Source organism: Poecilia mexicana, unplaced genomic scaffold (genome assembly GCF_051168715.1).
Source record: "Poecilia mexicana isolate PSO_F unplaced genomic scaffold, ASM5116871v1 scaffold_14, whole genome shotgun sequence".
Lineage (NCBI taxonomy): Eukaryota > Metazoa > Chordata > Actinopteri > Cyprinodontiformes > Poeciliidae > Poecilia > Poecilia mexicana.
The window spans coordinates 10881506-11008846 of record NW_028263383.1 but is presented as its reverse complement, the minus strand read 5'-3'; the positions used below and the strand labels follow the sequence as shown (position 1 = coordinate 11008846).

The following is a 127341-nucleotide window of genomic DNA, read 5'->3' as shown; positions in this document are numbered from 1 at the left end:
TATGTTTCATGTCCTGATCTAAAATCTAAGCACAGACTATGGGAATAGATGGCTTCCAGATTTTCTTTAGCACATGCGTCACGTCCAATGAGAGACTTAAAAAGACTCAAAGGGTGTTTATATAGAGGACATGTATGTCACCTTAGAAAGGGTCGAGTTTGAGGGTTTTGAGATATGTAAGCATGGTAGTCTTTGCCAGCGTAAGATGTTGGCAGGCTTGTCAGAGCATCACGACACGTTCAGGCTAATTCTAGACCTGGCTAAAACTGCCTCATATGGAAGAAAGACAGACACGTTGTGAAGGTAAGTCCTGTTCTGGACTCATCTTACCCACAGCGTGACAAAAGGTTTAGGAACAACTGGAATCTTACAACACAAAGTTTCAGATAGTGACTTTGTTATTACTCAATATTAGAATATAATATATTAGTGTCATAACACTGAATTGTTTCATGACAAAAATAAATCTTCCTTCTTCTGTTTTTTGTTGAAATACATCCTTGAACAGTTTTGATCAGGTTTTGGCATAAATCCATTTTTTTTATTTTAATTGATTGAGCCTTCAGCACAAAAAAGCATTAAATGTCTGTCCTTGGTGACAGAATGAAGCTAAACTATGCAGCCACAAACAAATTGTATGCATTTGATGCATTTTATTCATTCCCAGGAATTGGCTTGAATTGAATCAGTGGGTTTGTTGTAATCATGTCTTACACATAGTAATAGTTTCAAAATGTGTTTATGACATTAAAAGAACCAAAACAAGAATGTGGCTTCATGAGCTGCAGAGGTTCACAAGTATGACTGAAAATGTAAGTAAGGTTTCATCAACAAATGCATCATTAAAAAAATAAAATGCTTTGAAACAAATATGATAAACGATGATAGTAAAAAGGAATCAGTGTGTGAAAATGTCAAACTTTTTAAACATGTTTTAATATTTAATGAAGGCTTACAAAACATCCTCATATGTGGTACACATGTTGTATAACTGTGTGTGAGAAGCTTTGTGATATCATCTTGTTATAGATATATGAGCTGGAACAAGAAAAATTCAAAAGATATGTTAGAAAAGCAATTTCTGTTCTTTAGAGGAGCTTTAAAGTGACAGCAGTGAGCAATGGTTTAGATAAGATGTCAGCTGGGGAAAGAAAAACATAAAACACAAAATGATTTGTGAACCAAGCTTGTCTGACATGTTACCCTTGTAAACTGTGACATAAACACAGCAGCACAAAATTAACTATAAATGTCCAAGGTGGTGATTTTCTTTCTTATTTTTCACTCTTTGTAAAACTGGTTTCCTTTAGAGACTCAAATTACTGCCTGAAAAAACTTGTCTGTTCTTACTGGCCAGTTGAATATTGTTGTCTAATTAAGTAGTGTTCTGTCTAATACAGTCCTGCCAGGTCCATGTTTTGTTCCAGCTGTGACAGCTCTGTACGTCTTTATAAATGTTAAAAAACCCAGAAAAGTCACTTCATGTGTTTGCCTCTGCTTCTACTTGCTTCTGTGCTGAACTAGAAACCAGGTCAGAAGTAGTTGCAGGCAAAAAAATATACATTTTAGAAAACTAAAATTACCTAAATGTATCTTGTGATTTCTTTTGTTCATGCTTGAAAATAGACTAACCAAACAAAATTTTAAATAAACCAACAGAGAAGTAAGATTCCCTGTAGGAAAGATGTTTGGTACTGTAGATGCAACCACTGAAAAGCAAAAACTTAAAGTGTTTTGTGGTTTTATCTTATTAAAATACAGGCAAATAGTTTCCAAATTCAAAAAGGAAACATTTTCTTTTCTTAGCAATAAAAACAGGTTTTGAGTCACTTTTAAAAAAAAAATGTTTTCTTTGATTTTACTTTTGAGTAAGACACTGAATCGATGTGGCCATTTTTACAATGAGATGAAATAAAATGCAAAAAGTGTGCTTATTAAAGAACAAACAAAACAAATACTGTTGTTGTACCTAATGTTTCTGTGTGCACTGAAGTCTGCATCTGTTCGCTCATTCAATCCCACCTGGCAGGGCGACTGCAGAGGAGATTTAAAGTCTGTAACTTCCTGACAGCTTTTCAGGGAAACAGTTTTATCCCAACCCTTCAGATTGCCACCCAACCCAACCACGGAGCGATCAAGCAGCCCTGGTTTAACTGAAGTACAACATTTTGTTTGTCAAGGTCCTGTGTTTAGTTTATTTTAGTAAGATTCCTGTAGGGCTGTATTTGTTTGACTGTAATGTTTTAAGCTAATATGTAAACAAATGCAAGGTGAAAATAAGCCAATTATTTTAGGCTCTAATTGTTATATGTCCTGTTAGTTTTAAAAGATAATAGACATGCTTGGCAAAATCAACACTGCCAGATGCCAGACTCTAAGCCCATCTGTGAGATGCTGAGAGGAATGTTTGGATGAGGAGACAAGTGTTGCATCAAATTTTGTGAAAACATCTTTAAATCACAAACACCCGTTTGTGACCTGGGGTGACTGAAATTTCAGCTGAAAACATCTTTCTGCTGGAAATTATGCTTTATACAGTCATTACAGGATTCCTTATAAGTGAAACAACAGTCTGCCACTTTGTTAAATATTTTGGAACACTAAACCTGCATGAGATCCTTTAGGCAAGCTCAGAGATCTACCAATATTTTCCAGTGTGCATTGCAATACCAACAATGTTGTTAAAAAATATAATATTAAGTCAATTTAAAATTCTTGTTTAAAAGAAGAACCAACTTTATAGCGCCATAAATTTATTGTGAAGCAGCAGAAAGCAACAAAAATACACTAGTACACAACAAACCCTTAACAATTCTTTTAATTCTCTTATTACTTTTTTGTAACTTTGTCTGCGTTACTTAACAGCAATACAGTGAATGGCAACTCCAGAGCATCCAAACGTAGGAAGACATGTTCAGTGTCAATGACTGAAGGGACATCCCCCCCAAACTAATGGGATACAAAGACACTGTCTATCTAATTTTCAATCTAATTATCTTATGATTAATGCTTTAAGAGGGATGGTTCTTCAGTAAGGGTGTCAGTCACTTCACCTGATTAAACAGCCATCGCTTTGCCTAAATTATCACTTGAAGATATGGTGGTGATGCGATTGTTAACCGAAATGGGAGCTGTAGACTGGGGGGAAAAATCAGGCTGATCATAATCACATTGTTATGCAAATTACAGATATTGTATGGTGTCGGTACGTCAGTGAGTGATGATCCAAGCACTCCACATCACCCAGACTCCTTTCATCTCTCCCTATTTTGCTTTGTGTTGCTTTTCAGGATGCATGTTAACGGCATGTTGAAATGATCTGAAAATTAGCCTGTGGTACATTATGAAGCCAGTTATGTTCTGCTTGTAGTAGCTGATGCTGAACATGAATAGGTGTTTAAAAAGAATATGCATGAATGCAATATAATGATTTTTCCCCCCCCTTTTGTCAAGCAATGCCAGTTTGATTTTCTCCAATCCTGTCAGTGCTGGAATTGCATTTGCACTGTTGACACCAACTTGATTTCATCTGTGTGGTAATGAAATTGTGCTTTGCATAAGAATGGGTGAATTTAACAAGCCCAACAGAAATGCTACAACACCAACACACTTGTGTAAGTTTATGTGTGTCAACATGGATATGTGTGTGTTTTAAAGCTGGTATTAAATTGTGCCTGTGTGTTTGAATGTGTTGTTTTTGCATTCATGTTGTCAAACTCAGACATGGGACACTCGAAGCCTGTGACAGTGGCTGACGAGAGGCAGAGGCACAGGAGGCATGAAGCAGCAATCAGTAGACAACAAGCAGGAGGGGCAGAGTGGAGCAGAACATGAAATCTGACAGGAACAGGAAAGAACAATACAGAAAGTTGAAAAATGTCTTTATTGATTGTGCAGTTAAATTGCAGGATACATGCATTTATTTTATTGCAGCCATCCTAACAAAGTCTATCTTGTATGTGGAGTTATGTGTGGTGAGGCTGCTGTTTTTTTAGCCTGCCCAACACAAAGCAATTATTTGAACCCCCTGGTTGACAAGTAGAGTTACTCCTTTTTGTTCATTTTTCTTGTTTATCTAAATTCTGTAAACTCTCTGTGACTGAGTACTAATGCCTACTCCACAAAACCCAATTTCAAAAGTCAACATTTTCTGCAATAGCATTATTATGATCTTTGAATGAAAATTTCTGAAATTTGTCTTCTAAATTTAAAATGACGAAGGTGTATGATTGCACAGCCATAGTTCTTTATATCTTCATTTTCCAGAGTCATTAAATTTCTGTTTTGTTGTGAAACAAAAGTTAGGAGAACCTCACATAGATTGATTAATCCTCGAAAAGTGCTGACATCATATTACTCAACCTTTATTGAGGATTAGACAATAAAAAGTACCTGTCAGCATTTATCTACTCATCCATCACATTGTCATTGGTTAGCCTTTAATTACCTTTCTCTCAGCACCAATTTATCAATATTTCAATGCAACCAACTATCCCTTGATTATACACTTCGACACATGGCGGCTGGTTTATGCTTTTCTGTTTTTGTGAGCAGCCTGCTGTCTATGTTCATGTGTCGCTGCTGTTTGAACAAAATGTATTCAGGTACCTGGTGGCAGCTGCCTAAAGTAAAAGTCACATGATAAAACATGAAAACATAAGGCTGCAGCCAGACATGCTGTTGAGATAAAATATGGTATGAAAACATAAACAAATCAGCTGCCACATAGAGACAACCACTTCTAAGCGTCTAGTGTCAGGCAGGTTGTTACATGAACGTACCTCCCGGCTGCATTGCAGATATAAAATTCATATTCTGTGGCCGAAGCCTGATCTTCCTCCTTTTCTCTGCAACAGGGCCTGAACAGAATGTAATCACGGCAGAAACAGGAGATTGGTCTTTTTTCTTCACCACCCCAGGTTTTTTATTCACAACCTCTTTTCTAGGTCAGTCATGGAGCTGTAGCTATTGTTCCCTTTAAAGTACTGATAAAAGTATGCAAATATATGACAATATGAAAGGCAAGATTTTGTGTTTTTTCCTTTGATGGCAGGGGGCCAATGTTGCTGCAGTGGTAAGAAGCTCCAAAAGGTATTGCGGTAAACCTGTGGTTCAAGTTCAGTGCAAATACATTCTGATTTATGAAATCAAATCAAATCTAATAAATGCATTTTATTCCATGTAGGTCAATACTGTGCTGATTTTACCATCATGTTGTGAGCAGGTTAGGTTTTTAAATATGCAATGTACAAAAATGAACAAAATCATCCGTATTTTTATTGAAAGATCAAAAAAATGCAGCTTTACAGCTGGAAGCCTGTGAAGCATGACTGTAAACATAAGGGATGTAAAAAAAAAAAAAAAAAGATACCAAGGGGCAAGTGGTCAAGTGATCAACCACACAGGTGACTGAGTTATTTGAGAATGTGAGCTGGGGCAGTGATCAGCCGGCTGACTGACAGAGAGACAGCTGACTGATTGTCTGAGTGACTGATGTTCAGGTTAAGCTGCTGCTGGTTTCTTCGCATACTAATGATGACATTGCGCAGACAGGGAGGGTTAGAAAAAGAGACGGTGGTAAAGTGAAAAGGAGTGAAAAGAAGAAATCAAAGCAGTGATGAAGTAATGATTGGTGAATAAAAGAAAAAAGGGCATGCAGCTGGAGGTGGAGCTTCAGGGTGCTCCCTATGAGACTCAAAACAGGAAATGACAATATGGAGGAAGAGGACAAAGTTGAGGCCATTTTGCTCCATTCTTATTGTTATTAAAAAGGAACATAATTATGAATATCTCCAAACTAATTTTTGATTAAAAACATTTAGTAGCATTAGTTCAGAAACTAATGACCCTTGTGGGTAAAGTTAGATTTCATTTAAGTATTTTTAATATTTGCATTTGGGTCTAAATTTCAGGCTTCTTACCAGAACCAACCAAATACTGAAATAAAACTATTCACCTTTCTTAAATACACGTTTCTCTTGTCATAATATCTGAGGCTCTTCAAAGGTCACATTTAAATTTTAGCAGATCAGCAGAGTAGCCAGCAGGGGGGAGTGCTGGTCTCTGATAAATGCAAACACACATGTATCATTGTGCCCCCAGCTTACTTACCATGTCCCCACATGAACCTCCATAATACGACTAACCGAAGCCAAAATGCCTTTCTAAAGCACTGCCTAGACTTCAGTTATCTATAACCTACTGACAAGGCTTATTTCACTAATATTTGCTGGCTGCAAGGTCACATTATATAATAGGTCAATATTTGTTTATATTTCATATATTTCTCTTAATCATAATAACTTTCTGCTTACATCTCACGAAAACACAAAACTGAAAGTTAGAATATTACACAGACCAATAAAAAATTGTGAGTTCAGTGAAAAGTAAGTTTAATACCTTATCTGTTAAGGTTAAAGTTTATTGTTTCCATAAGTTACCTTTATTCTGACAAACAATGAACAATGGGATGAATCTTCTATTGTTTTTATGATTGTAGATTAAAATATGTCTAGAGGCTAATAGCTTTCAAAAGTATTCATTCTTCTTGAACTTTTTTCATATTTTTACAAAACATACTACTATATAACTACGAAATGAAAGGAAAATGATACAAACAAACAAACAAACAACTAAGAAATGTAACATTACCATAAATACTTCCCGAACTGGCCGTCACTGGCCGCCAGCCACCCTGGTCAGCTGGGGTCAGCCACGCCCCCAGCTGACCAGGGGGCGTGGCGTTTATTTGGCATTTGTTTTGACTCTTGCTGGCTGCTGGGCGAAGACTTCACGTTCTGAGGAGAATTTGTCAACTATTGCTCTTCATAATCCATTGCGATACACAACACAATATCTTTAATCAGCGGTAAGCTTCATATTTTGGCAGTATTTGAATTAGTTTAGCTCATTAAAATCCTTTGTTGCGGCGGTGCTACTGCGGCCACGGAACTCCTTTGAAACAGCGTTGTTTTCAAATTTGAGGTTTAATTTAAGCCTTAATAATTAAATTGCACCTGGTAATGTATACGCCGATTAATTTAAAGTGATTTGTTATTTTATTCGGCTGTCATGCCTAATTGATTTTGGATTTTATTCTTGTACTTTTGACTCATTTTGTGATTGGTATGCTAACCAGAAGTAGCATTTTTTGACTGTAACCGCGCACTTAAACTAATGTGTTTTCCTAAGAAGTACTGCATTGAAATACTCAACTTCTGACTGTTTAGTTTTTTTAAATGTGTGTTGTATTAATGTTTACTGGTAAACTTATTTGAATTAATGATTGAATTTGAATTGTTGATTATTATTGTGGCCTTTTACAGGTCATGATTTTTTTCTACCTACAACAGAAAATAAACAACCGAACTGAACTGATGGCAAGCAGGTATCAACTTTTTCTTTTTTTCCTCTTTGCTTTTGATTTTTTCCCCAGATTGGATTATAGTCCTGCAAAGACACAAATGGACTCACTTCCTTTAGGTTATTTTTTGTAGATTTCTTAGTTTGTACTAAGGGGCCCATAAAAATATATTTCAACTGATAAGAAACTGATGTCCCATCAACATGCATATAAATGCATGTTGATGGGAGAAGCTGCAAGCGTAGCTGCTAATAGACTAGGCAGAGATGAACAAGGTTAGAGAATTGACCCCTTTCTTGCAGGACTGCTGCAGGTCAAATAATCTGCAGGGCCTAAAACAGTTGTTATCCATAATGCCCCTTGCTGCCTTTTCTTCTATCTGGTCCCTGAGAGCCATGTCCTGGTTTTCGTATCCTGCTGATGCTGCACTATTTTCAAGGAACGATGGCACAAATAGACTGATGAAAGTGGCAAAAGTCATCTGACTTGGAAAAGAACATGCACAAAGTTTTGAAGAGCTAAAAGAATAGCAGGGTAGCAGATAAAACATTCTAAAATGGGCCTTTTTAATGTCAACACATTGTTATAGAAATACTTAGCTGAAGTTTAACTCAATCTTTTAGTTGTAAACTTTTTGGTGAGGTTGGTCTTGACAGATTTTCCTAAAGTTTGGGTTGATTACAGTTGTATTTTCTTCAATCACAAAACATCTGAACAGTAGCCTTTAGCCACAATGTATCATTATAGAGATAAAGTGGGTATGAGCATACCTTAGTGAGGCAATGAATGCAGACATAAAAAATTATGCAGAAATAAAAGGAAGAGGCCAATTTGAAGAACTGCTATAAAAAATATATATAGGAAATTGTAGCTTTAACAGGTGCTAGTAGTTAGAAAAAGAGCTGCTTTAAAGTAGTAAACACCTCAAATGTGGAAATCAAGACATAAAAGATGGAATGTAAGATAGAAAATTAGAGCTTTTTGAATAGAGGGGATACAAAATAGATAAATAGATATTCTAAAATTTAAGCACTCTTGTATACTCAGAACAACATAGATGAAAAAAGAAACACTACTGTGTTTTTTCCAAATTCAGTATCAAAATAATTTATTTTGCAATAAATACTCTCTATGAAGGTTACTTTATTATACGATATAAGAGCCACTCTGAAGCAAAATTCACAAAGATTATGCCACATGCCATGATGCTTCAATTTTAAATGTAATAGAAAAAGAGATGGAAAAGAAAGGAGCAAGGTGGGAGGAAAGGTTTAAGGAAAAGAGAGCATAAGTCAACACCCTAGAAGTCTGCTTCCATGCCTGCAGAAATAGAAAAAAAAAAAGAGAAACCACAGCAACAAACTACATGCTTATCTCAGTTTGTGTGCTGGCAAATTCCTCCTACCTTTCCCCATGGCCAGTCACATATGTAATGTACATGATGTGATGTCCAATTAAACTTTCTTTTTAATGCTAATTCTATGAGTGTTAAAAAAAATAAAATCTAAATCTTTATAATCCATTACACTGCTCCAACTGGATTCATATAATATTTTGAAAGTGATTTAGATTATTTACAAACTACAAGATTATATAAGTAGACCATTTGATTTTGTACGTCGTGAGAATTAGTTTTTTGTCTTGCTTTTTACATATTTAGGTACTATTGTCTGCAAAAAGAATGAACACAGTTAATCAGCAATGGAAATGGCATTATCTCTCCCTTTATTTTATGAACATCCAAAACTAGTCACACATCAGTCAGGCTGTTGTCTGCAGCTGGAGGGAAAATTGAGGTTGCATAGCTATGTTGAAGGTGAGTCAGAGCCTTGAGGTGGAAATGATCTAATAGGCTGTTGAATGTGTTGAATCCCGACAAAAGGTTCATGCGATCATGTGTGTTTGCTTTTGCTTCCACAAACCTGCTTCTGTGACCTCTTGACAGAAACCAGCCACTCAAAATATCTATGTCAGTGGCTTCAGGCATGTAGGTCAGCAGTTTTACTGGATAAAAATAGAAATAAAAATTAATATGAAAAAAAGAGTTGCTGTTCCTCATACATGCATAGCAGAGGAGTTATCTCCAGCTCTGCCACAGAGAAAGAGTGTTCCAGAATTGATTAGGATATATTTCATTCAACACAGTTTTAGACAGATTTTTAATTTTGCATTTCTACAAATATGGATTTTTAAAGCAGTTAATACTCAGATGCTTGAAGGATTTATCTTTTAGCACTCCAGTTGTCTTTTTGTTTTATTCTCTAATTAGTGTGTTCTAACACCGACTTACGATTCACTGAACCTTGCAAGATCAGGTTATCAAGGGAGTTGTTGTCTACAGCTGGCAGACATGTAAGAAAACAAATTCATATTAAATTATACCTTCAGGCGCTTTATTAAAATGTGTTCCAAAGACAGGCATTGTTTCCATAATACAATCTAGAAGAAAAAAAAAAAAAAAAACAAGATTCCCTGAAAATCATATAACCCCTAATAAAAGAAAAAAAAGCAGCTGGTAGGAGGAGAGTGCAAGACAGAAAAAAACACAATCCTTTTGACATATTTCATAAGATATGATTACTTCTTGACTCATTTTGTTGAAAGTTCAAAAAACTAAAACAGGTAATTTATCCCTAACCGTATCCAGCTGCAACAACTAATTTAAAATCTGTTCCCTTTTAAGTTATTAGAGTGCAGGAACAGTCAGGCTCATTTAAAAGACAGGACAGCTGATAGCAGTGCCACCTGCACACTGTTTGGAGAGAACAACTTTCTAATGTCAACTTTCATTTGCTGCATGGACGGAGCTGGTAGGCTACAAGGACAGCTGACCTTAATGCTCAAACGAAGGATGCAGCGAGGAAAGCCTGCTTGTTTACTGCTAGTGCAGATCGTTACAAGTGCGTGAGCACACATAGATAGAGAAATGCACACAGATATTGGTCACAGGCCTGCTCAGACAAATATTTTGAAAAGTGAACTGAGGGTAAGCAGGTGACTGCCAAAATATACAGAAGCTTCAAATATTGGCCCTCCTCTTCTGTTTTATCTGTTAACACAAAGGAAACAGCCACAGAAATTAAACACAATCACTTACCCATGCACAAACTTACTTTTATCAACTTCAGACGCCAATGCCTTTAGACATGTAGATAGCTTACTTTAACATAGACCCAACTGTTACTTGAATTACTGAGTCTTACCTGAATCTTAAAACATTGCAACCCTTTTTAGAGTTAGTCCTTTACATAGTTCAACTTACAAAATAAATGATGCAGATGTTTATATTTATTGTAAACTGTTTTTAATCTACACAGGATCAAATCTATCAATATCAATGTAGTTGTAGGAGAAACTACAACTTTTGCAAGTTATAGGAGCAGCACATACTTTTGCATCAACAAGTCTTGAGCTTAATTTTGGCAGGATATTTGGTCAGCTTCTTATCTGTGAAGGTACATTTGATTTACATTACTTTCCTGACACAAACTCAGCTTTTAAGCATATTCCAGACATTTTTAAGGGAGTTGAAGTAAAGGCCATGTCAGAAGCCTAAACTTATCCTACTTTATTCATTCCAAAAATCAGTTTTGATGAGTGTTTAGGAACATCATCCTATTGTGATTTTTAACAGTGTACCACATGCAGCAGTCCTGACCACCATTGTCACTTTGACCGGCGGAGGCTCTGCGTTAAAGAAGGAAGTGAGGCAACAAATGTCTTTGAGGTGGATTTATTTGGGAGCTCCAAGTCTTCATTACACCAACACCTTTTTTTTTAGTGAAACAAAGAAGCTGACATTTATACCTGAGGCAAGTTCCAACACTGACACCAGGTAAAGGGGTGATCAAAAAGAAAAGACAAACACTACTTACACAAAACTAACAAACAATAAATGATCCAACAAATATTTACATGCATGCAAATTATTAAAATTAAACTAACCTAAAGTCAATCAAAAGTAAATATAACTAAATATAAATCCTCAGAGTATTCCCCCTCCTAATGGAAGCTGGTATGCTCCAGGAGCATTCGTCTCCCTCTCTGCTCCACCTTGCTGAGACACACCCAGAAAGGCAAATACTCAATTAACTCAAATTGAACTAATCTAAATCAAAACAAACTGACATTTTCCCCCACATTCTCTGAACAGGAAAGATGGCCAGTCTCCCTACCCAAAAAGAATGTTCACCAAATGTCACCATGTAACTGAAATAAAGAACTAATACAAAACACATTTGAACTGAAAACAACATAATATCAATAATCAACATGGGATGGAACCCCTGGTCTCCATCACAACCATCATGCTTGACAATTAGGACAATGTTTTTAGGTTTAAAACCATTATTTTGACTCTTGTCATTGTGGCCAAAGAAGGAAAGACTGTTTTGTTTAGAAGGAAACTATTCTAACTGACCTTCAGATTACTGAGCCCTTGACCTTTTTTCTGACCAAGGTCATTTTATGAAGGTCCCAAAAAATCCACCTCAAGTGTTTGGGAGAGAACAAGGCATGCTCATTTAGGTAGTCAGTGTTAAGGAAGATTTCTCTGAATTAGTTAATTTTGGAAAAAGTTTGGCTCTCTCTCTTCCTTTATGATCCCAGGTCCTCTCGCGGCGGCCACGTGTAGTCACTCAGAAGAAAACAGCAATGCGTGTTGACGTCACAGAATTGCACTTTAATCCAATATAAGACAACGCATAAAATTACAACAGAAACTGCAGAACAACAGAGACATACATTCGTTTACCTGACATAAATGGAAAGAAGAAGAAGGAAAGACAGAAAGAAAAGCAAAGACGTCTTTGGAGAATTGCAAGAGCAAATCTAATTTGTTACTTCTGTGTAGAAAGTTTTATAGTGAATGCGTATTCTTATCTTTAATTTATTCAAATAAGGCATATCTTTGCTCATCCAATCCAGGAGCTATCTCTGACCCTCTCTCAAGCCGGGAACTCCTGCTGTGTTTACGGCTTTTCACAGATGAGTGTGAAAAGGTAGAACTTCTACTGACAAAAGGCAATTCAAACGATCCTAACAAACCATCTGCTGTAACTACAGGTAACATAAAGGTCAAAAAGCCAGAATACGTTACTGATTTTAAAACCACAATTAGGCCATTTGAATCAAGACATGTTAAGTTTTAAAACTAGCTTATTTTAAATTTATTTTCTTAACATTAGAAAATTAATTTCCAGATTTCTACATCTTTGGGACTGTCTACCTAAATTTAAGGCCATTGTTATTCCTCACTTAAGCTTTCAGACCCAACCTGAGCTAGTGCGAAACCATCAGTTTTAGCCATTCATCCTAAAACTGAAAATTCTCTGTTTTTTCTATAACTTTTTCACTGGATAAGTCTATGTGTTTCTTTATCTCTCATTATTTATCACTGTTTTCTTTTTAACCTGCTGAGGTTTTCCACTCTTGGATGAATTCAAAACCAGACGGTGCCGAAGCGCTTAAAGGGTCTGACTGGCACTGTGTCTGATTTGTTCTTATCTAGCTGTGAACTGCCTCACAAGCTGCTGAAAATATCTGGGCCAGTGGTTCATGCCTGTTTATACACAGCACAGCTGACCTTTGGGAATAAGGCCTCCTAGCCTGCTACACGCAGACAGGCTGTCCACCCCCAGTGCTCCATGATGCAAGGCTTGTGGTGTAAACACATACTGTATGAGGAACAAAAGGAAGACTGTTTTGTTTAGCTATGTTGACAAAATATTTAACAGTATCACTGGGTAACTTGGCTAACTGTAATGGAAAACGCTGAGATGGCATTTATATCAAGCACATCTGTAAATTATATTTCTGCGGGTGTTCACACTGCATGTGCTCATGAGGTGTTTTGTGATAAGAAAAACAGATTGGACTATGAAAAATCAGTGGATACCAAAATTAAACTTAAAACAACTGGATTATCATAACCACCTTTTAACTTGTCCCGTCTGCTGTAAGGCTACTTCAACATTTCTCTCCTCTGAGTCACATTAGTTTTGATGGCTATGTACCATTTTTTATTTTATATTATATATATATTTGAGGAAAAACTAGCAGTGATCCACAGAATAGACTATACTTTATTGATCCCCAATGGGAAATTGCTATTTTATTGACATGCTGAACATTTTCAAGTTTTAAAGTTTTATGTGCATGTCTTGATTTGATATCCAGCTGAATTTGAATGAAGGCAGAAGTAGAGGCAGAAAAGTGACTGGAAATAGAAGATGGACAATAATCTGTTAAGGTTTCTTACAGAAAGGCAGATGTTTGAAATGGCTGTTTAAATCGGAGCTCCCCTACTTCCAGACTTTACTTATTTTAACACACAGTGCTCAGATCCTCAGCCAAATATCTTGTTTTAAAAGGTTTTTGAGGTAACCTACTTTAATATTATTTAAGACAAACATTTGTTTTAATAATTAGCAGTTTGTTGAAGCTGATTATTTTTTGTCTCATGGGTGTTTAAGTAGGTTGCCAGAGCACCAAGTTTTTTATGCTCTGCCAGATGTTTTTTAACACCTTCACCAGAAGGCCGTGTTGTTGTTGGTAAAGATCTTTGACTTGCAGCATTGCTTTCACTGTGTTCTTCTTTTTAAATGTTGTACATATAGTGTATGCACAACATAGTGTAGCTATGAATAAAACATTAATAAGTGCCAACGGCAATGTTCATAAAATGTTGTAATTTAAACCTAAATCACCAATTTTGGGAAGTGGATGATTACCAGAAATTAAGTCAAAAGACTCTTAGTCTCCGGCGGTAATTGTTTTACGAATACCTGCCTGGTGAGGTGTAATATTCTAGAATAACTGATTAAGCAGAATGTGCCCTACAAACACATACAGAATAAACATAGTCAGCTTCTCTCCACAACACATTAATCTTTCTCTTTTAGTTAAAATACTGCAGTAAACTACTGAAGTACACTAGTGTGACATTCAAGATATCCATAGCTGAAAATGTTCCTTTTCTCTATAATACCCACTCTGTAAGCTTTATTCTAATAGAATTTCCCAACATAAAAATATGGATTTCTTTCTCGCATACAAATTCATACTCTAGAGTTCTTCCTGCCCCCTATCCATTTTTCCCATTCCCCCTCAATTAGCTTCTGAAGGTCATCCTGATGGGATCTCTGGGAGTCCACTAGAACTGCAATTTCAGACAAAGACAATTAGACAGTGACAGGACATTCCACCCCCACTACTGACACATATCACATGCACTGAGCTCATTCATTGGTGATCATTCATCTCTTTTCATTTACCCAACGTCTAGTCATTCCATCTGATTCCATCTGCCATTCTCTCTCACAGTCACTCCATCTGTCCTTTTCTCAGTCTCATTGACCGCTTCACTCATTAGCTCCTTAATCACAGTTGCTCACATGTGGAGAATGCCAGTTCTTCAACAAGGATACATTCAGGCATGCTAATCTAAACTGTGCACAACATGAAAACCGTAGCAGTGACAGGGGCTACATAAACAAACTGAATTGAACTATTAAGAAATTATTTATTTTATCAGACTACGATGCATATTTACAAGGAGAATTCATGAAGCTACAGTAAGTTGCCAAAGCAGATTATATGTTGACTGTTTCATTGTAGAGGTGACAATTCAGCAAGTAAAGATCATGCTGACTTCACATTATTTCACAATCACTTGGAAACTAAAGGACAAAGGTGGAAAAAACTTGGACATGCTGCTGTCCTACAAGCCTGATGCAACAATTCATAATACTCAGATACAACTATAAATTTGTAAGTTAACAGTAATTCAAGAAAAGTTGGAGCTGACAGCATGCTTGGATTTTGTTTGTTCTTTCTTTTTGTAATTTTTTTCCCTTATGCATATTTGCTCATTTTACAATCTGGTTTATAGTTTTGAGGAACTGCAAAGTGTTAAAGGTGGATTGATGCAACAAGCTGTGTCTGGAGAAGTTTGATGTCATGTTGAAAGTTGTACCCAAAGGCTTTGCGCTGTTTCAGCCTCTGTCAAAAGCTTAGGCTCCAGGTGATGGAAAGAGCCAAGAACCAGCGAGCACAAAGCCAATTGCCAGTCACAGCGAGCGGTCCAGCTCCTGCCTCCTGTCTCTCCATCTTCAGGGAGCCCTAGAGCACAGTCAATAAAAGTCCACATCGCCATATAAACCTCATGCGGCTCCAATAGGAAAGTGACTTTAGGCCTGGTGGGTCTCTTTAGCTAGATCTTCCTGTCAAGGTGTGTTAGAATCTAGATTCACACACATAAGGCAGTGAATGCTTAGTATGTGGGAGTCAGACCCCAAGTCACTGCAACATTTAACGCCATGGCATTTTCCATAGATTTTGACAACAAAATTAAGAGCAAAGCATTTGTCACAGTCACACCTCAACATGGCTTGCAAAACACCAAGTGGCTTATCATGTGGCTCCTTAAAGAACAATTATAACTTGAGAACCTATCAGGCTTCTAAGAGTAAATTTAGGCCTTGAAAGTCAAAATGGCTTTTCCCAGTTTCCAGAGTCCCGGCCCAACATGACCTTGTTCAAACTCCGTTTAAGTGTGAAGTCTGCAGGGACATTCCTGTAAAAGGCATAACAAGAGGAAAGTCAATGTAACAAATATAAGGCTCTGTCAACAGCAGGGTTGATATACTTATCTCAGTTTAAAAAAAAACTGTCTTACCAGGTTTGCATATCTAAAGCCTAAAGTATTTGTCCTGTTTCAAAATAGTTCAGCCTCAGTCATTTTGGGGACAAAGCAGAATAGAGACTATAAAATATAAATTTATATTATTTGGCAATTATAAAGTTGTTTTGACTGTTAACATGGTGCAGTTCTGTCGGTCAACACGTTTAAGTCATTGCATTTTTTTTTACCTTAAGGAACATAGTGAAACTAAATACTTTTTATGTTTTCCTACTTTCATGTGTGAGTAGTTTCTATTAATATGTTCATTTATTTAATGGTGTTGAATGTGTTGACTTGAACCTCTATTATGTATGTATTTGCTTGGCTAGGCTAAAGTTCTCTTGACATAAATGCATCTTCCTGACTTTCAGTCTGTATCCAGCTATGAGTTGAAGAAGGTGCACCAGCTGGCACAGCTTGAGACAACCAAACCTCTTCCTTTCTTCCAGCTGGTTTCCCCAAAATACCCATCCATCGTGTCCCCTCACAGCTGGGAGTTTTAGCTCTACACTCCTCCTAACGTGTTTCTATAACATTTTCCCTCTCATATCTGACCCCTTCCCAATCTCTGAGCCTCTTGGTTGCTTGCTACGTCTGCCCATCCATATTTCATCTTCATTGCCTTTCTCTGTCCCAAGAGCAAGACTTTTCAAGTTCCAGCTTTGCTTTGTTGTTCAGGTCTTGTCCAAACAAAAACAAGCACTAAGGAGAAGTTTCTTTTCAAAGAATGCTGAGGAAAACAAGTACATTTCTAAAGTTTATAATGGTAAGTTGGGGACATTTTCAAATGTCTAACAGGATAATCTATTAAAGTTCTACAAAGAAACGTTTCTACTATTTTGTTACATGAAGAAGAGGGATGAGTTATTTTATCCCATTTGCTTTCTGTCATTTGATTTTGTTTGGTAATGTAGCTCACAGACTTTAGCTTCCTCACTTTTCTCAGATTACCTTGATTTAACTTGTGAGGACAGTTTGTCATCGTAAACAGTTGCAGAGCCTTTCAGTAGGTTCAATATGTGCATACAAAATGCTTCAGTGTTCTGCTACCTTCTCATTTTGAGGCAGTGAAAATCTCTTTAGAGGTCAGTCTTTCCCTAACAAAGCACTTCAACCAATGTTTCTTAAATTACTGTGTGCATAATGTTTAGTCGAACTGGAAGCTGTTGCATTGGGAGTGATGTCAAACCCAGTTAAGGGCTCCAACTTGTAGCATTATTAGCAATACTGAGATTTTATCATGAGAAACAAAAAGGCTCTTAGTTCTGAATAATTATTTAGACGTCTTGTTTTAGATATTTGCATATGGAAATGAAACTACTGATCCAAACCACATCCTAAAATTTAAAACACAATTTCAGCACTTTGATGTTTCCCTATTTGAAGAAAAACACTGCATGTCCAAAGTTGATCAAATTCTTTACTCAAATATCCAGAATTGTATAAAAAACAGCATGAAAAATTAAAACTACAATGAAAAGTCTTTAAAATCATAAAAATTAGTTATAATATTGTGTATCTGCTGTGAGTTTTAGTTGGGGTTCTTTCCCCTTTTTTATAACGACTTAGTCAATTATAAAATAGTCCAAACCTGACAGAAAATGTGAAAACTGCTCTCAAACTGAATGTAAGGGCACAAATGCCAAAGATGTCAGTTAGACTGGTTGCACTTAGGACAAAACAGTGAACCTTTCACCATCCTTCCTACTTCTTTGCAACACTTTCACGATACCATGCAGTTGGCATTTGAAGCAAAGAGAAGAGGAAGGAGTGGAATTCAAACAAGTGAAGCATTTATTTTGCTGACAGCCATCCAGTCATTTTTTCAAACACTGTTCAGGTGTGAAATGATAGCAGCTCAAGCTGAAATCCATCCTGAGGATTCTCTTGCTTGTATCTGTTACTGAAGGATACTAAAACGTGTGTTTTTGATTTCTTTTGTAAATATAATTAATTTAGAAGATCTGTATATGCTGCTTCTTTCTTTCCATCTTATTAGTGAATGATTGTGAAACATTGCTATCAGCTCGTGAGGTTTTAAAAAAGTAAATCTGGTAAATTATCCAACTTAATTGACCCTTTTTAAAAAAAAAAGAAAAAAGAATTGAATCTTCCTGTTTTTATATCGCCCAAAAAGTTCAGTTATGATGTCAAATGACTGGAGTATCGTCTTCCACATTTCTTTGTGTCTACCACAAATGGGATTTTTTCCCCTCCAGAGTTACAGTAGAGCTTTTTGCTGTTTCTGTGATTAATGTGCTCATTGCTAGGCCCATCAGTTTGAGGAAACCAATATGTTAGGGCTTTTGCTGCAACATCTTTGGATGATGTATTGCATAGAGATCCATTGGATGTTTAAAGTTTGGGATTAGTAAGTAAATGACCTGCACTTGTGTAGTATTTTATCAAATCTATTGGACCCCAAAGCGCTTCACACTACGTTGCTTGTCATTCACAAATCCACACACACATTCTCAAATGAAAATCCACTTCAGAAATTGTTTTATTTTTTTAACTAAATTGGATGAAATATTCAATAACTTAATGACAAAACATGTCATACATTAAATTAGGGTATTTTCAAACTTATCCTCTCCTAAGATTGATGGTGTTTAACATTATTAACTATTATTTAATAATATTCAGCTAAATATCTTAATGTATTTCAATTTCTTTGCTCCAGTAATAAGATAAGAGGAGAACAATACATATGTCAGATCTGTACTGTTAACAGTTTCATCTTAATAGAAGTATCTTCTGAAACAAACATAAAGGAACGCTGACGCATGCTTTTTATACTACCCACTAGAACCTGATGTCATAATTTAGTAACTGATTTAATTTTTGTAATAAAAAATACAAGAATGCCTCTGATCTGAGATGCATCTTGAAGACACATGTACTGCTGAGAGAAAGCAACTATTCACATGAAAATATAAAAGGATAGATTTACTGATGTAGTTAAAACAGCTTTAAAAGAAGTGGATGTTACACTGGTGTACCACTTTTGCTACCAAGACCAGAGTCTGTATCTGAAAATTACTTGAGGGATTTGGGGACTTCTGAGCAGAAAAGTAGAGTAGAAAATATTCACACATTTAAAAATATAGCCACATAGGATTAAGTGGCCAGAATAAACTTTGCATGCCAGTTGAATATTTTGCTAGAAAAAAAAGAAACAAACCAAAAAAACTGTTTTTTGTCAATCCGCTTACGATAAAAGCTGTGACATAAATCATATACTTTGTAACTGATTCAAGCAGAAACCAATCTAAATGGGGATCACAGCATCAGAGCTTTGCTGCAGATCATGCTCTTTGTTGTCTGGAAATGTTGTTAGCTGCAAGCACAGTCAGCATGTCAAGGTCCAAAACTGCATTTTGGGAGTTGTTGAGCAGTAAGTGTTTCTAAAAAAAACATTTATATATTTTTTATAGTCTTCAATTCTAATTAATAGAAGTACATGAAGAGAAGTTACTTTAACTTGTGACTACTAAGTATCAGAAGCCTACACACTCAGAAGGGGAGAGGCTTTCATTGTTGCTCTCTTTAACTGTAACACATTGCTGACATTCAAATGATATTAGAGCAACCGAAAAAATAATGAAAATGAACTTGACATTTGATAATGTGTCAGTGACATTTTAACCTGATTAATGACATTAAAGATGTTTCTGTGGTGATTGTATAAACCTTCATTATTGTAAAAAATGTTTCCCAGTGAAGAAATTCTAAACTCAATAATTGAATATGATCTAACTATCTAACTAACCAAATAATCAAAGTTCTAGGCTTTTTCAGGAGATTGATTTCCTTTGCATGAATCTTAATTGTACACAATAGGACATGTTTGTTTTTTATACAGTTGCAATACTGTTTTAATAGTCCCTTGCCAGATTTTTAAATGGATTATTTTTATGCGACAGTTTGGTTTCCAGCCTGACTTTTACATATTGAATAATATAATTTCCTAGAGTTATTTGCCCCCTTACCGATTTATTCTAAACACACTTTATCTAAACTTCTTCTTTTTTCCATGGTCTACTTTTTCTTGAAAATGTGCTATTTTTGGTCAGCAGTAGTTTTTGCCTTTCAATTCTCTCATGGAAGCCATATTTCCTGTTGCTGAGTCATGACTGTACTGGGAGAAGGGATGACTCAAATAGTGTAGACCTTATTTAAGGGCCTTAAAATGTTTTAGTTTATATATATGTATATATATATATATATAATCAGTTTAATTGCACTTATAGTTACTTATTTATGTATTGGTCATCTCATCTCATTTTGTGCACAAAATGTTAAAACTATCAATGAACTACCTGGTATATATGTGGAAATATTCTAAATTGAACAGCATCAGGTGAAATGGTTCAGACATCTGATAAGGAGACCTCTCCCTGTTCCGGTCCAATTGGGAGGAGAACCTTGGACAAACCCAGAATGCACTGCTTTGAAAATCCATTAGAATGAGCTGGAGAGTGTCTCTAGTGAGGGATGGCTGGGTTTCCCCTGCTGGATTCATTACTGCCCCAAACAGATCTCAGACAAATGGGAGGCAATGGATGGATGACAACATGTCAAGGAAATGGAGAGAAGTAACAGTATTAGGTCCCGGTATAAAGACAGAGGCAGATTTAAAACCCAAAAAGCAACAAAGCAACATACTATTTGCTTTTGGACCAGTTTGAACAGAAAGAAAAAATGCATTCAAGTTGTACTTCAGACCTGTAGGGGGCAACAATGTGCCAAAGTGAGCAGTGGCTTTAGCAATGTGGCAGGACATTTTGGGAGGCAGACAGCTACTATTAAACAATGCTATTAAGCATGTATCATAATGATAGCTACCTTAATCTTATAGTAACACAATGTGCTGAGTAGTAGTGGCAAGTAGCAATGCTTTAGTGTAGACATTTTGGCTCAGGAGTTCAATATTATACGTTATACATTGCTCCTCTTGCGTATAAGCACGGTAACTGTATAGAGAGATGCTGATAAACCAGGAGGCACTCCTCTGTCACTGTGGATACAGATGTTTGGTTCTGGCTTACAAAAGAATGAAGTCGATGGATGCGACATCCTGTAACAATCTTTGCGTCCCCTAAGTAATTCCCATTGTGTTGTCTTTGTTTTTTAAATGCTGCTGGAAATTTAATGCTTTGAAAACCTTTGAGTTGTGGTAACCCACAAATGTGGGCTCCAATTCAATTTTCTGACACTCAACATAAGGGATTTACTCTGTGTAAGATCTCTTATTGAAAGCTTTTCTTTCAACTTCTCATTTCAGTCTCCTCTAACTCTCCAAAGAGCATGCACACAATCTTGCCAGCATGATATTAACATTCACACAATGCTCTAAAATGAAAGGATTAGTCAACATGGCTATTATTACTTCTTCTATTTTGGGACACAGAATCCTTTAAAATTATTTGAATTCCTATAATGTCTCTCCATCTGCATCTGTGAATGTTCAGTTTCTGAGCTTACTGCACACTGCATTTAAAACACCTACATTTGCTATGAGATGAGTAGCATATGTCAATCAGTCACCGTGATGGATAGTTAACATTAGGAATCAGTTGCCCAAAAGATTGATTTCTAATTCAAGAATTATTTTTTTAATATTATTTATTTTTTTCAGTTTTCCCTTCTGCTTTGAATTGTGTATTGGTTGTTTGAACACTAAGGATTAGTTTCAAAACTAATTTTACCTCAATCCCAATGTCTCAAATCAGAAATTGGTTCTTAAACATGCATGTTTTCATCAGATTATGATATCACTGCATCACTTTATGTTTTCCTTCATACTACTTTTTTCAAGTCTTTTTTTTGTTTCCTCATTTTCATTTTTACTAAGTAGTTTTGTTGAATCAAACAAACTCAGTTAAAGATTGATTAAAGTATTTTAACCAGAACTTGAAGTATTCTATTTCCTGTGTAGTACTTTGTGCTGTTTGAGAAAACCAATCTGCAAATTCATACAATCGATTGATTTGAGTTTGGTAGTTAATTCCTGATAATCAGGTCCCCACTTGATGATTTTGTTTAAAACTACTGTTTTTAATAATTGTCTTTGAACACAAAGACAAGAATGTTTTCACTTTGATGCCACTGTAGATCTTTAGCATTTCAAAAGTATGCCTTAAGTAAGTTACTACATTTCCAGGGTCAGTTTATGTCAATATAAAAACTGGAGGGAGAAGGTCAGGAGTGAGATTGGGTCTGAGCTGGATCAGCATCTGCACATTTTGTATGGACATATGCCACAGTACTGATCAATGCCTGTTGCCTATGATTATCTAAAAGTAAATACTTAGCAGACACCTTCTGCGCTGTGGTATAATTGCCACATTATCAACTAAAATGGCAAACAACTGACGACCAAATGATTCTAATGTTGTGCCAACCACAGGTGGCTGTATTTGTACAACCACAGCGTTTGATCAAATAAAATCTTCTAATCTATTAACAACTGCTTGCTTTTTGGTTTTTACACGTTTTTCTGCAACTCAGTAATACAAATTCTGGCAAAGCTGTTTTGTGTTGATGTACTGCAGTGTACATGCCAGATGAAAGACCAAACTGATTTTGTTGTTTAGGATTTTTTTTGTTGTTGAGAGCAGCCCACTTCTCTTCAATAAACACTTGAATTACTTTGATCCTATACTTAAAAATAAATTGCATATTTTTGGAAACTTAGAACATATGATCATCCTGTGGTTTTTATTTTGTTATATCTGTAGTTTTTATCCTTATTTTTTATTGTGTGTTTTAACGTCAACCTGTGAGTGGGACTAGTGTTGGAAATGAACCACTTGGCTATAATCGTGTATTGACACGTACATATTCATTAATGAGTACTGTCCCAGTTTTAAAAATGAACTCAAACTTGAATCTTATTCAGAGTTAAGAAGTCTGAAAGTAATCAAGTTTCTTGATTATCTAAGAAACTTTCTTGATTATCTAAATCCACCTAATCCCTGTGTGACCACTGGGGGGCTGGTGAACGTCTCCAGCTATCAGTGGACACGGCAAAACGTGGATCTGTCTGGTCATCATGTCTCCCAGAGTCGACTCAGAAAGCACAATACCATGAACCAGTTACAGTCACTTTAATTCCTAAGTAAGGCAGGAACAACTCTTTCTAGGTCCATGCTAGATGTCAGATATACACTCCAGGATACAACAGCTTGGGTTTAGATTGTCTGCCCTAAATTCATAAAATCTCCTGGGATTATTGGGATATATAGTAGAAAGGGAGTCATAAACACCAGCTGTGCTGAAGGTCGGTCATACAGGCAAACATGCTACTCTCTCCAGTTACATAATTTAGTGTATCCATCCATCTAAAATCCAGCACTGACACATCATTATGAAAAAGCTGAGCAGAGTAAGTTGTTCCTGTTGAACTTGCCTCAGTGCTACTACAAAGTAATTGGTGAAGTGCTTCAGGTTCAGCCTTCATACAGGACATAAGCAGACCACAACAAAGAGTCAGAGTAGTGGAGAATGTAATTGGTGTCACCTTGGCAACCTTTTCGGACTCTGAGATGGGGAAAAAATAAAATCAACTGCCCCAGCATCACAAACCTAACATAAAGAGATCCGACAGGCCAGGAAAGGAATAATGTAATTTATAAATACATTTTCTTACACGACAGTCAGTGATAAAAACAATGAGCAGTGTCATATAAAATAACAGTTTTAATTTCCAAAGCGAATCTATTTTGTCCATGCTTACTTCGTCTGTCCTGTCCGACGCTCCTACTACAAACTTGAGCAAGATGACGTAATGTAATGGGTGTCAGAACACAATCTATTTGTATTTTTTGAATTATGTGTGTATGAAAAAAAACAGAAGTTTGCTCACCTCGTTACTCTGGGTGGATAAGGATGCTTGTGCTGGTAGGTCAAAGTGGAGCTTTTCTTGGAGATCTTAAGCCATATAATTTTGTGTAATTTGGTTAACGTGCCATTTTCTTGACTTTGACAGTCAGCTAAGTTATTTAGGTGAACTTAATTATTTAGGTTCTTTGTTTTTTCTGTGCTTGTTCCTACAATTCAGAGGCAAATTAACATGTAATTATACAGCATTTGTGCACAGCCAGTTCACTCTGCAGGACCCACCTGGCATGAGAAGCACATGGTTTTGGGTTCACAGCATCTCTTTTTCCTGACTCATGCTGTTCCCAGGATGTGGTGGTCATGTTAAACGATGACCTCATCCTCCAAATGCTTCTTATGCCTTTATATTACTCTCTATAGTGGTGATAACATCAATGATGTCTATTTTAGAAAGCTGACTGCAGGGTGGAAGGCTGTTTTCAAACTATTTCAAATCTGTTCTGAGTGGGCATAGACATTTTCCATAACATTTAGAGTGCCATCAGTGTCTTTGTGGAAATGTCCTTAATAACAACATGTGAATATTACACATTTCCATGCGAGTATGAGGGCGCTCATAACTGTCTCTTCTAAAGTGAAATGCCACATTCTGCATGTGAAAGCTGAATACAGTGACTAGAACCGTCATACAACATGAAATGTTTAAAGAATTTGTTTGTTTCTTAAATAAATCTGTAAAGAAAATGAAGCTGATGCCATAACTTACTTTGGGATTAATTTAGCCTAACAAATATCTGACCATCTGTGTGTACTCGCTGAACATTGAAATTTAATTGCCAGGAGTCTTGTTAGACCTTTAAAAAAAAAAAACGTATTAGCCCAATGTAGCTAATGATGATGCAGAAAAAGATGAAATTTTGCACATTTGTCCAGTACATGCGCATTACTCACAATAGATGGGAATTATAAGAGACACATGGTTCAAGGGCATGCCAGGATGTTTTTTTTTTTTTTATTCCAGTAGTAGGAGGAAATTAATATTGTTCTTATTGCTTAGATTTGCTATAAACAAAATTTAGACATTATTTGCTTAAGACATGTTTTAACATCCATGCTTACCCCCTGACAATGAGATGCTGTTTGTAACAGGAATGTTTATTTTTTGCCATTGGCTGCATGGGGTTTCTCTGACTATCATGCTTTCCTCCCACACTGTGATAAGATATATTTGAAGTTAATTAACAATTGTAAATTGGCTGTGTAAAATGTGCTGCTGTTTTTTTCCTTCCAATGACCTTGTGATGGACTTGGCGAACCACGCCTCCGGCCAAAACCACCCAAACTGTTAGTTCCACAAACTCACTAGCTATAAGTGGGCAAAAATGATTTCTCTGTCCTGACTTTAAAATTAAACACTAAACAGACATTTGGTGAGAATAAAACACTTATTCTCAGTTTTCTCAGTTTTTTTTTTCTCCATCTTCCGAAAATCTTTGGAATTGTTTCGGCAATTTTTAGAAATTGACAAAACATATGGGTTAGTGTAATGTTTGCTGCTCATTTAAATGTACTAATCAGGACTTACTTTCTTTTTTCTTAATGTGATTCTGTGAGTCCTTTTACTTCAATAGGAATGACCTATTCATATGAATTAAAGCCCTTTTTACAATGTTTTGAGCTCCATACGTCTGCCAGCACTGATAGTTTTATGTAAAATATTGCTGATTTATTATTTATATGAAAATGTCCAAATTCGTACTAAAGCATAGCGATGGAACTCCAATAAGTCTGTTTTAAATTGAAATGTGCGATGCAGATGCACTTGATTGATCTTTAAGATGGTCATTCAGGCTAAAATCTCAAGATTTATTTTTTAAATATCAGAGGTGCTCACTCAAATCTCTTTGGAAAATATTGGAAATTAAAAATCACATGGAAAATCGACATGATCAGGAGTTGGTAATGTGACGTCTTGAACCTTTTTGGTGTTTCATTGCTGGAACCATGGATTATGCTCTCTATCAGAAATCTCCCAAGTAGGACGTCTGACCAACAGTTTGCGCTGCTGGCATCAAACCTAATTTGAAACCGCATGTTGGATTTACTCAGACTGTTTTTATCTGATATTAAAAGCAGAAACTGAGTGAGTGTTTCATGAAGCCATGCTGCATGTTGTTCTTCCCCTTAGTTGTGCTGCTGCTGAGAGGCAAACAGGCACAGCTTGTTTCACTCTGAACCCTCAGGAGCAGAGTATGAAGCCTGGTGTGGATAGTCTCAGTGCCACTGGGCCACGTGGGACAGCTTGGGTGTTGCAGGTATTGGATACTTTGCTGGCAGCTGGTGTGCTGCAGTTGACTGCGGCCTCAGCTTGTTTGTCCCCTTAGTGAGTTTGGGGACCTATCATGAAGAGTTGAGTGTTGCTTTGGAGAGCTGGTTGTGGTAAGCAGTGGTGTCAACCCTGCGTGGCAGGAACCACTGTTATCTAGGAAGATCTAACTTCATTACACAAAGAGGTACCATCATTGTTTATCCATCGGTTGGGGATTTTATGTAAGGCTTGTCACTGTTGGTGGGAACAATTTCCATCGTCACAAAACATCAGCCTACAGAAGCCCTTTTTAAACTTTTATAGTAATTATCTCAGCTTCTGTTAATGTTATTTGTGGCAGATCAAATGAAAAAATAATAAAGAAAGGGTTGAAGTGTGCAGTAGCTCAATGTAACACATAGACAGTAAGTGCAAATGTAAAATAAGGAAAAATAGCCATTGGCATCAATGGATACATTTCATTTTTAAATCTGTGGTTCTTTCTAAAACTCAGGCTTTGACTTTAGCAAGTAGAGCAGGAGTTCATTTTTCATCAGTTTCTATAAGCTAATCCTTACCCTAAACCTAACCATAATCACTACCTAATTTAGACCTAGATTAGGCCAAATCATAATCTAAACTCAATACAAACCTTTGTCCTAAACCTAGCCCTATCCCCAAAACAGCACTTCTTATGGGGCCTGGGCTTTGGGCCCCATAAGGAGCAGTGGGTCCTCACAACATAGTATTTGTTAGAAAAATGGGCCTTACAAGACCAGAAATTCTGAAATCCACACACAAGCAAATGTGTGCATAAATTGGTGCGAGCTGACAGTATCTCCACTCTAATCAGAACTTAATTACTGTGCTAGCAGCGTCACATTAACATATATTTCTCCCAATTAACCAGGGACACACACTCAGGGAAGGAGAGGAAGTGACAAAGAAATCAGACATTTCTTGAAGTTTAATGAGCCAAGAAATGAATTGACAAAGCAAATGTGAAGCTTTAATCTGTCAGCCTTACTCTGCCTCACTAACAGAAATGGATCAGGTCAGCTTTACAAATTTGGTGGGACAGACAATGGCAAACAAAAATAGATACTAATTATATTTATTAGATTAATCTGTATTTGATTTGGTCTGATCACATAGCCAATTCTAAAACCAATGAGCCAGAGTCTAAGGCCCAAAGGAGAATTAAGGAACTCTTTAAAATTCAACATCAAATCCATTTTTGTATGAATATGTTAGAAAGATTTGAACCAACCAATACAGAAATCACAAGAGTTGGTCTCTTTGAATGTTTTACTTCCCAGGAAGCAGGAGTACAATGACTACATAATGCAAGGTACTGATGACCAACCGTTCAAAGCTTTCTGTTTTTAAACGGTGTCTGCGTTTGTGCCCAGTTTGTTACAAATGCAGGATCTGCACATAGACGGGGAATGAGCTTATGTTGTGAATGCTGAAGGTGCTACAACGACCACAGTTCATTTTCCAAAAGCCAAATGTCATACTGGCCATAGCCAGACTGTTTGGAAATGTAAGCTTAGAAAAGAGTTGATAATTAGCAGACAAGTAAGACAAAAATGATAATGAACAAATATTTTTCCAACAGAAAACAAAGAATGTGATCCTCTACACTATCCAGAAAGTGAACATCTTTTAACTATGCAACATGCTGTGAAAATGTATTTGCTCCCAGGTTGTTGTCATGCAGCATATCCCAAGTATGTTTGAGCTTAAGGTCACATACTGATGGACGGGCCTCTTCCTCCTGGATTTTCCGATACAGAGCAGAATTCACTTCAGAGCTGAGTCCTAATCTGACAGTGCTGTAGAGCAATAAATATATATGTCTTGACAAATGTGATTCATGTAAGAGGGGGAAACATTTCAAAAAAGCATTCTCACAAAATAACAGCTAGTCTCATCTAAAAAAAAATGATTGAAATTCTGCAGTATTTGTCATGTTTTGTATTCCAGTTACACGTCATCTGTGATTCATGCTTTACAACAGTAATCGTATGATATCATTGGCTGGACAAACACTGCTCTCCTCTGTCAGTGTAACGTGAAACTAAAGCCACAGGGTGATGACAAAAATGCAGAGCTGTGGGTAAAGGATGGAAAGGAACATTTTGTATTAGGCTCTAGTGTCTTTGTTGGAATGCCAAGCCTGCCTACAGTTCTGTGTCATGACTCATGTCTTACTATCCAGAGACACCAAAGCGCTATTCCTACACAACAGTGGCACTGTTTCAAATCTTGGCCTAAATAGAATCACATACAGAAGTGGTACAGAAAAAGAAAAGATCGGAATTGGGTTGTTCAGACTGAGGTGAAAGGCTGGATGTAGATCACATATCACATTAAAAAGCAGGTTTGAGTTGCATTTGCCTGCTGTGTGAATGTAGCGAAAGTAAATCCTGCTGGACCCAAACAGCATCATCTCTCTTTTTATAAGCTACATAAGCATAAATGTAACAGAACATAAATTCATAATAAATAATCACTCATATTCAGAACTTTATACAATATTTATTAACAATGTAGTAAATTCCATTGTTTTTATAATAGACAAAAACTGACTTTTTACAGGGCATATCTTCAAAAAGGGAAGAGCTCTTGGTTTCAGGGTAGAGGGTGTTGAGGAGGTGAATGGGGGCTGAAGCAGTCTGGCAGGAGGTCCAGGGCAGCAGGAGGCTAAGGCTTCTTCTGTGAGTGTGTGCAAACATAGACCGTTTCTGAGACGTGTCATGCAGGCGTTTACAGAGCCGCCCTTTTATGCTCCAGAGGACATAACTCTCTGCAATAAACCTTCCGTTTCCAAAACCTTCAAGCTAATGCACAACAAAGAAAATAAGTGAACTTCAAACCTTTTGTGACCTTGTAGTTGTGAATTTTGCTTTGATTCTAATAAATATCCTAACATTTTCTGCCCAATAGGGCAATGTAATCTTTCTCAGTATTATAAATATGAAAATTTGATTATTTTCTTTACATAGAATATAGAAGTATAAAAATATATGAAACCAAATAACAAAAAAAATCAGTGAGTTACACATGTATATTTTTACCAGTGTGCTTTAAAACGCATGTATCTGGAAAACATTCACTCCTAGCACACTTACATTTAAATACACCACATCAAACCGTGTACAGTAGTACTCTGAATATTACAAAGCTAAAACTATAGCTGAGGTGGACTTAGTATGTAAAAGACACTTGAAAATATGTTACAATGGCTAGATTTTGTGATTAGTGGAACAAAGATACAATTCTGCTTAAGCTAACTGTGTAATGCACACAGAAAGCAACAAAACAAATGAAAACATCAGAAACTAGCTCACAAAGCCCCTCTCTCTCTCAAGAACAACAAATAAATTTATTAAACAAATTTTTATATGGCCAGCAACAAATGTGTTCCATTTTGATATTTTTTTAGGGTGACATTAGAAAGGCCAGCAGAAAATAAAAAAAATATATATAACTCATCTACTAGTTACATTTTGAAAAGGTTTTCTATTGCTTCTTTTTGCATGTGCTGTCTGAAAGGAGTCGGTGCTCGCTGTTGAAAGGTGAAATGTGCTTCGTGTGGGACGGCTACTTATTTAATTTTGACCTAGAATTTAGTTTTCTACGTTTTAGTTGGTTCGGGTCAACAGAAGACGGGGTTCCTCCACGGCAAGAACTGCGACTGGTATTAGTTGAAATTGTGTTTTTTGAAAGCTGAATTGTGGCCTGATGAAGGGTATCAGTTAAAATCCTGCTTTAGTAAATCATGTGCTGTAGAACTTGCTTTACTTTTACTGGTAGTCAATAAATCCATGGTGCAAAAGCATGAGCTACATTCATGACTACAACTTTACACTTTGGTAAAAACGACATGGACTTTCATAAACAAAGTAGAAGTGACCCCACAGCAGACTATTTACATCGTTTCACATCACCCTCTGTTTTTGCTTTACATAGCAGAAGAAAAAAAACTGGAAATGTTGCTTTAATTTCCAAATGTTGTGTATGTACAGCAATATGTTCCAAATCAAGACTAGTGATCTTTCCTGATATATACATAGTTTGTTTTTAGTCATTTTTTTCTGATTGCATTTTTTGTCTTTCTACATATGTTCACTTACACCTTCCCCATTTGGAATTAGTGCAAAAAATATATTTTCCCTCAGTTCTTCATATTCATTTACTTGTTAATATTTTTTTGCATTCATTTAAAGCTATTTTTATATAAATTTCTGTTCATTTTAATCTGAGACATTTCTGTCTTTTCTTTCTCTAACCTGTGCCTTAACTTTGTGTGTATTGATTTTGAAACTGAACCTCTTATTTTCAGTTTTTTTTGTTTTTATTTTCAGTTTTTGTTGAGGCCACTTTCGTCATAATGGCCGTTTCCTTCCTGCACAATTCCTCTTGATTCTAATCTTTCCTTTCCTAAGCTGACAGTGCTCCATCTGGGCTTTCTCTTGGATTCCTGTGGTAGAATTTCAAATGGGCCAATCAGCAAACATAAGAAAAAGTTGTGAACTATGATGTCAATTTTCAAAAATGTACTTTCTCACGTGACATATTTTGGTGACATAGCTTTTGTGAATCTGACACCTGGGCATCAGAATAAGGCTGGTTTTACATAGGAAGTAGCATTTTTTATGTTCAGCTGTGCATTCTGGTGTTGGGGAGAAGGGAACATTGGAAACTGCACACTGGCTCAGTTGTTTGTTACGAATAGTGTTTTTTTGTAATTATTTTAGGTGAAAACTAGTATGCGGCAATGTGGTAAAGAGAAATCGATGCACAGACATTTACTGATCATGAATGGAAGAGGAATGTGAGCAGCAGTGGCGTGGTTGAAATGTGAGTTAACTTGACACCGAGTGGAGAGGAAGGACTAAAAAGAACCTGGTTTTCTGAAATCAATGGCGTTTGCTACTGTGATCCTTCTGAGTAATTCTGACTGGGAATGCTGAGATCACAAAAAGCCTGATGCACAAGTTAAAATATGTAAACTTGATCATATGGCACATGGTAGAATGCTCTGCGTGGCGCATCCCTTAGCAATGAACAAGATATTCGTACGAGTTTTGAGCACAGCACTGAATACGCCACTTTCTATGTCAAAGCAGCCTAACAAACCTTTTTAAAGCGGAGCTGAACTTTCAATGTTCCACCTGAATTGTTGCTGAACTTTTTTACTTTTGATAGTTTTTATCACAAGTTGCCTTTTAACATTGTGGTGAATTACAGGCACACTGAGTGTACCACAGAGCCCTTTCAAATACATGTAGGGTGCTGGTTTGTTAAGTATTAAAGGTACTGCACTGAACAAATACCTATTTAATTCTTCACTTCATGAACCTAAAGTGGAACTGAAGATTTAGCCATCACAGATCTCATTTTGGGTGACTACTGTGATATGCATTGATGTCTGAGTTTGGCATTGTGTTTTCACATCATTCTCAATTTCCAACTTAATGGATATGCATCATAAAATACAAGCCCCAAAAACACCTGGGGAAAAAATCTGTTGTAAATCCCTGACATTAAACATATTCAGATATTCACAACTACTCTATATTCTAGAGTAACATTGTTAATGCCAATGCAGCTTTGAACACATTTTTTAACTTAATAGTCACAAATTTAATGTCGTTTAGATCTTAAGAGTTCATAATTTATAAATCTTAGAGCTGAAGTTATGCACAAAGTACATGAGATCTAAGTATAAGTATATTTTGCAAGCAATTTAATTCCTAGTAAATTTTGACAACAAAAATAAAGTAATGATAATTAAGTTTGCCTCAAGACGAGGCCCAAAAGCACCAAGTGCAAGGAGTGTGTTAAGCCTCCTGGCTTGTAAACAATCTAAAATAAAAGCTGTGCACTCCAAAGCTTAGAATCATAGTGTGTGTGATGCTAAGGGAAACTTGTTTAATTACAACAAGCCTTTTCCTGATTTGGAAAAATAATTAAATCTACAACAATCAGAAAAATGTTTTCAGAAGTTAATAATCAGTAAACCTATACAAGGCTATTGAAGTGGTGCCATAAAAAAGGAGATGTAAAATTTTGTACTCTTTTCTTGCATTCTTTTTATTGAAATGAACCATGGGGCCTTTTTTATTTACGTATGCGCTTTTAACAAAAATAAAGTAATCAAGAGCAGAATTTTGATTTCTTTTTTTGCCATTCCTGTTCTCCAGTCTTTCTGGAATTTGATACAGTGAACCAAACTAAAGGTTTTAAATGGTTTAGTCGTAGTAGTTATATCCTATTTTTTTTATTTGTTTAAATCGACAAGCATATTAAGGATATTTGTACACATTGTTGGTATTTTTTGTAAATTTATAGAAGAGGATGACAAACTGACAAAAATGTCAGGAAAACACAATTTTGTAGAGCTATCAATTTATTACATTAGAAAAAGTTTTAAAAATCACGGTGTTATAAAAATGTTAACTTTATATCATACAATATATTTTCATTCTTAAGCATTTTTACAGTTTTTTTTTTCAGCAAGTTCATGCAATTAGATCAGTGATAGCCTAGAGTCTTTGACATGATTATTGTGAGACAACCCTGTAGACTTTAAGTCAGTTTCATCATTTTTAAGCAGTCTCAGTGAAAGTAAACATTTTTGAAATACTTTTTTTTAATAAGTTTATGTCTAGTATTGTTAATGATGTGTACTTTAAATCAAAATTGACTTAATGACCAAGAGATGAAAAGAAAACGCGTAACAGTATAAACAAATGTTCAGGAACAGGCACCTTATAAGTATGTAATCTCTTTTCCATAAGGTTTTCGTGTGTTAGCCAGCAAAGATTGTGCTCCCAGAAATCATGGATCCAGTCCCGGATACAGCAATTCCATCTAGCTTTACAAGAGAACATAAATATGAAGTCACTCAAATACAAACGTTAAATTCTTTTTTACCTGTGATGTGCTTGATTCCACTCATGTCCTGTTTGTCTTTAATTTACATAGTAGAGCCAGTAAACAATGTTAAAGAAGGAAAAAACAGTTGGGAAGATCATTCGTGACCATTTGTCGATAGAGTTTACATCAGTCAAGTCCGGGATGGTGATTTTTAACTGAGAGGCCCGCCTCCGAAGTCGGCTTTTCTTTTGAGTCATGTGGCGCTCCAGTGCATTTCGCCCAAAGTTGTGCCTTGTCAGCCCTGATTTGCGATATTGCAGATTTGAGCTGTCATATGTTAACATGGTATTTCGCGGGTCATTGAGACCCAGAGCCAGCTCTGTAACACCCATGTCATTCTTGATATCCAGAGTGCCCAAGAGGATGTTTTCATGTGTATCCATCTGTCAACAGAAGAGTTACAGATATATCACTGAGCAGTAAAAAAATAAAATAAAAATCTATTATGTAAAGGTAAATGTGTTGGTATTATTTACTCAATAATTTAACAAACTGATTAAGGTTCAGATGTACAGAATTTTACATATGAATACTGTTTGTATTGAGGTGGGGATGTTAGTCAATACTATTTATGCTATGAATGTATAGAAACGGATTTTGCAGTACCTTGTTTTTTTGATCTCCAAGCCCAATTGCTGCGTCATCCATGAAGATTGGCTCCCACATTGAATCGTGACCAGCAAGGTCTCTTTGTTTCATTCTTGCGTACAGAGTGTCATCTCTGCCAACCACGTTTCCCACAAGCCACTGCAGACAAGTAGCAAAGAAAACTTTAAGAAAACATGAGGAAATTTAATATCTGAATGATAGTGGAACATTTGTGTAAAAAAAAAATAAAAGAAGATTTGTTTTGAAACTATGTCCTAAATTTTTGAAACTGTTATGTAAGCATAGTGTTTTCAATGCTACATGTAACTCCAAAAAAGGGTACACTACGTGGTTTCACTTGACTGGAGCACCTCATATTTCCTTAAGAGATAATAATAGACAATTATAGTAATTACCATCTCAGCTCACTGTGCAAACAGGTCCAAATTAAATGCAGCCATAGAAGCAAACTTGGTTCATATTATGTTCAAATCAATCCACTTACCACAAATTAATCTTTTACAATTTTATTAAATTCATGTGAGGGTGACATAATGTGTGTTTGTGACTTATTTGGAAATTTGATATTTAGTATGAACTTTACCCATATCATACCAGAAATTCAAATAAAACTATCAAACAATATATACTGAACAAAATAACATTTCCAACTTGTGAAACGTAATAGAAACCTGCAACTAAATAAAGGTTTGGCCAACATAAACCTTATACAGACAGCTTGATGTGGTCTTGACTGTTAAAGGTAGAGTGAAAACCACAGTGAGATCAAAAAGTGCTTTTTTGGTGTAGAAGCTTTTAAGTCTAGTAAGAGATTTAAGGACATCTCAAAGGAATTTGAAAAAAAATCAATTCGGCTGTAAGGAAAACACTCTACAAGTGGATAGTCAAAGCAACTGACAACATGCTCAGACCTGACTGCAAACAACTTCCCCTGAAAGCTGACCACTAGATGATAAAAGTAATAAACATTGCTACAAAAATCATTACAAGACCTACAACAGGCTCTTGTTACAAATATGAAAGAACACGCCCACATAAGCATTAAGAGACTACCTATGGTTAACATCGGTAGAGTTTTGCAAGAAGGGAACCTCTAACACACTAAGCCCAGATTTTTTTTTGGCAGATAGAATGTATAAATAGACCAGGGAGTTTTAAAAATTGTTCTTCTGACACATGAGTGTAACCTTAAACTGGACACCAGAGCAGATGATGTTTGACATAAACCTGGTACAGGAAAAACGCCTCACACCACCTGTGAAGCTCTGAGAGGGAAGTGTTGGGTTTGTCAGGATGTCACAGAGTGTATAAAGAAAACATGAAACATCTTTATATAAAAAATAAAGCTGAAATTGATCTGGACTCTGCAACGTGCCAAATACATATAGTAAGCTTTTACCTTATTTGGATCCATCCTCATCTTTTCATTGTTTGCTATTGCTGTCTTCTCAGCAGCCTTTTTCTGACGCTGAGGGCCCTGGCCAAAGAAGATGTAGTTCACCAGAGCATACTCCAGCAGAGCCAGGAAGACAAACACAAAGCAGCCCATGAGGTACATGTCTATGGCCTTGACATAAGGAATTTTGGGAAGGGTTTCTCTCAGGTGGGTGTTAATGGTTGTCATGGTGAGCACCGTGGTAATACCTGGTAAAAAAGAATAATTTCACAGCGTGAAGGACATAAGCTAGCACTGCATCACTACATAAAACTACCCCTGAGAAGAACAACAAAAAGATATGACTCTGTAAGATTTAACCAAGTCACTCACTCAAATGTGACCTTTTGACATCAAAGAGGGTAACAATTTCTGATTCATTAAAGCTGCCAACATCAATGACACTCCAGTCATTTTAATACATTTTGAGGGACAAGATAAAGCACTCAAACCTGAAGTAGTGCAGCCATTTTAATTTTATATGTCAACTTTAATTGTGTTTACTTGTCAAGAGCTTCTAGTGTTTGATAAGCCAACTTTTATATATATAGCACTTTCTTTGAATATTCTCATTTTTAGTGTCATCCTGATTTACAATAGTGCTAGTATTCAGTAAACACAGTTGCATAATCTGAGTTTTTTTTTTTTTTTTTTTTTTTAATCCAACCTTTGATAAAATGCATAGTGGCTGAAATGTTTTCCTAATTTACACTTAACATTTTGACTTTATGTAGGAACTTTTAATTTGTAATACATTACTAACTGTTTTCTTAGAATATAAATATTATAGGATACAGGAGGAAGTTTCTCTTGGTCCATCTTAAAATATGGAAAACTACAAGAGAAATTGCCATTGAAATAAAGCAGATGAGTGTTAATCTTCCTAAGTCAATGGATGCAAGAAAGGTAGATAGTTACCTTAACCTACCCATATCTGGTGTAAGATCAATCAGTGAAAAGTTTAGCACAATTACAACTTTGACAAACAAAGTTGGAGAAGTGTCCACAATTACCTTGCATCCACATACAGTAAGACTCACTGAAATCTTGAAAACATTGTTTTTGCACACATCTTTACCAAGGCTGCTAATCATTGTGGAATGTGCTTTGTAAATAACATTAGAAGCCTAATCCTGAAGCTTAGCTTTACTTTTCCAGAGCAAACAGAAACGTGGGGTTAGAGCACATAAAACACCATGAAATCCTCTCAAAGACAACAGCTTTTAAAAAACAAACAAAAAATAAGCTAATTTCTACTTAGTCACAGAAAACATTTTTTTTTCTACTATACCACTGTCACAACGTTGACCTGTGTTTATAAAGGATTGAAGCAATGTCCCACACAGTTTTTGTAAAGGCTTAGCAACACTAACAAAGGATTTTTGGACACAGCAACCATGTGATTCAGCTTTTACATGTCCACTTTAATGCCCCTAAATCAGGTCAGAGTTAAGTGGTTCCTAAATCCAGTGTGGAAAGGAGCATGACGGAATATTTCCCAACACTGTTGACCTGCCTCCATTACAGAGCATTACCTTTGTTTTTGTTTTTTTTGTTGTTTTTTTTCATCCCACGCATGCCTTCCCACAGGATCACTAAATGCAGCATAGTCGTCAATCAGTGAAATTGCCCTGTGGGCTAAACTGGGGATTGAGGATGAAGCTAGCTTGATGGAGTTTTGTGATTAAAAAGAAAAAAAATGAAGCTTCTGATAAATGCAAACTCTGAAACAAGTCTATGCTGGTTTTACAAACCAGAGGAGGAGTTACAAATGTAAGTTGCTGAATTTACTGAAATTGTAAATATTGGAGTTCGTAAAAGTCCATCTGATGTGATGGATACTACAGGAAAATGTTTACCTCCATAAATTTGTGCTTCATAACATGCAACAATTAGGAAGCTTAATACAAGCTAACGTTAATCAAACTTTCACTGTGTGCTCACCTAGAGCCACCCTGGCTGCAGAGGCATCGTAGTTGATCCAGAAAGAGACCCAGGACAGAATGGTGATAAGTATAGAAGGCATGTATGTTTGCAAGATGAAATATCCAATATTCCTCTTTAGCTTGAAACTCAGGGAAAGACGTGGATAAGAACCTGGTCAGATGAGAAAAGAGGGCACTGATCAAAAAAATTATCTGAATACTATAACATATGTAGTTTTCATTTTTAAATTCTTTAGCTGGGAACTACTTTTTTAATACTAACTGCAGAAGCAAGCAGCTTTTCATTCCCTAAACATACCATGTGACATAGTACTTTAAAGAATCACATCACATGGGACGACAACGCCAGAATTTGTCAGGGTCAGATCCTGAAAAATTGGTTCAGGGAGCATCAGCCATCATTTGGTCTGAATCAAGTGTTACAACACATTGTATGTGTTTATTTAAACAGTGCCACTGTTAAAAGTGTGCACAATAGTTCACGCACAATTCATGAACGTTGCGTTAAAATGTGCAGTAATCCAAGTATACTTTCGACCTGCCGTGGAAATGGGACGGTAATGGAAACTTTTTTTAAGAAACAATAAAAAGCTACAAATAACCAAAAGTCACTTCAGGCTGAAAGAGCATTAAGTATCAAGCTCTGGCGGTGCTGTGGTGGTGCCGGGGTTAAGCACAACCCACATGTGGAGCCTGAGTCCTCGACGCGGCTGTCGCAGGTTCGATTGCCAGGCTGGTGACTTTTGCCACATGTCGTCCCCCATCTCTCATTACCCACTTACCTGTCAGTTCACTATTAAATAAAGGCCATTAGAGCCAATAAAACCTTTTTAAAAAGTATCAAGCTCAATGTTTTTATTCATGATTTTAATCTTTTATTGTTTAAATCTGAGTGATGAAACTGAACCACATTTAGCCTCACACATTAATGTAACACACTTTAAAAAATTATTGGAAAACTCAGTCAGATGTAAATGGTACATTTGCTCAGTTTTTGTCACCCGTAGATATAAAGTTAGCCCAGTATGAAAGTCATTCATACCGGCCCGAGAATGCACAATGATGGTCTGCATGGTGCATTCTGCACTTACAGGAAGGTTATTAAAAGGCTTTCAGATTTTGAAAATTCTGCAAACAAAACAAACTCTGTCTCTGCATTCTTTTAATATCACTAAGTATTTACACAGTTCAATATCTACACCTCTACACTATTTTCAAAAAACCCATTGTCCTCAGTGAATGCTAAACTGCAAAGCAAATTCATAAATATGCTAAAAGTGGAAGATGACTTTATTGTATCTGATTTTTGTGTGTGTGTGTGTTTTCCATTATTGCTAAATAACTGATTATGTTGTGTTTTTCTTTATCTCCCAGCATGGTGCTGCAGCCAGAGGTATGTTGCATTTGCATGACTATTTCAATCCCAGACTTTACAGGAAGTTTCTTGACTTACCAAAGTTGTAACTAATAGCATAAACATTTACTTTTATGATGGTATATAATGTGACGTACGCACATGAAAATTACCTGTGGAGAAGACAACATTCTTGGAGATAAGTTTATGATCCACAATAGAGAACTGGGGCAGTTCGATCTTGTCCACCCCTGTCACAGCGTTATCTCCTCCTCGCCAGTAGAATTCAATGTCATCAGTGGTGTAACCATCTGGCACAGAGGACAAACATCGTTAAATGTTTTCATAAATATGACCCCCCTTTTACCTGTGCAGGTATTTAAATGACACTTTGGACTAAAACGTGAGCAACTTTTAACATTTTTATGTTAAGAGGACAATATTTGGTAATGGGGCCACTGACATTAGAGATGTTGCTGAAGGAATAAGACAAAATTAGCTGTTCAGTGAAGGGAGTGAGAGAGACATAATTGAATAAAACTGATTTATTTATCTTATGAGGAGCAAATAACTTTGTACCAGGTATAAAAAAACATCAATTAAAATATGTTTCACATGGTAGAAAAATGTCAGTAGTTCATGAAGACAGTGCTTTACATGACCTATAAGAATTTTCTCAGTGCATCTGAACAGTTAGTAGAATAACAAAACCAATACTAAGTGCTACCTTGTGAGCAGTCCCATAATCGGTTTAAATTATTGCATTTACCAATATTTATTACATTTTTGTGAAGTCAGTGCTTGTCACTTTGGCAAAGTATGTGATTTTAATGTCACACTAATATGCACAGTCATAATCACCTAATTTAGTCTGAAGCTGTTGTAATGTAGAGCTGGATAGAATTTTAAAAAGTGCTTCGTCATACCAAGATAGCATTCTGGGCTTAAGGCTCATGTTTAAGTGCTTTACATGATTAATCTTTAATTACTAATTGCTTGATCGTTTATTCTTTAAGGTTCTAGAGCTGATGGGGGACGGTGGATTTGTTTTTAACTACAGCAGTAGTTGTACTTATTTGTCTATGAACAAGTACAAAGATTTATTTTATTGATTCAGTGTTTTTTCTTCACCCTTTCCCTTATAATTAAATACAAAAGTCATTAATAGAAGCCAAACAAAATTGTCCGTAATTTGAAATAAGTCAAATAGACACATTAAGTCCGTCTGTTGTTGCAGGGGTAAAACATTTGCACCGAGCAAAATAAATAAAATTGTTCATGATAACGTCAAATGGAATAACAATATGATACTAAAGCTATTTAACTGGGACTCTACCGAATCTGACTCCAGGCTCTTTTCTTTTTCAGAGTTATGAAATAATGTCACAGTTGATTCGCTTCAATAAGAGAAAAGGATTTTGGAGGAAGATAAAAAAAAAAAAAAAAAAGATTTTGTTCTGCCTTAGGGTTAAAAATATTAAATAAAGCTTTTGCTATTATTTTTATTAACAACAACAACAGAAAAAAACATATATAATTTTTATTGAAAGGGCTGGCACATGTGATGTTGCATGGTGCAGGGAAGTCCTGTATGCAAATTCCAGTTTGGCCTCTTCCTACATGCGTTTCTGGGAAGTTCTTCCCATGCAAGCTTGGGTTCTCTTTGGGTCCTCCAGCCCAGCTTCCTCCCACAGTCCAGGAAAATGACTGCTAAGGTTAATTAGTTACTCTGGAGAGAACTATTCTTAGTTAACTAACACGTTAAGCTAAGGTTAACTAATTAACTTTAACACTAGCTCCACTGCACTCCTGCATAGACAAATTAGTGTAAATACAAAAATAGATGCTGTTTTTTTAAACTAAAATTGGGGGCTTCACTAGAGCTGTTATCTCAGAGCTTTAAAATACGTCTCCTCAGACAGAAGACTGTCCCACAAAGCATTATCCAGGTAAATTGTATATAATCTGATCACATTAGTTAAATGTGTGGTTATAATCCCAGTTTTCATATTTTACCAAAGGACAATGCTTCAAAAACATTCAAAACATTCCTGCTGACAACATCCTTGTCCTCATCCTCTGCAGTGAGCGAGGATGACCCAGTTCACTCCCAAATGCTCCTCAAATGAATTTCATTAAGTTCAAAGTGACTGTAATGTCATTCCTAGTCTAGTAATTAAAAATGATTTTGCAGTGTGCTGCAAACTGTTCATCACTGTGTCTGAATACGGAGGAATCATTCAAAGGTAGAAAAAAAAAAAAGTCACGTAACCTGAGTGTGAAAACTATTAACACCCCACAGGATGTCTGCAGTTTCTAGAAATAGTTTGAGCTCAACCAGCAGATGTGAAATGGAAAGGAAAGATGAATCCATCTATATGATGTGGATTGCTGGAGCAGATAATATGGCTGCTATTTTGAAGAAATGCTGTTAGAAAATATTAGTTTCTCTGTAAGTTTACAGAAGCTAAAGGAGAAATGAACAGTGATGTTCTTTTACCTCGTCTCTCCATGAGTTGTTTCTGTTGTAGCATGTATGAGAGCAAACACCGAGTCCTGAAGGTTTGTCTTTGTTGTGCTCTTTGTTTTTTTCAGCCACTGAAAAACATTTTAACCTGCTAATCAGTAGGAAACATATTTCTGTGTAACATCCATATAAAAGGCTCTAAGACGCAAAATTCTGCTTCTGAATGTGTTGAACTTACTGGGTTATTTTAACCCTATTTCATATCCAGCTGTTGGTATAATTTTGTTTTCCATTTACATTTCTCTGATTCAATAATTACAGTCATACTCAAACTGCATCAATGAGTAAATGTATATGACATTCCCACAGCTTGGATACACCAAACGTCCTGAGGATGTGGAAATAAATTACTGGAATTTCAAACATTTACTTTTATTTTCCTAGAGTCTAAATACAAAGTGAGATCATCAGATTTTGTGGGCCTCTGTGAGGCTTTACTCAGCTTTGCTTTATTTTCTTTCAGCTTCACAATCAGTTTTTTTTAATAGTAGAAATAAATACATTACATGAATCATTTTTAATGATTGCCATGTAAGAATGTTATATTAACATTTAGTTAGCATAATAGTTTAACATTAAATTAACATTAAATATGTATTCTGGTACCAAGCTTTTTCCTTGTCAACAACAAAACATTGTTGAATATTAATGCTGAAGAACACAAGCATTTTGTAATTTGAATAGAAAAATAAATTAGTTATACAAATAAATTTCTGATAACGAAAAACAGAAACGGTAAGAACAACGTTCCTGGGAGTTTATGTGACCAGTTACTAGTAGGTTGAAATAAATTAAAAATAGCATACAATCTTCACCACACCACTCTGTGTGTTGAATGAGTTTATATATACAAAGTAAAAAAAATGGATTCAGATTTTTGCTTTGAACAATCAGAGAAGTAAAAATCTAAACAGAAAAAAATGGGTACAAGAGCTGAGTGCAAGCAAACTGTTCATGGTGTTATGTTTAACACACCAGTTACAAAGGCAGTAATTAATGGTCATCCTGATGGATAAATGAAACAGTTAGTTATGTAACTGAACATGTATAAAAAGAGAAAGAGAGAAAGTATCAAAGTAGGGCAACAGAAACAAACAGTAAGAACCGAGAAAATGGAAATTTGGAATTTATTGTAGAGAGCAGGATGTAAATCAATCTTCCAACAAATGATTGAACACAATGAAGGCAGTATAACATATGAAACCTCACAGAATAGTTGATTTCCTTCAGATATTACTACAGTGCATTTCCCAAAGCCCCACTGCTGAGATTAAGCAAGTGGAGTGCGTGTGTGCGTGTGTGTGTGTGTGTGTGCGTGTGTGTGTGTGTGTGTGCGCGTGTGTGTGTGTGTGTTTTGATCTTTTTAGTCTTTCTTTTTTATCTTTGGGGGACATTGCCTTTTCATACAATGATCTGTCTTGACATTGCAGCAAAAGTGTGCAACAGCATCCATATTATTTAGCTAGAAAAAGATTCATCCTGACATGAACTTAGGTGTTAGATTCATTCTTGACACCCATTAAAACATTTTTGCAGCCAATTCACACCCTGAAGATGGCCAACATAGTCCATAGGGACAACTTTGTTGCCCACACCTTGATCACCGCTGTGTAATGTTTCATTTGTAACCATTCAGTGTCTCTTTGTCTTCCTCTGAATTGCTTACTGACTGCCAAAGGCATGTTCAAATAAATAGCTGTAAGTTCATCCCACACAGCACACACCGTGATATGTGTAAATCTGATTTAAACAAAAATTAAGCACAAAGACCTTACCATGGTAAAATCATTTAGTTAAACACTGGAAGGGAAAAATAGTGAAGCTTAACCTAGTAACCAACACTCCAATGATTTGTTGGACACTTGCTGCTGGTGAATGCATGAATCAGTAAACGGGTTGTAGAAGAGCTGAATGTTCACATTTTCAGGGAAGAACATTACATCAGAAGTTGACAACTGTACACACATTTTGAAGATATCCTATTTTTTATGTATATTTGTTTTTGCAGTCCCAGCCTTTCAAGTAGAGTCTCTAATTTCAAATTATTCAAAACAGATGATGACAAAAAACAGTGTGTAATTTTAAAAGCATGTTCATCCTCGATGAGCTTAGCCTTCAGTTCGTACCTGGAGTATCTCGCTTATGTGCATTAGCAATCCAGTCAGCAAAGGAGTCTGCATATTCCCAGCAAATTGCTTGGAACGTAATGGCAGTAGCTCTTAGGTTGCTCCCACTCATCACATATTTTATTGTCCTGCTTATGAGTGCAACAGGGAAAAAGCTCAATCTGGCTTAAACTCCAGGTCAGGTGACTCGGCTTTTCCCATAGGTTGTAATCTGATGTTGGTTAACCTAAAACTAGTTAAAAATCTATTGCACATTACTAGAATTAGTTCTAATTAACTCAATATATTACAGTAAGAGAACAATACTTGGCAGTAACATTACACAAACATGAGATTTTTAAGGCTTAGTTAAACTACGCTGTCATCCTGTATAATACCAGAATAAATCCTCCCAATCAGTGTCAAAGTTTATAGGCCTCATGAGGTTTGATTAAAATCTTTTGAGTTGTAACTTGAGAGCTTTGTTGCTAGTTAACAAAAATGATTTTTTTTACTTACAACTCTCTATTTCCAGAGTGCAGTTTTGCTCGTCTAGTGGATACCTTCTTAGGTCCATCATACAAGCAGCTGTGGTTGTAATTCTGAAAAGTAAAACAGAAAAGAGAGAATAGACATAGCTCATGAAGTTGAGATAACTGTAAATACCCTTCCATAAAGAAGAAGACGATAAATCGTTGGTGCCTTTTATGGTGAAATACACAAAATTGCAAAAGCATGTAAGAAGCTGCTTTCTAGAACCAAATAAAAACCATTTTCAATAAATGCAGTTGCAAAACGATCACACAATATTAACTGGGCATGAGTTTGAAGGTTAGACAGTTTTAGGAAATTGCCTTGTGATGCAGCCAGTAAAGGCCATATTTAAAAATCTGCCATGCGGTTTCTCAATAAAATTGCAATTTATGCTTATCTGATTTACATGCTGTTAGTTTTAACTCGTTCAGCCAAGAGTTGTATTTTGAACAACTTATGATTACAAGTGGTATTCAAATGAATATAATTTTTAAAAACACATTACAGGTACATTCTTCTGAGCTCTGGTGGTGGTGGCAGGAACTCCACCAGGGATAAGAGCTGATCTCTCTGTCCCAGTTTACAGGATAATCCTGTGGGTCCTCTGTTTGCCCCCTTCTGAGATGTGAGCAACAGCGGGGATCAAACTCTGCAGGATAGCTGTAAGCCAGAAATATCAGTGATGGTGTTTTAGTCTGACAACTGCCTGCCGAAAAAATAAGATGGCTCAAGAACAATATAGGGCTGTGAAGATTATTTATTTGAAGTTCCACTTATAACAAGACGTTTAGTGATATGTGATAACATTTGGTTTGTGAATTGTCACGTGTCACTACATTTTTATACAGTTATGATGCCAGATAAAGAAAGCTTTTTTAAATGTTTTTTTTATTAGTAACACAATTTTGTTGAATAAACTACAGCCACAATTCATAAGTACACTGTAACATATTTGTCTTGTCACCTAAAGGTTTTAGATGGTTTTTGATAAACATTGTATTGACAAAATCAATTGATGATCTTGTAAATTGATCAAATTGGCAAAATGATCTGGTTAAAATAATGCAACAGCATTAAATAAAAACAAACTAATATCCCTAATAAAACATATTTCAGGACAGATATACAAGGTGGTTAAGAGAGAAAAATATAAAAACAATAATAAATGAATAAGTTCAAAGGAAAGAGCTCATATTTTAATATTCTGTTTCATATTACACTGTCTGGGATTTTTGACTCCTCCAGCTGCACAAGATAAGAAAGTTGTGTGTTTTGGAAGTTTAAATGGATTTTCTTTTTATTCCCATCTTGTCCCCTGACTTTATCAGCACTGGATTTGCTGGTAGGAATGGACTTCAAAGTTTTTGGCCGAGGAGTAATCTGCTGGTTACTTACAGACAACGTTATGATTTCTGTCTTAAGAGGAAGTCAGTGGTGTAGAACTCAGTACAATAGCCTCAGGCAGAGTTTGGGGAAAACCAACTGAATGTTTGAGTGAAGCATTGTTTCTTGCTGTGAATCTGAGAGTCCCTGGATGGTTAAAATGCCTCCCTACTATTATCTTCCTTTCAAGCTCGCTCTTTCAATTAAGTGGCACACAGCAACATTCCTCCCTTGATGCAGTCCTTCATGGCCTGGGAGTAGGTTAAAAAGAATTAGAATCTTATCAACGTTTCCACAGTCACATGCAGTGAACCAGATTATGGATGAATCAAACCTACGATTGATAATCTGTGACTATATATTTTAGAGGACAAAAAGTACATTTGAGTCCCAATACAAGATATTTAACATCAGATGCTTTTGAGAAAAGTGGGAATCAATTTAAAATATATTTATGTAAAAAAAAAATAATAATAATAAATGCAGTTATGTCACTGTTAAATCATTGCTTTGCATTTATTTTTAATTGATCAAATTCTTAGTATGAAAAGTAACAGGTAGGAGCAGTCGTTTGTTCCTACAGCAGTTTGGATCAGGTCAGGCGACTCACATCTGTTCGTCGTAACTGTTGGTTGACGACGACACACTGCTGTACTCTTCCTATTATGTATTGATTTATATTTGATGTCTTTTTTGTGTGTTGTTTATTTTTTAACTTGATACTTTGTCTTTTAGTTTTCATACTTGCTGTAACATCAATTGACCTTTTGGAACATGAATAAATATGAATCTAATTGAATCTGATTCTGAATTCTTAGTTGGTTATAATTCTACAAAAAATGTTGAAAATGCTGTTCAGCTTTAACAAAATAGTAATAATTTCTTTTAAAGAATTTATTTTTAATGTTGATATATCCACATGAATCTCAAGTCTAAAGATATGTTTCAACTTTGATGCACTAAAAGTTTTTACATCTGCTTAAGAACAGATATAAAAACTAAATTATTTGTTTGAATAAAACTAATATGTTTACTCCCTGATTTAAGTATTTAAGTATCTGTAGGAGATATCAATGATTTCAATTCTGTTATGGTTAAAGTCCACAAGAAATATGAACTGTGGATGAGTTTAAACTAAAATAACTGAATTACAATGTAGAATTTCAACCCATTTAAAACATTTAACACTCCAACGAATAAACTTTATCCAAACGTACATGGTAAAGAAATTAGTCCCACTTCTCTACTGGTATTACTTTCTGGGGTAATTTTTTTATAATCTTTGTAGGTGTAGCGATAATGGAGAGAATAATATTGGTCCCACAAGATGACATTGGTGCCTGGAAAAGGTTTCTGCAGGTGGAACACTTATAAAGTAATTCATATTTTAAACTAAAAGATGCAATCCAAATCCATTTAGTCCTTTGGTTTAACCCGATGTAAATATTTGAAGCTTCTGTCAATCATAGTTAGTGGCTGACATTTAGTCAAATGCTGTTAGCTGTGATTGTTGTTTAACTTTTTTACTGAGTACAAAAATATGTATAAATTTACTAAATAGTTTTAAATTGATAACTAGATTGTCAAATAGGTAAGTAATAATGTTACCAGTAATGTTATCAGTGTGTGATATTATCTTCGCTATGCAGATTCATGAATTGGTTATAATATGTGATTAAAGCAAAAGAAAAGAACAAATCAGAAAGTGCAACACTTCGAAAGACTCTGAAATTGCTTTCCCTTTTTTTCTGCGTACTGAAATGTTCTTTTCATAGATGACATTTACTGTGTAGGATCTGAAGACTTCATTACCATGGCAATTCCATTCAAAAGCGCACTATTTGCCGACTACCAGTGATGCATCATTTGATATTTAAGGTAATGACAGCATTCAGAGTGCAGTCAGCTCCCACTGCCAGCTGCTTCCCACCCACAACCTATCATGAAAACATAAGGGTGGTGGATCTTAGGGGAAAATATTGCTGTTTGACATTTTTACTGAAAATGCCTAATTAGTTGATCTCTGATTATTGCATTTTTAAATCCTTAATAGTCAATAAAGCTGTGCAGTTTAGATGTCTTGCTGTTGCCTCTGCATGTGCCTCGTTTTGCTATGATAAAGCTTGATAAACAGCTCAGCAAGTGACTTTATGTAATCCTACACCCAATGTGTCTATTCAGGAAAAACATCATGTTCAGAAACACAAGGCATACACTTTGTAACACACACATGCAGACTACTTCCAGGTTGGACCTCTTTTTGCTTTCAGAACTATTTTCCTTGTGGGGATGCTGCTAATACAGATTGAATGATTTTAATCTTGTAATAAAATCACTACAAACCTGCTAGTCCCATTTAGAATTATGAAGTTCCTTGGTGTGTTAATGATGAATCCTGGTATTTTTGTATTTTTGATGCATGACAGTTGACAGTTTTTCTGTGTTTGTTGAATAACGGATAACTGAACACAAGGTGCCACTGAATTATATCAACATGGACGAGATTTCCCCTTTATTCCAACATTTCTATATAAATCCGACTTGTTGTCCAGTGAGGCTTATAGCCTATATGTTTTTTCCTCTTCATGTCACGTTTTTTGACTACTGCCACTTATACTCAGACTTTCAGAAAAGCACCATCACTTTTGTCTTCGGTTGCCCATGTTTTATGCACAGTTTTCATGCTTAACTTAATCACTTTTCAATCATGTGACTGTCCTTGGCTTCCTTGCACTAATGTTCTTTCCTTTGTTTTTTTTTTTTCTTTTTTAGCATCTTCCCAACTTTCAGACATTGGAATTAATATAACCATTGTGAGCTACAAGTTAGAACATACTGAAAAGGAAGAGTTATAAAAATGATTAAATATGCCCTTTAATGCCACAGTCTGCCACTGCTGCCAGCATCCATCTCCTTATACAACTTTTAATGAGAGCAGAAAAGAGAGAAGGGATTCCTTAACGCTGTGGTTAAGCATTTCCTCACATTTAGAGAAAATACATCACAATACAACACTAAAAAAAATACTATTTCAAGAGATTAAAATCTGACCTTAGGCCGTACAATACGGTGCCATCCGGATGCAGTCGGATCATTCGATTTTTCACTGTGACACCATGAACAAACGACTTCTTGTCATTGAGGAAGTAGGTATCGGGGACCCAGAGCTGGTCAGCCACCCGGTTATCTAAGGTCAGATTGAGGGGGATCTCTGAGTAGGACAGCCGCTTGTCTCTCCAGGCCTGCTGGAAGTACATTGTCAATGTGTAGTCCTGTGAGTCCACACAGAAGGGCAAAGGAGGACAGAGAAACAGAAAAAACGATAGAGATAAGCTGTCAAATTGGCAGAGACATACAAAAGAGATGAGCAAGAGAGGAAATGGTTATTTCACAAAGCAAGCATTTTACAAAAATGTGCTCTTGTACTTTATTTTCCTGGCATGAACTAAGTTTAGATAAGACTGGATTTTAATATTGAATGAAATTCAGACTCAAGCAAATGGAGGAGTAGGAGCTGTGCTGGGCAAAGAAGGACCCAGTACACAACAGAAACTTCAGTAGATGATTGAAGTAAGTGAGAAGCACCAGTGGTCTGGATTGCAGCAACTCTGCTTCTTACAATGAGATAAAAATTCATATTTGCTGTGTTGCTTAAAAAGCTCTGGGTCATAAATTCCTGAAGGTGATCCATGTTTCCTGGCATCAGAAAAAATTACAATAAAATCAAAGCTTCAGCTGGTCAGAAGGACATCGGTTCTGTTGATTCAACCAGTTGTGCATATTCTCATTTTTCTAGCTATATGTGAACATCCTGATTGGTATTTCCCTAACAGGAAGAGCAGCAGTTTCTCATGCTTACAAGATCAAACTGTTTGGTTAGAGTTTTAGATACCTCTTCTGCTCCCAGTTGCAAATTACAGGCAGATTTTCTTTGCAGCAACATCAAAAGGTGTTCACTGTAGGAGCTACAGTGAATAATGTGAGCCTCAAGCAAATGAATGAATTTCAAAGGGATGTTTTAGATATCAGAATTCTCTCAAGACATGTAACACTAAAGTATAAGTTTTATGTGACTGCTTGCAAACAGAACCAGTTATTTTTGTACCTACTTCGAAACACCAAAATATGTATTTAAACGGTAGCTTATGCATGATGGGCATTGTTAGAAAGTGATCTCTGAATGAAATCCCTTCACTGGCTCTGAGGTGCACCGACTCAGCTGTGAAATACTCTATTTACATTTTACTTACTTTTACGGTAAATTAATAAATTCTGGCGAACTTTTATCACCAAATACTGAAATTAAGAACCAAGAACAATAGTTATATAATTAATGATAAAGATTTTAATGAATTGTGGACAGAATATAAACTTGGAAAATAAAAAGTTGAGATTAAAACTGTGAGTGATTTTGTTTGTGTAAAGCTTCTATAGTCAGACTTTTGTCAGATTCTTAATATATGCATTTCCATTTATTGATTAAGCTATTGTCATTGAAACTCAGAATTAGAGAAGCACAAAGTGCCACTGCAACATAGACATCTTTCTGTTGTTGTACCTCAAATTAAGGTTATAAACCACATAAGATTAAAGTAATGGGCATTTGGATAGAAAGTATTAACATCCTTGCAGTCAAGTATCTGTTTGCTCTGTTAATATCCAGCAGTTTTATAAAACATCTTATATTTAAGCACACATATTCTCAATACTTGTGAATATAAACTTTCTCACACACAAGCATACAGTCCTACTGAACCCTGTATTGTAAGTTAATTATCTATAAAGAAATAGAAGAAGTTTAACAGATTACAAAAGAATTCCTGGATAGTAAATCTGGGACATGTCAGAAACAAACCCAGGAGTGAGATTCTCCTGAAACAGAAAAAAAGCAAGAAGCCTACAGATCATCCATAAAAACTAGGTTAAATAAAATAGCTGTTTCAGGGAACTTTTCGTCATGACAGGCTCATCCACTTCCCCACAAAGGGGCTGAACATGCATTTTTGAATACACCCATTGGCTATGGATCTGACATCCACCAGCACCTTGGGATGTTGATTAGGGCGAGTCAGGGAAATGGGAGCAGCCTTCCTCATGCTTGACTTAAATAGGTTCTGTCATGTTATTGTTATTTGTAGCATATTTTGCTACTGGCTGACAGCCATGTTTGAGAGCAGAGTTTTATTTAAAGACATTAGTGGGAGCAGTAGCATGCGACACCATAATTGGTCTAGGAAGAAAATCCTGATCTGAGCAGATCAGAGTTAAAACTCAGCATGGTACTATTCAATTATTTACATTGGGGGGCATCTGTGAAATACGTTTGAGAAAGAAACAGATTAAAGAGAAAAAGAGGGGCACTATATACAGAAATAATTTGCTCCAACCAGAAGGCAAAATGCATCAAAATGTAGGAAGGTTGAAGATAACTGAATGACATCTTTATTGTAATTTGTTTTTAACTTTGAAGAAAGTTTGCATCAATTGCAAATTGATGTTTGCAATTTGGGTTGCACAAGCCTGTCTCTGACTGCATGTGCTGCCGGCTCTGCTCTTTGGTCCCAGGTTGGTGATTATGTAACAGCTCACACTACTTTCCAGCATGCTGAGCACCACAGCGTGTGCAGCGAAGATATGCTTGTTGCCATGCCATCCTCTAAAACTACCTACTTTACAGTCATTAAAACATATCGCCAGTCTTTAGCACTTACTTTGACGTGCAAAACTGTAGAAATGCCTGTCTTACATATGCATAATGAAGCTTTTATGTCAGGCTATCAGTGCAGAATCAAGAAATGAGACATACACAGTCAACTAAATGAAACACACTATATCTGCACTGTGGCTACTGTGCCAGCATTGAGATTTTACTTTGAACATCCAGCTCCTGTGTCTTTAGTGTTTCCTCTCTGTGGGAAACTGGAAAAAAATGAGGCTCCACATCTCCAACAAAACTACAATGGTGGAGTGTGTGTTGGAGCTAGGGGTTGTCATAAAAACTGTCATAATGAGCATCAGTACATAAACTATGGAGATGTGAAATGAGATCGTAGGAGAGGGATGGAAAAAGAGGCAGCGATTATGAAATAAAGATGTTGAATTTATGAAAGCAGCTCCCCAGCTACAAAGGAAGACAATGTGCCATCAAGACTGTTACAGAATTCATTATCAAAATTTAATAATACCCAGTTCCCATTGCCTGCAGAGGTAATAGGTTCCCTAATTAAGATAACTTCTTACCAAACTGTTTATAATTAAACTTGTTAAATGTAACCAATTTTATTTTATTGTATGGACCATCTTATGCCAATGGGCTCAGAAACCATAGTAAGTGAAGGTGTAGGAAGAACTAAATATGTAACTCTGACAGTCTGATTTTAAGACCTGATCCATGTTTTAATGCAAACCACTTGGAAGTATGCCACAAGGCGTTTCTAGGTTTTATTTTACTTACCTCGCTTTATTAAAAACATGCAGGTCCAAAAGAAAGAAGAGGAAAAACACTGTCAATTTACATAAAAGTCATGAAGCTACGGGCATTATTAGAACAGAACATATTAGAATATAACCTTACTCAGTTTCATGAAGTTTACTGAGTCTAATTTTCTGATTGTGCTCTGTAGCAGGAGCGCAGTGGGAACAGTGGGTGTCATGCAATGGGAAGGTTGTAAGTTTCATTCCAGTGCTTTGAGGGTTAACATGCATTTGATATTTGACATTCTGCAAACCTTGGTTGCAATGAGTGGCTGTTTGAGCTACTTTTGCCTTATCATTTTAAACCAGTCTGAGCCCATTACCCTGACCTCTGAAGTCAACAAGGATTTTTATCTTGTTTTGTATTCAATACACCTGCCATCCACAGGAAATTATGTCCAAAAACGTTTTACAATCATAATGTTACACTGCTATAATTACTGTAAAGTATCAACGAAAAGAAGACCAACTGCTAAAGGTCAGCAATGAAAGGACAATGGAGTAGAGATGGCAATGCAAGTCATTTAAAATTATTTTTGGCAAAAGATGTGTAACAATGGAGCTAAATCCACTTCAGATGCAGATGCAGGTGGACCAGAATTTAGATCCACTGCTAGTATAAAACTTTGACTCATTTTCAGTGCAGCACTAAGATCTAAGAGCAGTTTATGAGAATGTATTAGATTAGGAATCAAAATGCTTTCAATTTTGAATGAAGGCTTGAGGTCATAATGACCAGCACTGAAAACAAATCATTTCCAGTGACATGAGGTAATTTTCATAAGTTTCCCAGAACAGGATGTGCAAATCCCTAATCCAAAATATGAGCTAATATAGGATTTATCAGATAGATATTATGTACTATATCTACAGCTTTTAACATGTTCTAATCAATTCCATACAACTGAAAAATATATTAGCAACCAGGTCAAATTAGATTTTTCAAAACTGGAAAGTTTTCTTTGATTTCTGAATCATTTGGAAATCGTGTATCTTTATTTTCATATAAAGTCCATGGACCTATTGTTCCCTAAAAATCTGTGATTGTAAATATTTTTTTAAAGTGACTAAAAGTGGACATCATGGTTATACATCCTTACATTTCACCTTAAATCTTGTTTTCTGTGAAAGATGTGGGAAAGTATGGCAAGTTTGCTTAAAGAGATGGAAGGCGCATAGGCTTAGCTGGGGGTATATGAAAGACATTTCAAAGCTCAGTGGAGCAGTGATGCAAATTGCTTTTATTCTCTGGTTCTGAATGCAGAACCAGGAGTGACCTTCCTGTGCACACCCTCTTCTTTCTCTGTCCTATTCTGTTCTGTGCTCTAGCTATACATTGTTTTTTTCTTTTCCAGTTGTTTTTCTCCACTAGATTTTGTTTCTGTTCTTTGAATATAGGTGCAAAAATGCAGAGCTGAGATTAAAACACAATAACAAATAATATATTAAACAGAAAAATGACAGAAGACATGAAGGTGAGGAAACAATCAGATAGTGACACTTGGACATTTATTCATTTTTCTAAAAACCTACAACATCAATGGCAAACAAATACAAAAATCAAATGATTAGTTTTGAAATGCAAGATGGTGGAACATAATATAAATTTCTCTACACTGAAACAGTTCTTAAAGTTGTGAAAGCATAAGAAGAAAATTCAAATAAAATTTTAATCAAAATATATTTAGGCTACGTTAAAACTTAATACGTTTAAACAAAATCTGATTATTGCATTAAAGGCAATATTTCTTGCCCATCATCTCAGGAAGTGAAATACTCATTTCATACAGACACATAACACAAAGAGTGAAATATTTCAAGCTTTTTTTGCGAGTTTAATGAGTTTGGATTATGGATATAAACAACACAGTTGACCAACACACTATTGCACAGCAGTCCATTAACATTTACAGGAATGAAAGGATTGGAATATATCATTACCTGTTGGTGTTTCTAGATAATGAGTTTCACTTCGAGATCACTAGCAAGAAATATTCCACTTTTATGTAATGTCCCAATTTTCAAGATGTACCTGCAATCTTAACATTTTGTACGCATGCCATATTCAAATTCTTCTGAAAATAAAAGGTTTCCTTTCTTTCCACCAAGAACGCTCAATGAAAAGCTGAAAATCTAACACAATCATCAAAGATAAATAATAATCACTGCAATAAAACATTTTTTAAGTCAGAGAGGTTCAAAAAATTCAAGCTGTTCACTAATAATAGTAGATGCCAGTTCATCATGGTTTATTGGGACAGCTTAGTTTTTACAGTAATGACAGGGTATTTTGATGTAAGTGGTCATTGAATTTCATGACTTTCTGTTCATGGTTTTGGGGGGCTGCTTCCTATTATCAGTGGTCAGTGGGCAGGAATTGGAGTGAACTCTGCGCTGATCCCACAATCCATCAAGGCTGCCACAGAGAGACTTTAGACATGTAACGTTCACAAAAACGACCACATCAAAGGTTCACCAGTCTCCAATTACCAAAGCATCTTTGATTTTTTTTACTGTGTATTGAAACTTGGATAAAAGTGTAGACAGAGGAAAAGCCTGCAAACTAAACACAGAAAGTTTTAGTTTGCATGTTAGTTTATTCCACCGCAGGCAAGATCTGAGCTACGACACATTTAATTTAAATTTTGGTCAGCAGTAGAAAAAGTGTTCGCTTCCTATGTGTGCCTTGAAATTAAGGTCCTAAGAGGATATTACTTTGACCAAAGCTTTTAGACTACATATGTTATTTATATTTTTCCTCTGAAATCCATTTCCTTATTTTATGGCTTGTTCAAAACAAGATAATGTATTTCAGCACAAAGAAAGCATGGACTCTTGTTTGTTTACTTGTACTTTGTCTAACCTCTTTTTCCATTACATGGATGCTGTCATGCTTTTTCAGTGTCCCTTCCATCTTTCAGTACACATCCCATTTTCCCTCCATACTCTTTTATCATTTACTTGGGCCTGGACATGGCTTTCAACTCACTGAAGGTGAATCAAATTTAGAAAACGACCCTCTCTCCCGTCCCTATCCTTTAGTTCTCCCAAAGTAGAAGTTCACAGCTTTGCCAGTTGGCAGTCGTGCAGCTAAACTGACTACATAGAATTTATTAGAGTTGATTGGAGCATCTGCAGGCTTTTTCCGTCTCTGGAGATGAGTTGAGTGGAGTGGCAATTCAGATCGGGAGGTCATGGACTGGTGGTGGTGGGGGGCTACACAGCAGAGCAGAAGGCAGATTATTAGGGTGCATTTGAATAGCACTGGAAGACGGGGGAGAGCTTGTAGGAATTTTCAATTTCAGCTGTCATTCCCATGAAACCGGAGGTTAGCTGCAGAAATGAGGGTTAAAAATTGAATACGTTTTAGGAGGAGTATGTCCCTATTCCTGCTTCTGATGGAATAAATTGTATGTGTGTTTTAGTGTAGAGGTGGATGAGAGGAGTAGATTAATGACTTCATTGGCTTTTGGGAAACTGCACTTGAACCTTTTCAGATTTTGTCACATTCAAACCACAAACTTCATACAATTTTGTGATTTTATGGGAAACCAGAATCCACAGTTAGGATGGATAGTATGATGTGTGATGCAGAATTAGTTTTAAATTGAATATATTAAACATTACTTTCAACAACAGCTGTTGCAGTGATTTGTTTACTCCATGTCCTTTTTCTTCTTTGCAGTTCTTCCACAGTTCTTGTGGGTCTCTTGGCTGCAAATCTTCTCTTTGCAAAGCCAGTTTGTGTTGCGCAGATCTGCTCATTAGTTTAGATGTGGGTGCATGAATAGACATTTGTGTGTGCACACACACACACACACACATTAGTATGCCACTCTGCAGCACTTCTCAGCAGGTGAAAGAAATCTGGCCCAATCAGCAGCACCCTCAACTCAGGTATATAAGGAATCCACCAACCACTTTACTGGTTTTGCAACAGAGCTGAGGAAGGCAAACACAGCTTCCAAAGCAGCATTTCATGGAAAAGGACTTACAAGGACTACCGGTAAGCCACTAACTGGGCTCAATTGAAGGTAATTTGACTGTAGTTTCACATTTGAGAAATGAAATGAAGAATTTATTGAAGTAACAGTTTGCACTGCTAGTTTTATAGTTTGGTTCCACTAAATGTATGTTAAGATATCTAATGTAAAAACCTTATGTCCTAAGAAAAAGAAACAAAAAAACTGTAATTCTAAAATGTGTGGATTTGTTTGATTCAAATTCAACCAGACATGAAATTTAATAATTTAATACTGTGAATTTATGGTTAAAATTGTAAAAGAAATGTATGTTTAAGGTTAAAAATGGAATTAGTCATTAAGATAAATTATTAACTTTGAATCAAATGTCTAAAATGTATGTTAAAATATTTTGTATGTGTTTTGTAGGTTTTTCACCTGTTCTGTTCATTGGTTCTCACTCATTGGTGAAAATAAAAAAAGATTGAGTGAATTCCTGAAGTCTTCAAGTCCTTTTCAGGTGTAGGAAGCCATGAAATTATAGGACACTTGACAGTTTGTTCAGGTGGACAACAGCATATTGGTAGGTGTACTGTTTTAGTTTCTACTTTCAGATAAAGGGTATTAAAAGATTGTGACATATTTTTATAACCAAACTCGGCATTAAACTTCTACACACCTTCAACTTTGACCTGTCATGCTTGTTACTTGGTCTTTATAAGTGTCAGCATGCAGAATGTGTTCTCTAAGAAATCACTGAGGCTTTCACAGAGCAGCTGAGAAATGAGTGAGATTAAACACAGAAAATTACAATTCTTAACGAAGTGACTTTTGAAGGCAATTAATTGTTCTGTTTTTCTTATCTGGTTCTAGATGTAAAGGCAACCTACAGTGTTCAGATTTCCCCTTTTATTTAAATAAAACCATGTATGATTTTTCTAAATGTGCTACTTCATGTTGGCCTACCACTTCAGCTTCTAATAGAATGCACTGCAAGCTAATGGTGTAATATGACACTATATAAAGAGGTGTCAAATAAAATAATTTTCTTTCTGACACTGCTTAAAGAGCACGTAGTTGAGACGGTTTGGTGTCAGAAAACATCCCATTGAAATGATGCCACAGTCTGGAGAGATCAGGGGAAAAGTTTTACTGTCTAATTCCAAAAAGCACAAATAAGGTGAAAATGCAAACAGTCTTCATTCATCTAAAATGTGAAAACATCTTCAGACAGATCAAAAAACTTTTTATCAAGAACCAATTCATGAATGGATCTGAGTGAACTTCTTTGTTTTTTGTCAAAGTCCAGAGTTCTGGACTACAGGTTTGATGGCTTGTATCCACTATTCCCTTGAGTAAGAACACCCTTGAAGAGGCAACATTTCCCCCCAGTAGGAGTGACCAATACCAGACACAGGGGGCCTTTGGGGGCATCAAGCCTGCTGTGTGTTGGCAGGAGAGCTGGTGTATTTGGAGGTGACATACAAATGTAGCAAAATTTAAAAAAAAGCCTTTTTAGATTGATTCATTGTTTCCCTATCTGCAAAATCACAAAATCATAGATAATTGAGGAACAAGAAAGACCAGCAAATCCATTAACACTTAAACTTTTTTTTTTGTATTTCACTTTTTCAACATCATCAGCAATTAACAATCACTGATGATGATGGGAGGCTGGGCAGACCATCCAGCACACTGCAACACATGAACACACAGAGCTAACAACCATGCCCTCTAACCCCGACAAGCACTCACTTTGAAGAAATGCAATATTATTAACCCATTTGTTGAGATGGTTATGAAAGTCAAACAAAACTAATAACACTCAAAAAACCAGGAAGGATGCAAGATAACATGTTAGATTCTTCCACTGGACTAAATAGAGATGCACTAGCATAACTGCTAAACTTATTCTTAGTTTGAACTCCAGATCAGAGGTTAGTAATTTATTATCTTCAGCCATGATGTCTTAAGTATCTACAAAGTTTCTTTGTTGCAATTAATCTAGTTTAAATGGTGGTTCTCTTCAGCCTTTCTCCAGGTTTGCTGGAGTCTAAAGATGGATTTATTGGATATAGATGTGCTAAAGCAGGGAAACATTGGTTTACCTGCTCAATTTAACCATGGAACTATTTGCCATCTTTCCCTATTTGTGCTATTATAAGAGACGGTGAACAATGAGAGTTTTTGTTTGTCTGATTTTGCTCTATGAAAATGTAAAAAAAATTGTTAGATTGTTCTATAAAACACTAAAGGCGTGGTGGAAAAAGGCACCTAAAGCAAACTATGCCCTCTGCCTCTCAATACTAACACTTTATCATCTCTGTGTAATTTTCAGCTGCTGTGAAGACCAATCCACACCTGCCATTTCTCCAGCTCAGACATCAACTGTGTGAATTCTGATCATCACAGTTAAAGCTGAAACTAGAACTGCAGTCCACTAACAGTGAAGGGTTTTTACAAACTGTGAAAATCTGTGTTGTTGCCAGACAAACGCCAAATTACAGAACCCACAAACTGTCCAATTATAAGACTGCAACAACAGCGCTGCTGGAATCATGTGAAAGGCTCTGTTCAAATAAACACACACACACACACACACACACACACACACACACACCCCCACACACACACACACACACACACACACACACACACACACACACACACACACACACACACACACACACACCCCAATACATCTAAAACAGTCAACACAAATGGTCATTTCTACTTGTTTCACTCTTTTCCTTTTGTTTGCCATCATTAAACATTATCAAACACAGTGGAAGCTGCTGTGGTTAGGTCTAGGCACACTGCGGCAGGTTTCTTCAACTGTCTATTTAAAACTGCATATTAAAAGCAATAAAGAAAAAATTAATTAATTTAAAAACAAAACATAATAGAACACATTATAAAGTTGGATTAATTAATGCTTATAGCTCACCACCTTAAATCAATAGCTCCTGAATTATATTGTTCAATTTAACTCATTCTTTTCATAGTACAGATAATGCATGATGTTATGCACTAAATACTCTTTTAAAAATGTTGGACTTATATAACTTTTGGGAAAATAATAAGCTGATTAGCTTTATGATTAACAAATATTTGCAGTTTAAAACAAGTTTTGATTCTTAACAAAAATTCAGTCTTAAAATTCACATCCCAGTTAATCATTTGCATTTTATTCTTCTTTGAGAATCACATAGACTGGGCAATGTTGATTAAATTTAACACAATTGGTGAATAAAGTGAACTTGAAAATAAGTTTTTGTTTACCAGGTTATTGCATGCAGAATGCTGGTATCAGTAACTTGTTCAGTGGTTTGTACAGATAAAGAAATGATCAGGTTCTCAATAGCATTTTAATAAACATTTAAGTCTGAAGAGTGAAATTGATACCATGTGTAACACAACAAAGTGAAGGAAGGTTCACAGAAAGACATTAAGCTCATTAGAAAGCTCTGGTGCTCAACAATGGAAAAGACACAAAAAGCAGAAATGTCTTATGAACTCATGTCAGTCAATCTTCTCTGAGTCACAGCTCTAAATTCAAATACAAGTGACAGATACAGTGTACTTAAAGAATCATACTCAGTTATAAATAATCACTTTTAGGTCAAAGAAATTTAGAAAAATCAATTTTACATCCTAATGTTTCATCATATCAAAGTTCAGAAGGTTTAATGTTTACACATATGATTTTGAACTCTGTGCAGTCACTTCAGGGGGTGTTAATTATGCAATAAATCATCCTGTGTCAAACCCTCCATTAAACTTGTTTAACAGTAACCTGATGGGTGAGCCCCTTTAGACCAGAGGAAAGATTACAACCAGACTACTGTATATACCTACAATCAACCAAATGGATTTCTGTTATGGCAGTGAAATCAAGACGTATATTAATGAAAACACTTGTTTCTTGAACGTACTAAAACTGGTTACAGGCTTTAAATCAACAGGAAGTGAGTTCCAAACTGCAGACACTTAAAACTGTTTCTGTAAAATTAATTGTTGATCCTACCAGTTGTTACAAACTCACTTTGTTAGTAACACATACATCCAGAAGCCCATTTCAAAAACACAATACACCTCTTACAGATTACAATGTCATTTTGGATTCTTTATTTAAACTGGTGAAACTAAGTACACTGTGTGCTTTTTAGAGCATGTAGATGGAATCTAGGTATTAGGTTTTATATCATATGTTGTATTTCTCACATCAGGTCATGGGGTAACTACTCTGTGCTCACCCACAGAGTTATGCTCCTATATAGCAGTAATGCCTGTTCCATTGTTCGGTTTTCCCTCTTACAGTTTCATAGTGATTAGTTGGTTTTAGATGACCTTCCTCTGGAGATGGGTCTGCGGTGTAACATTGGTGTACTGACAAAAAAACATTTGTTACGTTTGAGTTAGTCGTGGATGTGACCAAATATATAATATATAAATAATAGAACAAGTTTGATCTGACAAGAGCTAAAGCATTATGACATGCTGAACAACAGGGAGCAGACTATTTACAATAAATTATAAATGAGACACAATTTGCCGCTTTTAACATAAACACCCACCTGGCCTGAAGCCATGTCATCAAATGACACAAAATATGTCCAGGCAGAACTTTTAAAAGCAAATATCTGTTGGTTCACGTTTAGCACTTCAGAGTTAAAAAGGCACTCAGAATGCACTCCACCACCAAGGCCAATCCTGAGGCTATTTATTTCAAACTGTTTTTTTTAGAAAGTGATCAGAATCAATGTCGAAATGTAATGAACTTCTCATTTAATCATGCACTAAAACTCTCATGATGAGATGAGAGTTAATGGTTTTTACCAAACGACATTCAATGAAAAGAACAGCTCTGCAGTGCAAACCAGGGGATAGAAGTGTCATGATCCGTGTTTCTGTGTATCCGTGTTTCTGTGTTGTCTAAAACAGTTGATAAATCTCAGCATCAGATTTATTCTGATTAAATTACACTAAGGGTCATATGACTTTTTTGAGATTTGAAATAAAAAGTTCAGGACTTTCAGCTCAACTTGGGACTTTCATGCCTTTATTTGGGGCTTGACTCAAAAGTTGGTCAGAAAGATAAAAAAATTACTTGTGATTTGCAAAACAATTGCTTTATCCCACCGATGGTAGTTTTATGGTGATCAGCACATGAATGTCCTACCTAATGGAATATCGGTATGTAAATTGGACAAAGATGGGATCACATTGCTAATCTTTCTGTTGAAAGATATGTATTTTTCTTAACAGTCTTTGCTTCCCTAAAGCCTGAAACGTGTAAATGTCAACTGCAGCACTTAACTGGAGCAGTGTGGCCAGTAAGCTGAGAGATGACTCCTGAAATGGTACTCTAGCCGATTAACCCACTTTGATTTGCAACTCTGTCTAATCCTCCCTGCAGCAGGGCCCAAGTACGGTGTCATCAAACAAGCAGAGAAAAAAACAGACATGAGACTGAAACCAGAGATAAAAAGAATATGGGCGAACTGCGAACATGAGACATACGACACGAGACAACTGTGAACTACATTTCCCATTTGTAGTGTACAGTAAAGAGGCAGTATGCTTTGAATTCCCCAAGCTTCCTTTCAAATAAGACAGTCTGTTCTTGAACTACAGTAACAGAAAACTGTTAAGAAGGATAGTGAAAATGTTTAACTTAAAAGACTTGTTTACTGTTCAGCAAGTTTTGGAGACAATATTTTTACAAGAATTGTGTTTTTGCAACCTTTTTCCACTTAACCAAATGTTTAGCATGCAAAACTCAATTGGATTTTATTTTGGGCGGATTACTTGGGTTGTTGTCAACAATTTGTGTCAAATCCATGTCAGTAGAATTGCTATAAATATATTATTTGAGAAAAGCAATGTGTTCAGTTATTTTAGCCTCTGTTTATATGGATAAATAATCAATTAAACTTCATCCTAAGTAGTTGTTTTAAAACCTAAAAAGAACATACCATCTACAGAAATAAAGCATTAATTAAGAATTAAAGACAGTAAAAGTTTGAAGTTTTATGCCACAATCCTCTATTTGCAACAGAAACGGTAGAAGTAATAAATAAAAATGAAATAATCTAGAACTTTACTAATATATCTACCCAATATTTTAGTGTTTGAAGCACTAGTGTCTGATCTACAGTTTGAGTTTGTTATATTCTCGGTCACAAACACTATATATAGGTTGGGAGCTTTACACAGCAACAAGTTCTTGGGGAGGCTGAGGAGAAATAATTGGCATTTATCTAAGATGTTGCATTTATTAAATGCATTTGGCAAGTTCTTGAATAACTTATTACAAGTGTTTGTCTATTAAAAACATCAAAACATCTTCACTACGAAGTTTTTCTAGAAATCTTAGTATAATTGCTACAATTAGTATTATTATTATTAATGACAAATATACTGATATCAAGATTGAACTTTCAGTGCTTTGTCAACTTAGCACCGTTTTACCCACAGGATATTTCTAGTCTAGTCCTTAAGGCTGCATTTTATAGAAGTTAAAACTGAATACAATGAGGCACATCCTCACTGTGCAGATTTTTAATTGTTTCAGTAAATGTACTGTGTGATGTTTATTATGTCCCTGTGAGGAGGGTTAGAAATAACTCTTCCTCTTTTATTGTCTCCCATGTTGCATTTATCTGTCAGATCATATTCAAAATGCAACCAACAGCCTTGTGGTTGCAGTATGTTGCACTGTTTGTGTTATCCATGGGCACTGTCCCTTCTTTGAATAAAATATGTAAACCCTTTCTTTAGCAAGGGATACTGTATTAATGCATGTTATTTTTATTGCATTAAAGCAGCCCCAGAATGTGATCCAAATGGATTACTTAAACTCTGTAGAGCAGCAAGGGTATTGAAACCTTCACACATCAATAATGCAAGTTTGAGAGTGGGTCGATTCAACACTTTGCTCACCCAATCCATGTATTCTTCCTTCTCCCCATATCCCTTCAGACTTTCCTCAACACATGATGTTCTGTTTTCTAGTTTGTAATTTCAGTGTTTTTTATTTAAGTGGTTCCTAACCTTATTAGTTGCAAAACAAGAAATCCTGGCTACCTTTTATGCAAAAGATAAAGTTAAATTACAGAAAAATTGGGCAATTGTATATTTTCATTTAGGGTTCATCACAACATACATGAACATGTACTGTATATTTTTCAGTATTCTTGTTTGTAGTACTCTTACTATTTTAGTTATAAGGATTTGTGGACTTGTTTTCAGGTGATTGTAAACTAATAATACAGATTAAATTAGACTGGAACTGTTAACACCGAGAAAAGTAAGTATTAGCATTTTCATAACTCTCAAAATTAGGCTTCAAATCGTATTTAATGAAAATCTAGGGAACAAGCTACACCTGCTTGAAATGTGTGTAAACTAGTTTTAGTGAGCATAGAAAATATTCTCAGACAATCACAAACAATAGACTGTGAAATCTTTCTAACAGGTCTTGGTTTAAGGAATGTCTTTCTGTAAAGACCTAAATGCTTAACTCCCCTAAAATTTGTTAGTTGTATACAGCTGAACATATTTTGTACATGACAAGTGGCTGTAAAGAACAAAGTTAGGAAATGTTTTCTAAATATTGAGCAGATCTTTTTAAGAATAATAAGTGAAAACTTAAAGGTCAGCTTAACTACAAGCAATGAAAAAACAAGGAAGAAAGTGAAAGCAGATTTCATTCGAGAGCACACACTGGTAGGGTTGTTTTACATTGTCGATGGTACTCTCTGATGTCAGGCTTTTCATTATGCAGATCCATTCATGGTTTGTCTTTCTTCATTCTGAGGTTTGAGTGGCACTCTCTTAATTGTGTAATCCCTTGTTCTCTTGTCCTTTTCAGGATTTTAAAAAAATAGTCCTATGTACTGTTTCTCTCCCCCTTAATTACTGTTCACCTGCTGTTGGTAAAAAGGGTTAAGAGCTCTTCATTTGAAATGTTCTAACACTGTGAATAGGTTTTCAGCAACATCTAATGCTAGTGTGACTGGATTTATTTTGAAAGCACGTTTAAAAAGGCAACATATTTAGGTGGAAAAGATGCTTCTCTACTTCAGATGGTTCTAATATCTTTTTTTTTACTCAAAACATTTTAATGGTATAGTTTTTTTATTGTTTTAATAAAATGTAAAAGTACCTATCAAAGATTGGTTCTATGGTAGATCGTGGAGCAATCTGTTATCATTTTATCCTTTAACATAAAACATACTGACAAAGGTATAAATCCATTTTTATTTCTGTTACATCCCATTTAAGCTGAAGCATAATTAGTCCAAATGGATAACAAAGATATATGATTTTTGTTCTAAACTTCTATAAACACAATTAAATAGCCAGGATCAGTAATGGAACTTTCTATTAAGATTTTTCCAGCCATCTTATGATATAGAGGTTAAGAGCCTCTGATGGAAATTCCTCCAAAATCCTACAGCCTTTAGATGACAGGTTGTGCTGATTCCAGCCACTAATGAATTGGGAGATCTGTCCAAATAATGAGCAGAATATTGAAAGTGACTGTGAAACAGATTTAGAAACAACACTAATACAGAATTCATATAATTTAATGGCTGTTGGGTCTGGATGATGTATAACGCAATAACACATAAGTGCTTCATCCAACTTCCTTCTCTTTAATATTGCAAAGTACATCATAATGCATCACATCTGTATAATGTAAGCAGTCGGGCTGTTTTTGCAGCACAATGTTTATGCATTTACAGTAGACATGTTGAGAGAAGGAAATCACAACATACTGACATTGTGGTGGAGAGGAGGGGTAGTTGGGGAAGAATTTCATAGCTTTCCTCCAACAATCAATAAGCTCCTCTCGACCTTTATGTGCATCAATAATAGTATTTCTGCCTTTTGGATGAGGATGAGAGTTTTAGTTCATCCTTAGACAGGAGTATTCCTCCCCTGTAAAAGCTGCTGGCTTATAATTCAAGTGTTCAGGGGCTCAACTAAAAGTAAATATTGAGAGTAGAATGGCAGCAGAGGATCACTGAAGGGAATTGCTTGGAGATAAAAGAGAGAGAGACATCTAGCAGTGGCACACCATGCTCTCTTATTCTCCATCCTTTTTTTTCAGGAGAAAAATTGAAGGCTTTAGTAGCCAAAGTGCTCTGCCCAGACATCTTACATGACATCAGCATGCGGTGTGCGTGTAGGACTATGTGTATGTCCACCTCTGACTCATGCACAATGAACCCTCCCCACCAGTAGGTAGCCTCCCCCCAACATTAACAGCACAGTGGTTTCTCCATGTGGCAACTTGATAATGTTAGAGCTCCATCTTATGTCTGTCTCCATCCGTTTCTCTTTCTATTTATGTCACATGCTGAGGGGTGAAAGTTTGACCCACAGGTCTTATACATTCATACCCTATCTGTTTTACCCCTAGCAGCTTGGGATCTGTACTGTGATGCTCAGAAAGCACTGACCTTTTCTGGATGTGCAAGAAACACCAGCAACAACCTCCTTATTTCATGTCTGGCTCCAGGCCTGAATGACATTTTGGCCTCATGTTGTCTACATGATGCATAAGTATGAAAGGCTGCAGAAGTCCAGATAGGAATACTTGCATAAGTATCCCTCTCTTTAACTTTTTCACATGTTGCAGCTTTACAACCATAAATTTGGAGCAATGCAATGTTTAATAAATATACATGAAGGATGCTGGGTAGATACCTGGTTCCCCCTTTAATCAAAACCTGAAACATAAAGTCTAGTATGACAAAAAGTCTTTAGAAGTACCTAATTAGCAGAGTCTCTCAGTATAAATTTATCTGCGCTAGCAATGGTACAGAGGGGTTCAGAGATTTATTGGAAACCATCTATGAAATAACAGTTTCAAGGAAACCAACCAACACTTGAGACAACTCTCCTTTACAGCAGCACATAAATGTATAAAAGCTACAACTGCACATAACCCTGAAAAATCATTCATTGATGGTAAATGGCAGCGTTACTGTTTGTGAATGATACACTTCTATCATGGACAGAGAAGCTCATAATTAATGTTAAACATTTTGAGACTGACATGAATCTTTACCTTCCAGCAGCAGAACCCTGAACAGAAAACATGATACAAATTCATGGGTGGAAACAGACAAGTCAAAGTTCAGCTCTAAATCCAAATATAGATATTGAAATTTATGAACGAATGTGAAAAATTTATGGATACTTCTGTAAGGCACCAGACATCAATAAATATTTTCTAATATTATCCTATCTTTGTGTTCTAGTAGCATTTCAGTTTTAGTTCTGAGTGTAAAAGTTTTTTTGGTTTTTCTTTTTTGACAAAAAATCAAGCTGAATTAACATCAGGTGAACTTCCATACTGACCTTTTGGATGGTAGCTCATCTGTAGTAAACAAGAGACTTTTTGTTTTTTGTTTTTTTCTTCCCTATTGCATTGGTAATAACTGAATGACATGAGATTGTTTTAGGAGAAAACATTTAGCCTCATTTTGTGTCTGCTTCTAATGTGAAGTCTCCAACAATGTGCATAGGCAAGAAATAACCTTCTGCATCATTCATACAGAACAAAGCATTGATGTCCTACTCTGCCATAATGACAAAAAAGGACACTGTTGGAAGCATCCCTCTGTGACATATTTCCATTACCCTCAACTCAGTTCCCTATCTGTTCACTAAAAGACAGAACATAGGGCGGTTCTCCCCATGCACCAAATAAGTGCCGGATAGAGAGCCAGATGGGGTACAGGAAATGGAAGAAAGGAAAGTGCTTCTACACCAGCTGCTATTCTGAAAAGTGGCTACATTTATATTAGTGGGGAGAGCAGATCAAAGAGGATGAGACCATTACACACACGTGGCCTTTTCTTTTTTACGAGGCTGTGATGGGTCAGGTGGTAATGACTCCCCTTTCACATTAGAGGGTGTTGAGCGAGCCAAACCCTCTCAAAGGAATGGGTGATCAAAGAGGCTGCACGGCACTCGCTTTGTATGTTAGCAGAGTTGGACCTTTTTTGTTTGGATGTGTGTGTATACAGAAAACTTCAGCTCTAACTTGTTTTGAAGCAAGCAACTATTAAGCACAGGTGTAACTATGTACATTAACATCTTCTCAAAGTTGCTAATGTTAAAAAAGAAAGAAGGAATTAATTTCAGGAAAATAACTTTTGCCTAACTTTAGTTCTCATTCTCCTCGAGTATTGTTTTATTTTCTGAAGAAAACATTTTGGTCTTTGCTCTTGTCAAATGTTGCAGATAACATTTGACAAGAGCAACAGTTATGTCTAATTAACTGTTTATGTGGACAGGGAAAAGGCTAAGGCGTTCAGGGGTTTAGTCACACTTTAACAATAAATCAGAAGAAGCTAAACTTGATAATGAAAGAGAATGAAAACCCAAAACTCAGTCTCATAAAATTAGAAAAATGTTAAAAAGTTATAGCACATTCATAGAAAGTTAAGTGAAAGGAAAAAGTGTGGTAGGAAAGGATGCATCAGCAAAGGGGATAGCAGCATTCCTGAGAGTATTGCTGAGCAAAATCCATGAGTGAATTTTGTGGAGCTTCTCAATGGAGCTTCTCGTTTCATTTTCCAGCAGAACTCGGCACCTGCTTACACTGCCAAAGGTATTAAAAGCTTGTTCTTGGTGTTACTGTGCTTGCCTGGCCAGCAAACAATCATGACTTAAACCCGCAGAGAATCTATGGAGTATTGTCAGGAGGGAAATGAAAGACACCAGACCCAACAATGCAGATGACCTTTAAGCTGCTATCAAACCAACCTGACTCATGGCTTCACAATGCCACTTGGACTAATAACGCTGCCTCCATGCCACAATGCATTGATGAAATAATTCATGCTAAAGGAACCACTACAAAGTAATTAACGTGTGGAAATGAAGACTTTTCAGAAACCTGACTGTTCTGTTTATAATATGTTCTTTCGGATGGATGGAGGTTACTGAAAATTTGCCCTGTATTTTTATGTGTATTTGTCTGCTAGCATCAGTTTCCAAGCCAGTCTTCTGTGTAAATACAAGTGAACAGATATAAAATATGAGGCTTCATATTATCTGCAACTAAAAATTTTACAGGACCAATATAAAAATGTACTTCTATCAGTTTTCTGGTGATTCTACCCAAAAAAATCTGTTTTAAAAATATGCAATAGAAACACATTACCTCAGTGTAGGTCAAGCACAGGAAGAAACATTTAACCAAAATAAAAGTAAAAACTTTGATGACAATGGATCTAACAAATCATGTTAGCTTAAAAATATTTTTTTCTCACTTTGTCACCTTAATCATGTCAAGAGTGACCTTCAATCGTGATGCCTCGTCTGTCTGGAAAAAAAAATAATCAAGTGCAGTTCTACAATTTCAACACTAAGAGGCGCACTTGTATGAAACTTAATCTCCGATGTTCAGACACGCAACACCAACATTCATCCACTGTCTGCGCTCCTTGAGAAACAGTTACGACAAACCTTCTACATCAGGAAATAAGTAAACAAAAAATACGTCTTGATCAAGAAATGTTCCTTCAGACACATTAAAAGATGGGTTAATGTAATCTTCAAATATTGATTTTTATAAAGATGGTGATTCTTGGAATGATAATTTCTCCGCTTCACAAATCTAAGTGCAAAATTTAAAATAAAACATCTCTCTTTATGAAGAAGTTCTAACGGATCAGCAAAAATAAAGTCATGACATCATTCTTGCAACTTTAATGGCCCTTGTAGTCTGGAAGCGGTCAGGTCAGTGTCACGTAAGTTCCCCCAACGGAGGGTTTCCCCATTGCGCTTTGAGGGAGGAGGGAGGGACGGGGGGTGTCTCCCTCAGGAGGCGATTACAACGGGCACCAGTTTCTTGAAATTATAAATGTTGTTGGTTTTCTTACCATGTTGACTTCTGATACCATGTCTATGCTGGCTATGTCTATATTCATTCCCACTCCGACTGGAGGACCTGGGACAGATGAAAAACACAGTAAGCATCAGAAAACAGCAGGAGTTACCACCAAAAGGAATCAAATGATTGACTTTCATCAGTAGAAAGAGTTTAAAATAGGTGTGTAATGGGAACACAGATTAACACTTGTAAATTTAGCTGTTGTCAGGCGGATGATTAGTTCACAGCTCACGCCAGGGTTAGGATTAGATGCGCCGACCTGCAATCAAAGTGTCTTCCACACATTAAATCACAATCCCTCCAAATATGCATTTAAGATATTAAAAAGAAATCAACACGGAGATGACTGACACGTTTTCATTCTTTATTTTATTTTATTTTATTTTTTATTTTTAGTATTTTTGTGTTATTGATGTCTGAGTATATGTTACTCATTTAAGCCAGCATTAAGGCAGGATGTTTCAACTTCTCATCAGACTGTATCATGTAGATTGTCTAGGAATGTTTTATCATTAAAATTCTTAGATTAGTGATACAAGTACTTTCGGGAATTGCAAACCAAGTTGGACTAATAACGCTGTACTACTCCCGCCTGGCAACGCTCAAACTGGAACAACATGTTTGTAATGGACCTAATTACCTCCGAAATCTGGCCTCAGTCGTATATCATAACCTTTTAACAGTCTGTCCACCGTTTCTTTGACCAAAGGCATATTGCTAGGGTCATTTACACTGGCACTATAGGAGGAAGAAAAGAAAGAGAAAGCAGAGAGCAGAGCTTTAGAGACGGAGAACTGCTGTGCAATACATGCCAATCGTTTTGCATCCCGCTTGTGAGACAGTCACACTTAGTAAAATGAGTGGAGCATCCTCCGACCCCCTTTCACTCACCTTTGAGCGCGCATCACAGCTGCCATGAAGAAGATTAACAAGACACACGTCGTCCTCATCCCTCTTGCGCTTACGGCTGCAATTTTAAAATTATATGGTTTTCGGTTTCTTTTAGTGAAGACTTGACGAGGTCTAAGTTGTTCTCGCCAGTGCAGTAATTCCAATTCCGGGCGCATGCGTGTTTCAGATCACAACATCAAGAAGCAGCAGCGGTGCTGCTGTTGATGCCAATGGCAGATCCAAACAAGAAAGAATTTAAAGGAGAATCATGACTCCGTGTTACCCAAAAGGACAAGGGGTCTTCCCATATTTAAGTTCGGTTTTAAGTGTTTAAGAAAAAAAGGGGGGAGAGGGGTGTGAGGGACTGTAAGAAAAAAGTTTAGGAAAAAAGTGAGGAAATGTGGGTGGGGTGTTCTCTTTCCATTCGCTGTTCCTGAACCTGACGTTCAGCTGACACTGAACAAGTCCTGCAACCCTGCTTCCTCCAGCAGAGTTACTGGAGCACCGGGGTGGGGAGACCCGACAAAACAACCCCAACTGAAAAACATGAAATCTATCTATCTATCTATCTATCTATCTATCTATCTATCTATCTATCTATCTATCTATCTATCTATCTATCTATCTATCTATCTATCTATCTATCTATCTATCTAATACCTGCTGCTAAAGAAACCCATCCAGTTGCTCTGTCCATGGTGCTGAATGCGCCTCCAACCTCACTCCCCAACACACACTTCACAGTGCCACAGTGCCTCTTGTGAAAAAATGTAGTAAACTTCGGGGTCTCATGCTACAAATGATTCTCTGTACCAACATTTGCCCACGCATCGATCTCAACTCATCCGGGTTTCTGATGAGAGGAGAGCCTTAATGCCCAGGGAAGCGCAGTGTCCATGCAGCGCCTCGGGGCTGATGGAGCATGAGCCGGTTCCTCCGGAGCTGTTTTTTTCACAGCCATGCACGCTCGTTGCTGGCTGGCTCCATGCACTGCTAAGCAGGATGAGCTCCGCTGTGTGAACTTGGACACAAATCGTCATGGATATGGTATCATCAGAGCTGGAAGTTAGAGGAATGAGCTCATTATAAAGTCAAAGAAGGAAGCATAATCTGCAGGGTGTTCTGAACTGTAAATGCATAATTAATGACTTTATTTATCTCTAGACTGCTGATTTCTTCATCTCATGAATTTGGAATCCAGTCCTTTTTCAATATGATCAAGAACAATTCTGAACTTAGTTTGACCTAAAGCTTCTATTAAAATGTGTAAAAGTGCAAAAATACTGAGTTAAAAAAAGATAAACATAAATTAGCATCTTATATACATCTGAACTAATAAAATTAATATATGCATAGGTTATTTTTATCAGATAAAACAGATGAACATTCTGTACTGAATACAGTATCAAACTAGAAAGTTTAATGTAGTTTATTTTGATTATGTGTGATTGTCCAAAACAAAGTTTGGCTTTTGAAGTGGGAGAAAAAGAGGAACAAGATTAAAAATAAAAATAAAACCTGAAAAACAAATGTGACATACAATTGTATCGAACTTTGTTCACTGTGATGACTGAATGAAATTCAGGTCACCATATCAACTTGAGAAGCCCCGATCCATTAAAACAAACAACCCTGTGAATGGAGAACAGAGGGGCAACCAAAGGACATAACTAAGTCAAATGCCTTCATTAAATCCATAGTTGATTAAGCTTCAAATACAACTCTAAACAGGTGGGTTTTTAGTTGAGATTTAAAAGAAGTCAGTGTTTCAACTAATAAGATGGAACAGATAAAACAATAGGTACTGATGTATTCAGTGGTTTAATATTTCCAAAATGTATCTAGCTCTGCTATCTGTTGTGTTTTTCTGCATCTCTCCAGGAAGAGGAATATAATAGATTTTATGAGCCCCTTAATAAAACACCACACTTTTCAGACAGTGTGTGCCTCTTTTGCTGAATTGGAAAAAAAAAAAAAAAGCTTTTTTAATGCTGGAAATAAACTTAGTAAACAGCATCATAAATTGATGAAGAAATGTGTTGAGAAGGGCCTGAATACACAGATAACAGATGTCTGACCAGTCATCCAGGCTTCAGTCAGGAGTGTTTTTTTCTGTTTTCTTGTTCTGAGATGTAATTTTAAAACTTTTTTAAACATAGTAAAAGTAGTCGATGATTAACATTTTGTTGTTTAGGTGGGAATGACATTAAATGTTAAAATGATTTGATTTTAAGCAAGAGAAAGACATGAAGTCACCTTGTTTTTAAAAAGACACAAATTCACAGCTCCAAAGTTAGTTCTTCAGAACAGAAAAGTCAGAATTCAAATTACCGTATTTATTTTTTAGCGTGTGTTTTAAAACAAAGTTTAGCAACAAATGGGATCAGACTGTCAGATAGCCTGATTAATTCTACCATGTGTGTAAATTTCTGAAAGATGCATTCGGTTACCAAGAAATATTTTTAAGACATGTAATAGTCTTTACCATTTATTTAGTGGTAAGCTAACAAGACCATAACAATCAATAGCAATTGGCTTTTACTTATTGATACATAACCAGCATGTACAGAATGACCGCGCTACGAAAAGAGGGTGAATTGCCATGCAGTGCTTGATAAACCTTTACTTCATGCTGTCTTACTGTGGAGCTTGCACCTGGTCTGCTCTCAGCAGGTAACACCTCCCATGGATTGGCAGGCTGATATCTACCCAGGACTGTGTTGATAGACTGGCAGCATGCCAGAGCACATGGCCCAGATAAAGTACAGTAATTGCCTCCTTGTTTCACCTATCTGTACCAGAGCTTAAAATGATCTGCATCATACATTATATACATAGTTTATTACACCACTCAGACATATTGAGTATGTTTTTGGATGTATATATGTGGAATAATCAGACACAATTTGTCTGCTTTTGCCTTCTCGTTTGCCTATAATTAAAACATCTCTGTGTATTTCTCTTTTATGCATGGTGTAATTACAGCATTGACACTGCTGATTAAAACTGCCTAACTCAGCAGGGGAGCTTTCATATTTACAGGCCTGCCTTCCATTAACTTGTTTTTATTTTTTTTTATTTTTTTTTTTAGTATCTGACCCAACACTACATTAATAGAGTGGATACATCCTTCGACTCTAAATGGTAAAACAAATGTGCGACTAAATTGATAAAATCAGATTTTTGGTTTAAAGTGACACTATCTTTTTGTTTATATCCATTTTTATATTGTACACCTTGATTTTATGGCTCACTAAAATTAGGAATGTGAACCACCGTTAATATACATCCAAAAAGATACTCAATATATCTGAGTGGTATAATTTACCACAGAAAAATCTATATGCTTATTGTAAAGTTAATGGAAACAAATGTCAAATTGTTCCTCATAAAGTGAAGTTAGGAACTTCTTGTTTGGTTCAATAGTTTCTGGGACATATGAGCTTTGTTCAGTAAAACCATGATCACTCTGCATCACTGATACCTGTGAAAGAGATCAACAGAAACTTGTGGGAAAAATGACTTGAACAAGAATTTCCTCAGAAATTGACATTCATCTGCAGCTATTACTAGTTGCTACAAAAATACACCACTCAGAAGGAAACAACCAATCAGAGGCAGGAGGAGGGTTATAGCACTGTTAATAACTCTGGTGCTCACCTCCCCTCCTGCTTGCTCTTTGCTAAGCTGCACCTGGTTCACCAAAACATAGGTTGCCACAAATGCTAAGGCCAGTTAGCATAGCCACCAATGATAAATGATTTTTCTGTACCTGTAAGTTGTTTTTACAGTGCTAAAACCTTCCTTCTGGCTCTGATTGGCTGTTTTTGACTGTAGCGGTGCATTTTTGCAGATGGCATTAGTAGCACTGGGAGGAGGAGCAGGAGCTCAATTTTTTTCACATTAACTGACTCACAGTATATTGTGACGACATGGTGACAGTTTTAATAAATATGGAAAAACATATTTTTGTAAAAGTTGTACCGCAGCTGTAACCCATTTTAACAAATGTTAAATATTAAAGGGGTTTTTATACATCCATTTTGCTGAAGTACTGATCATGAATATTATATTATCCCTAAGTGATGGCACAAACTGCTTGAGCCTCACTTTTTGCAGTCCAATCTTACTGAGGAACACAACATTTTAGGTATCCATTCGAAAGCTGTTATTAACCCTTTATTTCCTCATATCCTTTAAGTTTTCATGGCAACAGTTTTGACCTCTTAATCACAGTTAAACAAACAAATTCCATCAACTACCTTCCTTATGCCTCATTACCTTACTACTACCAGAGGAGGCGCCACTTGCTTTTTTTTCAAGGTTGTAACGTCCTTACCCATCTGACCAATACCAAAACCATGGACTGCTGGCTAACTCTGTTTCTTTTCATCTCTCTCTCAGTTGTTCACCCTGCCCCTGACAGACGCTGGCCAGCTCTGCCAGAACTGCTGACTCGAGTCCAGGTTGAGTGTCAGCTTTAGCCACAGTTGGATGGAAGGAAAGATGGAGGGACTGATAGAAAAGGGAAACGAAAGGAAGGATTATTGGACAACTTCTGCCAAACGACCCTATTTTGGTGTCTTGGCATCAAAAGCGGTGATTAGACTGTGACACAGGATGACAACGCAGTGGTTGGCCTCTGCTCTTGCTGTTCCTCCAAACCACCTGCAGATTACAAAGATCAAGAGCTCCCATGATGCAGTGAAGCTGACATTCAAAGAGATCCTAAGGGATTACAATTTTATAAACACTGGAGACTTGTTCATTTATAATAGATGGTATGTTGACAGTACAAAAACATCAGCTTTCAGACTCTATTTATGCAGCTATTTGTCAAGTAAAAGAAAATTCAAATGAAGCAATACTCCTGAAAATAAGCATCTGCTTAATCAGATCACATCAGTGTGAAAATACAGTTCTGTTTAGTCTGCCAAGTACTACCTCTGCAGGCTCCTTGACTTTAAGTTAACATTGATGTTTTTTTTTCCAGAGTGGGTAACCATAGAGACTGGATAGTGACATTCTATTCATACATGGGCTAAAAGAGGAAATTCAAATCCACTGCAATGTTTTAAAATGTCAGCACTTTATTTTCACAGGATGAAGGATTTTTCTTAATTTTAGGAAGAAAAACAGTCATCAACAAAACAACATGTTTAGGTGTCTGATAGTTTTAGTAGGTTTTCTGTATTGCCAGTAGCTTTTACTAATTTGTTTGATAGTCATTGAGATCCGAGTTGTTAATGTTTTCAACTGTGATTGGAAACAAAATTCATGTTCAACCCTTTTTTTTCTCTAACATTTTTTTAAATGGTAGACCAAACAGATTCAGTTCAGCTATGGCCCCATAACAAATCCAGCCTTTCAAGCTGCAACTAGACAAATACAGAAGATAGTGAGAGGAGGGGAAAAGGTCATAAGAATTTGTCTTCATCACCCTCCTTGTTTGGGATCTGTTAGAGAGGCTGTAGGCATGGATTCTTTACACACACAGGCAAATGGTTCTGAAACATCAGTAGGATGTTGCTCATTGCTACACAGGAGTCTGATTTGAGCCACTTAAACATGAAAGTGCTGATAAGATTAAATTACTGCTCTTATTGTGTCCGGTGAATTTGTTCATGATTGGGTTGTTTTTGCACTGTTACCTTGCATCAGCTGGGCTGCATGAGTTCTCTCTGGGTATACTGGATTCCTCTCATTGTCCAAAAACATGACTAGCAGGTCAACTGTATATTCCAAATGGCAAACTATGAGTATGAATGTGGGTTTGAACATTCAAATGGTCAACCGTTTTCTAAAAATAAAATGTTCTTTGAATTAATGGCTGGCTTGTTCTTGCATGGTAAGATTGTTCCTGATGTCAAATGCAGGTGTTGTAGCGTAGCATTTGAAGTAGGCAGAGATTCTGCAGTACTGCTGTTGAAATGCAGCTGAGGAAATTAAGTCTAACATTTTCTAATAATTAATTTTAAATGATCCCTAGACAATTCTTCAAATTACTTGAGTTGTCTATTACAGTGTGAGTTACACAGATAAGATATTTGTGAATATAAGATATTCACAAGTCAATTTACTTATTTCTTTTATTATATTTGCCTCACTGACTCCCAAAACAGTATCTCAAAATTGCTGTTGCAACTTTAGACCTTTTTGTTCACTTCATAGTGATTGAAGCTCATTCTGAACTTTTAGCTTGGTTCTAACTTCATGTTTTGCATGACATTTGGTTCAAGTCATTTTACTGGCTGTGACCTGAACATTTGTTCTATTTTTCAATTTTGTGAACACACTCGGTTCTTAATAGTCTTGAAACACACTCAAACTCAAATTGCACCATGCATGCTGAGTTTCTTCTACTCTAAGTGGTTACCATAGATACCACATGGTGAGGCTCATAAAGTACAGTGGGTCCATCTCATGTGGGAGAAATCATGTATTTATAGAAGCATTGTGGTGTGGCCAGAATTGGGTGTAGACAATGCTCTTCTTTTTAGTAATAACCAGAAATAAAATACACAATGTGAAAAATTGATACTGAGTCAAGAGTTATTTTGGATTTTGTTTGACTATTTACATCACAATAATTCAGAAACAGGTGACATTAAACCTGTCCATGGAGTGGAAAAAAAACAAACATAACTTGAACAAGCATCTCGTATTTCTTCATTTGTCCTTTCTATGCTTTTGCGTCTACTTTTGCATGCAGCTTCTTTTGTGTGCTACCTTGAAAGGGTCAGCAGGTTTAGAAAACTTTCTTGCAGTCATCTGCAAGCTATGCAGCCTTGCAGTTTTGTTTTGTGTGTTAAGTAGAATCAAACACAGAAGGCATATCATGACTTCTTTAATTAAAACCATTGTTTGTTGAGTAATGAACTCATTAACAAACTCCTGCTGATGCGTTTTTTTATCTTCTCCAAAACCCAGTGGATTTCGAAGTATGTTTCCTTATCTTACAAGTAATTGTACTTCTTAAAATGACATAATTGAATTGCTTCCCACATCCCTGGCATATGAGGTGCATTGTTCTCATGGAATGGGGCATTCATAATTGCAATCCATCATAATCACTGGGCTTTTCTCATCTCACTTCAAAGCTCCAGTCCAACACATTGTTACAGTGTTTTATATTTTGCAGAAATATTATCTGCAGGAGGTAATGACCCCCCATTATTTAGAATTATTCACTGAACTGGGTTTTTAAAAACCTAATGACCATTTACAATGGAAGCCTGAACCGCACCAAAAGGAAGTAGTGAAATATCAAGACTGCGCTTGGTGTAGCAGGATAATCAATAAAGCCGGAGCTCACTGTTACTGCTACTAGCTTTCAGGATCTAGACTTAATGTCTAACAACCTGCACTTAGCCGCCTCCCAATACAGTCAGTCAAAACATTTACTTCTCCTTTCCTTGCACCACTTACTGTGGAGGTTTGATGCCTGACAGAGCATGGTCCAGGATGGAGTGTCCAGATTGCCATTGATCCAGTCAGGAAGTCAAGTATTGGATTCTTGTAGTTGTCTGTACTTTAGATTACCACAGAGGAAACACTTACTAGTCTTTTAGAAATCAGCCACTTAACAAACCAGTCAACCAGGCAATCAGAAAGACTACAGTGACTTGCAAAATAGTCATACGCATTGAACGTTTTATATTTTGGCGCATTGCAATCTTAAACTTTAATTTTATTTATTATGATTTTATGTGAAATACCAACACAAACTCTGAAGTACTAGGAAAGTGATACATGTATTTTTTATTTTTTCACTTTAGCAATTTTAAGTTCGTCTCTACCAGTTTTGCATATTAAAATAATTGCAGATAAAGCTCAAGACTCTCAGCTGGATTTAGGTTTGAACTTTGAATAGACCTTGCCAGCACATCCATATGCTTTAAACTGCATTTTTCTATTGTGGTTCCTGGTGTGTTGTTAGGGTTGATGTCAAGCTAGGAGGTGAAACTCTTCCACAGTTTTTGCACTCTTTAATATGATTTTTAAAATGTGTTCTCAGTTCCCTAAATTGAATTTGGCTGACTTTAAAATTGATGTCATATATGTCTATCATTTAATAATGGTTTTGCTCTTAAAACACTTCAATAAAGAGACTTCAGACAATTCTTGAACTTACGTTTATGGACTGACCAGAACTTTGAGAATTTTATTAAATTTCTTTACAGCTTTATTTTTGATTGTTTGGATTGTTTTTTCACTATTCTCTCTCTCTCAAAAAAAAAAAAACACCAGGGAAAGGACCTGTATTTATTCTGAGATTAAATAACCCACAAATCACAAATGGACTCTGTTTGCTAAATATGTGACTTAAGAATCAAGTTGGTTTCACTGGATATTATGTTGGAGCATCAAAAGAAGAAAATATATGGAAATGAGACACATTCCTGATTTTAATTTGTAAAAACATTTTGTAAACCATGTGTCAGTTTCCTTCCACCTCACAGTAATGCACTATGTGGCTTTGGGCTGTCACAAAACAATCACAATTATATGCAAAGAAGTCTGTGGTTGCAATGTGAGAAATATGAAAAATTTAAAGGTGTATGAACACCTTTGCAAGAAACTGTAAATTTGCATGTGTGGGAAAGAAACTGACAGGTGGATGTGTCAGTTTATTTCCTCTACATGCAAATTTACAGTGGGACATTTAAGTAGGTTAGATACCTGTATAATATGTACCATGTGTGGGAGCAAGCATAGTGTTGTAGCTTCTGGCAAACCCATTCAGCCAAGTAACGTGTCTAAAGTATTTCATTCTAAAGAATAAAGTACATTAATATCTAAACAAGCATTTTATTACCATCGTTGTGGGTGTGTCCATAGCAACATAAAATCATCTACTATGGATTAAGGGATTACAGCAACAATTGGTATCATGCAACACTGTGTGTGTTTGTGTTTTTCCCTTATTCATGTGAACCCATCAGTTATCAAACCCATTTCAGAAACACATGAAGCATATTCAATCCATGAGAAACAGGCGAAATGAGATTTTCTCCAAGCCCAAGGATCATCCACAATCCCATTCTGTGGCACAAAAACAAATGAGACCAGAAGCCTGTCATGGGCAGCACACTGTGATGGGACGGACGATCCAATGCGATCAAGATGATAAAAACACCAAGGTCAGAGGACACTGTCAACCATCCAAAAGAGATTCAAAAATTGACACTAATCTACTTCTAATAAAAATTCCTACTGCAATTCCTGTAATATGACAATAACTATAACTTCTGGATTGTGGTTTCGACATAAATTTAGGAAACATTTTTAACTGCTGGCATGCCTAATATGTCAACTGGCAAGTTAATGTTGTTTACACATTGCACCGTATAAGCCTGTTTCATCACAACTCCTTTGAACACATGTCTATGCTGTGAACTGTATAAAACCCAAACATTGTTTAAAACCTAAGAGGCAATTTAAATCATTAAACCAGATCCACCCATGATGTTTAATCTAATTCTGTCATATGCAAATATAATCCGCCATTGTTTGCATTTTATTCAAGTATTATTTTAAGGTCATTGTGTAAGTTATGGCTTAAGGAGAAAAGAAGACAAGAGTTGGGGGATTTTATTGCGCAATCAGTCTTCACATTTTCATTCTGCCACAGCAAAATCCTATATTTTTCTCCCTTATATGAATTATTGATGCTATGACTATGATATCCCTTATAATGAAAAAGTAATGCATAGCTAAAAGACAGAATGTATTCTAGGTCATTGATCACTCAAGACACAAGGCTACAGAAACTTGCTAACATTGTACAGAGAACATGTGATGCTCCTTTTTTCTCTGTTTCAGGAAATCTGCTCTTTTCTGCTCCAGGTTGAAGTTTTGCTTACTGAAGGTGTTGTGATTAATCTTCTTCCTCATTATTTGTGGAAGTGCAATAAATGTCAGTCAAGAACAGTGTTATTTAGGTTTTTTAACCTTTGATTTTTTTAACCAAACTGCTAAACTGGGTTGTGTATTTAACAGTTAGGTACAGATGCTTAACTGGTTGTTGACTCACAGTAAATTATTAAGAATATTAATATAGCTAAAAACTATAGTGTGAAACAACAGATTAAAGCTTGACTTTATTTTGGAGTTGTACATTTTCCCCTTGAAATAAAGTAAATGAATCGACAATGCATTCAAACATCTCTGCATGGTAAAGAGAATTATCTGGAGTTCACACAGATCATCACAATTTAGAAGAAAGGATGTGAGTGAGTTTGAACAGCAAGAGCGCCTCGGCTTATTATTTTAGAAACTGCTGATGCACAGGGATTTCCACTCACAACCATCTCCGTTTTACAATGGTTCAAAAAGAGAAAATATCCAGTGAAAAGTTTGTGCTAATGTAAGAGGACAGTGAACAGAATTGCTTGTCTGGCTGATGACGTAGTTCTACATAAACTTAATCACTTGCTGCATCAATGCCACTAGACCCTGAAGCAGAACCACACAGCATGCCACTGCTGTTAGCTCAGAACAGAAAGCTAAGACTTCAGTTAACAGCAGCTCACCAAACTAATAACAGATTAGAAAAAACATAGCCTGGTTTGATGAGTCTAATTTTCAGCTGTTGACTTAACATTAATGTGTGGATCCATCCTGCTCTGTGTAGATGGTTCTGGCTGGTGGTGTGGTTAAGATCATATTTTCTTTCCACACATTGAACCCATAGTACAAGTTTGTTGAAATATTGACTTTGATCACATTGTTCTTGTTATGAACCAGAACAATATAATGGACCACCAAAGTAAAGCTCAGGTCAAGTTTCTAGAAAGAGCTTACCGTGCTTCCATGATCTCAGCCTTTAGTTGGTTGTACTTAAATGAAATACCTTGTGGTGGAAAATTACATTTATTTAGAGTAATGTTGGTAGAGGAAGTGTCTGTGTGTGTGTTTGTGTTTCATTTGTGCAAGAACTGCCATTGGCTGTGGTGGCTAATGGTAGCTCCAAAGCTGTGATGTGTGATGAGTTTCATGGTGAGGCACTGACTCCTCTGGAGTATATATAAAAATATAAAATAAAAGCTTATTTGTATATTTTAACTTCAATTTAAACAGCTATAAAGTATGCATTAATCAATTTCATACTGTTGAACAATATGATAAGACTGTATTTTTCTGGTTGTTTATAGTTTGTTTTTCTTCCATGCATAAGAGCAACTGGTAACTGTGCGGTTGGGGCTCAGCATCGCCCCCTATCAGTGTGGTACAATACTTTCTGCCTCACCCAACTAGAGTTCAGGCACAGCGCTACATTACTTCACTACTACCATTTATTTTAACAGGCAATGCACAAATTCAATAATTTAAAACATAAACATTTCGAAATAATGCAGAAAACTAATTCAAAGAACTGTCAAGTGGACAGATTGATTTCCTCCTATTGTTAGTATTTAACATGATGACATGTGAGGCTTCCCCTGACTGGACGTCACAGTTTCAAAGCCCCCAGTCACGTTTTCTTTGGGGCCCCACATAGCTAAAAAACGGCTCTGGTGCCTGAACAGACAACAATGCTGGTCTCTGCTGAAAGCAAATCAAAGAACACAATGGAATAAAAGGAAGGACTCATTTATTCAGCTGTGTTGAGGTTACACTCACAAAAAATGTACTTTGTGGTAATTCCTCAGTTTGGTTGGAAGCTGTGTCTAAAAAACACAGCATTGTCCCCTTGCTCCTGGTCTGTGGAGTTTCATAGTGCACTAAATGTACCTACCACCCACTCCACTCAACCACAGAACCACCATGTGAATCATACTTTTCTAAATTTTCATGTTTTTTTTTTTTTTCTTGTCTTTTTGGTTTTGCTTCTCTTTCATGTAAAGGGCAGGCATACAGTATAAAGGCTGAGAGGCAGCAGTAGTGCGTACAGAAATTACACTGTTTAGCAAAGGGGCTTTAGAATGACTTCGGTTGAAATTGTTCCTGCAGTAGACATGTAAGATCTCCTTCACATTTCCCTCCTCTCGGTTTCTTCCCAGCGCTTCGTTCTTTCCAACCTTCTTAATCAAAATGGCAATAACCATCATTTCCTTCAATTGTACGCACTACCGATTTCTGTTCCACTAACACTCGAAACCTGTGTGTCTCCTATAAAAAAATAAATAAAAATAATGATAATAATAATAAAGTAAAAACTCAAAAATCCACCCCCCTTTCTCGCTCCCCTGTTACTCCCCCTCCTCTTCACTCTCTTGAAAACTCTTTAGGCTTTTCCAGCTGAGCAGTTCAGGCTGAGGCGGGCGCAACCGCACTAGAGGGAAAGTCAAGTCGTGCTGGACTGGCGCGATCTCCTCGCACTGTTTCCAAATAAAAGGAAGGACTCAAATCCGCAAACAATCATGCTTCTAAAATAATGCAACATGTCGATCGGGTCTTTGCGAGGCATGGCTTTCGTTTTAACGAGCTTGTTCCTGTTTTGGTAAGTGTGGCAACTCTTTCTCTGCATTGTTGGCTGACTTCTTTACGCATGGCAACGCAGTCATATTGTGCACAAAGATACTGTGCACTCTTGCTATGATTTAATAGCTAATTGAATGATCTGTGTGTGTTGATCTACTTTCAGTGCGAGTACTGTTTGTGAGACGCAACACAGTGAAACCAGTATTTATTTGGATAATATCACACGTATATTGGATAGATTACTGGATGGCTATGACAACAGGCTGCGACCTGGATTTGGAGGTATAAACAGATTTCTATTATTGACTTGCATGTCAGTTGCTTGCAGTTAACAGTTTGGATTTTTTTTTTCTCACAGGATAGTTTCACTCCTGTGGGTGTGTATTTAATTTTATGTTTAGTGCTGGTACAGCTGATACATCATCCCTAGATTTCAACTGTATTTTTGCTTGATGTTTGAAATTTCTGCTAATTTTAGAAGTTGTCATTTATATATTTTAAAATTAAAGTTTGATTGTAACTTTTTCTTAGATATTGAGGAACATTACGTAGTTTGATTCAAAGTCAGAACAACAACTTATACTTCTGCTGTAGGTCCCGTCACCGAGGTCAAAACTGACATCTTTGTCACCAGCTTTGGTCCAGTTTCAGATGTAGAGATGGTATGTAAACCTGGTTAAACTCTAATTTTCAATTTGCAAATGTATTGATTTAAACAGCTGTATGCAAATATACTGTTTTCCTAGTGAATCAAAGCATATATGTCTTAACTTATAGCTCTCTCATCCTTCATTATTCAGGCATTTGAGCAGGATGTCATTAGTACAGCTTAGGATTTTAATCTGGCTGGCAATCCCCTCTACCCCCCACCTCCCTCACCCTCCACTCCATCCTTCCAGAGAGAGAGAGTGATGTGGCTGATGTTGGGACATGATAGGCTGGCTACTCCTGGCATGGGATAGGCTGACTGATATATGTCTTTTGTGCTCTACACTGTAGCTTTAGATACTAGTTGACTGCATCTATAGCCTGTAATATGCTGGAGGCATTTGTGTTGTGAAGCATGTGAGCAGCTCTTAAAAACTGAACAAGATCAGTCCTATGAAAATGTGTAAACTTTAACTTTGATAAAACATGCATTATTGACTTCAAAGTTATTATTTTTATTTTTATTCCCAAAAGATGTTAGCCCTTTCTGGGCAGTTCATCAGATTTAGCAAATCAGACAATTGAATGACAAAACTAAGCATCTAAGCATGCGGAGGACAACTGAAACCAAACATCACAATATGAAAGAAAGGAGATTTAGGTGATTTTGAAAGTGTTGTGGATGTTGGTGCCAAACAGTTTGGTCTAAGTATGTTAGGAATGCTTGCAGAAAACTGTATAAAAGAGAAACCATCCTTTAAGCGGTGATCTGGTGGACAAAATTCTTTGCTGACACAAGAAGCCATAGGAAAATGGGCTGGTTCAAGATGATAGAAAGGGAACAGTAGCTCCAAATATAGCACATGTTAAACATTGAGGCAGATGGGCTTCATCAGCAGCAGACTTCTACACCTTTAACTCCTGTCAGGTAAGAACAGGAAACGTTTGCTACAATTTCCACAGTCCCATAAAACTTTGATTCAAGATTTAAGATGTGACATTTTGGGTTGGAACATGTAACATGAAAGCAAGAATCCATCCTGCCTGTGCTTGGGGGATAGTTTCTGGACTCTTGGGATTTCTTAGGACTAAGGAGTAATGCTTAAGCTGACAATGTGCATCTCTTCAACGTACCGTCTTTTGAATTTCACCTCCATCGGTCTAATGGACCAGATTGCATAGTTAAAATCTTCTTAAACTAGTTTGCTGAAAATGATTTCACCATACTAAAATGATAGTAACCACATCTGGCAGGGGAATGGGAAATTCACATCATGAATATGGAGCAACTGTTTGACACACTCAGCAAAACTATCAAAGTCTCTGATGACTGATTGAGACACTGTGTTAAATGAATGGCATGAAAAATTAAGACATTTCTGAAGGCGAAGGAGGTCAAATGCAGTACTAGTAAAGAACAAGGTGGTAAATAAAATTACTCTGTGAAATAACTTTTCATTGGAAGTGCCTAAATAACCCAACCCTTCAGCAATAGCAGCTAGTATTCCCTCCCCCAAAATGAATAATAATCATGAGTGGGAAAATAACTCACAGCACTGGTAGCATAGTATCAAGCTGCTTTCATCAAAAACCATTGCTCACATACCCATCTGTCCTTCTCTCTGGGGCACCAAATAATAATGACTCAAGATAGTAGATGGTGGAAGCAGCATCAACAGTATGCATGGTGTTAGTATCAGTAAAACCTGTAATAATAAACACTTTGACCCCTTTCCAGGAGTACACCATGGATGTGTTCTTTCGTCAGACGTGGATTGATGAGCGGCTCAAATTCGAAGGCCCAATTGAGATCCTGCGGCTAAACAACCTTATGGTCAGCAAAATCTGGACCCCCGACACATTTTTCCGGAATGGCAAGAGGTCAATCTCTCACAACATGACCACTCCAAACAAGCTGTTCCGCATCATGCAAAACGGAACCATCCTCTACACCATGAGGTAACGGCGCTGGACTGCAAAGTTAAAACCCAGCCAAAGCCGGAATAGAGCACAGATCTGGAGAGCTATTCAATTGAATAGGCATCCAAGAATATGCACAAACATTAAAAGAATCATAGAGTGCCAGAAAATGTGAAATGTGCCATCTGATACTCAAAACAGTCCTTGAAAGCAATTCAAACAAACATGACTTCAAGCTTTGTTCCAAAAGTAAATATGCGGCATATAAAGTCCACTAGAGTCAGCGACAGTATAAAAAAATAGATTTCAAAGATAACCAGATTATCTGTGTGGCCTAACTTGACTTATAGAGGTTAAGGTACAATTTATAAGCTTTAAATAATCCATTCAATAAACCATGAGACATGCTTCAAACACATATGGACACATATTACATAGATGGCAAGTGTGGGATAGCTAATTAAAAGAGAAATACAAGAAACACATCTTGTGATTCAGGAAAAATAGATCATCAAATATCCTATTTAATTTTTAAGCTGTATATAAAATATTATCTTGGTAGACATTTTTTTCTGAAAACAAATGGATACATATACACACGTCATGAAAATGTTATGTCAGAAAGTGCATTAACAATAGTTATAGTCTGACAGTTTTTATATCTTTTAGTTTCAGCGAGGCACAAGTATTTCTTAAATTCATGCATTTTTTGAAAGACTCTGCTTTTTTTCAGATAATTTACCAGTAACTTTTGTATTTTTAAATAATTCAGTATCAGTTGCTTTTTATATCTGTGTGCTTAACCCTTGTGTGTGCGAGGATCAGGCAAACGATACAAGTTTTAGGTGTGTGGGGTCGGTTGGACCCCATTTCTACATACAAGGGTTAAGATATTTCCTCAAAGTTTTCACTTACTTAGAAGCAATACATGCTGCTCTCTGCTGTGTGCCAGGTAAACTGAAACAATTTTATTTTTTAAAAATGAAATATATTAGAAACTTTGTATTAGATACATTTCCTGCCATCATAAGACGATCATAAGTGAAATTTAAAACGGTCTCCCTCTGTCTAATGTGTATAATTAAACTGGTTAAGGGTTTTATTTTCAGGAGAAATGTTGCCTGTGAATTCCAAGCATATTATCATTACATTAAATTATTTTAGGCATCACGAACATAGAACCAAAGCAATGGCAAAATGCTCAGTTTTTTCTGTATGTAGGCAAAGTATATTAATTTTACAGTGATGGTGGTGGGAAGAAAAATAAGAACATTTTGGTATTTTTCTGTATTCCATTAACATGTCTCACCAAACAAGCTAGTGCATGAAAGTTGGCGTGATAAAATATGTACAATATATTTTTCTGTTGTATTAAGTTTTCTTTCTTCAGTTTTTTCTAAATGCTAATCATGACAGGTCAGCTACAGTGCTGGTATTTGAAGGGCTGGCAGGAAGAAAGCTTTGGCATAAATACTGAAATCATCAGATCGTGTTTCTGTTTATGTAAAGTAGAAATATTTAACTGATGAGAAAAGACAATGCATAATATTGAAAAGAATATATTTTAACAGTATTCATAAGAAAGCTAATGATGAATTTGCTGTTGTTTTCAGAACTAAAACTAATGAAATGGCAAGTTCAGCCCTGTTGGGTGTAATTATGCTGTATGACAATATTTTTCCTTCAATGCTTAAATAATGTTCTTATTTGTCATTGTGACCCAGACACAATTTAAGTTATGAAGACTTTATTAATACTAACAATTCAAAATAAGAGCCTGCGATCAATACTCCTCTTATAAATAGGGCTTTGTGAGACAACCTTTGTTAGTGACCGTCTATTCTATTATTATTTTTGGTTTATTAAATCTATTCATTTATTATGCAGTGTGATTGAAGGATGCAGGTATTTTTCTTTATTTATTCCCACATCTTGAATACTTGTATGCTTTGTTTCAGTGTACTAACTAATGTACACAACTGCACCATGCTGCAAAATCCAGATGAAACCATTATCCAGTGTTGGTTTAAATGAAAAATTGATTTCAGCTTTCCTTGTTCTAACAGATTAACTATAAATGCAGAGTGTCCAATGCGCCTCATGAACTTCCCAATGGACGGCCATGCCTGCCCACTCAAATTCGGGAGCTGTGAGTTTTGTCTTTTGTTAAGTCTCAGTGGTTTGACAGATGGTGTCACTCTCAAATGATCACACTGCCACATAGTAACTGACCATTTGACAAGATGTCTTCTGGCTGCAGTTTGAAACATCAAATGTTGGAGCTCAAATATGTTTCTCCTTCCTGTTTGTTTGCAGTGTCTGGCAAAAGTATGGATGTCCTCTGAACTTTTCATATTTTATCATTACAAATGTTAATGACATTTTGAGATATTTAATGGAATAGAACACCAAGTAGTATGAATTTCTAAAAATCAATAAAAAGAGATATACAATAATTCTTTATCTATTTTTTTAAATAAAAATCTAAAAGTATTAGATGCATATGTATTTTTCTGTACTTAGAGCTGTCTCTGGGTCAGCTGAATTCATATGTAGACATGGACACATTTCTAACACATGAACATATTTTGAACCAAATTATCCTATTGTAGCTCTTATTCTCTGTGTAGGGTTTGTTTGACTGGTTGTTAGACATTTGTCCCAGTCTCAAGTTCTTTAAAATATTTTTTTTTCTGAGTTTGCCCTGTAACTCCCTCTTTTAATGCATTATGCTGCCATTTCCAGTGTTCTTTTCTGTCATAATGCAACTTTTCCACCAAATGTAGTTTTCAACATGAAGACAAAAAGTTCAGTTTTGATCTCATTCAACCAGAACATGTTCTTCAACACTCTTGCTATGTCCTCTACATGGCTAGTTGCAAAATTTCTAGGGAATTATTTTAGACATTTATTTCACCTTATAGTTCTGCCACACTATTTTCATTTTCAGATGACAAATTTAAGATGTTAAAACATTGTTATATATTTTAGAACGCTGTTTTAAACTTTCCTCCTGTTTTTTCAGTCACCAGTCTGTGTGTTTGTTGGTCTCCATGATACTTTTATATTTTCCTGTTTGTTCATAAATGTTTACCTGGGAGGAGACTTTAAGCCAGCTGGTTGTACTGAATTTTATTTAAGGTTATCACAGTAAAGAGAACTGAATATTTATTTTTTTTTTGCCATTTTCAGAATTTTGTTTTGAAAATGGCAAAATTTCAAAACTTTGAAATTTTGAATCTAATTTTCCTCCCTATTTAGTAATGCACTTCTTTGGTTTGTCATAAAAAACTTAGAAAATTTGACTTTTTGCAAAACAAAGTACATATACTTTTCACTCTTATGCGTGCGAAGACTGAGGCAAATGATACAAGTGATTCGGTCGGTTGGACCCCATTTGTAAACACAAGGGTTAAGTTTCATTAGGAGTGCTTATAGTGAAAGCTTATCTTCTTTTAATCATTAACATGTATTCTTAGACATTTTAGATGAACAGTTTGTATATTTTTCTTGAGAACCAAATTCTAACAAAGGTCTCATATCTTTTCCATAGATGCATACCCCATCAGTGAGATTGTGTACACATGGAAGAAAGGACCTTTATCTTCTGTTGAAGTCCCACAGGAATCATCCAGCTTGTTGCAGTATGACCTTATTGGCCAGACCGTATCAAGCGAGAGGCTGAAGTCCAACACAGGTCATCAAATTTGTCTTCTAAACTCATTCACTAATTACACTAATTAGATCTGAAAGCTTTTTGTTCATATTTGGCATAACCCATGCTTAACTGATCTTTTTTTTTTTTTTACAATGCGTATCAAGAGCCTTTCTAAATGTAATATTAGTGTTTCCAAAAGCATTTGTGAGTTTGGAACTGAGCAGTAAAAATAATTATATCCCAGCATTTTGACATTATGGGAAGGTGTTATAACATCTCTGCATTTTTATGTTGGGTTTAAGATTTAGTTGTTAAGAAACATTGCACAAAAAACTTGTAAAAATTAACTGTTTGTATGATTTGGATTTTATGTTTAACTCTTGCAGGTGAATATGTCATAATGACTGTCCACTTCCATCTTCAGAGGAAAATGGGTTTCTTCCTGATTCAGACCTACATTCCCTGCATAATGACTGTCATTCTGGCACAAGTTTCCTTCTGGATTAACAAGGAATCAGTTCCAGCTCGGACTGTCTTTGGTAATTTGCTTTTAAATCCGTTTTACGTTTTTGGTATAATATACGAAATTACTTTTCAAGCTTCATTTCAAATTCAAAATAGACACTAAACTATGCTACTGTATATGAAGGCTCATGCATTCTTTGTCTCTCAGAATTGAGCTTTGTGAAAAATACAACACCCATAATGTTTGCCAAAAATTGCAGCCAAATGGTCTTTCAAACAATTGAGGCTGTTTTCATTGTTAGGTCACTAAAGTTACTTAGTGAAACAGAGAAGATGCTCAGATTCTCATGAACTTGTAGCTTGTTAGATGTTCATCATAAAACTGTATTTGTGTCAGAAGCCAGTTTGTGTTGATTCATCCATCCTAACTGGTGGAGCTGGAAAAGAACTGCAAAGCAGAATGGATAAAGCTGCCTAAATGTGTGCTAAGCTTGTGGCTTCAGATTCAAACAGACTTGAGGCTGTTGATCCAAAGGTGGATCAGCAAAGTATTAAGGAAAGGCTGTGAATACTTACATCAATTTGATTTCTTGTTTTTTTTTTATTATTAATAACTTTGCAAAGCACTCAAAAGTCTTTTTTTGACATTGCCATAGTGGAGTATTTGCTGTTAGAATTTTGGAGAAAGAAATTAACTTAATACAACTTGGCATAAGGTTGTAACATAAAGTGAAATGCTGCAAATACTTTCCATATAAATTATGTCAATGCAAAAAACACTGTTTGCTGGGTGAAGATGGGCGCAACTCTGCCTTTTTTCAGAATGAGAAGCATGTGCAAATTCAGTTTTGCAAACATTTAAAACCAAACAAACCAACCTTTTTAAAAATACTTTAATTAGTGTGGCATTAACATGGTTTTACAAATTCCCCCAATCTTTATCATTTATAGTGGAATGCACATTTGGTTAGCTACAGTGACGGATAAAAACATATAGACACTTTGTTAGTGAAACGCCCAATTTTAAAGCCATAACATTTTAAAACAGTATACATATTTCCATCTTTGACCTTTTGACTCAAAATGCTCTTTGAGACTTCTTTGTAGAACTTTTTCCAACAAGAGAAACATGATTATTTTCTGTTCTACACTCTAATCCTAATTCTAATTCTGAACTTTAATTTGTCAGTTCTACCTCTACTGTGGTGCAGCTTAATTAACTGGGAATAAATATCCGTTTTGGAACTGGTCATGCCAGGACTGAGAGGGGGAGGATGTTTACTTGGCTCTCTTCCGAGCACTCACAGGTTCCACTTTCTCGCATTACATTACGCTACAGTTGCCACTGAGCTCCAGCCCCGGGAGCCGAGAGGGTGAGAGACACTAAACAAAGACAGAGATAAACTGAGAGGAATAACAGGCATGAAAAGAGACAATGAAGAATAGAAAATGTGTGAAAGTACATGGCAAGAGCTATCATTTGCAAATGCATTTCCACTTCTGGGAAATTCAACAAGCAGCAGCAGCTGAGTAGAATTACTCTGCTACCTCTTGCAGCTCACAGCTTTACCCTCTTCTTCCGAAGTGAGCCAATGCTTCAACAAGCCTGCACTTTGCTTTAGAGAATAGATCCAAGTCATTAGAGTCAGTAAGGGAGTTCAGACCCCATGTAGAAATGCAATCTGTGGCAAGTCATTGATGTCATTCTTCCTGCAGTTTTCTGGTCTCCTACTGTTGGATATGAGATAAATTGTTTATTCTCTAGATGAGCCCTAAGTAAACTTAGAAAACCTGCATCTGGATTTATAACAAACTGGATGAAACTGTTAAAAACACATGGAATACATTGTTATTATTTCCTTTGTGGTGAAGAACTCTTTGGAGAATTCAGAACCAATCTTGGTTAAAATTTTGCAGCTTTGATAGAAAGTTATATTCTGCTTCCCATTTCTGTTTCCCAGGTATGTTTACTGTCGGTAAACAGATCTTTAAATAGAGAATTTTACTGTTTTGGCTCATGTCTTTCTTTACTACGACATACTGGAACAGCACCCATTTTTCAGTACTTAAACTTGTCCATTTGAGACAAAGAATGAACTGGAGGGAGTAAATCCACCTTTTTTGAAAACTATGGCTGCAGATTCAGAGGAGCTGACTCATACAAATGGCTGAGAAATGCCTCAGGGTGCGGTAAAGATGCCACATCATCTGCAAGAGGTAATTATGAGACCCTTAGGTTCCTAAACCAGACATCCTCCCCATGAACCACACAAATAGAATCTGTGAAAAGTTGCAACACTGGCAGAGTCCAACTGGCAGTGGTGTGAAGGCAGACACAGCTTTTGATTTGGGTGTATGGTTTGGCCTTTGAAAGCGTCACTGCACAGTACTTTAAGGGACATGGTCATAAACTCCACATTTGGTCCGGCCCCCTGAACAATACCAGAGAGTATTTAGATTTTTTTTTCATATACCGTATTTTCCGGTCTATAAGCCGCTATTTTTTTCCTAAACTTTGAACCATGCAGTTTGTAGCCCTGTGCAGCTTACATTTGGATTTTTCTTCAACCACCAGGGGGCTCTTTAGCAGGAAGTGAATCATTGGAAGTCAAAATTGGAAATAGAAGAAGAAAGCGCCCATTAAAACGGAATTAGGTTTTAATAGGGAATTGAAATTTGAGAAAGTTGTTGATCAGTTAAATAGCATTGAGGGGAAAAAGGAGATTTTTCGTTTTTTTTAAATAATACTGGGATCATTATGAGAATTTGAGGTATAGATATTAGGATCCAGTAGATGGCAGTAGTGCAACAACAACTACTTGAAATCTAAAGAAGAAGAAGAAGAAAGCGCCCATTTTCATTTAGCACATGCTAGTAGCAGACACGACGGATCAGCACTTTTACTATTACAGTTTCCGTTCGGAAACTACCGTAATCAGTTCAGTTAAATCTAAACTTGGCAATTTTTTCTTTTTCAACCGTAATAAATGTGACATTCAATTGACCTGTTATTACTCAAATTTTGGGTGTCCGCCCCCCTCTGCTGCTGCTGCATCGTTGTGGAAAACCTGGAGCGGCAGAGATATCTGAGGCTTATAGTCTGGAAAATACGGTACTTATTTCATTAATAGTGTTATTATTTATGAAGTTTGTGGTCACTGCTCTACACCAAACTTTTCTTATGAGATTGAGACATATAGTTGATACGCTCTCCAGTTCCCATTAGTATACCAATAAAACAAAAACAAAAATAGAAAAAAATATATATTTTTACACACATCACATTTTAAAAAATATTTTGTGTAATTCATTTCCTTTACTTAAGCCAGAGGTTAGAAAAGGGAGTAAATTGACAAGGCTGGTCCTCGAACTCGGGCATGAGGGTTGGGGAACTTCAAAGTCTTGCACAACATTTTTTTGTTTGTAGATTATTTACAAATTGATTTTTTTCATATTTGGATATTCAAACATTAAGCTTCCCATTGTGCACTCTTAAAATTCTGTAATGACACAGTGCTTTTGTACTTGAAATACCATAAAGAAAGCCATTTCCATGGTAGTTTTGTTCATATTTATGATGACCCATTGAAGGGAAGATAAAAGAAGGGAAGGGAGTAGAGCAGAGGCCTGCTTGTCAACAACCTCTGTAAGCGCTGAGAGTCCCCTGAGCCCAGGTTATACAGACTTAATTGAGTATGGCCTAAATTGTACCTTACTTTTTTCGCTGTAAAAGCACATAAATGCCCCAAGCGTTTAATTTGTATCCTGTCTCTCTACTTCTTCCCCCTCCCACACTTTTTCGTTCCCATTCTGTTGCCTCTCCCACCCACCATGACAGCCTTTCTTCCCATGTCCCCCCTTCTTTGTGATAGAGACAGTCACCACTGGTTGACTGCCAAAGGGGGCTGCATTTGAGAGTTGTTAGCCTTTACTGTTTAAGCTTACAGAGAATGCTTTTAAAACATTATGAGGTGCATTAAACCCCTACATGAATCCCAAAGCGGCTAATGAAATGTGCGCAACTAAAGCACACATTTGGTGAAACGCAGGCAGGAATGTTCAATGGTCCTTTTTCTCTTGCTTGCTTTAGCTTGATGAAAGTGAATTAGATATGTACTTTGCTAATGGGCTCTCAAAAAAGTCCTTCATTATTAGCACCTTTAACATAATAAAGTAATGGACTGGGGAAAGTTGCTTCCAAATGTATAGACCAATATATATATATATATATATATATATATATATATATATATATATATATATATATATATATATATATATGAATATGAAATGTGCATATTTCACTTTTCATTCAGACAATAGACAAAGGAATAAAAGTTTTCTTGTGGGTATGAACCAGCTCCTAATGTCGAGACGCTGACCTCTGCTGCTTCTCCGCTCTGCCACTCAATGGACTCCACAGTAAATACTTACCCATTACAGTCAAAGATAGTGTTTACACTGCCTTCGCATGGTGCTACGTCATGCCATATGTCAAAATTAGAATGGATTCCAAAGCAATTTTGAGTCAATCTTCAAAGATCACATGACACCAAAAGAAAAACAAATGAGCGCAATATTTGTATTTTCAAAATAATTAATCAAGACAGACTATATTCTCAAAATTCTAGCTATATTAATAAAAATATGGGTATGCATTTTCCACATGTTTTGCACCTTTGTGTTTCTCAGAATAGCACAGCCACATAACATCAGGCTGGTCAGGTATGGTGTTGCATACCATATGTTGCATACTCAATATTTGAGTTGTAAAGTTTCACACTAAACAAATTTACTTTTTGGTTTAAGTTTGCCATAATAGAATTTTTTTTTTTTTGAAAGTCATACTTTTATGATGTCATTTATAAATGTCATTGTTACGGACTACATATTTATTTCAGAAGCTAAATCTTTGATTTATAGTCTGAATATCTGGCTTATAAGCTAAATGATGTGTGTGCAAACTAAATATTTAGTTTCCAACTAAAGATGCAATTCTAACCACGGAAAAAAATATAAAAGCTTAATTTTTTTCTGTGGTTTGATGTTATTTTAATGAGACAGTATAGATAAAAGACAATGCATTTTTTCTAACTGCTTTGAGCACTGGCCAACTTATTGCTTGCTATCAAGGAAACATTTTTTTCTGTTTTTGATCTACATAATATGTGACATAGTTTACAAACCTGTGAAAATAGAAAGACTGATGTTCCCTACTTCTGGATGCCAGATTGACAAGTCAAATTGAAGATGGTAATTACAACAATATCTTAATGTCAAGAGGCTGGAAATTTAATCAAGACATTTGCAGTCAAGTTTTTTTACTACTATTTAAAGGATACGTGATGTAAGATTTTCGGTAACACTTTATTTGAAGGGGGGTGAATAAGACTGACATGACACTGTCATAAACATGACATAACACCTGTCATAAACATGAATAAGCCTTCATGAATATTTATGACTGTTGTCATAAAGCGTCATTCGGTAAATTATGACACTTTTAATACAAAGTTGACATTATTCAAAATGTCTTTGTTATGACAACTTGACATTAACCAAGAAATCATTACTGATATAAATTTGTTATAAAAGTATTACTGATTGCACTTTAAAAATTAAAGTGCAATAACCTTTATGTTATTAAAGGTAAAGTTTAAACAGTAATGATTTCTTGGTTAATGTCAAGTTGTCATAACAAAGACATTTTGAATAATGTCAACTTTGTATTAAAAGTGTCATGATTTACCGAATGACGCTTTATGACAACAGTCATAAATATTCATGAAGGCTTATTCATGTGTTATGTCATGATTATGACAGTGTCATGTCAGTCTTATTCAACCCCCTTCAAATAAAGTGTTCCCAGATTTTCTTTAAATGTTACAGTTTTTTCTTCAAAATGTAACATGTTTTCTACTTATTCATTTATTCATTTTATAGAAAAGCAAAACAGATTATTTCATTATTTTATTTAATATCTTGGAATAGAATACAGTGACTAAAAGTGACATCCCTGTTACAAAGACTGAGGAAATTACAGAAATTGGATTATCATTTGTTGCATTACATCAAATTTCCTTGGAGTCCATTTGTTTTCGTCTGTACACAGTGTCAGTTTGGCTTGTTAATCTAAGCAGTGACCAAGCTGCATGTCCACCACAAAAACATGTCATTCTGGAATCCAGCGGAGCTTGGACACTTGAGAACTTTAAAGGGACAGCTGCTGGAATTTATTTTAAAAAATGGCCACACTGAAAAAAAATATTACTCATTGCAATTGTATTATTTTTCCACCATTACTGGTTGAATTAAAACAACTTGATTTTGGAACATCACATAAATAATTTTATAATAAACTACTTCATCCAGTCAAGAGCTGCTGCTACATTTAATCCAAAGGAGTTAGCTATTGTTGACCCCTCTCTTTAAAGAGTTTTTTGGGGACTTATTATTGAGGAGAGGCCCTGGAGCAAAATCAGAAATGGCTGAAAGATGCAAAGATATTTGTGGATGTTTATTCCTGTGGGCAAGAGCATGACAAGAGTAGCAAGGGGGAGGAGTGTCTGGATTTCCCCAACAACCAGATCTTGAAAAATTAGAGGGCAGCAAATGAATGGACATATATCAATAAAAAAAGTTAATGTTTAATTGAAGATACTGATAAACTGAGATGACATGGTCAACAGCCTTTCATGTCATGTGAGGTATGAATATGAAACCTTGAACAGATCCGTGTTCTGAACTTCTTCTCATCTTTGTTTTCAGGCATCACCACTGTCCTGACCATGACAACGTTAAGCATCAGTGCACGGCACTCCCTCCCAAAAGTTTCGTATGCCACCGCGATGGATTGGTTTATTGCTGTGTGCTTTGCCTTCGTCTTCTCTGCCCTCATTGAGTTTGCGGCTGTCAACTACTTTTCAACACTCCAAGCCAACCGAGAGCTGCGAAAGGCAGCAGCCATAAAGGCAGCCGCTCAAGAAGCAGCAGCAGCTGCAGCCGTGGTTCCAGCAGCAAGCACAGGGACAGAGGGAGACGTTGCTTCAGTAAGTCAGGCATATGCTATCCCACTGGTGTTTACATGTGTCAGCATATGTTCAATGACATGTGAGCTAATGCTTAAACTGTACCAGATAAGGATTGGTCACATGGCCTTGTGTTGATAACTACATAATACTTTTTTTGTGGTTATTGAAAGCCTATGCATTTTATGTGCATATTATATTTTGACTCATATGGGAATATGAGTCCTTATAAGGTGTTATGGTTACACGTGAACATCCATCTAAACGATAGAGCTGCTGTTATAAATGATGATCAGAGCAGATGGTTCTTTGTGAAAAATAGGACTTTCCTTGGCCTAATTACATGCCTGTACCTGTCGTCATTAATCTCCACTGAAGTGAACATTTCTGGGGGGGTTTTTCTTCTTGTAAATGAGAAGGGAGTTCCTAAAAATTAGGATGGCTTGTGTTTTTACTTACTGTACATTTTGTAAGACTTCAGTTTTGAAGCTTTGACTATGTTGGTCAACTGCCAGAAACAAGGTAATAACTGTAATATTTCAACACAAACTAACAATTACATGAAAAACAGGACAGGCACTCTGGAAAAAACAGATGAATAAAGAGAAACAAATTATGTTTTCAGCTAAAATATGCTATTGACAAAGTGGAAGTGTTAAAACCCTTAAAATAAATCCTTTGCTGGAGTGACTTCCTTTGTAAAGGAATAATTACACAGTAAATTTAATCTGTCAGGAATAATAGTTATATGTTAAGAAACTACAGTTTTTCATTAAAAAAAAAACGAGCAGGAGTACCATACTGTGGTACTCCTGCTGGTAATTCTTTGTAAAAAGATCTTTTCCCACAGAGACTGCATTTTATGTCTCCTCTTAATATTTTTCATGATTGGATCACTATTAGAGTGGGAGCTTTTGTCCTTGCACAAAAATCCTGAAGTTTATTCAGAATCCTGATGATCTGTTATGCTCTTTTCTCTTCAGATGACCACAGAGCAGGGATCTTTAAATGCATGTTTTATAGCCTCTGTCCAACAAGTTTCAGATGCGTCTCTGCTCCAACAAACCAGCTAAAAATCTGACCAATAATAATAAAAAAACATGTTTCTGTTTTTTGGCCAAAAAGACAAAATTAAAGCATAAATGCACTCAAGGTTCCTATGACTTTTGAATGAAAAACCCCTCCATTGCATTGCATATCATCTCCCATCCTTAGCAGTGGCCTTATTCTTCACATATTCCTTCTTCCATTGCTTTATGTTAGACCCCCAATCATTCACAGAGAAAATGGCTGTAAATACTTATCAGGATAAACTTTACAAGGCTCCCAGTTACTGTTAAAGAATTGTTTAGAAAACGGCATGTTACCTGGGGTGCAAGTATGTGTGGTGGACACTTATTCTAGATAAACTATTTTAAAATACACATTATTTTTGATGTGTAAACACAACACTAGTCCATCAGTTGAGTTGGGGACATATTCATGCCATGAGGATTGTTTTGACAGTACTAAGTTACTCAAAAACTAAAAAGAAAACATTTTATTGCAACGTGTCATGTCCAAGAAGTGCATATTGAAGTAAAAAACAAATAGTTCCAAAAGGCCAGTAAAATAACTTGTAAACAGTGTTTAAAAATATATGAAAACTTAAAAAATACTTTAAGACCACTAACAAATGATTTTAAAAACTTGCTGTTTGCCTGAGAAGTGATTCAAGAATTCTGCATTAACTTTGCCATTTTTAGTTGGTTCTATTGCATCATTGGTTTATTTCAACATGCTTGCATTAGTTGCCTAGGGATGTTTCTCTTCGTCTTAATGCAAAAACAGTTTAAACTCTGTAATTTTCTAACTTCTGCTTGTTTTACTGAAACCACATTTTGACAGGATGGAATAAAACAGTATAAAGTATAAACAACATTGATGATTATGCATCAATTCCAAATAAGTAACTTTGAAACAACACCTTTCTTGTGAATATGAATGTGGTAAAAATCATAAAAATGTGTGAAAAAAAACCTTAACTGGTTTAATTTTACAGATGTGCTGTTCTTCTTGGTAATGACGACATTTTTGGGTTTTTTTTTTTGTCCCTTTGTGTGTGGAGTTTTCTTTCTCTTGCCAAATCATCACACATTGTTAACAGCTTTTCCTGGACTTGCAGTTACCGTTTGTGGTTATACAACATCAACAGGGGTTATGGAACTGGGCTCAGATGGATGTAGGGATTTTATCTTTAGTGTATTTTTTGAGAAATAGCTTCATTCAACCTCTAAGAGATTCTGTTTTTTGTGTAGAGACCACTGAGCTTTGCCTGTGCTTGCGTCTCCCCATTATATACTTCTAAAGCATTGTTGTGGATGTTTTGATGGATGAGATTGGTTTGTTCCTTTTAAAGGCCAACTGGCTGTCGGCATTTTGTGGTAAATAGTCAGCTCTTACAGTGTGTCTACCCCACTTAGCCATCTGGCAGTTAGTGGTTAAGTGGAAGCTGTTTAAAATAGAGTTTTGTGTGTGTGTGTGTGTTTTATGTTGGGTGTTCCTGGTTTTCTCATGGATACTCTTACTTCAACCAGGTAATAATATCTCGCATCCAGATTGTCATGGAAAAATATTGTTATAGTGATGAGTTTAAAAGCCTTTACTTGTTAGTGTTTGCAGTTTTTGCATCTGTAAGAGAGGGCTTATACACCAGCTTACTTGTCTAATTATTGAAATGTCCAGTCACAAGAGAGCAGTGTAGTATATAGGACAACACAAATTCATTTCTGATGTTCATGCAGCATTACAGATTTTAAGGGCATTTGGTCACAGTGTCTTTGCTCTCATCATGATTGCTGACGCCAGGAAATCTATGATTGAATGGGGACGTTTGTAGCTGACATTTAAGTACAGTTACAAATAATCACGTGTTTAAAATAGAAGCTGGAGCCATTAGTTGTTCCGTGGATAATTTGTTTAATCAGATTTTATTTTATTTTTTTCAGTTTTTATAGATGATTCATTTTCTTTTTCAGTTGTAATTACATATAATTTACACGTTCAAATTGTAAGACACCATTGCATATCAGTATATTTATTTGTTACAGACTTTGTGAGTTTTTTAAAAATTGAACACAAGGAATATCAATGAACATAAAGTGTTAAGTCTTGTGACAGATTCCTAATTACATTGTGGTCTGGCTATTGACTGGGCTATCCCAACACAGGTTTTGATTTTGCAGGTTATATTCATATTCATTTTTATATTCATTTTTCTACAACATAATTTCAACTTAAATTTACTTCATTCCAGGCTGGATGGATTGGATTTGACTGAAAAACAACTCAGTTGTAGACAACAGTCATTTATTTTTTATTCTTTTTTCACATATTTATCACAGTTGCCATGTAAAGTCATGAAACTTATTGTGTAATTGTAATTCATTTTCTGGAAGGACATCTAGGATATATGTAAATGTGAAGTATGAAAATGTCCTATAACAATCTGTAGCAATCACATCAAAATGATTCCTGATCAGTGTTTCCTGTGTCTTGTGGAATGAATGTATTCCAGACCAGAGATGCTTCAGAAGCAAAGTTAACCCTAAGTTTGTCTTCCCCGTGGTTCATTTCCAGTCTACAATTTGTTCCAGTATACCCCATGCAATCATTCTTCTATTTGCAGTCAATTGGTCTGTGCACAATGTAAAAATGTGCATGCAGAACATGCACTCCAGCATTTCTTCTTCATTGTGTTTTAATGAAGCTTACAACTGTAATAGAGATTCTGCTATTTCTGTTTTTTTATGACTATGTTTTTAAGTCCTTTGTTACGTTTAATTTAATTTCTTGTGCACACATGCAGGTTTTCATCATTGCATTCCATTCTCTCCAACTTTAACTTTTGATAAAAACACCACAGTTTTTCACTCTCTAGGTCCAAAAGACATTCAAACTGATATACGTTAATTTATGCAATCTACAGTAATCTATGTCTGCTCCATCATTTCATTTGTTCAACACACCCGCTCTCTCTCTCTCTCTCTCTCGCTCTCCCAGTCTCCTATTTGTCTCTGTAACTATGTGATAACCACAGAGAGTGACATGAGTGGACAGCCAGTGGCTCGGCAAATGATGTTGTTGCAGATTATGTAAGAGCTGTAGATTAAGGAAAATCCAGCAGATCACTGCAAGCTCAGAGGAAAGAGGGCAGACACCGCAATAAAGATGGGAGGGGGCTTGGAAAGCAAGCCCACTCCGTTTTTATGAAACAAGATGGAGAGATGGGTTAGAGTGGGTCCTGGGTATGTGTTGGTGTATGCATTTGTGCTATAGAGTTACACTGGAAGAAAGAGAGTAGGAGGAATGCATCATAGAAAATGACTGCTTTCACCAAATATGTAGGAGGGAAGACTTCATGACATGGAGAAGCAAAAAAATCCCCAGGAATAGAAAAAGTCATGCAGTCATGAGGTAAAATACCTGGTATGACTGTGAAGTTTTTCAAATAATCTTTTTGTCCCAACCTCCCAATTTTTTGTGACAGGTAAGACTGGAAAGAAAAGAAAAGTTTTGTAAGTTTTACTTCGAACATACATCACGTTTTCATGAATTCTTATTTTAGAATCTCCATCTAATATCTGAGAGCCAAAAATGTTTTAATATCATGTCATTTTTAATACATACACACAGTAACACCACCTGATCATTTATCTGTGTTTAGGCAGGTCAAGAATGTACCTGAAGTAATGACAAGTACTGAACCAAAAAGATCTTAAAGGTCATCTTTTATTGAATAATCTGTGCTACAATTTCATGGGCATAGTTGTTTCAAAATAGTTATTACATAGATGTAATACCACACACACACACACACACACACACACGCACACACACACACACACACACGTATATGTATATTTACTTAACCTCACATACTGCACTGTCTAAACAGTTCTTAGAAAAATCAGCTTCTAATTATGATTATATTGAATTAATTATTTTGTTAAATATTAGAAAAAGGTATTACTATTTTTGTTTAGTTGTAAAAGTTTTATCATTTGTTCTTAAATAAACTGCTTGCACATAGTATTTCTAATACTGTCTCTGCTGAGCAGTTTCTGAACTCGAAGAGAAAAATGAAATATTTAAACAAATCCAGCAAAAATATCGCAAGTTCACTTCAGTTCCAAAACTGATGGAATTGACATAAAATTTTTTGCAGAATTTGAGCATAGTGAGAAACTGAGTTGAATTTGTTACATAATTTAAAAACATCATTTCTCTCTGCGCCCCCAGAACTACTTATTATGCATCATCATCTTAATAATTTAGAGGATTGTTTGATTTATTGAAATCGCCCTGGAACATCATGATGTGACGTTTCTGTGCTTCACACAGAATTGTTTTTTTTTTTTTAGACTGTGTTAATTTGCAGCAAGAAGCTTTGCACACCCTGTTCTAGATCCTAGATATATTTCCTGCACTCATATTGTATCTGATTTACAGCAAATATTGCCATAGAGTGTGTATTGTGATCATAATTAGTTGAAATTTCATAAGCCACAGGATAACCATTTGTCTATGCGCTGAGTATCTTTAAAATAATTCAGTCTGCACACAGAGAATTGGCAAAATAACACAAAAATAAAAAGAAGACTGTGGGGTGTGTGTCTATGATTCTAAATAATATTTTTGAGATTCTGTAGTTTCACAACCCTATTTAATTTACCATATGCTCCTGTTGGCTTTAGATCATAACTGCTTGGAAATGATCTTGGAAGAGGAATTTTAATTTTAGTAAAAGTTAGAAAAGTGTTTGTTTTTCTACAGTATAAAGAGTGTAAGCACATAAAAATGTGTAATTCATGCAGTCATTTTTGTTGTTGAGTTGTTTGAATGAAACATCATAACATGCCTGTTAGAAAGAGGACATATAAATAAAGATTAATTGATTTATTGAACAGTAAATCTCCAAGTAAAACAGGATAATAATCTAACTTTAATACATCATATCAATGCATCTTTGTTGTAATTTTCTTTTTACATTTCCAGTTTTTATTTACTTTTACTCTTAAAGGTGGATGCCAATAGTGTATTGAAGAAGAGGATGAACTCTGCGCCGGTTTTCGATCGCCCTGCAAAAACTTTTCCAAACCCTCCTGTCAATGCCCAGGCGTTCCTCCAGCAAGGCTCCGCAGTTCCGGCCAACAACGTCCTGACAGGCACCAGCATCATTGACAAATACTCACGCATCCTTTTCCCCCTTTCGTTTGGCGCCTTTAACCTGGTCTACTGGATCGTTTATCTCACCAAGGACACCATGGAGATGTCAAGGTAAATAGATGGCATGGCTGTCACAAATAACTTGGTTTTGCTTGGAGCACAAGATGGAAATAATTTCACCAGAAAATGAGTGAAGGTGGAATTTATTTGGTATAATTTCTGCATTAGTATTATTGAATTGCTCTTATCAAGTTCTTAGTATGGCTCCAGTACTTAGGAAGGTGTGAATACGCTTTAATTATTACATTTTGTTGTATTTTCAACTACTAAGTTCAATGTGATTTACAGGGATTGTATGTGATAAAACAATATCAAAGTACTCTAGACACATCAAGTGGAAAGAAAATAATGAATCTATTTCACTTTGTTTTTTACAAGAGAAAAAAAACCATCATCTTTTACTGCATGCAAAGCTCCAAGTCTTTTGGGTTATGACTTGTTCTGCAATTTCTGCCTCTTCTACAAATTAACTGAGATTTCATAGAGGGCATTTATGAACATCAGTTTTCAAGTTTCGCTACAGATTCCTGATTGAATTTACTTTGAACTTTGTCAGGATAATTATAAATAACATTCCTAACCTGTGGAGGAATGGTTAGAGTTTAGTCCTGCTGGAAGGTAAACCTCAGCTCGTCTTAATTCTTTTGTAGTTTCTAGGTTTCTTGTGTTAAGCTCCATCAGTTTCCTTATCAACTGAGATGAGCTTCACCCTCCCTGCTGAAGAACATAATCCCCACACCATCATGCTGTCACCACCATGTTTTAATGAAGGGGTTGGTGTTTAGGGTGATGCAATGTGTTACGCATGAGGGCCAAAAAGTTATATTCTAGTCTCATTTCACCACCTTCTTTCACATGTCCATTCTGTCTTTTACAGGATTTGTGGCAAACCTTAAAGACTTAAAGACTCCCAGTCTCTTTGTGTTTTCTCTTGTATTTAAATTTTTCTTTATTAAATCTTTCATTCCTCCGTCCATCACCTGTCTGCAGATGTCCTGCTGACCAAATCATCATAATAGGATATTTGGACAATCACATCATGAAGACTTTCTTTTCTTTTGGTGACAAAACCAAGTTCCTGTAAAATAAATGTTTATTTCAGTCATTTGCTTTTAATTATATTGCATCAGTTAACAAGTAATTTACGTAACTGTTAGCTAAAGAAAAAAGTAATAATTTGAAATGAATATAAGACAATGTAAAATGTTTTTAATTAGAGTGAACATGCAGCCAAGTCAATTATGGAAGGAGCCCAGGATGCCTCAGTGGTTGAAGTAATGGGAATAGAAGAAGAAACAACTGAGCATAATAGAAATATCCTTTATTGCCCCACAATGGGTAAATTCATGTGCAACAGCAGCAGCAACGTGACAGGGAATCAAAGCAAGTAGGTTCACACCAATATATAAAAACAGAATAAAGAACAATATAAATGACAATAAAAACTGTATAACAGCAGATATGTGCAGAAGCCAGCAGAAACATTTTCAGAATGAGTAAACCTGTACAAAACAGTGTGATGGGGAGAACAAAGTGAGACAGAGCAACAGAACAATGGATCAATAATAACATCAAATGCTGGCTTTCAATATTAAATAGAATGGATCATCAGATTTTAATGCTCTAAGTAGTTTCTACTGAAGGACAAATTAAAAGAATAAACAAATAAGTGCAAGATATGGCTATTTACACCAATAAACACTTAAATATGTTAAATCATTTCAAACTGAAATAAAAACACATTTTTAATACATCATAAATTGATTATATGTGACAGTAATTCATTAAAAGATCAGTTGAATTAGAAGTATTTGAGCATTCAATAAATGAATTATGAAATAATTAAAACTGTCATTGGCTTACCAGCAGATCCCAACATCTGATTAGTTACCCTTCACAGCAAGTCAAGACCAATTGATCCCAGGTTGATACAGAGCCTGCTGACCCTTAGAGAGGCAGTAATCGTTTAGGAGGCCAATAAAGAGCAAGTTTTTGCATGTGAAAGCATAATTGATCTTATCAAATGCCTGGATCACCTTGGCCAATTCCTTTCGATGAGCCACTCCAGACTTCCCCGTTATGATAGGATTCCTCAGATAATCTCTCAGGGTTAGCCTCAATACCCAATGGAGGAAACTTATTTTATCTGCTTCTACCTATGATCTCATTTTTTCAGGCTTGATCCATAACTTATAACCACAGGTGGTGCAGGATTGAACAAAAACACACTGGTAAATCAATAGCTTCTTTTCATGGTTCAGCTCTCTTCACCACAGCACACCAGAGCAGAGCCCACTTTACTGCAGCTGAAGTAAACTCCGGTGCTTCAGGCACATACTGACCCCAGACATGGAGTCCTCCCTGTTTGGACTTTGACGTGTAGAATCTCATTGGATCCCCTTCAGAGTCAGCAGCTTGAGGGGTCCAACAGAATCATACCATGTGCAAAAAGCAATGATGCAACCGTGAGCCCCGAGTCTCTCAAACCAGTCACCCATTTCTTCATTAGTAGGACTTGAGATTGTGTCCATGAACAGCACAAACAATATCAGTGATTAAAGGCAGCCTTGGTGGAGCTGCTTTAGTTAAAACAGGATAATAACTCTGCTTCTGCTCTGTTGAACCATTTGATATCACAGTTTATATGATGTATGGTTACCACGGAAAACATAATGCAATCTGAGCCTCAGAATTGCCTGCTGGTGATCTAAACAACTTGTAAAGGCTGAGAAAAAATAGTTCTTAAATGTTTTCACAAGTGTGAAATACAGGTTTCCACGTGTGTAACCAACAGATGCTGTTCCAAGCATCTGTTCCTAAATATAATGGGGTTTTTTAAGTGTTTTGATGGCAACAAAAGATGGATGTTACTATCTTACATCATCTCTAGAAATCCTTCTTGGTTTGACATTTTGACAAGATGCTGAGCGGTAGACTAGTTAAAGGATGAAGCTCAGTTTATGAACTCTTGAGTGTTTGTGTATGTGCGCATGCATAATTTTGTTTGATTTGCTTCAACTTCATAATATGAACAGATGTGTATGTCTGGTTGTGCATCCTCACTCCCAACTCTGGGATGCTTCAGCTGTGTGGGTTTAAATCCTTTCATTCCCTGCTTTGCTCCTCCTCTAAAAAGGGAAAAGCCCTCAAGGCAAGAGCTGAGACAAGTCAGAGGACATGACAGTGTTGGCAGGCATCAGGATAGCTCTGTGTGGCTAACACTCTTAGGGATTCTTAAATGTTTCTAAAAATTGATAGGAATTGTAATCCTGAGAGACGTTTCAAACAGACTGGATGATTACAGTGATTACTTTTTTTTTGTTGTGGAAATTGATAGCAGACATAAACTAGGAAAAAACATACTAGAGTATGTAAATGGAAAAGTGCTTGAAAATATGAACAAAATACAAGAACATATAGGAAGAGAATCCTGTGTATTGTGTATTCTGATTTAGATTCATATTTCATACATTTTTAACTCTTAACTGCTGTATCCGTTTTGTGTTTTGTTCAGTTCTGTTTGTGTGTTTGTTGCATCCATTCTGAATTTCCCTGATTGATTTGTTGAATTGTTTTTATGTTACTATCATTCTTCCTTGGTATTTAATCTCCTGAGTTTCATTGTTCATTTAGATTCTATCAAGATGGTTCCATGTTTTATCTTCCTCATGTCTTCAAGCTCTTCAGTTTGGTTTTGTGAACAACTGCAAAACTGCAAAGGTTTGTTGGAGAACTGCAGTGACCAAAGAGCATCCTGGTGGACAAGCAACAGGTCAAGGATGAAGTTGTGACGTTTTAAGGAGGGTTAGGTTGTAAGGAATATCCCAAGATTTCAGTATCTTCAAGAGCATTGTTCAACTCATCATCCGAATAAGAGTAAAATCTGGCACAACTGCAAAGCTACCAACACATGAGCTTTGCAGTTGGTTGCACATCTCATCTGGTAACTCCAGGGACATTTTTCAGTCCTCAAAAGCATGTACACATTTTGAGTAAAAAATGAGAAAACGGCACTGCATACAACAGAGCCCTGTCAAGCTACGTATGTTTAGCCTTTCTAATAGCATGCGCTCCCATCAAACCCCCTGTATAGATGACTGGGTACAGAAAAAAAGATTTTCTCTTTGTGTGTGTGCAGGTGGATTTCTGTGAGTATTTCTGAGGAGGATTCAGGCACAGAAGTGTATAAATGTGCTAAAGCAGCAGTGTCTACCGACTGCGGGCTATTTTAATGAATAGCACCATTCAGGGCGAGACATGAAGGAAACAAATTGGCTGAAAACGCTTCCTTCCATGAGGGGCCCCAGCTGGTTGGCTGACTGTTTGCTAGCTGCCTGGCAGGCTGGCTGGAGTGTGGTAACAGCGGACGATAAGCCTTACTCTTCTTTATTGGCCATCATAGTGCTAGGCTTGAAAAACAACTTCCCCATTGTTGCTCATAAATCAAAATCCCTAAATGCTGTTTCCAACTCAATTCCTATTTTTGACTGCGGGGCCATTGCCATAACTTTGGTGTAATAATCACTCGATTACAGGCCACTCAGACGGAGGGCAAAGAAGAATGATAGAAGTAGTGACCCTCTATCTATATTGTTTCTCTTTGGGGCCTTGTGGGAATTGCTACCACTGCTTTCACCTAGTTTGTCTCTTCTTGCATGCATGCATTTTTCTCTCACCTACCTGTGGTTACATGTTTTCCTGTGAGTCCATCATGCCAGAGACATTTTTCTAAGGCACAGTATTTCTATCTTCCTTTGATCACTTAACCCTCCTGTTGTCCTCGGGTCAAAATGACCCGAGGACAACATTGTAAAGATGGGTCATTTTGACCCGAGGACAAAATGCTGTCTGTTTCAGAAAGTCTTTGCACTAATTGCTGTCTCTATATCTTACTTAATATAAGTATTATTCTTTCAAACACACTCTTTCTACCTGTCACTCCCCCACCCTCACACCTCTCTTTTCTATTACAAAGCACTGCCTGTGCTCTGCCTCCCTTCTTGATGAAACAAGACAGCCTAAGCAGAGCAATCCACCCTCCACCCCCCCAACACCCAATACTCTCTGTTCACCGTCCAGCCCCTCTAAGGCTAATATAAACATCATTTATGTGGGACTGTATGTTTATTTGTGAGTTTTTTTACCAGTTGTATAAAACATCTTAGTGAATGAACACAACTAACATATCAGGACAGCAAAATCAAGCAATAACTGTTGTCAATGCAGGTCATTGTTAACATGAAATATAATACCTTTTAGACTCAAAAACAGAGACGTATCACAAAAAGCTTTATTATACCAACAATTAGTCTGACATGTTTGTGCATTTGCAATGTTCTTCTCACATTTCAACAACATAATGACTTTTTTTCCAATACCCATATTTATCACATAGCAACCAAAAACATTTTATTGGATGATTATTTATTGTTCAAACATCAAATATGTCAGAAATATTTCACATTCAGAAACACCATAAATGACTGTATTTATTCATTATCCAAAAAGCTTCTGCTTGTCATAAGAGTCAACATACCAAGTTCATTCAGCGTCATTTTGAACCAATTTTATCTTTGCTTAACTCTGTATAAGTCCAGATATTTAAGTAAATTAAGTAAATCACAGAAACGTTTTCCTTTTTACACTTCGATTCTACATCTCGTTTACTGTCAGCATGTTTTCAGCATGTTCTTTTCTATGCAAACGTCTTTTCAGTGGGTGAAAAATGGATGATTTGGACAATTTTAATCCCCTCTTTTACAACAAGGTTAAACTTTGTACATCCCAAACATCATTTTTAAGGATTTTATATAGATTTGTTTGTGTATGCAGAAATATGTCCATGTTTGGGGATCTGTATGAGTTTTGTACACAAGTGTATGGATGGGTGTAATTATTCCTTTTATTTAGTTCCAGGATTGTTGCATGATCTTAAATGAGAAATTTCCATTTTATGTATTTTTTACAAACCATATTTATATTTATCATGCTATCCATTCCCCACCTAGATGAGGTTATCCTACCTGGCTTGCAGAAGTTCAAAATCTATTAAGATACAATGTTTTGAGCTGAGTTACTGAATGCAATCAGGATGCTTGGCTAATACAAACATAATCAGTTAGCAGGGCGCTCACATGCCAACATTATAAGTAAAGTTTGAACACCTGCCCAACATTTTTGCAATATGAAAAAAAAATCTATTTACAGTGAAAACAGGCTCTTCTTCCTTCCAAACTGTTAGTTTAAAGAAGCATCCATTTCATTTTTTTTTCCTTTGCCTCTTTAATATTTTAACATAATGTAATGCCCTTAAAATCCACACAGTGTCTTTTTAAAGTAAACACTTAAGAAGTTAGAGCAGGCTGAGATAAGATAGTTTGTTGAGTGTGGAGCTTTGCTTTCTTTCCTTTGTTCTAAGCAACAAACTTTTCTGTGGTAAATTTTCAGAAGCTCTGCAAATCAATGCAGTATTCCTGCGACTCGGGTTCTTTCTTTGATTTTCATTCCAGCCCTCAGAAAGCTCTGCTGGAGGTTCATAGCAGCCAATGCTTGAGTCTGGATATTTCTCAGACTCAAATAAATAATATAATGAGCAAAACAAATCAGTTGAAAAACTTATGGGTAGTTTGATTATCAAGAGATTCTATTCTGGATTTATGAATATGAATACATTTGCATATAATTGTTTGTACTTGAGTAATCTTTTTACCAAATACTTTTCTTTATTATTTTTACTCAAGTAACTCCTTGGATGACTGCTTTATAATTTAATTTCTGGGTACTCGACCCAAATCTGAACCTATATCCACTCTGTGGGTGAAAACCTCTGAAGTTGATGAATATTTAAAATCAACTCTCATTATTCAGGCATTTAGCAAATATAAATAATTTGATCCTAACTGACAAAAGATGAAGGTTTGATCTGATTACATGTCATAGTGAGAAAATAATGTTCTGTCTTTTGATGTGTTGTACGTAAATGTCTGGTTTCAACTGCAGCTGTATCTGAACTGAAATCATGACTTTATGTACCTGTAATAAAGTGCTAATAATGGGTCTAGAACGTAAATTATCAACCCAGTGTTACATTAAAATTGCTTATTCACTAACTGTATTACAATACATATGGTTTTTCAAATCTCCCACCAGAACCCCCTTCCTTCGTTTGCAACCAAAGCTATGCAGAAAGCTGTCAGTATTTCTGTTTTTGCCACTGGCCATGTGAGCTCTCTAGCTGAAAATGGCTCTCAGTGCTGTCAAAAGTGTCTCCAGCTTTAACACATCAGGTTGAGGAGGTGGAGGTGTGAAATACCTGGCTGAGGTTCCCCCATGAGTTTCAGACAGTCTACGTGGACAACACTGAAGAAGTTAGAAACTGAAAAAGATCAGATTTCAAATTCAGACTTAAAATGTGAGCAAGCCTTCGCCCGCAAGAGCGAGCCAGAAAAAGCTGTTACATCATACCCATGTGCATTTGTTCCTGTGTACAGGCAGATGTGGATGGATATAAAATGGAGTAGGTGTGCATGTGTAGGAGTATTTATGCATAAAGCAATATGTTTAAATGTGATGAAATTTGAAATTTATCTACCCTCTGAATACACACAGATTGACATTTTTTCCACTGATTCAACCTTGCTTCCTGTTCTTTTTGTCTTGCAGGGATACTGTCTAAGATTATGTCTTCCTGGAGAATAGAAATACCTGAACAATCAACACACACGCAGATGCACTCACACATACCAATGTTCTGTTTCTTCACACATTAAAATAGGTAACAGACGCTTGCCAAGCACTCTTTTATGCAGCCTCAGTGCATTCTATTTCCTTTTAAGTACTCCCATGGAACATGAGTCTTTTGAGAACAGATGTACCAATTCCAATTGCCAACTTGACCATGGAGCTCAAAGCCATGTGGGGCCACAAGTACTGGATCCATTTCAAACAACAGCTACTCTCACTTTTCTTTTTTTTTTTATTTCATTTGTCTCATGTTAAGATAAAAATAAATTGTTATGTGTTACAACAATTTTAATGTGCACATCTGTCTTGTATGCTTTGCCAAATTTGATGGGACAAGAAATAAGATTAAATAAATTTCACTGAAAAAGCATAAACCAACCACAAAGGGTTTCTCTGTTGGATGTATTCGTGTACTTTTTTCTATGTCAAATATCCATGCACTTTTTTACAAGTGTTTTTATTTTATTTTATATATATATATATATATATATATATATATATATATATATATATATATATATATATATATATATATATATATAAAATTTAAAAATATATATACATATATATATATATATATATATATATAAAATCCCTTCCATTATGATTAGAAGGAAACTGATTGTAAGAATGTACTTCTGACTGAATTCATTGCATCTGGCAAAAGCTTTTTTTCCTCCCAGTTGTGTCAAGTCTTTGTTTCTTTTATTCTCTCCCTTAACACTGTTTTTGTGTTTGTTGGCTTAATATCCCTCAGCTCAAAGACTAAGGAGGATCCAAAGCAAAATCTTCAAAGAGTTTACATGATGTGTTCAGTAACGTTGTTGGCATGGCACATCATCGAGTCCAACCTGCACATGCAAGTGGAAAACATTTCCATTCTACAAAAACATTACGGGCTCTAAAATGAACGTTCAAAAAAGTCATTTTTTTCCCACAATTTCTTTTTCTTTGTAGTGCCTTGTAACAACATTCACACCACTTGACCATTTTCACATTATGTCACATTTCAACCACAAACTGGCATGTGATTGACAGTAATGCATAAATGTGAGGTGGGAAGAAAACAAATAGTTTTCAGTAGTTTTACAAGTAAGAATCTGGCAACAGTAGCATGTGTGTGTATTAATCCTCCTAAATCAATATTTTGTAGAACCACCTTTCATTGAAATTACTGCTGCAAGACTTTTGAGGTACTTTACAAGCTTTGCACATGTAGTGAGTGAAATGATTTCTCATTCTTTCAAAGGTAGTTTAAGCTTACTGAGGTTGGTTGGGGAGTGACTGTAAAAATAAATGTAAACTCTTTAGTTAAATCTGTTATTGTAAAACATACCCAGTGCAGAAGTAAAATACATTTTTGTTGATATTTATTTGTAAAATAACTTAAAATTATCTGTCACTTTCCCCTAACATCACAATTTTGCATTGCTTTGTTATGTTTTTAATTAAAATATTGATTTTTTAATGTGAACATGACAAAATTTGAAAAAGTGGAAGGGGTATGAATAGTTTTGTAAGGTGCTGTATATCATGTCTCATATTTGTTACATACAGATATACTTTATAGGCATGAATTAATGTCTACAGCTGAACTTGAATAGTTACCTTTTTTTACCTCTTCAATACTATAAATAAACAGGCATGGACAGTAAAGGTTGGGAATATAAACATGATAAATAGAGTTTTAGATGGACTGACTTGGCCGTGTATATGAATAAATGTATTCATATAGTGCCGTATAAATCAGTTTTGTCACATTTTGTATCTATATCTAATCCTTCTCTGTCATAGCTTTATTATTTATTGAACAAATCACAGGTGTGATTGTGAATCTAAAAAACACATTTCAGTCAAAATCAGAATTTTACCTTATAGATCTGGGGGGAAAAAGTCTAATCTTCAGTCTTTAATTAACACCTCTTTCTGTGAATGTGTCACTGTGCTGCACTTGTCTAGCGCTCTGCAGTCTTTCTTAGGTCTCATTAAATCATTCCCTAACACCCTAATTGTTATAAAGTTGCCAAAACGGGGCTTTGCCTTTGACAAAAGAGAAAAGAAAAGAAAAGTTTATCTAGTAAAGTTCAACTACCATTTTCATAGCTGCCATCTCATATGCTACGAAGCCTGGCAACAACTCTTTCCTCACTAGGATTTATTGTTGTATTTTAATTAAAGTTAATGGATTTTTTCACTGGTTTCCAATTATTTCTCCAGATGACAACCATTTCTTGGGATTCTCAATGAAAATACTGCAAAAAATAAAACGTTAAATGTATCATCATCATTTATACAAAACATATTCATTTATAATCCTTGCATGGATACAAATACGATTTTCCACAGCTTGCTTTTTAAAAAGAGGCTGACATGATAAAGCTATGAGGTGTCTAAAAATAAACATGGTGTGTTTACTTTGACTTTTCATCTATTATCCAGAAATATGTTCTCATTAAACATGTCTCTTATTAGCAGGGCCACCCGTCAAATGCAAAACATAAAAAAACAACAAGCAACGCAAAGCAACATAATACTTTGAAAGGATTTCATGGCAGTCATAAAAATGTGCATCACAAGAGCTCAATTCAGTTTTGGTTGGAATAAAAATCCAGTTTTATTTATAAAACAAGTTTAAATTGGTATTTTTCTACTTGTATGAATATTTTTCTTGTATTTTATATGAGATTTTTTTCTGATTTGTAAACCAGCATGATACAACTTTGATTTTCTACAATGATCAATCAGAACAACAATGCAGGAGCAAACAAAAAAAAAAATGCAAGATTCTACACTGCCATATTTTAACAAATTTAAAGATTTTATAACAAATGGAAGACTAGAATCTAAAACACATCAAACAACATATTCTTTAATGCAAAAATTCATATGCTGCCAAGGATTACAGACTGTTTTATGTAATATTTTTTGACCAAGGCAAGAATAAAATTTTGCATATTTGAAGAAAATTATACTAAAGATTGTGAATAAAAAATGCACCAACATGCCCTGGCCAAGATTATTTTTTACATGTCCAAGAAATAGACCTGATTGGATGTTTTTTTGTGGAAATGTTCTATGGAGTTATCAATAATAGTTTCCTTAACTGTGGACAAAAGATGCCATATTGCTGTGAATTTGTAGTAAACCAATCCTTAGACTGGTGGAAGACTTAAGCTAGTCAGACTGACCTCTGGTTTAAGTAGATTATATTTAAAACAAATTAATATAATATACTGTAAGGGATACAACTTGTTAGAAATGAATATTAACTATTTAATTAGCTTTCCCTAAGCGACATTTGTTAAGTTCGCCACTGTTTGCTCACCCAAATAAAGTCTCTGCTAATATAAAAATGTATGACTTATCATTCCACCACGAGCCCAGAAAAATGGGTGGATTTTTCTTTAGGCACTATTTTGTCCAGCAGCATCAAAGGTGGTTCATTCTTGCACTTTTTCAGGTCTCTAGTTGTTTAGAAATAATTTGAGCTGACCAGGCAGATTGATGCAGCAGGCAGTCTCCACCAAGGAAACAACATGCTGAAACACAAACATTCTTTGGCTGAAAAAACAAGCAAACTTTAAAAAGGTCTCTTGTAAAACTGCAGAAAGTGCATATCCTTTAACATACCATGTATCCCACGATTATGAACATTTTTTTCATTTGAATTGTGTTAAAGTGCTAAACCAGGGTTGCCCTTCTGACTAACTCTTAGCACTCCATTGTTCTTAGGATTTCTACATTTTCTACAATATAACTCTTAAATGACATTTTTGGCAATAGTTAAGGTGCCTATCATTATAATTTCAATCACCCTGACTTCAAAAATGCAATATATATATATATTCCTGTAATATTTATTCTGTAGCTTTAAATTCAAAGTAAGTGCAACAATAGATATAGGTTTGCTTAGATTTGCATAAAATAAGGTCTCCAGTTGCTTGGATCTTTTTCGTCAATGTATCACAAAAAGCTCAAAAGAAACAATTTTGTCAGCCTGTATGAATTCTAATTCTTCTGTTTATTCATTATTATTATTATTTCACCCTCCTCCACTCTGTGTTTGGGGCAGGAGGTGAGGAAATTAGAGCACTTTGCCCTGTTATGCCCCATTCATCGGGTTGTACAATAAGAAAACCTCATGGACTGTGAACTTTGATTTCTACTGGACTGATGGCTCAGACCCAATGAGGCCTCCAAGCTGCTGAGTCACCTGTAGTGAGAGACCCAAACAGAAATTAAAAGCAGAAAGAGTTGACATATGTTTTGTGTGTGAGTGAGCGTACTCTTTCCACATGACTGAGCATGTTTGCTTTTATTAGTAGACCAAACCATCTGCCCTGTGACCCAAGCCTAGCTGCTCAGCTCCTCCACGCCACTGCAAGAACTTCACTTGCATGTCTTCCTTGTGGTCTATGATCGTAGACGGTTGTGAACTTCAGTAATGAAAAAATATTATTGTGGTGAATTTGACCGCAAAACTAATGTTTTACTTCAGTTTTTTAAGTCATCAGGCATGTACTTTGTTAATTCTTTGACTTTGCCAGTGTTAATCCATGTCTCATATTTTTTACACTGTTATTTGCTTAAAGATTATGGACACCACTTAGAAGACAATGAATTCTCTATTTTCTGTGAATTTTTTGTGAGCATAATTAGATATTTATATAAGTTTGCATTCCTATTCTATGACCCTGCTTGATGATCAGTTGTATTAATCAATTTACCTGTTTAAATAAACAGTGGCAGGTTTTACATTTTCCCATTTACATTTATTTATCTTCAGAACTTTTCACCTGAACAAATTTATTGCCATACAAAAGGCCAGTTTTTGATGCAAAAGACAACAATATATGCAGTTTCAGGTCTGCAAAGCCTGGTAGTAAATGAACCTTCACTCACTTTTCCCACAGCATTGTATTAATATGTTCAATAAAGCCAAATTATGTAAATCTAGTTTTTCTTCTTTCTCTCTTTTTTTTTTTTTTTTTAGAAATGTACTATTGCAAAATTGAGATTTTACAATGTTTCATTTTTTGGCACACTGCAACCTGAAGCCTCTGAGTTTTTAATGCAGCATTACATGAGAGAGAAACACAAATTAACGGATAGTAGATATTTCACCAGTACTGCATGCTTCAGGTATTTATTTTTGGATATCAGTGTCAGCATGAACATGAGCAAGAGTGGAATACAATGGCTGAAATGCATTTTCCCCCCTTTTCTTTCATTTCTTATTTACATTGTAGCTGTATTTCTTCACTTACACTGTACAAAGCTGTAGATTCCTATATGACAGTAATGTTACTGTACTTTCCTTCTTTACCACACCCACAGACCTGGGTGTTGAATTGATAGGAGCTGTATGAACAAAATACTAAAGAAATAGTTTATCCAGTGAGTCACACATTTATGTAACTCCATTTCAGTATGCCCTATTTTTAGAACAGGCAGCAATAAACCACAGCTTTACATTTGAGCATCATTGCATGTGCATATGAATAGGAAGGTGTTTCCAGGATATCTTTCAGCTTCTCAAAAGCTTCAATTCTCAATTTCCTTTCAATCCACTCACAGGAGTAAAAGGCGCTCTCTTTATAGCCTGCTTTCTGTCTTTATTTTATTGCATTCCCATGCAGAACAAAAGAAAAGTTGGAGATTGAAAGAAAAGTCAGTTTTGCTATTTAGCTTACATTTGGAAACATATGCATTTAGAACGATCCTCGTCTAGGTCATGGTGTACCCAATCACAAAAGGGTAGAGTGCCATCTATTGGTGCATAACCCAAACCCTCTCTTTTATTCATAACCACCTAACCACTAGCTCTCCCTCACCCACACACACACACACACTGACGCTCAACTCCTACACACTGACTCACCATATGTTTTTACACATGCAAAGAGAAAATCACAGTTTGAAAAGCAAGCACACAAAGACTGACATCTTATAATAGCTTGGTTTGTTTTTATGTGGGCATATACAAACACAGGAACAAATACACACCTAACTACAGGAACCCACAACAGAAATTCATAAAAATGTATATACATTTAGAAATACAAAAGACAACAAAATACTAATAAATGAAGTTTACATTTAACTTACACTGGGCAGTATGTACTTAAAGTTAGACTAAACTAAATTTTAATGACAGTTGGACTTTGAACGTTTTGTTTATGTAATCTGAAGGGTAAGTGCATTTAATGTTTGGTCATTATTTTAAAAGAAAAGAAAAAGATTTTCACTTTAATTATATTTTGCTTTCCTTACTTTCTCCATTATGAAGATATCAATAATAGAAAACTGCAGAAATGTCAGCAATGTTTTTGCTTAATATGTTAATAATAAAACGTGTTTTTGTACTTCAGCCAAACTCCAAAGCAAGCAAAAATGTACCTATATTGAACATGACTGTGAAAAGAAAAAAGAAAATTACTCATTTACTTCCTTCTTCAACTCAAAGTGACTCACACATACAAACAATGTATTTCTGCTCCACAATTATGTTCCTTTTTGGAACATGGCAATTTTGGTTTTGAAGATTGTAACAGCTTCTCTGGAGTATTTTAAAGAGTGTGACAAAAACATTTATCCGCTTGTGAAGGAAATAGATTCTGTGTGAGGATTGAAAGAAACTGAAAACATTGGCAGAAATTCCACTTATTATTCTCTCCACTCCTTCCCAAAGAATTGTATTAGCTACTACTTTGGTAAAAAATTTAAACAAGACAGTGTGGGAAGAATTTCTGTTTTCCTCATTTGAATAATTTACCTCCCAGAAACAACAAGGGTGCTGGTGAAAAATTAGTATTTGTTTTCTGTCCTTTTCTTCTTCTCTTCTGAGGAGACAACCAACAAACCAGAGCATCATCACCCCCATGAGGATTTACTGAGACCTGTACATCCCATACATAAATGTCCCAAACCAAAATGTTATTTCCATGGCTACAGTATTGTAAACATTTGAAGGAAAAGTTGGTAACCCTAGGATGCATCATGTAGGGACAGCAAAAGGTGGTGTAATCTGATAAACATTGATTTGGGGGATGGTGGTTTTGTAGAAATCCATATGAGTGGGCACAAGCTTACCTCACTTACAATTGCAGGAATATGAGTGAGCACACGTAAGCCAGTATGTGGGAGTGTCTCTGTGCTGCTCAGCTGTGTAGGATTTTCACAGCGCTGTCAGCTGCCACCATATTAACTACATCAGATTCACATAAGCTTCACTCAAACGCCTGAATGATATGTGAGTCTGATTCATCCGATTTCCACCCTGTCAACCAAGTAGAGATAAGAGAGACAATCAGGGACAGGATGTGAGAAAGACGGAGAGACAAGATGTTGTTGAGGACATGACACAGAGATAAACAGGTGTTTTGTTTTTTGTTTTGTGGAGCTTTTGTCCCTTGTTCACTTGGATGTGGGGGGTTTTTCGGGATGGCTTCCTGCACATGGATATTGGACATGTGCTCCTGGATATGGATCTTGTGGGTCTTTTTTGCACAGGGGTGCACTCTTGCAAGGGGCTTTGCTCTTGCAGGGAATTTTGTTTGGCATTTTTTTAACAATACCACAATCTTGTCACTCCATAAAACCAGATTTGTTGTTATTGAATTACATATTTGGGCTTAAATATTCAGGGGTATGAGTAGTTTTGCAGTACACTGTAAAATCAGGATACTCTGGACCTCTTTTATCTTCCTGTCTCTCCTCAAATACCAAACAGCAGAAACAATGTAAACAGTGTTTCTTTGCACATGCCAGCTGTATTTTATTACATTCTGCACCATCTTGTTTTTCTCCCAGGAGGATGTAATGTATTGTCTTGCATATAGATCTCCAATTCCATTGTCAGAGGCTGTTCAGTGTGTGAAACAATGTTTAGGAGATGCCATTTGATGTGAAGTCCCTCGAATGAAATCACCAGCCTGCATATCACATTTCAATAGTAGAATTTATGCCAATTTCAGAGATAAGTACTTATATAGCACATTTCCATTACGGTACTATGGGTATTATTCTTTGTTTTTCTTTAGTCCCATGTTAAAAATAATCATTACAGGATTTTATTGTATGCTAAGTGGGAGCTGTGTGCAAAATCTAAATGGAGTCTGAAGGGAAGATCATTACAGGAGTGACTATCTAAATGTCACTTGTTGCTTTTAGCTTCACCAGAGATAAGTGACTGTTTTTTTACTGTAAAATGCTGAATTCACTATTTAAAGACTAAAAGTCAGGCAGAAAATTCAAGCAAAATTAAAACACTGTGAGTTAGCAAAATGAACGTTTACAACAAATATAGAATATTAGCAGTAAAGTGACAATGTTGAGACAAATTGATATTTAGTATTGGAGTGCTCTTTAAATGTCTCTTCAGATAATAATTGTGGAGTCAGTGCATTTTTACAAGCCACTGCTCTGAGTTCAAATCAAAACATCTAAAACAGGAAGTGAATATAAAATAAAACTCCACTTGAGTTTCATTTTATTAGCAACAGCTATAGAAAAGCAAGAATAAAGTTGACCTTACAAATGGTATTAACCACATTTGAAAGACTGAAACCCTCCACACACACACACACACACACACACACACACACACACACACACACACACACACACACACACACACACACGCACACGTGCGTGCACACACACACACACACACACACACACACACACACACACACACACATTCTGACCCAGGTTTGAGCCAGAGCCTGGACAACCTTTTTTTTTTGTCTTAAATTCTTTTTTTTTGACTGCTCAGATATGGGTTCCTGACAAAAGACTCACAATTTCATTGAAACAAAAAAATCACCTTAGACCACTACATTCACATCTCTCCAAAGAAGTCCCTAAATACAGAGACAAGGTGGATACATCAGCAACAGTTCCTCTCTCATCAGAACAAAAGCCCAGCATGTAAACACTCAATAAGTGTTTACATGCTGGTTAAAGGCATCATATCTGCACCACTTTCTGTACAACGTCCCTCATTCTGAATAACATTTCTGCTGCTATCGGTACATCTCTGTTGTTTAACAGTTTTTTTATTGTCCTCACTGTAAACAATTTGTCTTTTTAATGCTGAAATACACATGCACATTTTGTACATTTTTAGATTAACCAACTCAGTTGCACATTCATTTGGACTGGAGTACACTGTTTCTTTATATTCTATCTTTGTGAGAGTCTTCTTGCTCTGATTCCCTGTCATTCTGTTGATGTTGCACATAAATTTTCCCGTTGTGGGACAAGAAAGAATGTTTCTATTCCACAAAAGGCTTGCTTTCTGCTTATACTTTCAAATGTACTTCAATCAATAAAGTGTTTTTGAATTGAATTATAATTTTTGAATAGTTTGTGCATGGTCAAACAAGGCAATATAATAATATCACAGGAGAGCTTGGCTACTTAGTGAAAGCACTAGGCCAGTACTTCTCATATAGTGGGAGCCACGATGAGCTGTATGGAGGCGTGAGAGGCAAGACGACTTTAGTATTCTTGTCCTTCATTCATGCTTTAATGATAAACAGACCTCCAGTCAATACAGAATTCAATACTTAACTGCTAGATAAAGGACAATTCTGCATTTTACAGGACAGAGGGGCAACCCTAGCAGACCAACACCAGTGCTGCATGAGGCGTTGGATTAGAGCAGACAGAGAGAGAGTAACAAGGACAAAACGAGCGGTATAGAGCTGTTTTTCAGCAACATTTTGCCTTTGTTGTGGTGTACTGCAGACATCGTAATTTCAATAAATTTTTAGTATTCATTAAACTGTCATATGCCATCTGTCTACTGCAGGTAAGGTAGCTATTACTGAAAATAGCTTCACAGCATTTCAAACTATACAAGTTACCCTTTTAAAGAGAAAAGTATACAGTGGCAGACCTGAGACCTGGAATTTGTAATTAAGTCTCTAAAATACTATTTTGGAAATAAGTCAAATTGAAATTCTAACAAATCACACATTTTTTTTTAATCAAACTCCTGTTAAACTTTTTTAGGTGGTCATCCTCTGTCTTTAGTGCTGTTTAAAGTAATACAAAAAAATGATCCATTCCTATGTCAAAAAGTTCTTTTTAGTCGATAACATAGATTTTTTTCTTGTTTTCACCAGCTGACATTAAGTTCACAAAGTTGTGAAAGGCGAAAAGTGCAGTAAGAGATTATAGTACCTCCACACCCACATCCTCTGCTGATTTATTAATTCAATAAAGGGATAAATGGGTGGGATGTTGGCTGCAATACAAAAGGAAGCATAGACCACTTGAAGTCTTGCATTAAAAAGGAACACTCTAATACCTTTTAACAGTTCAAATTACCTATTACTGTTGCATGCTTGTAGATGGGGGGTGAACAGCTCACTGCAAACATTAAAATGGTTTCTATAAAGTCTTTATATAGCAACTTCTCCAAGCAAATCATTAAAATTCATCTGGATACCATAGCAACAAACTTTCTTCATATGCAAGGGGTCAGTTAGAGCTTGTGAAAAGACTACCAACTATGCGTACCAACAGCTGGGCCTCCCACGCTAATAGGTGAAAGGTTACAACTCAAGTTTTCTATCAGTTTTGTACTTTCCTCCAACATGTTACTTACAAATATGCATTTTTTTTGTGTGCGAAAGCCCAAACACAGAGACTGCTACTACTTTCACTTACAGATTTTTATGATTATTACTTCTGAAAATAATAGAACATTCTGAATTAATTTCACTCTCTGGTTTAATTTTATAAAGAAGAGCATGCATAATTTAGATTATTCAGTGTGAATGGCAATTAATTAAATCAGCGGTATTGTACAACACTTGTGTTCCATGGGAAACAAATCAGCCTCACCTCACACATGACTTGAAGAATAAAGTTTAATAAAATGTAATTCTGCAATGTTTGTAACTGGTTTCATGAGGCACATCTATTGTTAAACATCTATTAAAGGAAATACTTTCCCTCACCAATATTATATAATATATATCCCTTGCACTCATCCATTTACAGCATTTAGCCTTTTTTTAGTTTGAATATTTTACCAAACAAGATCTTTACTTTGGATTTCTGGGCAATCTAATCTTTTCTGGAGCAAAAGTGCTGTAGAAATTTTAGATTGTGAGGACGTTTCTTGTCCTCTTTAGGTGACCACTTAGAATATCCCGTTTGGATTCATCACCTTAAAACATTCTTCTGAGGGACTCCAGTCATAAGTAAAAGCAAACACACACACATAATGAAGTTTTTTTTTTTTTGTTTGTTTGGTTGGTTTTCTTTTTAGTGGGATGGTGGAGAGAGCAGCTAAAATATTCCACACAAATAAGGTCAAGTCCTCATTACCATGGTAACCCACCAGAAGAGACCAGTTGGTCCATCTGTTCCTTAGCTAACTTTGCGTTGGTTTTCTTACACCTCATACCAGCTGCTGTTATACAGGATCTGAGTGATCACTCAGGCAGCAACATCCTGTTAGGGCAGTTTGTCCCGAGTTTAAGTCTGAAGGCTGCATTCTTGTATAACAGATACTGAAAAAAAGAACATTTGTTACTACAATCAGACTTTTTGACATTTTGTAGCTGATTAGCACTGCTACCGCTTATTAAGAAAGTTACTTTTCAAATAGCAGAATAAATTGTTAAGTGTGGAGTTTACAAGGTTTTGGTTTGGTTGCTGTGGCAGTAAGTCGGTGCCCATGAATTGCCTTTAGGTATCTTTGCATGGTTTTCTTGGGACATACCCACATCCTCCTGAGGTTCTCCAAGATTTTTTTTTTCAAAACAAGACTTTTATTATTTATTTTATTTTTTTCTAATGATGGTTCATTTCATTGTAAATAAAGTTAAATGCATTTTTTTCTACTTTTTTGCACATTTATTCTTGTTCATTCTGCTTGAAAACCACCAGTCATTATTTGATGATGGAATTAAGATAGGTGAAAGTGCTCAACTCACTTAATATGTAGATTAAATGTCTTCACAAATATTCCATTTTAGATGGAGAGAAAATGTGAACTGGCCACAGTTTCAAACACTTTGTTTTAAAGTTCATGGCTTTTCTTGAACTGCTTTAAATCAGAAGGGTTTTTTTTGTTTTTTGCCGCCCTTTAATAGGTTGAACAACATCTATAACTAGAGTGATTTGAATTTTGTATGTAAGATGGATACTTTTCTGGTTATTTTTCATCATGGCAGCCATTGTGATTATGATGTGAGTCTGGGGTCCAGAACCTAATGAACTGCTTACACAACGTCTTCTGCCAAGCTTGTCTCTGGGTAACAATGAGGGAAACCTCACGGCTCACTGGAGCCATGTGTTCATAACATAGATGAGCTTTGAAAAAGAGGAAGAAGGCCAAGAAGAGGTACTGTGAAAGCGAGAACAATGGAAAAGGTAGCGCTAGAGAGCAGAGGAAAAATCTGAGAAAATACCAGATGGCCACACATTCTGTGGCTGGCTACTTGTTAGGATGAGTAGGAGCTGGATGAGTGGATGGATGACTCGATTTAAACAAAGTGTATGATTGGATTGTTTCATCTTCAAAATGGTAAACTGGAGATCCATGAATGTCATCAAATGTTTCTAATGCACTTTTGGTATCATTGCAATTGTTTCAATGAGCAGCAATGATTTCTAATTCTTCAATCAATCAATCAAATTTTATTTGTATAGCATATTTCAGCAGCAAGGCATTTCAAAGTGCTTTACATAATTTTAAACAGTGAGAAAGAAAAATAAAAAGAAAGTAATAAAAAGATAAAAAGAAAAGATAAAATCATTCTGTTGGACTTCCTGTCCAATCAAGTTATATGATCTACTGAGATCTTCCATTTCTTAACACGGGTATTAGCCAGGCCCCGCAGCCTAACAGGACAAGGCCTCCAGCCTTGCAGCACCAGGCTCCGTCCGCCTGTTTCGCGAAAATTTTGCGCTAGGACTTTCGCTGTCCTACGCGGATTTTGTGCATTAGTTGGTTACCTGTTAGAGTCTAGAATTTACAGGGTTTTATATACGCGCAATGACCCCCAGTCACTCGCAAATACATTGAAGGCATCAATTGCCATAAGCAACTGTAAACAGGTGGGTTTTCTTGAAGCCATTAAGCTGGTGAAACATCTCAAAAGGCTTCTACAACCAAAGAATGCAAATGTTATTTACAATTTAAGAATAACACTAGGAGCCTTGCTCACAAACATTTTCCCAGCTCAGTTCCAAAATGTTCTATTCACTTGAGATCATAGCTTTGATATTGCCACTCCAAAACGTTGAATTTGTCAAACCATGTTGTAACTCATTTATTGGTATCAGGACCGGACCAAGGCATCAGCAAACTAAGCAACAGGGCCCCAGGGCCACTAAGGGACCTCCTCAGTAGAGCTGATTTTTTTTTTTTTTTTTAGTAACGATTTACATGTCATCATAATAATGAAAACACACAATTTCATTATGAAGTGATTTGTTCTTACAATAATATATATTTGATAATGTATGTAGAAATCATTATTTTAAGGACAAAAAGGGGGAAAAAAAAGTAATTGCTCTTGGGGGCCCCCTGGTGGCCGCGGTAGGTCACGCATGCTTCGCCGGTAATCCAAACGTCCAAAGCTCCGGTAGAAGACAAGTTAGCATGTCGCAAAAAAGGACTTATCCCTCAGGGAGAGAGAAAAAAGAGGAAGAATAGAAAAAAGCCGAGATAAAGGTATGTTTTAATGTGTCTTGGTAATGTAATGTTTATCAAAAAGATTTGTGAAGCTGCTAATAGAAAATTTGCTAGGTAGCTAATTTTATATTAGCTATCTAGCTAATAGATAGTTTGGTTGTTGAACTTTTCAGTTCAACAACTAAATAGTTATGCTAGCGTTTTTGTGTGAAACTGAGTTTTAACTTTAAATGAGTTGCTTCTCATGGATCTGTATGTTTCTGAAGAGTTTTTTTGGCTTCAAAACGGCATGTTTGATAATGTTTGATAACAATTAAAACTTCTCAGTGTTTGACATTGTCTATTAAAATGTTTTTTTTACATCAGGCTACATGGCTACTGCATTAATATATCAATGAGCTACTCTAAGCGGTAGTTGCCAATATGTTGTTGTTGCTGCTGAGCATCATCATTTATGTGGCCAAAAAAAAAACATTATTTTTACATCAACTTCTAAGGTATGTGATAGTTCTGTTAAAATCCGACCAATTCATTGTCCTTTTGCTGATGTCTTGAGATTTTACAAATATATTAGGCCTATATTATTTCCTCATGACACCATTTATTTTAGAAAATACAGAAGTCCCTTTTGCTGCCCAGCTTGATTCTGATACTTAACTGCTGGCATTTCTCTGACTTGCAAGATTCTTTTTCCCTTCAAATGCAGTGATGTTCAAACATGTTAAAGTTAGTTTCATCAGACTACAGAAAGTGTCACCAAAAATTAGCATCTTGGTCCCTGAGTGTATTTACTGAGAATTGACTTTTTATTATTTTGCTTTTTCTGTAAAAGGTTATTCCTCTTTGAGTGGCCTTTCAGCTTAAGGACTGAGTTTCAGGACTGAGTTCTCTGTTTATAAGAAAACTCTTCTACCACATTCAGCCACCATCTCCACGATGTGTGTTGCTTTTATTGTGGAGTTAGTATATACATTTTTTTCTTTTACCAAAAACATGTGAATATCTGGGTCTGAACAGTGTGATGGTAAAGAAATCCCTATGTTGTTTATTCTTGAATAACTTTATTTAAACAACTGAACATGGCCAACATCTGGAGATTGGACCCAAATTGTTCACAATCCTCTTCCTGATATCTTAATTTTATTTCTTTGGATTTTTCAATGATGTTACACAAGCAAACAGGAGGTTCAAGGTGTTAATAAAAAACACTTTTGCATGTGTCTATTTGACTTAGATCTTTTGAAGTAAGAATATTCAAAGTTACAGAATAACATCATCATTTTGGCTTTTCCAGGCATAGCAATCTTAGCATACATTTGAATTTGAAGAAAGTAATACTAAAATTATCCTCTTATCTCTTTGGTATTAAGCAAAAATAAATAATTTTGCAATCCGAACTGACAGGAGAGGTTCTGGCGAAACTAAGACAGTGAGTTAAAGAGGTCATGTTTCTTTAAATACAGCAAACATCTGGTTTCAACTATAGATTTATGTACAAACAAATACTGAACACTTTCTAAAGTATGTCTATAATTTTCTACTGCATTTTAATAATTTTACATTATTAAATTGTAAAATAATAAGTTACTTTGCATTTTTTTTCCTTAATTGGGCTACTGAATATAGGCTACTTAAGGACATCAGATTTCCCCAATTTGAAGTCGTCGTCTTTATTTGCAATTCATAAACCTTTCAATTTAAAAGGGTTATATAATCAGCAAATACTTAAAATACGAGCAAAATAACTCAGTGCACACTAGGGGGCATGTATGATAAAGCAACAGGAAAAGTGAGATAGGGAATAGGAATAGGAATTAGGGAGAGATACAGTTTTAAATAAAATAAGAAGAAGGCCGGAAGTGTCATGGAAAATGATAAATGAGAGGTGCATTAATTGAGTGATGCAGAAAGATAACTAAAACCTTCTGGGCAAAAGTTAAAGGTGAACCCATTACATGAGACCAAAGAGAGCAAAGAGTGGAGGACAGCTGATGACAGGGAAGGGGAGAAAAACAGCAGAAACATAAAAGTAGCAGATGTAGGAGAAGGGTGGGAGAAAAAGTTGTAATTAACTTGGAATGAGGGAAGGGAGTGTGGGAAATAGAGATCAGATGGGGCAAAGGTAAGGTTGTAGTGAATGAGGTTAGGGTAAAATGGGAAGGAGAGAAGAGGGTGTTTTCAAATAAGAAGGAATTGGTCAGGACAGATCAAATCAGAGTAAAGAGAAATCATAGTATATTCCAAGTACAATATACATGGAATATATTTACTTTTATGGGGAAAAGAAAAAAAAAATCATAATATGGAAAAACCTGTAATGAAACCAGGTTGGTGACAATAAAGGAACCTCTGGATTTTAAGCTGGTGAAGGAACAAGAATAGAATAAACTGAAAGAAGATACATTTACACGGGAGTTGAAGGAGGTAGAAGAATGAAAGCCATACAATAGTAAAAATGAGGAGTACAGGATAAGGGATGAGCAGCAAATGTATAATGTATGCTGTGGCAGAACGATAAGGAAATGGCTGGATGGGTGGTTGAATGTCTGTGAGTGAACAAATGGATGAATGGGTAGATGATGACTGAATGGTTAAATTTATGGATGGAAGTTTTGAATGAAAGTAGAGTGGCCCGAGAATTGAAATGAGAATGGAAGCAGCTGAACACGGTGATTAACTGAGCAGATATATGACAGCGGTGGAAAATAAATGAATTTATTTGTAGGAAGTATTGAGGAGAGAAATATTTGATGAAAAATACTGATTCATGTTGATCTTATTGCAATATAACAGTGATTATGAGGTCTTGTCTCTTGCAGTTCATCACGTCAAAGGACTTTTTCCTTCCTGGTCTGTTTGTGAGAGATTGTGTCCCCTGGAACTATACATCTGGACTTGTTAAGCTCATTCTCTATCAGGCAATTTACAGCTTGGTCCAATATGCTGACAGTGCTTAATACCTGCTGCAAGGAGAGCCTTAAGGCCAGTGTTGACTTGACATTTTTGACGTCTGCATATATCTTTTAAGCCTGACACTCAGGGAGACGGTTAAAAAAAAGGATGTCACACAATGGTTTCTTAAAAATATTACTTGAGTCACTTCAGAAATAAGTTTCAGCTGATTAGCTGAACATTTTACCAAAAACAGTTGTTTACAGACATACACAAACATCACTGTCTGATTAAATTAGGTATTAACTAGAATTTGATAATTCACATTCAATTAGACTGAATTGGTGATGTTGTAGATCTGTCTCTCTAGAACACCTGGTTCAAATCATAGCATTAGCTCCTGCATCAGATCAAGTGTTTCAGAACGTGTTAATCACCCAAGCCAGGTGTGTGGCAGAAGGAAAACACAAACATGCAGGGTGGTGGCCTCTGAGTACCAGGATTGAGAAACATTGCTGTGTGGTGTTATAAAACAGTATTGGATGGACCCTTATAACTCAAGACCAAACTCTGTGTCACTTATCAGAGCTTATCAGGACCAAGACTGCCCTCTTTAACATCAGATAACTCTCTTTTCTTACCAAAAAGCAAATGGTAAGACCATCTGTGCTGACTTCCACACAGTCCTTGGTGCATAACAATCACAAAGTTCACACCTTGACTCAACTGCTAATTGGAGCAGACCTCAGACTCCTTTGACTCAGATGTGAACTTATTTACTACAAAACTCGAGATAAATTTAGTTTTACAGTTTAACAGATTTTATATGAGTAAAGTTGAATAAATAATGTATAACTCAAAAAACGTACATGACAGACAGGGGATGTTTCACATGTTCAACATTCCAGCAGTAAGACATCTAACTGCTTGCTGGCAATAGTCAGCTGCTCTATGCATCTTTATTGCTCACAAATTGCTACAGAAAGGTGAGAAAAAGTACAAATTAACATGGGACATTTTACAGCAGTGAAAGCTTTCTGCACCCATTTTTAGAGGTGACAATGGAGGCTGTCACCTCCAAAAGTAGTGGAAATAAACGTCACAATACAGATAACTCTTACTCACCCGATATGTCTCCGACTTCTGATGTACCTGTTTTAAACTTCTTTTCCTCTAATATTTTTATCAAGAACTTTATTAAAACATTTGACACAGAATACATTGTTTCTTTAAATGATTCCCACAGTTAGGTGTTTAATTATTTTATAGTAAAAATATCAATAGAGTGTATATAGTGACTTTAAACTGAAGAGTACATGCAATGACTGTGCTGTTTGAG

At 36.0% G+C, this 127341-nt stretch overlaps 2 protein-coding genes across 2 annotated transcripts; one reads left to right on the top strand and one right to left on the bottom strand.

The window, feature by feature from the left end:
* Positions 1-32580: 32580 nt before the first annotated feature.
* Positions 32581-80109, bottom strand: gabrb2b (gamma-aminobutyric acid type A receptor subunit beta2b). The gene is made up of 11 exons (XM_088012608.1): positions 80099-80109; positions 69293-69368; positions 69042-69231; positions 68391-68458; positions 48095-48315; positions 43646-43728; positions 38668-38805; positions 37139-37291; positions 35159-35403; positions 33757-33897; positions 32581-33533 (listed from the first exon to the last, which is right to left on the bottom strand). The coding sequence occupies exons 1-11, from the start codon at positions 80107-80109 to the stop codon at positions 33186-33188; spliced, it is 1674 nt and encodes a 557-aa protein (XP_087868734.1). The 3' UTR covers positions 32581-33185.
* Positions 80110-81983: 1874 nt separating this feature from the next.
* gabra6b (gamma-aminobutyric acid type A receptor subunit alpha6b) lies at positions 81984-109914 on the top strand. Its single transcript, XM_014984266.2, has 9 exons — positions 81984-82000; positions 82313-82380; positions 84105-84325; positions 86353-86435; positions 87840-87983; positions 88331-88483; positions 95178-95458; positions 101499-101755; positions 109367-109914. The coding sequence occupies exons 2-9, from the start codon at positions 82378-82380 to the stop codon at positions 109377-109379; spliced, it is 1155 nt and encodes a 384-aa protein (XP_014839752.2). The 5' UTR covers positions 81984-82000; positions 82313-82377; the 3' UTR covers positions 109380-109914.
* Positions 109915-127341: the final 17427 nt, after the last annotated feature.

Excerpts from the sequence above, each read along its gene's own strand:
- gabra6b (XM_014984266.2), top strand. Across the intron at positions 84,326-86,352 it reads ACCATCCTCTACACCATGAG|ATTAACTATAAATGCAGAGT; the intron begins GTAACGGCGCTG and ends TTGTTCTAACAG. Across the intron at positions 95,459-101,498 it reads CAGAGGGAGACGTTGCTTCA|GTGGATGCCAATAGTGTATT; the intron begins GTAAGTCAGGCA and ends TTACTCTTAAAG.
- gabrb2b (XM_088012608.1), bottom strand. Across the intron at positions 48,316-68,390 it reads TGGTATCAGAAGTCAACATG|GACTACACATTGACAATGTA; the intron begins GTAAGAAAACCA and ends GTGGACTCACAG. Across the intron at positions 33,898-35,158 it reads TGAGGATGGATCCAAATAAG|TGGCTTGTGGGAAACGTGGT; the intron begins GTAAAAGCTTAC and ends ACTTGTCTGCAG.